Source organism: Ochotona curzoniae, unplaced genomic scaffold (genome assembly GCF_017591425.1).
Source record: "Ochotona curzoniae isolate NIBS_2020 unplaced genomic scaffold, NIBS_Ocur_1.0 scaffold_3208, whole genome shotgun sequence".
Taxonomy (NCBI): domain Eukaryota; kingdom Metazoa; phylum Chordata; class Mammalia; order Lagomorpha; family Ochotonidae; genus Ochotona; species Ochotona curzoniae.
Genome location: NW_024467106.1, coordinates 34,393,475 through 34,537,653, shown reverse-complemented (window position 1 = coordinate 34,537,653; position 144,179 = coordinate 34,393,475). Strand labels below are relative to the sequence as shown.

General features: G+C 36.5%; 1 pseudogene; it reads left to right on the top strand.

Annotated features, from left to right (window-relative positions):
• The first annotated feature begins 133,670 nt into the window (after positions 1–133,670).
• Positions 133,671–134,075, top strand: LOC121144956 (annotated as a pseudogene).
• Positions 134,076–144,179: the final 10,104 nt, after the last annotated feature.

Genomic DNA, 144,179 nt, shown 5'->3' with positions numbered 1-144,179 from the left:
GGTGTCCATTTAAGATCCTGGCATGTGCAAGGTGAGAACTTTAGCTACTAGGCTACCACTCCAGGCCCTAAAATATTTTATTTCTTTTTATTTGAAAGTCAGATTTTACAGAGAATAAGGAGAGTCAGAGAGGTATGCCATCTGTTAATTCACTCCCCAAATGGCCACAAATGCCAGAGGTGAGCTGATCCAAAGCTGTGAGTCAGGAGCTTCTTCTCAGGCTCCCACATGGGTGCAGGGCTCCAACGATTGCAGTCAACCTGTACTGCTTTCCCAGGCTGTAAGTCAAGCTGGATTGAAAGTGGAGCCGCTGGACTGAAAGTGACACCCATATGGGTTGCCAGCTCAACGTCCTGCTATGCCACCCCAACATCGTGCTATGCCACCTCACCGGCACCAGAAGTTCCCCTATATTCTAACGCACATTTATATTAAATATCGGGGTTAGAAATTATTGCTGGAGTTTTGATACAATAGAGCAAGGTATTACTGGACGTTGGCTATTCAGCTGAGTTGAAGAACAAGAGATCTGTTACATCAGTGAAAGAAAAACAAAGGAGTTAACTAAGGCAAATCACTCAGTAAGGTTTGATATTATGGTAAAAATACAAATAATAACCTCTGAAAGTTGTAAACTAAAACAAAGAGATATGTTAAACTTTCAAAAATAGGAAATCAATAATTTTCCCAAATGTTAGTTTCTTCTTCAGTGAAACTGATGGATTAACAAATAGTTCCTTCCAATGCAGCCTCAGGATTACATCACTGGCCTCCATAAGCAACTAAAAATGGGAATACCTATTGGGCCAATCCATAGACTTATAGAAGCAAGCTCTGCTGTATATTCTATCCTTCTGTTTCAACAACTCGTTCTGAATTTCTTCTAGGAAGAAAATGAAATGCAGAAATTGTGGATGATTGATGATTCCATTATACACAGCCACAAAGGAGACTTATTCTTTCCCAAGTAAAAGATTATTTTTGTATCAACACATATTTTACTTGAATAAAATGTTGGACATTCAATTAAGTGGGTATAAAGAAAAGCAGCTCCCTGAATCCTCTTTGAAAAGTCTGATTCTCATTTCTGTGCCAAGAAACATAAAATAATTTCTCCTAACTCCCGGACTTTCTGAAACACAATGTATGTGTTATACTCATACATTTTTTATAGATTTTAAAACATAAAAAAATAAAAAATAACCTCTGAGAAGACTAAAACCAATACTATTGCAAGACCAGATGTGGCTACACTTTGGAGATGCTGACTTTCCCAAAGTATTAGGATAGGATACGTCTGCCTGTATTCAATGCAGCCTGTCCTACCTAGGTCCCGAAATCAGATTATGTGTTTGCCAGTTATCACTATCCCTGCTTCTAAATAACTATTTTCTTTTGCTTGCCTGCAATTTTTGTAAAATTTCAAAAAATATAGGTTTCTGATAGCCACTCTAATTCCCAGCCTGAGGGTGCATATTTCCCACTAGGTAGACAGTAATGTTACTAACTTCTTAGTTTTCTCACATGTTACATGATCGCGATGATATGGGTAACCAGGTATTTGGATAACTTCACCAAAATCGATGGCCAAGCAATGCATACATTTGCACCATACCCTTAAAAACATTAAATTTTAAAGCTGTTATTGTGTCAGGTATATTGATCTGTGAAATTAATAAGATATAGTTAAAATAACTTTTATAAACTATTACCTTGATTTTCTATAATAAAGGTTATATTAATATCCCCAAAGATGTAAAAATGAATTCCTTTTAAACTGTCATCAATAATTATTTAACTGACAATTTCCTCTAATGTTTCAGTAAAATTTCATTAACAAGTCCTGTTTTTCATATTGTCTACTTCTTGAATGCATATAGAAATAGGATGTCTGTTCTATTCCCTCTGATCATATACATATGTATAACCTCAAGGCATTGGATCACTTTCAGTCTCATCCATTCTCAATATCAAAATATATGTTACTTACATAAATTTCCCATATAACCTGCATCCATATAATTTGAATGAACATTTTATATATTAATTTTACTCCATTTAGCATCAGCTTCCACAAGATATTGGGTTACTTATAATATTGGGAAGAATTTACAGTTATTAAGATATAATATTTAGCTCTATGTCTCATTCAGTTTTGAATCATTCTTCCGTCATCTAATTTAAACAATCACTTTCAATGGTCTAGGTTATGCACTTGGTAGAGTTATTGAGACCTTAATTCTTGAGTAATTTATACCCTTTTTTTTTGCCAATATATAATTAGGTTATTGTTATACTATGTACAAGTTTGCAGTTCAAATTAATTATAAAAGATGGCCTTTTTAATCAACTAAATGTTAAACATGTCCGTCCTTCCTCATTATGTAATAGAAACCTTACCTATCATTATGGTCAGAATAAAGTAATTTTACAAGTACAGAAACCGAGTTCTGTGTTAGCCAGTCTATTTGTATGAGGAGCTAAATGAAACCCCCCTGAGATTATAGTTTCAGGTTTAGTGTGTTTCCTGCTGTGTCCTCTGATGAAAGAATCTCTTCCCCTGATGGATATCTAAACACCCAGAGAATACAAATACTGGCAGAACCTAAATTCTCCAAGTGAGACTTGGAAAGACAGTGAACGTAAACACTTTTCTCTTCATCATCAAACCTTTGCTTCTAAAGCATAGATCAACTTGGAACACTGTGTTAAATAATGTTCAATTACTTTAAGTATCCAAAAAGATAGTGCTCTACGTTAGAAACATAGCTTTCCCAACACAATAGCCCAGATGCCGTCTGAAGGCCACTCCTTGGAGGTTAGCATGATACCCCAACTAGCTAATCCTTCAATTGTGGTACCAGAAATCAGTATGGGTGCTAGTTTGTGTCCCAGCTACTCTACTCCCCTGTTTATTGCCTGGAAAAGCAGTGGAGGTTGGCACAAAGCCCTGGGACCCCCTACCCACTGGGAAACCTGGAAGAAGGCTCCTAGCTCCTGTTTCCTGGCTTTGGATCAACTCACCTGTGGCTTTTGCAGCCATTTGGAGTGAACTGGTGGATGGAAGATCTCTGTCTCCTTCCGTCTATATCTGCCATTCTAATAAAAATAAATAAATTTTTCAGAAACAATATGTCACTCCTTCATATTATCAGGCAAGTTGCTTGATGAGATAAACCGTAGTAAAAACTAGAGAATTCAGTGTTCATATGTCTACTATATGACACATTTGCTATACAATGGGTTATTTTATCCAAAATGATAAAATTATATGAAATATCAGTATTGCGTGTGAGCAAGAAAATAAGTCTATGCTTGTGACATGTATTACTCTTGGTTCACATATATCTTTGCCCTTCCCAATGAAGTGGGGACAATCCACAAAGCTTGTCACCAAATAGGTATGATAATTGTTATCTTTAGGTGTGAGGTGTCAACTATTTCTTCCTTTCCTACTTACTCCTTTAGTTGAGAACTTCCCTGGAAAAAATTGTCAATTTGATGCACATACCTCATGCTCTACTCAATGCACTTTAACTTCATAATAATCATGTTATCTAAACAGTTGTCTCTCACAGGCAAGATCACTCAGTATTCTAGTGGGTTGGGATTGGAGTTGCACCCTTCCATGGTACAGTGACTTCTTGTTTCAATTCTTTAGCGTCATGACACATTCTTACTCATTGTCATGGCTTCATACTTGTCAACATAAATCCCCAAATCCAGTTCTTGACTGTGCTGAAATTTCTTACATGCAATGACAAAAGTGCAGCAAGGTAAGGCTCTAAATGTCCCTCTTTTTAGAAGCCTCCTTGCATGTCTCAATCTGTCTTTATGCTCATTTCCATTCCAGTTAGCACACTAGTTTAGAACAAAGAAAAGCGTATGCAGAGTCACCCAGCCACATAATCAAAAGTCATCTAATTAAATCAACATCTTAACAATGACAATACAGCTTATCCTGGGGGTTTGTGTATTGGATACAAACTTGGTCTTGTTAGTAACAACACTGAGCAAGCCCAGATACTTCCACAAGGATGTCCAAGGGATACATGACAAAGTAGCATGGACATTTAACAAACAATGGAAAGCGCAAGAAATCTCCATTTGTGTAAATAACATCCTAGCCCTTCCTTATTTTTTCCTGTCTTTAGTGCAATAGTAGGAGAAATAGACATCATTCCAGTGAAAGAAAAGTATATTTTTATTACAATACATTTTATAATATTGGCTTTTTACAATGAATTGAAAAATTAAGTAATCTTATTTTGACAGGAACAAAATTGATTTTTATTATCTGAGATGGATTTGAATCATGGATTTAGAATCACAGCTGAGCATTTCATGCAAGGAAGAGAAAAACATTCAAAGGAGTTGAGCAAGAGGTATGAAATTGAAGAGTAACCCTTTGCAAACCCATCACGTGTGTTTCACACTGTCATTTCACTAAAATTGTCACGTATGGGTATGTGCAATGTTTAGTACTTTGTACTAACAAGTTTTAGCAGGCTTAACTTTACTAGCTGATTAGACTTTTTTCTTATAGTACCAATTAAATTAAAAATACTTTGAATCACCAAACATGTCAAAAGTGAGAGTTTTCTCTCTTAAATGAGTGCATGGTGCACATGGTTGTGTACTTTCCTTCCCCAGATTTTACATCACCCATATCTGTAGAAATGACAAAAATAATCCTGGATATTATGATTAGTTTATGTGTCAGTTTGGCCAAGGCCCATTAACTGTCAGTCTAGAGACATGGAAAGAGTTTTATGTAAGTCAGATTAAAACTTGAGTCACTGTACTTTGAGAAAAGTATATTATCTTTTACAATACTAACCTCCTAGCCTATCAAACTACTGTCCTGCAGGATTCCACTCACCAGACACTTCTCATAGTAGAGGCAGAAAGGCAGAGTGAGAGAATACACACACACAGCCTGAATTTTGCAGCCCCCCTCCCCACATGGAGAATTTTGATTAAAATAAGTGAACATATAAGATTATAGATTTTGAGGCAATTGGAAAAATATAAAATGCATGAGTTTGAACTGAGAGGAAATCAGAATGGGAAATCCTCAAAATACACATCACTGTAGAACAGAATGATGAACAAATTTTCAACACAAAACCCAAGAAAATCAGAATAGTTTATCAACCAAAACACCAATGAAGAACAAAGAACCTGGTACAGCTGACTGCTACAGAGGAAGAATGCTCACTCTAACTAATGAGTAAATGTAAAAATGAAATACTGATTGGAAAAGTTCACAAAGTGATACTCTGTAAAGTATATTCAAGATATATTTTAGATATGTTGCTGTATCTATATTAAATAAAACCAGAAAAACACACATATAAATTATTACTTACATATACATACATATGTTCCTGAAATTAGCTCATAAACTCACCAATTCAAGGTGAACTTTTTGCACTGTTCTCAAATGGACAAAGATAAAATTAAATGGTACAAATATAGTAGAACTCAAGTACAATGGATTTTATGATTGATTAAGTTCATTTTTATTAGAATTTTGAAGGAACATTACAATCATAATAGAGTATAGGTTTTCAGAACAAACTTTAGACAAAACTTCTTCAACATAGCTTAGCTGAAAATCCCATCAGTTCTTAGGATAGAGTTCTATCAAGTTCCCCTGAGTTTCTTTCTTACTTTAGAGACTGGATCAATATTTTCTCCCGTGGCTGAAAAACATTTTTGACAAATGGAAAGAAAAAGTAACATATACGTTTTCATAGAGTCCTATAAAACAAATATTTGGACTTCTGAAATAAGATTGAAGTTTTGCTAACACTCTTCAATTCTTATTAAACTTTATTCTGGAATCAAAGTTTAACTAGTAGAAAATTTTTGCTTAATCGGTTATTATTATTTTGGGTTTGCAGGAGTAAAATAAGGTATACTGCTATGAAAATATAGCTCATATTATGTATTATCTTTCTAAAGCTTGTTTCTTCTGCTAATAGTCAGCCAGAGGAACTTGGTTTTTTTTGGCCTGCTGCCATGTTAACCTTTTAAAATCTTTGATTCGTGTTTATAAACTTTGCCTTTACCCCTGAAGAACAATGGTTTTTTTTTTTCTTTTTTTCCACATTACTTTTGAATCTTTTATTTAGTAAAGGACTAAGTGTATTATTATAAAGTAAATTGAAAGTATGCTATTCTAAAAATTTAAAGAAAAATAAGAAAGCAAGGAGGCAGGAAAGTATGGTGGGTAATAATATGTTCTAAAAGTTATGTATATGAAGTTTGTTTACCTTACATAAAATTGTGAACTTAAATTTGAAAAAATGCATAAAATATCCTTAATTATCTTTCTCATTACTTCTTATTTTAAATTAACTTATCATGTAAGGTGAATAAATTTTGTAATAGGGAATTGGCACAGTGGTACTTCACACATTACCCTCGTTTCTGTTCTCATTCCCTACCACTCTCCTCCCTCAATTCTTAAACATAAAAAAAAAAAAATACATATTTTCAGTTCACGTCAAAACCAGGCTTAAACTCCACCAGGTAAACAATTCAAAAAAGAGGATTGGCACAATGTTTTGGTGATTAAATCCTCACCTTGCATATGCTGGAATCCATGAACAGATGCCCAGTTCCAGTTCCAGCTGTTCCACGTCCCATCCAGCTCCCTGCTTGTGGCTTGGGAAAGCAGTGGAGGACGTCCCAAAGCCTTCAGAACCTGCACCCATGTGGGAGACACAAAAGAAGCTCCTGTGACTCCTGGCTTCAGACAGCTCAACTCCAGCCATTGTAGTCACTCAGAGATGAAACATATTTGTTTATTCTCTTCTCTCTGTAAAATCTGCCTTTCCAATAAAAATAAAGCAAACCTTTAAAAAAATTTCAGCAAGTAACATGTACAAAAAGTCTGTTATTCCTCAAGAATATACACAGAGATTGTAAATGAGAATCAAATCTCAACACATTAATTATGCTCATTTAGAATACATTTTTGTGGTCTGTATCAGTTACCACAAATCAAGCAAAATGTGTGATGTTTGTCTTTTGGGACTGGCTTCTTTCACTAAGCCTAATTGTTTAAATTTACATTCATTTTATTGCAAAGGACAAAGTTTCAGTCTTTTTTTTTTAATGACTGAGTAGCATTCCATAACGTGTAAATAATACATTTTCTTTATCAAGTCTTTTTTGATCATAAAACTATCTTTCCCTCTCTGTTAATACGCATTTTAAGTAAGCAAATAAGAAAATAAATAGCCAGCTTAAAAAGGACAATTTATTAAGATATAAGTGGAAATAAAGAGTACAGATCATGCAGAGGCAAAGACAGAGAATGAATAGTGAAATATTTCACACTTGTAAACTCACACTCATGAAGCGAACACTAATTTAAAGAAAAACTGACAACAATAATTCAAGCAGTCAATTAAACTATTTCATTACACGCTCAGTGGCATGTGTCACAATGAAAGCACACGTATGGTAAATTATAATAACAATAAATATAAGAAGCACGGTGTCCAAATGTGACATTATGTGATAATGACTTGGGGTGCTTGAACCCTTGGTGTATCAAAGACTGAGCTATATGTAACAGTCATAAATTTAACTTCAACATTTAGGAGTGCTGTTTTCCTCACTGTTTATTTTTCTGTTCTTCATTTATGTTTATTTGAAAAGCAGAGAGCGACAACCAGGGCTGGTACAAGCAAAAATCAGAAGCCAAGGGATCTCCACATGGGTCTGAGAGACTCAAATACTTAGAAGTACTGTCTCCAGCATCCCAGGCACACTAGCAGAAATCAGACAGGGGCAGGACCTCAAGGACTTGGGCCATCCTCTGCTGCTGTCTCAAGCCGTAAACAGAGAGCTGGATAGGGAGTGGAGCCGCCAGGATACCAGCCAGCATCCGCATGGGTTGCCAGCACCACAGGATGAAGGATTAGCATGCTGCACCAATGTGCTGGCCCCAGGCTTTCAAACCCTTCGGCATTCTCAAGTTCCACTTGAAATCTAAAGACTCTGACATTTGCTTTTTTTCTGCAATAGTAAATTTCTTGTATTTTTGTAGTTGTTGTTCTTTTTTTTTTCTTTTTTGCCTCCCAACTGTATATTTTTAAGTAGATCCTCCTTGAACTTACTAAATTCTCCTTTATTTGAATCTATTCTATTACTGCTGCATTCTATCAGTTCTCTCCAGAATATTAAATCATTTCTTCTGAAATCCTTGTTTCTTTAAAATAGCTATTTTAAAATATTTATCTGAGCAATTGAATGTTTTAATTTCTAAATTGTTGGTTTCTGCCGCTTCATTTGCTTTGTAGTGTGAGATCATGGCTCCCCGAAAATGTTTGACACCATCTGATGTATATCCCTTTCATATTAAAAAAATAAGAGTATACTGTTGACATTTAAAGCTCTCCTTCAGGAAATTCTAAGAAGTCTGTAGATCTTCTCTGAGCCTTCTGAGAGTATCTAAATTCAGTTCTGCCTCAGATCAATTCTTCATGCTTTTCATTCTTTTAATCCTACAAAATTCTCAAGGCCAGGTTTTCGCTCAATTCACAGTTAATATGCTCTTCAGCAATACCTGGGGAAGTGCCTAAAATGTGATTATCAATCTGGAACCTCTACCTGATGCAGGTGCCTAGTGCTGCCATCATGAATGCCATGATTCTAGATCCCACCCACACAGACTCACGGTGAGTCTATACCTTACTAAGAACAAAATAGCCTGGGAGTAGGAGCAAAGACCACCGGTATTTTGTCAGCTGCTAACATGGACTCATTGCTCAGTGTCACGCCTATGAATCCCTGGTTATTCTGGGAGAGGTTACAACAGATCACCTGAGACTAGTCCATAGAGTCCTACAAAGCGCTGCAGTTGATCCAGAGGCTCAGTTTCTAGTTCCTTGTCTGCAGACAAGTGTTATTAAGACATTTCCAATGTTGGATTTCAATAGCTTGATGCTGAATTCTGAAATTGTATTGTGGGACTTTATGGTCTGCTCAATAAAGCTCCGGTGGGTAAAAGAGGCAGAAGCTCAGCTGCCCAGACAGGCACTTATTGGAGGGGGGCACATCTGGGACTTAAAACCATTATATCCAATGAGGCCTTTGAGGTATACAACAAACCATGCTGTTTTACAAATTACTGTAAACCAAACCATTTCCACCAGGCCTAAGGTCCTCACCTGTAATTTCAGCAACTCCAATGATAATCCATAAGACATGAATCAGGCTGATCTGCGCAGTCATCCCTGTCTAAGGTTAGAAGAGGGTGAAATAAGTTTCCCTTTCGTCTGCCAGACAGTAGACTTGGACATGCCTAGATCTCAGTCAAGCACATGAGGGCTACACATCATGTCCATTTCAGGCAGGAATGCTGTGCACTGGGTGTATCAGCATGGATAAGCACAGAGGCTGATTGCAAGTACCAGCACAGGTGCTGTGTCTTACAGAGCTGGGCCAGATTCTGAGCTCCAAGGCAAGATCCCACATGGCTGCTTCTGATGTAACTGCATTTGACAGCTTTCTTATTTGAGCTGCAAGAGAAGTTTGAGGGAGTAGGCAGAAGCCACCTGGCTCTGGAGAGCCCATGTACACAATCCTAGGTTTAAGGACCCAAAAAACCCTGTCTGTTTCACCACAATGGTCCCGGTACTGGAATTCAAGTCTAAAGATTTGGATTTATTTTCTTCCTTCTCCCCTAAACAGAAGTCTGCTTTTCGTACTGCTGCACTGCTTGGGGTTTTGGGAGAAAAGAATACATTCATCATTATTATCCTAAAAGCCCCTGGAACACGGAGTGATGGCTCAATGCCTAAGTCCTCGCCTAATAAGCGCCAGGATCCCACATGGGAGCTAATCCACATCCCACTGCTCCACTTCCCATCCAGCTCCCTGCTTATGGCCTGGGAAAGCAGTGGAGAATGACCCAAAATCTTGAGACGCTGTAGCCACTTGGGAAATCTGAAAGGAGCTTCTGGCTCCTGACTTTGATGGGTCCAACTCCAGCCATTGCGGCCATTTGGAGAGAGAGAGCCAGAGGATGGCAGATCTTTCTCTCTGTAAATTTGATCTTCCTTTTCAATAAAAAATAAATAACTCAAAAAAAACCCCAAGCATCTGGATTCAATAGTTTTTGTGAATGTACTTGTGCATGAATAATTGTAAAACTCTAATCTCTATGGAGAGGTAGTGACTGGAAAACTTCACTCAGATCACATCTTGGGTTTTGAGTATTCTAATCAAAAGTACTGAAAATGTGAATTAGACATCCAATGACGATTAAAACACATTTTATTCTGCCTTATCTGTATATAGAAATTGTATATCTGTACAGTATAGAAATTAAAAGTGAAATGCAAGTTATAGAGCTAAATAAAATTAGCCAATTTAAAGAAAAAGGCAACTCAAGGCTATGGCAATTTTGATAAGTACTGATTGTTTATATAGCCTGTATTTTAAACATATTTTAGGTTAGTTTTACTGCATCTGGAACATGTATTTTTAAGCTGATCACATTTCCATTTAGAAAAACTGATATAGTTAAAAATCTGAAATGAATGCTAAAATGCACTATATGTAGTTGGCTCCTGTATACTAATTTGTAAACTGTGACACAAAGAAACTTTAAGCTAGAGATGGTATTTCGTACATAAGTATAATTCAGTTACCTTAAAAAAGCTCCAACATATTTGTGGGAAAATAATTTTACCCCTTGTAGTCTGATTAAGATTTTATAATGTAAGCTTCACTTCCAATTTATACCACTATGGCAAACTAAGTTTCCAATTAAGATATTTGTTTATATCTTAAAAGAGCCAATTATTGCTACAAATTTGGCTATTTTGATCATTTTTCTGATTCCTATGAGGCAGATAATTTGCTAGTTAGTACAGATGGGTGGAGTGAGTGAGCGAGTTCTTTGAGGCATGGCTTTCTCAGGAATTGTCCCTTCTCTGCACACCATCAGCTTAGAGCCGTTTCTGACTTATAAAGTGCTGCAGTGCAAATATTGAAAATGTCAGTGAACGCATCCCATAACAGTATTTCTGTATATGTGAAAGTTTTAGGAAGCTTAAAATTAAGAAAAAAAAAGTATTAGTCAGATAAATTGTTCCTTAGTGAATGGTTCATAAATCAATATCAATTTGTGTGCATATTATTTACATCTATTTCATTGAAAGCTATTTTCCATTCATATGAAAATACAGATATCTATGTGGACAAAAATATTCTACAACCAAAGCAGTAAAGAAGATATATCATGTCACCAATAAAACAGGGTAAATGCTAGCAAAAGCAGAATTAGGCAAGTCTTATCAAAGAAATATTGGGGCATTTAATTTTTTCTTAACTTTAAGCTTGAGAAACTAAATAAAACCAATTGGAAGATTTTTGTGAAAAAAAAAAAAAGCAGTCTTAGCATGTTTATGTGATGTTCCATTACTAAATGTGAAGCCGAAGTGTGGTAGTATTGAAATTCCCTCCCCTCCATTTTCATATTCGATTATTTGGATTGATGTAACAAAATCTAACCAGCCTTAGAAGTTAGGACAACCAGCTCCAACTGTGGCTTTGCACAATCCTAGGTATTAAAAAATTGGTAAATATTACATCTTAAACTCATTCTTCTCAATTGTAAATTACAAGTAGCAGGAACAACAGAATGACAGTAATGCTATTTGCCTAATTAAATATGGAGATTTATGAGGCTGTCATTTGTCCATAGTCAAGCATGTTATTAGGTAATTCATACCGTCCCTCATTTTAAAATGAACACCATGAAAGACAGCAGTCAGAATCTATTGTGCAAGTGAGTTTGTTTTATGTAATACACTCAAGTTATTATATTATGATTTATATGCTATGAAATTACAGTAAGAACTATAACATTTCTAGATTCACTTTGTATCTAATTTAAATAAATTGAATAGAGATTTTTGTCATAATGCCTTTGAAGTCAATAATTGTAACTTTTGTCTCCCACTGTAACATTTTTTAATTGAGCAGAACTAGTTTTTCTTCACCATTTTCCTAAAACATGATGATTTTCATAAGGTATATACCATACCTTAGCACAAATAAAGTCTCAAAATATATCTAGTAACAAATACAATGTATAAAAAATATTTTGTACAAAGTCATATTTTTGTTTTATTTCAACTTTTACTTTCCGGAATGGGTAAAGTAACAGAATATTTTGTTAATACAAAAATTATTATCAATGACTCTACTCACCAATGAATCAATGTAGATATTGAACAAGTGGCAAAATGAATCTTATTATTCTTGTTTAAGAAATACAAAATTCTGTACTTTTAATACAGAAAAATAATATTAAGATTACCATGGGCCCAGAGCAGTGGTCTAGTGGCTAAAGTCCTCACCTTGAATGCACCAGGAGCCTGTATGGGTGCCACTTCTAATTCCAGCAGTCCTGCTTCCCATCCTGCTTCCTCCCTGTTTGTGGCCTGGGAAAGCAGCAGAGGACGGTCCAAAGCCTTGGGACCCTGCATCCACGTGGGAGACCCGGAAGAGCTCCTGGCTCCTGGCTACGGATTGACGCAACTCCGGCCACTGCAGTCACTTGGGACATGAATCATCAGACAAAGATCTTCCTCTCTGTTTCTCCTCTTCTCTCTCTATATATATACGTCTTGTTTCTAAAGAATACCATCCTAATGGTCATATCTTTAACCATTGTGCCATCTAAGTTACAGAAAACTAAACCTAATATTTTGTAATATACCAGAAACATGTTTATACCAGTTTTTACTTTATAATACAGTTCCATTGTGTTGGACAATGGCAAAGTGCAGCACCATATTGTCAAGATATATGTAATAGTTTTATTGGGACTCCATCTTTGATTTGAAAGTAGAGATGCACACTGGATTGTATCTTCATATCTCAATTTGATTGTTTCTACTACACAGCTCCTCTAGATAACTATAGTATATGCATGTTTACCTATTTAGCCATTGATCTTATATTTCGCATGAATTTTGCCTTATATTAGAAAGAACATATATATTTCTTTCAAAGCAATATCTTAACTTCATTTTCCATGAACTGTTTAAAAATATATTTTTATTTTTAAATCTGAATTATGTGGTACAATTTCATACAGGCTGGGATTCCCCACACAATTCCCACCCCAGACAGATTTTCCCCATTTTATTTCAGTACTGTCGCTCTTCATAAGAAATCATGATTTGGGCCCGGCGCGGTGGCGCAAGTGGTTAAGGTCCTCGCCTTGCACGCCCGGGATCCCATATGGGCGCCGGTTCTAATCCCGGCAGCCCCGCTTCCCATCCAGCTCCCTGCCTGTGGCCCGGGAAAGCAGTCGAGGACAGCCCAAAGCTTTGGGAACCTGCACCCGCGTGGGAGACCCGGAAGAGGCTCCTGGCTTCGGATCGGCATAGTATCGGCCCGTTGCGCTCACTTGGGGAGTGAATCATTAGATGGAAGCTCTTCCTCTCTGTCTCTCCTCTGTGTATATCCGCCTTTCCAATAAAAAAATAATAAAAATAAATCTTTAAAAAAAAAAAAAGAAATCATGATTCTATTAGTCTCTTATTTAAGTGTACCGTGACATTGTTGGTAGAGACAATGTCAGGCAGTCAAGCATCTGGTTGTCTACACATTTCCAACAGTTTCATTGGGAATCTATCTTTCAGCTGAAAGCATGGATGCATGTTCCATTATTCCCCCACATCTGTATATGATAGACCCCAGTACTCCAGCACTATACATTTTCATAATTGAGATGCCATGAAATAATGTCAACAAGTGGTATGAGTTAGAACAGCCACAAAACAACATCCACAGCAAATTACATCACCATGAAAAAAGCGCCACTGAGTAACCAACACATGAGTGACAAAAAGGAAGCACAAAAGTCTCCTGGGAAAAATGATACCACTGTGTAATCCGTGAGGCAGTGGTGAATTCAAAAACAGAAAAGAAAATATTTGTAATAAGCAAAACAGTAATTAAAAAAAAAAGAAATAAAAAACATCAAAACACATGGGCTACATCCAAAAAAGCAAACAACCAAAAAATAGTATGGATCAGATTGTTGAAGTTAAACTTTCCACTTTGATTTCCTTATATCAGAGAGAACATATGGTATTTGTTATTTTGTGATTGACTCATTTCACTGAACATGATGGTCTCTAGTTGGGACCACCTGGTTGCAAATGGTATAATTTCATTATTCTTAATAGCTAAATAATATTCCATGGTATAGATATACCACCGTTTCTTTAACTCTAAAATGCCTTTGCATATTGTTTTCTGTTTCTTGGAAATATATTTTTAAACGTCTATTATCATTCATTTGAAAGGGATAGTGACAGAAATAGAGGTTTTTAGACAGGATTTCATTCAGTAAATGCCAACAAGACCTGAAGATGGAACTTGACAAATCAGGAACTAGAACTCCACCTGGCTCCCCCTCTGTGGGTAGCAGGGACCCAAGTGCCTGAGCCATCACTTCATACTTTCCACGATTCACATTAGCAAGAAGCTGAATGGAGAGTTCAGAATAGCTAATACTCAAACTGTTGCTATGAATCAGGTCTCCCGAACAGCATTTTAATGCGATGCGCAAAATGTGCCACACTATGATTACAACTTACGGATGTTTTCTGTCTCGTTATGCTTCTCGAAATTTGATCTCTTCCTACCAATTCTATCCATTCACTCTGATAAAACATGAAATACCAGAATGATCACGTAATAAAGATTTGGGGGGGACAACCTTGTTGCCAAGCAGGCTAAATCTTCTCCGGTGAAGCCAGCATCTCATATCAACGGCAGTTCAAATTACAGTGGTTCCGTTCCCAAACCAGCAGCCTATTAATGAAGCAACTGAAGATGGAGCACAGACAGCAGTATATAGGCCTTCTTCAGGCGATGCCCAGATGGAATTTCAATTTCTAGCTTTTACTTGTCCCAGCCCCAGCCAGACTATTTGGCAAACTTCAAATTATATTGCAATACAGTATACTCTACAACACTGCTTCTTGGATGCACTAAATTAGTAGCAACAGCAAAAGCAGTCCTAGTGCACCAAGGAATTAAAATTCATGTAGGCTGTTTCAATCTCACAGGAAATTTTCTGCAAAAGAGAATCTAAATTTTCTGGTTTTACATGACTCAGTAAGTATTCATTAATACATCCTTCTCTCTTGTTTTCCCCCATTATACAGTTGGGAAGTAAATTATTCAATTACAAATTTCCTGTCCAGCTGTGGCTAATTAAGTATAATGAATGCACAGTTTTACGTATTGATTTCCAAGATTGAATTTTATGCTGAAGGTTTATTTTCTCAAATAAAGCTTTGGGATACACAACTCCTTTAGTATTTGTACTGCCTACATTGCCAGTGCTGTGCCTACAAAAAAGCAACTGCACTACGATCGTGCATTCAGAGAAAGTGGAGGGCCCCAGTCAGAGCAATCCCTGCTACGGCATGCTCATTGTACTGGGGCATGGAGCTGCCTTTCAAACGCTCTGTGATGCCATGTCCTTGGATGAAAGTCAAATATTGATTGGAAAGAGTACAAAGTTGATAAAAAGCAGGGTTTCAATTACATCTAAAATCTCCACTGGTCCAGATTTTAGTGATCTATTTATACATTTCTTGAAAGGAAAATACAAGTATGTCAATCATTAAAACTAAGAGTGGTTGAATATTCTGTTATTTTCAGACAAACATAAAGCTAAATTTTCCAACTTTATTGGTATCACTTATTTAACCAACATAAATATATGAGTTGATATATATCCAGAATTTAAAGTGGCAATCTATAAATAAGAATGACACAATTACATATTGAACTCAATCAATATTTTTAAAGATTTATTTTATTTTGAATTGGAAAATCAGATATATAGAGAGGAGAGACAGAGAGGAAGGTGTTCTCTTTTCTTCTTGCTTGTCCCTTACAAAAAGGAAAGGCTTACAAGATTTTTTGTAAATTTTATAATCTGAACTAATTTCTAATGATGAAAAGAATTAGTATTCTAATATTTTCTGTAAGATAGCATTTATCACATTTAAATCATTTAAAAATTTTACTTTTTAAGATGGCATGATGGTCAAACTTTTTCAAGTTATCATGCACTTGTTCTTGATGTTATTTTTTACAAAAATACCTATGAGTGTTTGTTTCTCCACATTTTCCAAAGTAAGATAAAATATTTTCCTATACACATATTTTTCTTCTTTATATATGTATTTTTTCTGATGGTTTCTATGTTAAATGCCCCCAGAAATATCTTTCAATATTACTTTCCTAATTTATGTTTCAATTTTATAAATGCTGTAGGTTAAGTTATTTCATATTTGTAATCCACCATGTTCCCATTGTTTATTTTATTATAATTGTAACTGGCAGTATTGATAGCATATTTTCTGTTACATATGCTTTTGTGTTTAGAAATCTACAAAAATGCTTTCAATTTTCCTATCAAATTTCACAGGTCCTCATTAGATAAGTAATAAATTTTAAATGCTTATGTTGAATTAAACAGTTTTGTGAAATATCCCTGAGCGTGTTAATGTTAATGTAAAGCAACATTGTGATAAAAGTAACTATTCAATATGTTGCTTTTTTTCCTCACTCTCTGCTTTCTTGGAATATTTATAGCTATTCTAATTATACCACATAATATCAGAAACATCTCTACCCTTTCAAAATGTGGTTAGATTTTGCTAATCTATGCATTATGTATCTCTATTATATCCATTTTGATTTAATTTACACTTAATAATGCACATTTGTATGTAGGAATCATTTTTCCGTTTATTTGATTTCTTTTAAGACATATGTTTAACTTCATGATAATCATAATATGTGTGAAAATGTTCTAAATGTTGCATGTTTTCATTCTAAATTTCCAAAATGTTGCATGTTTTCATTTGATACCCAAGGCTTTGAGTCGTCATCTACTGCTTTCCCAGGCCACAAGCAGGGAGCTGGATGGGAAGCACAGCAGCTGGGAAACAAGGCAGTGCCCACATGGGATCCCGGTGCATGCAAGGTGAGGACTTTAGCCAATACGCTGCTCTACTGTGCTCATAATGATTGTTATTTTTAACATTTGGAGAAACCTTATAATATTAACATAAAGGCTGTGCTAACATTTATGTTATCAATACATAAAACTTCTCCTTTCTCGGCATCAAAACTACCATTTTTTATTGTTTGTCATTTGCTACACATCCCAGCAGACTGGAGACGATACCAATGGTGGTTTAGATCTATATTTTCCTGAATTTTCAGTTATGTTGAAATTTTCAGAAAAGCTGTTAGCCATTTGTATGTCTTCATTTTATTTTAGAAATGTCTGTTCATGTTTTAAGGACATTTTTAAGTTGTAACTTTCCAAATTTATAAGAGTTATCCCAATTATTAAATAATTCTGTTATTAAACTCATGGTAAATGAATAGTGTACAAATTTATTTTCCTATTTTTGTAGGCTTTCATTTTGTTCTGTTAGTTATTTTCTGTTTTATAACCTTGCAATATTTATATAATCACATTTGTAAATTTATGCCTCTTCTGCCTGTGCTTTTGGGAAGACATCTGAAATGTTTTGCCTTGTCCAGTGTCGGGAATTTTATCTCCTGTGTTTTCTTTGAATAGTTGCATAGAATTAGATGCTAATCCTGCATGTATAACATATTTAATGTGATTTTTGTACTTTGTAAGAGTTAGAAGTCAAGTTCAATGCTTTTGCGTGTGTGTAAATAGTTTCTCAATTTATTCTAAAAACATGTTTTTTCCCCTTACTGCTTGATTTTGGTGCTCAGCCTTAGCGTATTAGGCTAAGCTTTAGGGGATGCCATCCTATAGATGCAGATTCGAGTCATTGCTGCTCCCTTTCCAATGCAGGTCCTTGCTTATGGCCTAGGAAAACAAGCTTCTTCCTGGTCTCCCATGTGGCTCTGGAATCACAAAGATTTGGGCCATTCTCAACTGTTTTCCCAGGCCACAAGCTGAGACTTGAATGGGCAGTGGAGCAGCCAGGACATCAAGCAGTACCCAAATGGGATCCTGGTGCATGCAAGGCAAGGATTTAGCCACTAGGCTGTCGCTCTGTGTCCTAAGGTTTCAGCTTTCAAATTCAATAGACCAGAGCATACGTGACAAAGTTGATCCTTACATAGTATTATTATTGTAAATTATTGTAACTCTGTTCACCTGAAGTGTAGTATTATTTGGGTGTTTTCATTATACGAAAGGAACATGTGAACTGATGGAAGCAAATGAACCAGTAGAATCAATATTTTCATGTTTAGAAATAAGTTTTATTCCATAAATAATATATGATTAAAAACACTCAGGATTGACTTTTAACCCAACTTGGGTGGGCGGTACACATTTGTCTAAATTTCTAGGACTAAAAAATTATGAAAAATCGTGTTAGTGAAAATTAGTTAGCAAAATTTCAAATCAGATTGAGAAAGTACCTATTTTTAATGGAAAAGTTCACTATACTTAGTGACATATAGAGAAACAGCAATTGTATTTATAAATCTGCTAAATTTATAGATTGCTACAGGAAAATCTGGCAATCTAATCTTTGATAAGTATATTTTTGGAAATTTCCCAGCTATGAAAAGTTCAGGAAAGTATATGTCAGATGCAATTTCAGTATTAAACAAGAGTGACTCTCTAGATCCATCACCATGAGTTCATATCATCTTCCCACAGATGATGAACCTATAAATGTAGGAATGGATAAAATATTTCAACTACTAATGATAAATCAGTGTCATAAATTATTCACATTATTCCTTAAAAAAATATAAATACTTATAAAAGAGCCATAAATCAACCAAGGGGCCCAGCGTCAGATGAATGGATAAAGAAAATGTGGTATACATACACAATAGAATATTTTCTCTATCTAGTCATCTGATGCTGGAACCTTTGGTTGATTTATGGCTCTTCTATCAGTATTTATACTTATTTATATGACATTAAGTAAGTTAGACCATGTTGTAACTTTGGTTAGTCTTTAACAGATTCAGTATAGTTTGTAGATATTATTGCAAAATGTATAGATTATTCATAAAGCACCATCTTCCACTGCTGTACATTAGCAAAGGAGCTGGACAGAAAGTAGAATCATGAGAGCTGGAGCTAGCATCTTAGGAGGTAGATTTAGCAATTTCTGAGCAACCCTCTCCCTGAAAGCCCACATATTTGGTGTTAAAATAGTTAAAACTGTGATTAATATATTTGAAAAGAAGATTTAAAACAAATTTCTAGTAAATCTTATTTATTAATAAAGAAAAATGAGAGAGGCAAGGTGCATAGCAATCTTTTCAACATTTATATATATACAGCATAGATAAGTAGGTAGACAAATAGAAACTGGATACAGAAATGCACTGATGGTATCCTTGCAAGTTAACAAGTTAAAACAAATCAGTAAAGAGAAAGAGTTAACCAGAACAGTATGAGAAGTCTTCAAGAAGTTTATGGAGGGGGCTTGGTGTGATGGCTCAATGGCTAAATTTTAGCCTTGCATGCTATTTGAGGAGTGGACTAGTGGGTGGAGTCTCTCTCTCTCTCTCTCTCTCTCTCTTTCTTTCTCTCTGACTTTCAAGTAATATAACTACATATTTACAAACAGTGTCGGATTAAAAAAAGTTTCCAGAGGGTAAGTATGTCAAGGATATTACATTCTGGGAAATTTGGAAAGATCAAGACTAGAAAGTCAATTTAATTTCATGATTAGGAAATTATGATAAATTCAGCAGTCAGCATTTGATCACATTAAAATAGACACTTTCAGTAGAAAGTAATTTATCATAAGAAATTAGAAATTTACAGATTTGACAAGAATTGAGTATGAAAAACAAAACAAAACAAGCAGAACAATAGACTGCTTCCAGGAAATACAAAAACTAGCACAGCCAAGTCTTTGCAGCCAAGAGACCCAGCTGCGGTTAGGATCAAAGCAAATGCTTCTCCCGCAAATCCCCAGCCTCTGAGGGATGTTTGAACCGTTTGATCACAGTACTGTTTCTCATTCCCTCTTTTTAGCAGGTGTTTCTCAGTAAGGCTCCATAGGTGCAGAAAGTTACTATCTGAATGCTAACCTATGTGTATTTGCCATTAAAAAATACTGACTTGATTTTTTCCACTACAACCCCAAATTTGATTAAGTGCTTCACCCCTTGCCTAGATTCAGCATAATGAAAAAGATAGATTTTTGGATCATATTCTTCAAAAGGAAGACTTTTTTTAACTTATGAGATGTGAAAAAATATCATATATTTCAATATACATTTACGGGAAAACTGATATTGCCTAAACTACTTGTCTGCATGACCATTTTTTTCCACCCACCACTATTCATCATCAACATCATCATCATTAATTTTGCAAAGGCACACCTTCAGTTTGCTTTACAATCACAGATTTAACATGTCAATAAGTAACAAAAAATGGCAGCAAGAAAGCAAACCTGTTCCTCAAGAGTATAAAGGCTACAAAGCAGATATCAAGGTGTCAATTGCATTCATATAAAATACATTTTTTGTGCTTTGAATATTAGTTACCATAGAACCATGAAAACATGACTTGTGTCTTTTGGACCTAACTTATTTCACTAAGCACGATGCTCTCCACTTGCATCCATTTTGTTGCAGAGGACAGGATTGCACTTTTTATCTTTGAGTATTACTCCACAGTGCGTATGTGTCTGTGTGTGTGTGTGTGCACGCATGTGCATGCACAAACACGCAGGCCTGAGTGTATATATGTGTATGCATGTATGTATTTGTGGATATATCACATCTTTTTTAAGTCCAGTCAATCATTAATAAACATTTGTCTTGATTCCATATTCTAACTATTATGCATTGGACTATAATAAACATGAGTGAACAAAAAACGAAAAAGTAGATAATTTCTATGGTGACTAACACAGCATGAACAGGATTGGAGAGGAGGCAGCATGCAATTAATAAAAAAATGAGATAGACACAAGATAAAGATTACAAAAGTGGGTGGCCAGAGGAAAGCCCCTTTTCTGAGGAAGAAGGTCAACCCAGAAGTCTCACTGCTTCAAAATATATTGGGAGTTAATTACAAGAATTGATATGGCAGAAACGTTGATGGCTATACCTCTGATTGAAGTTAACCATCAACCTGCTTAATAATCAGGAAGCAACAGCATGACCCAAGTACAGAAGTCACTACCTCATTATCCCAAGGAGATCCTAAAGCCTTGGACTGCTGCTCAACGGGGGACCCTTTCTAGGAGGCCTCAACCTTGGTTTTGGACTTTTGCCCACTCTCAGACCATTGCCTGCAGAGTTTGACCTTGGTCTCAGGAACAAGCAGTCTGTGAACTGAAAATGCCAGACACAGTTTTTCCTGCTCTTCCTTATCATGCCACTGTTATTTTAATTTTTTTTATATTGGCCTGCAGCAGTTTTCTTTTATTTGGGCAAATTCTTGAGAGTCGGAAGGCTGGATTGTTTCCCAGATTTATTTTCAAATCTTTGAAATATCCTAACTATTCTCCATAATGGTTGTGCTAATTTCTAAAACTAGATGGTCCATCAACACATGATGACAATTAGGTATCCTTCTGCCATTATAAGATACTGTTTATTCACACATTAGGAAGACTGCCAATAGACACATTGGCATCACAGTACTTGGTGAGCATGTGATTTAGGCCTGGGTAGTGGTCAGGCTGGACAAGGTAGTTCTACCTGTCAACAAGTGTGTGAGTTGGTTCTTGGTGTTGGTGGTGGGTGGGGGTTGCCCAGGCAGAGCCAGGGCAACTTTAGCCCACTGTTGTATTCAGGAGCCAGGATGGAGGGCAGGTCATGCTGGGCTAGGCTACCACAAAAACCAGTTTGCATGAGTCAGTGAAGGGAAGCAGACTGGGCAGAGATAGGCTCTAGCACCAGCCAACGGGAGTTGGAATGGGGGGCAGGTCAGAATAGTTCATGCTGCAGCATCTAATGGCAAAAAGCCAAGATAGGGGCTGGGCAATGCCGAACTGGATCAGAGCAACCACTGGCATGCACAAGGGCTGTGGCTAGAAACAGGCCTGTTTTTGGAGGTAAGGAAACATCATAGCTGTATCTACCGGTGCATGCATAAGCCAAAGTAAGTGTGGGCTGGTTGGGCTTTTCCACAACATTAGCTGCAAGAACTGGAACAGGGTGCAAATTCTGTTAAACTAGAGTGCAGAACCACCTGAGTGCAAGATCCTGGACTGAGAATCAGCACAAGAAGGAAACTGTATCTCTCTGATTGGCTGTGACTCCCACTGATGAGCATAAAAACCAGAACTGGGGGCATACCTGGCGAGACAGAATGACACCTGCCAGCATGAGTGTGAGCTGGGTAGTGGGGTTGATTGAGTTGAGCTAGGCTTCAATGCCCATTGATGTGCTTGAGATCTGAATGGGATGTGGGCTAGACCTGACCAGTCTGCTGTACATAGGTAGCAAGCACAGGAACCAGGGCTGGGGCAAGTCTGGTGGAGGTTATTGGAGATCACTCTGACTAGGTTTAAAGTCCCCTGGTATATGTGATGGCCAAATGTGTGGTGGGCAGGTTTGGGTTAGGCTCCAGCATCCATTGCTTTATGTCAGAGATGGGGTGGGAGACAGAACTGACACAGCAATTGCAACTATCTGTGCGCATAGTTTTATGTACGTGGTGGACTGAGTCTAACCCTGTACTGCCAAGAACACACAAGAATCAGGTCTGGAATCATCTCAGATGAAGTTTCTTTGGGGATTCCCCAACTGAACTGCAGGACTCAGAACTCCAGCTATAAAGAGAATTACAGTCTTACTGTGGAGCGCATGTGTCAGAACTAGGCCTCCTCAGTTTCTCAGACTGAGCAGTGGATGACATGCCCACATGTGTATGGCAGTTCATTGGAGCCTGCAGAGGACATCTGGTACCATAGTAGAGGAAGTGGGGCAGAACAAATTGGTCAAATTGACAGCATTTCAGGGCTATCAAAACCACATGTGCAGAACTCTAAACTCCACACCAGGGACACTGGGATGATACCAGGTGGCCATTCCCCAGCCCAGATTACAGAGGCGGTTGGATTATTGGGTGTTGCTCCTTTCCTTATCTCCCTTGTCCCTCAAGATGACGGAAGAAGAAAAAGCAAATTTGGAAACAATGATCTCACCCTCATAATCCTCAACATTTCCTTCCCTTATCAACTATGTAAACAGCATCAAAAATAAAATTTAAAGAGTGAACAACTTCTACAGAATGTCTAAGGAACAATTTTGTGTAATAATGAGTATTTTATTTTGGTGGCACTGATAAAAAAAATAAACCACTGCATTTCCATGTTGAGGTGAAAACAATGTTTAAACTTTTTTTTTATTTTTTATTAAACTCAAATACTTTCCAAACAAGTTTGTTCTGTGACAGTTCCAAAGCAAAGGCAAATATTAATAAAATAATGCATGAGGGCCCGGCGCGGTGGCGCAAGTGGTTAAAGGTCCTCGCCTTGCACGCCCGGGATCCCATATGGGCGCCGGTTCTAATCCTGGCAGCCCCGCTTCCCTTCCAGCTCCCTGCCTGTGGCCTGGGAAAGCAGTCGAGGACGGCCCAAAGCTTTGGGAACCTGCACCCGCGTGGGAGACCCGGAAGAGGCTCCTGGCTTCGGATCGGCATAGTATCGGCCCGTTGCGGCTCACTTGGGGAGTGAATCATCGGATGGAAGATCTTCCTCTCTGTCTCTCCTCTCTGTATATCCACCTTTCCAATGAAAAAAATAAATAAATAAATCTTTAAAAAAAAAAAAAAATAATGCATGAATCCATTAAAAAAAACCCTCAAGCAACAATGGCCTTTACTCACAGTCATATTTGATGAGGCCAAAGCTATATGTTATCCCAAAATACCATGCAAGTACCATGGGCTTACATAAGAGAATGAAGCACTGTGAGGAGTGACTTGAATGTCACCCCAGAGATTCATGAGATCCTGCCATTTTGGACCCAATAGCATGACACCTGGGATACCTGCTGCCCATGGGTCTCATGACTGCTATTGGCTAGTATTGTTTACCAATCAGCTGTGACCTTGCAACACCATCTACACCAATCCACAGTAACCTTATGACACCATACTAAGAGCCCCATCCACCAGTCCCCTGTGGCCTTCACAATCCTATACACATATCCCTTGGTGTTTGCCTAAGACGTGGCCTTTATCTCTGTTGGAATAAAACTTCCTGCATGACTCGCTGTGTCTGGTGGTTCAACTTACCCGAAAAGAGCTAAGCTGAAACGGTGAGTCCTGAACTTTGAAGGATTTGAGTGGAGAAGGAGACTGTTTTGTACAGTAACTTGTAGCAGAGACCAAGGATGTTACTAGAAGCCGTATGATTGTGTAAGCTCAGGCTGTGGTGTCCCCAGTACCAGATAGTTTGATATGTGTTCTTTAGTGTTGAGTGGTGGCGTGGATATGGACTCATACCTTAACACAAGGATCAGCTATAACGGGAAGCAGAAAACAAGACCTTTAGGTACTATTTTTTAACCTACATCTAGGGCCTCTTTAACAGTAGGTACTGTTTAGTTGAAAATGACAAAGAAACCCTGTAACGCATGAATACTTCCCAGAGAAATATCTAATAGATGTTACTATCAAAGGAGAAATCAGAGGGACTTCAGGTTTTTTGGGCAGTGGGGTAACTCATATGAATCTTCTTTAATAACTTTTGTCTCTCCTCTAAAATATTTTAATTTATAAGGATGTGCAGAATGAATATGGAGATAAGTGTGGCTAGCAATTTTCCATGCTGTGAGAAGAGCTAAGTTTAGATTTGCCTGGAGAATTGGGAGAAAGAAGACATAAAATACCCACTTCTGTAGTATAGGAGACTCTGTAATATATTATTTACTTGAGGATCCAAAACATTCTAGTAAGCAGATTCACTCCTACCAAGAACTGCTACAGACTTACGGGCCTTAGACTTGTTGACCTGCCTGACAACCTGCTGCATTGCAAAACCTACCTTGGGCAAGCAGGGCCACAGCAAGCAGGATATTGTGGCTAGAACATCCTGTGCAAAACAAGGGGAACAGAACCTCTGCCCTTGTTCCTGTTCAAATAATTAGTTCCTTCCCTGTTTCAATATAGATGATTAGTTCCTCCTCCATTTCAGTCTAGATGATTAGTTCCAGGAAACCCATCCCTTTCCCTCCTCCCCTAGAGAAGAAGGTATATATATGAGGAGTAAAATGAAGAGCATTGGGCATTCTCACTCACCAAGTACATCTGTCTGTGTGTTTCTTGGGCTAGCAGCCTGGCAATCCCAGTCCGCCCTCAGGGTTTGAGCGTCATGCCCTGCAGGTCGAGACAAAAAAAAAAAAACACACAATATTTGACATGTTAGTTAAAATATGTTTCCAGTTATTCACATTACCTAATGACAATTGCTTAAATAAAACATGAATATTGGTATGTATTAAATACTAATGCTCTTACCATTTGTATAACAATTTCCCTTCATCATTACTGACTAGTAATTCATTTAGGATGCATGAATTAGTAAGACTTTCTTATATTGAACAAGAATGATTAGGCATTCACATTTTCTCTCTTGAGACATTTTATTAGCTATTTATGATTAGGAACTATATTTTATTTGAACAAATCTTTCTCATGATAGAATCCAGGCTGTTTATCTAGATAACATCCAGCTGAGTATGGTTAAAATTTGTTCTATTTCTCAACATTTTTGCATTAGTAAGTGCTAGTATATAACATGTATATAATATTTATTTGCAACTAATTTTGCATTCATTTTTCAGACACTAATGAATATTAATTTAAAATAAATAAATGTAAGAAAGCTATAGACTTATTTTATTATGTAACATGCTGAGACTTTTGCCATTGATCAGAAAAATATAGTTCAATCTATACATAGATCACAATAATGGGCCAGTAAGTCACAGAGAAATAAAACTCTGCAAGTTTATTTTATCTTTATATTACTCTATCTTGTATTACTCTTGTCCTTTTTGTAACAAAAGCTGGCCAATAGACTGAATTCAGATGACTGATTGACCTTATAAGATTTCCTACACTTGATCTTAGCCAAAAGGGAGAGAAGTAATCTTATAAGCTTTTCTTAGACAGCACTTTCTTAAATATCAACAAATACAAATGGACCAAGATGGTCATTTAAACACAAAAAATGCTCTTCTTTTTTAAGATTTATTTATTTGAAAAGTCATAGTTCTTGACAGGGAGTAAAACATGGAGAGACAGAGAGATTTTCCATATCTGCTTGTTTACTTCCCAAACTGCTGCAATGCCCAGAGCTAAACTGATGCAAAGCTAGGAGCCAGGAACTTATTCTAATTCTTTCAGGCGGGTCCGGGTTTCTGAGGTCTTGGGACATCCTCTGCTGATTTCCCAGGCTATTGGCAGGGAACCGAATTGGGAAGCGGAGTAGCCAAGACATGAACTGATGCCCAACTGAGATGTTGGTGCTTGTGGGTGTAGGATTACCTGTTTTAGCTCCACTATGGTCAGCAAAAATGCTTTTAAAAATGGTAAGAATTGTTAACACATGTATTTCATTTCAAATCACAAAAATAATGTTTAAGCAAGGCACTTTGATAACTCCTTGGCCCTTGGCATTAAGTTTCAAATTGATTATGTATCTTGACAGGTATAATTATCAATGTAGTATTGAGTTTAAAACCAAGCTTTTTTTTCTTAAAACTGAGTTAGCCATTGTATTGAGTTTCACTATACATACACGTGTGTGTGTGTCTATTCAGAGACACACATATAGGGACATGCAGGTAATTTATAATAACATATTATTGCTGTTTCCTTCAAACAGCAATAATATAGGATTATCAGAAACATGTTTGTACAAAGGAAAGAAGATTAAAAATCACTCAGTAAGCTTATAATAAACCTAATAACAAAACCACAGACACTCTTCAGTGGAACCAACATAATTTTCTTGCTTCAACTCCCTTGAATATTGTCAATTATGAGTAGCAATTAAATATAAGCATTTATTGAACTATGTTGTTGGTTATAAATATGCTTTTATTTTATTATTCTTACTACTATTATTGTTTATCTAATAATAAAATATGTTTTTCAGGATACAAATTTGCTTATAAATAATTTTATCCTATATTTTATAATTAGCGCTAATATATAATGTATCAGTTAACGTGAACTTTTGATTAATCAAAAATTTATACTTTTATTTGCATTATGAAATCAAGAAGAAAATACGGTGCACACATTTATATTTATGCAGTAAACAACATTCTCAATTTACAAATAATGCTATTCTGCAAAACTGTCAACAACTAGCATCAAAAGAGGTTTTCTCTTGGTGCTGCAATGTATTTAGCACATTTTATTAGTTGTCTTCCCAAACATTTTGGTCTTCATCTTCAACTTTTATTCATCTCCAGAGAATAAGCAAACAGATGCTGGCACAGCTGGGTTGGATGATGATTTTTCTCTCTCAACAATAATGTGCTTTAGTACACAGAGAGAAGAGATCCTTGGACCCGTGAGAGGAGTGTATTCAATTTGCTTTACAATCCTTAATTCCCAAACTAAAGCTAACTGTTTTTTTTTCTTCTTCTTCTTCTTTTTTAAGATTTATCTTATTTTTGTTGGGAAGGCACATTTACAAAAAGACAGAGAGAAAGATCTTTCATCTCCTGATACATTCCCCAAGTAACCACAATGGCTGGAGCTGAGTCAATCCAAAGCCAGCAGCCAGGAGCTTCTTTTGGGTCTCCCATGCAGAAACAGGGTCCCAAGGCTTTGGGCCGTCCTCTACTGCTTTCCCAGGTCACAAGCAGGGGACTGGATGGAAATTGGAGCAGGTGGGAGAGGAGCTGGTGCACGTATAGGATCCCAGACCTTGAAAGGCAAGATTTAGCCACTGAGCCATCACATCAGGCCCAAATCTGATTTTAAAATCATCTGATAATGTTTGTCTTACATTTCAAGTTACTCATGACTCACACTTGATTATATGCTAGACTAGTTTGCCTTTGTTCTTCCTAAAATCCATTCCCCAAAAGGTATTTCAGATTAGGAAGAATTTTTTTGTTTTGTTTTTAAAGTTTATTTTACTGATAGCAGTGTGACAGAAGGAGAGGAAAATGTTGAGTGGGGAGAAGAAAGAGATCCTCAATCTGCTGTTTCAAATGACTATGTTTACTTCCCAAATAAACACAATAGTAGTCTAGTCCAGACTCAAGCCTGGAATCAAGAGCTCCCATGGAACTGGGGCCCATTGCTTTCCTTGATGTGGAAGCTGCAAGCTGGATTGGAAGCAGAGCAGCTGGGATTAAAAAGCCCTCTGTTGTGAAAGGCTCCAGATGGCAGCTTAACTAGCTGCACTACAATGCTGATTCCATTAAAGTTGTTCTTAAAGATGGACATTGATTGCCATGAACAGATGATGCCTCACTCAAATTGTGCTGTGGAATGGATAAATATCATTGACTAAATTTTCACATCTGGAAGTCTCACTGATTCAATGTATGATTAAATATAAAATAAATATCAGTATCATAAAATATTCAAATTTTTATTGACAAGTTTGGCACTCAAAATTACTCTGATTTCCATGGATCAAATATTATCAAAGTTTATTTTAAAAATCTGTCTCTTAAACTGGTTGTATAATTTACACTTCCACTAACAGTTTAAGAGAATTTACTTGAGAAATTGACAAGGTCTTTTTTTAAAGAAAAGATTTTGTCAGTGGGTATTCTCATTTAATGAGTTGTAAAATTAGGCTGGTATATGGTTCTAACTTATTAAAGTCTTCATTTATTTTTTATTGTTATTGTGAGGCTGGAAACACTATCCAGATTTATCTCCCAGTAGGTGATGAATGTGAACTTGAAGAAGCTCATGTTGCTTTGCTCACAGTATCAGGAAATTATTGCCATAATTGATACAGTGACTGATCCACTGAAATGACTCCCCTCACATTGAGAAGCATGCTTATTAAGCATCGATGCATGCATTGCATCTTTTGACTATTTTAATTTCTTCAATGAAACTATTGTCTTCATCTAAAACATGGATAAACTCTTATACTATTTTTAACTCTTGGATTACCCTTGACTACTATAATTTTTCAGATAAAAATAATGAATTCAATATAATTTAATGATTATGTTTAAACATAAAAGTTGCAATATATGCAATATAATTTATACATAAGTGTTTGCAGAATGCAATTTTTCACATCTTTAGGTTATAGCAGAATGAATTGTATTATGAAGTTTTATTTGGCTTTCTATTATACTTTACTCAACTGAAAATTCTAGAATTAATTCAGTGTGAGGTTTCACAGAGTTAGACTGTATAAAATAATCTTTTTTTTTTAAAGATTTATTTTTATTATTTTTTTTATTGGAAAGGCGGATATACACAGAGGAGAGACAGAGAGGAAGAGCTTCCATCCGATGATTCACTCCCCAAGTGAGCGCAACGGCTGATGCTATGCCAATCCGAAGCCAGCAGCCTCTTCCGGGTCTCCCACGCGGGTGCAGGTTCCCAAAGCTTTGGGCCGTCCTCGACTGCTTTCCCAGGCCACAGGCAGGGAGCTGGAAGGGAAGCGGGGCTACCGGGATTAGAACCGGCGCCCATATGGGACCCTGGGCGTGCAAGGCGAGGACCTTTAACCACTTGCGCCACCGCGCCGGGCCCATAAAATAATCTTAAACAGCTTTTATGAGAACAAGTGGGATTTAATTTTCATTGCTGAATCCATATCAGGTTTTTGATGATGTAGCTTTTAAATCACAATGCATGCCTTTTAAATAAAAGTTCACATTCATTCTGTGGATTAATCATAAAGGAATTCTCTCAAGTCATTGAAATAAAATAGTAGCAAGAGAGTCAAAGAAAGACAAAATAATAATTTCAGTGAATATGGTATCTAATATTATGGATTACTTTGTCAATTCTTTCATTTTTTCATTCACTGAACTTCTGCAACAGCCTATAATCCTCAATATTAAAAAAGGTAGATAGAGAGATTATGGCAGGCATGTGGTGCAGCCAGTAAAGCTATTCCTACATCCAGTTCAAGCTCTGGATGCTCCTTTTCTGATTCAGCTGCAAATCATGGGCTGAAAGCACAGGTTCCCAACACCCATGTGAGAGCCCATGCTTGCTTCTGGCTTCAATTCCCAGTCTCATGGGCATTTGAGAGAACCACAGGATCAAAACTTCAAACACTCTCTCTCTTCACATGTGCTTGTGTCTGCGCATTTCAAAGAAGCAATTTTTTTAAAAGAACCATTGATATATGCATTTAAAAAAAGCAGGAGCCACAACAAGGTACACAGAATGCTTCAAAGGCTTGCAACTAATATACAATAAAACAAAAACAGAACACATACTTGAAGATGTGTGTGCCAGTGGAGAAGGCAGAGGGCTAGGGCCTAACATCATCAGGCCACAGTGGATAAAGCTGCCTCCTAGGAGGCCAGCAACATATATGGTGCCAGTTTATATCCTGGTGTGTCCACTTCCAGCTCTCTGCTAAATGACCTGGGAAAAGCAGGAGACAGTGGCCGGTGTGTTTGTCGGCCTCTTCTGCCCATGTAGGAGATTCAGATCAGCTGCTGGCTTCAGCCTGGCCCAGTGCTGGCCTTTTGGCCATCTGAGAGTAAAGCCATAGGTAGAAAAATCTATGTCTCACTCTTTCATTCCAAGTCTGATTTTCAAATAAACAAATGAATCTTAAAGAGAAAGGTGAGTCTCAAATTACGATGCTCCAGCAAGTTGTGGAGAATACTTCCTCCCAAAAGAAAAACGGCAGCATAATTTCTACAGAAATAAATTACAGACAGGAGGGTCCAACCATGACCTCTCTAGCCATATTGTCTGTTTTTGCCAGATGGCTAAAGTCACAACCTGCAGGCTCCCACTTCTACCATGTGTAAAGTTCCAGTCTCTTACTGGTCAAACTCAATGTCTGTACCAATCTCTGCTTGTCAGTAGCCTTCTTTCGTAACTGCTCTCTCTGTATCCCGAGCTACTTTCCACGTAGCTGACAGAAATACATAATTATAGCCAATAGTTTTAAAATAAATTGTGTTGGACCCAACACAGCAGCATAGTGGCTAAATCCTCACCTTGCACGCGCTGGGATCCACTTATGGGCCTGAATTCATGTCATACCTCTCCACTTCTCAGCCAGCTCCCTGCTTGTAGCCTTGGAAAAATACAATAATATTTTAAGGAGCTATTGCAAGAATAATTTATGATGTAAATTCCTATTAGTAAAATCAGGAATCAAAAGGAATAGGTGTTTTATGTTTTTGAGAGTAAGTTAAAAATAACTGAATAAATAAGAAACCATGGACAAGCATACAGCCTGGCAATCAAAAGGCCAGTTAACGTGCCCATGTACTGTATTTGAGCACATGGGCCCTGAGCCTGGATGTAGCTAAGACTCCAGCTTCTTTGATGCAAAGCGTGGAGGCAGCAGTGACAGCTCCAATATCCAGGCCTCTGTGAGTAGTGCCAGCTGGGTGGTGGTCCTCAGTCTTGCCTTGGGCTCCGTTGGTAGTGTCCGACACTTGGGGATAGCGAAACAGTAAAAAAAAAAGGTGCTCTCTCTTTCTCTTCAATAAAGAAATACATGTATTTCCAATAAGACTTCTGAGTAAAATGTGTTATTTGCCATTTTGTAAGTGAGTCACCACTATGATGACACATTATTTGCCTGCTGGTAGCGTCAGGGCCAAAGCCAGCAGTCAGTGAGCTCTGGTCTTACGTTATTGAGTAAGATATTTCTTTGGCATTTATTTTTAATTAAGAATATAATAGGGGCTTTAAAGCATCTAATTTCAACAACAGTGACAAGTCAAGCATGCTTCTATTTAAGTGTATCAAGATAGTGTAGGAATAAGCAATGGTAGCAAGTCCAGCAGTGTACTGTCACGATATATTTAACAGTTTCACTGGTCTTCATCTCATGATATACTTTCCTCCATTTTACAGTTCCTCTGGATAAATATATATATGTAAATATGTTTATTCAAATGTCCATCTATATGTTACATGTTTATTGATCTTGTATTTTGCATGAAGGTTGCCTTAGATCAGAGAGAACATGTGATATTTGTCCTTTGAGGACTGGCTTATTTCACTGTGCATAATGGTCTGGTTACACCTGCTTGTTGAAGGCCTTTAATATTGTTATAATATAGGAGAAAATGGTGGGACACGGGGGGGGGGGCAAGGAGGATGAGAGAATTCATGTATCATGAGAAATAAATTTTAAAAAATCAAATTTCTAATCCTATTTTATGATATTAATCATATATGTACGTGAGGTGCTCCAATATCTGAACCAAATTTTGTTGCCTCCCAGGGAGAAAATCAGCAGGAGGTTAGATCAGCGATGGAGGAGCCAGGACTCAGACTCCAGTTACAGATATGGGCATCCACTGAACCCTATGCCCATCCTGGAATTTTAGATTTCACACTATAACTGATCGCTGCATTTTGAATGTGTTCCATCTACAAATGGGGCTCATTTTGCATTGCTTAGGTGGCACAGTAACAGAATAAAGAAAATTTATGAAACTCGGAACAATGTCCTATCAATTGATTCCTAGAACCCTCTGTAAATAAGGATGTTGTTTCAATCAATCAGATCCTTTGGTCATAATTAAATATTATCATTTTGCGAGATCTCATTTGCACGTAAGTAAACATGCATATTAAATATGGTTTAATGTAACAAGGTTTAGTATGTGTGTTGTGGTACTTGTTGGATTTGTCCTTGCCTTGCCTTATTTTGAAATGAACCCACAGAGACTGACGTGAAGAGAATTCTGGGACTTGAAATGGCCATAGCTGTCTTAAAATTTGCTATGATTCTACTATTGAATTATAGCTACTTCCTAGTTTTAATAAAGAAAATTACCTGAAAAGAATGATGCAAGCTTATAAACATGAATCTCAAGTGACCAAAGAAATGAAATAATCAAAAATTGTGAATATAGAATTAGTAGCTTTGTACTTACTAATAATCATTGCATTCTTTTAAGAAAACCTACTTTTTAAGATCATGAATAAGATAAAATGTTTTCCTGCAAAATTAAACATTATGATTTATGATATTATTAAGTTTACAAAAGTGGGGGAGAAGGTGTAATTAGTTTTCTAGTGCCAGAGGCAGGACTGAATTATTTGAAGAGGGTAGAGCTAGATAAGTGATAAGCCTAGAACACGAGGTTAAAGAAAGTAATCGATATTTCTTTTTTTAAAAAAATATCTTAACCCTTAAATTCCTTTGTTGTTGATTTCACTTAGAGTAAGTGAAATTTTGTTCTTTTTAAGATGAGTATAGAATGGAAGCATTAAAATGGATTATACAATATAGGATGTGTGGGGAAAAAAGTGAAAATGAATTGGCCATCGTTCATTTGAACCTAATGATAATTTATTTTATCAAGCAAACTTGGAGGAGACGATTTAGCCATTGGGCCACCGTGCCAGGCCCGACTTTGTCTTTTAGTGTAAACTTTGCTACATTATTAGTACTCTGTGGCCTTTGTTTTGCTAGTAGATGCTCACAAGCCAGTGGGAGGAGGCATTGGCCTTTTGGAGTAATAAGTAGGAAAAAACCTTCAAAATACTGAGTTATAAATGAATGTCTTTCATCCTTCTCCTGCCATGAAACAGCTCTCTTTCCACCTGAAATATTTGAATATTCTTAATAACTAACAAATAAATAAATTGCATTTAAATTTCTCTATAGAATCAGATATGTTGGATGTTGCTTAGAAACAGACACCATTATGTCTTTTGTCATTATCTTATTCATAAACATTTGAGAATTTTCATATTGTGTCAAATCAAGCAACGGGCTTATTAGAGAGTGCTATAAGCATGCAGAGTTTATCACTAAATTCCCAGTATCTATGACTAACCAGAAGTCTAGGAGCATATTTATTTTCTGTTTTTCATAATTCATGAAGCCTTTTGTGAACATGGCTTGTGACTTAAGGGCAGGGCCTTTTATTTACATGTTGTAATAGAGCACAAACTCCTCTTAATACAAATAGCATAATACGGCAAGGTTAATTATGGCAGATTTCCCTTCCTAATATTGCTTGATGCTAATGTAACAGTTGAAGGCAGCTTTAATTTTTCAACATATCAACGTCATAGTAGCAAAATTCATGTAAGTATCAAAGGTCACTATAAGCTACAGGGGACATTTAGAAAATGCATCAATCAGAGGTTTATCCTTTTCAAAATTAATAGTAGAGAATGATGACCTTAATGTAAAACGTAAAACATAAAGTAGGATACACTTTATGTAATTGTATCACCACTACTTAATCATCGCCAAAACCAAATGAAGCTCAGTATTTTCCGTTGAAGTGCTAAATTGAAAGTATATGTGCAGAGGAAATCTGAATATTTCTAACAAAGATAAGCAGTCAAATGAGTTGACAGTTCTACTGAAAGGGGATAAAAACACTGTACTTGTGAGACATCTATCTTTACAAGCAAAGAACAGTAGTAATTTAATTCCCCATTCTGAGATTATCATTTCACAGCTATGGTCGCTGTTATTGCAAGACCAAATTGAGAAATAATATTCCCCCAAGGAAAAGGTGGAATATTTTAATGTTTTATGCTAGATAGACATTTTTGCAGACATTGCAAAAAGTTAATGTTTCCTTTAGATTGGACTGTAACTCAGAGAACTATGAAATACAGATGGGAAAATACAGCCAAATAAGTAAGCTTATACTTTCTAGTTCATTTCTATTCTAATTTTTTATTTAGCTTATTTTCACTCGTTGTGTAGCTACGAGATGCAATATAATGTGTATATGCCACAAACAGCCTCGACTAGAAAAATTAAATATCCTCAAATAATGAGTGAGATATTAAATAAGGAGATTTGATGATATTAAATTAGTTTTTCTCCTTAGTTGTACTCTTTTTGATGCCTTTAACCCATTCATTGATTTCAAAATGTTTGTGGAGCAAATATTGTTTGCTAGCTGAACAGTTGCACAAGACTCAGCTGCACACAGAGAGGATAATTTTTTGCCCTAAATTGGGATGTTCCCTATCACAGAACCTCAAATTAACTTAACAGGATCAACAAAAACAAAAAGTAAACAACATTGGATGAAAATCTTTGCTGAAATTGGAAAGAAATGGAAAGCCATTTTAAATTTTATTCTTTTTCAGTATCTGCTTTATTAAATGTATATAAAATCCTGCTACTGTCAGTTACATATCACACAGGTTTTTATTATGACATGTTGACAATCTTAAATGGTATATACATATATAATAAGTGTTTAAAGGTATGATATTAACACTCATCTACTCAGTTTATAAAATAGCAGATAACCATTTTAGTAGTCATGTTCCCCTGCCCGTCACCAGACCACTATTTCCTCTAGCTCCACAAAGATATCAATTGTCAAAATATTGTGGTATTTTTGCACATATTTATGTTTCTGCTAACAATTAGAATAATATCCCTAATTATAAATATAGAAACAGGAAACATTAATTATGTTTTATGTGTGTTTGATATTGTATATGTATGAGTTATTTTCCAAGTATTTCGGGTGGTCAATTTTGAAACACAATAAAAATATTTCTCTGTGTGTCCCCAAGGATATAAGTACAATGACTATCTCAGAAAGAACTCTTGCTACTGAACTACATGTTCAGCTTTATTTGGTAATGAAAACAGGTTGAAAACAAAAACACAGAGAAACTTAATGCATAGTGGAAAGATGAATGACCCTATGATCTTACTACATAAAGAAAGACATTTGAAAAACTTCAAATCTATTCATTACATACAAAATTAGCATAGTGAACACTAAAGAAACTTTATTATCTAATAAAAGATTTCTTAAATAAAACTAAAGCAAACATTATACTTAACAGCAGAATAATGAAAGGCTTTCCTCTGAAATGAGCAATTTCTATTCAACATTTTTCTGGAAGTCCTGGGGAGAAAAGACAATAAAATATATGGAAATTGGAAAAGAAAATAATAATGCTAATGTGTCGTAGACTGCTTTGGACTCTGCATAGCTATTCCTATCAGTTCACAACAGTGGTATTTGTATGTGTCCCCAACTTTACATCCTTTGTTTCTCTTCTCATCACTTGCTTCACAGGTGTATGGGATCACTGACATCTTTGGAATTATTTTGAGTAAAACAAAGCTTAGTTATTCAAATGTTAGTGCATTCTCTGTGTAAATTTATTACAAATACTTTCTTAAGCTAAAGACCCTATTTCTATTTTTTTTTGTTTTGATTTTTATTTATTGTGCACTTTACTTAAAAATCTGAGATGGAGAGAGAGACATCATCCACACACTGCTACCTTGTCCAAATGCCCTGAACTGATAGTGCTGGGAGTCTGAACCCAGGATAAAACACAGTCTGGGTCTCTATACTGGAGACACTATTTACTGGATGCTGTGATGTACATCAGCAGAAACTGGCAAGTGGAGCAAAGGACTGCAGCTAGATACCTTGGTTTACAATGTAGGTATCTTACACAATGTCTCAAATGCTAAGCCAAAGGCTCACTCCTTTTTCTATGTTATTTCTACTTTCCTAGAAGTTGAACTTTAATACTGGCTTGAACCTAATACTTCTGTTTGTGAAGATTTTAATTTCCATTTTTTCAGGGATTGCAAAGTAGCTTATATTTTTAGTATTTTCTTGAGTCTCTTTTAGAGGTTGAAGTAACATTATTCTCTGAAAATTAGCAGTTTATCAACTAACATTTATACTATTATTGCTTTTTGAAATTTTTGGCTATGTTTTTCATTTATATTATCTCTTATCTTTACCTCATTTATTTCAAAGAACCTTAAGACACATATGCTTGGTCATTTGTCATTTCAGATAATAAAATTTTGGGTTTTCTGAATTTTTGCCTTTCATTGATGAAATACTCTATCTTTGGTGTTTTCTTTTTTTTTTTTTTTTGTCTCTGGCTATATACATTTTCTTTTTGTTAAATCCATTCCAAGCTCAAAATTTTATTATGCTTTTTTAAATGAGATCCTATATTTCTTTTATCTATTTATTTATTTTTATTGTAGACGATGTTTGTGCAACTGATCAGGGTGGGAAGGATCAAGAGTCATGAAAAAATAGGTATGATCATTGTTTACAAGTTTTCCTTTTCCTTTTCCTGTATCTTGGGGGAGAGCGTAGACCAGGGGAGAAACCTCTCCCAGCTTCCCAACTGTCCCAGCACCCGGGGATGGGGAACAGTCACCCAGACCAACCCAGGGTCCTGATATGCTGTACTTCTGCCCAGGTGATTTCGATAGTTAGAACACCTTCAATGTCCATTGGCTGATATAGTCCACCTTACAGTCTCCATTAGCCCAGATATTTGCTGTCCTATTTGGACTGGGGCAGTGGTCCAACCTGTTCTGTTCTGCTATAATAATAGCTGGCTTCTACATGGGCAGCCATATCCTCTATGTGGATCTGGGCCAACCACACATAATTCCATCTTTTTCACTGGAATAGTTCTTGCAGGCAATCCTGAGGACTCGAGCCTGGCAACCCAGACCCTGGTGGACCAATGTCCCTGACACCTACCACACAGGCAATTTCAAGGACCTAGACAAAATGACCTCCATGCCTTTCCAACAAATAAATAAATCTTACAAAAGAACTCCCCTCCCAATTATCTTAATCATAAAGGTTTCCATCTTTCATTTCAGATTTCACTTATGTGCTTTGCATACTTATTTTAATGATTTGATTGTAATAAGAAATCTGAATATATATGTGCAGTATATGAGCATAGAAAAGGGAGAAGTTTAGAATATGAATGAGGCAAGACTGGAAAGCAGGCAGTATTATACTGTATTTAAATAAAAATGTTTGTAAAGGTTAGCACCTTGATATATCAGATAAAGCCATAACCAATGAAATCAACATCCTATAAGGGCTCTGCTTTGAGTCACAGTTGCTCCATTTCTGACCCAGCTCCCTGCCAATGCCTCAGTGAAAGCAACAGAAGATGGTACAAGTGCTTACATCTTGTATCCATTAAGAAGGCCCTGCGTTCTGTTTTGAATCAGCATAGCTCCAGATAGTTTAGGCATTTGGGGAATAAACCAGTATTTGTAAAATCTCTCTGTGCATGTAATTCCACCTTTCAAATAACTATTTTAAAATCTTTAAGAGATTCAGAACTATGTAATAGCAAATGATATACTTTCTAAGAACGTATGTGCATATATACATCATCAAATAAAATAATTGTTTAAAATTTTGCATGATTAAGGGCATTGCATCAGAAGGTCAGGTTAACTAAATAATTGAACATGAATAGAAAGATACATTATATTCATTGAGTAGAATAACTAGTTTAATTATCCATAAACCCAAAGTGATTTGATGAACTCTTTGTTCAAAATTCTAATGAAATTTTTCACAGAAATAGAGGAAATAATCCCACAGTTCACATGGAATCAGAAAATATCCTGAAGAATTAAAGTCATCTTCAGTACATACAAAATCAGAAACATAGTGTTATTTAAAAAAATAGTGTTATTTAACTTTATGATATACCCTATGTTATTGTGACTAGAATAGCATAGTATCAGCATTGAAGCATTAATATCCTAATGAGACAAATACAGAGGTGAGAAGTTAACAGATGCATTACAGTCAGTGGTTATTTGGCAAAGATTTGAACAAGTGGGAAAAGATAATATCTTTGATAAAAGATAATGGAAAAATAAGATATTCACAAGCAAAAAAAATGAGACTGGACGCCCACACACAGAATTCATAAAACGCAAATCAAAATTAACCAGACATAGTATAATATTTAAAGTTGTAAAAGTACTGGAATTTTGTGGGGTGTGAGAGAAATCATTCCAGACAAGTCTAGGATATATTAGGAGTCTTCATTAACCAAGCTTGATGATGGCAGTGCCCACTAGAAATTAGCAAATGACAAGTTCGTGTAGCAATCCAGTCTGAATGGAAACTCTGAGAGGAGCAAATGGTCATTACCTTGAAACCCGTTCATTAAAATGAAGACCTATGTCCCAGCTTCCCCTGTAATATAAATTATCTTGAGAAACATGCAGAGAACAACCTCAACTCAGCTACTAAACTGCAGAATTCACCTTTTCCTGGCTTCTCTGCCCACATTTCATTACTGCTAGACTCACCTCTCCTGGAACTCTTGAAAGTACACAAATTAGTACCATGGCAGAGGATGGAGGACAAAACAAATTGATCAACTACCTGAGCCAAGTATTGGCAGTGAAGATCTGGGCAGACAGAAACTGTAAGGTGGATTATATCAGCCAGTGGATTCTGAAGTGATTTCATGATTGGACTGGTGAGGTCACCAGCAATTCAGGACTGCTAAACTACCAAACCCTCTTGATAAATTCATGGCATTGTAAATTTCTATTTTTCTTCCTGTTGCTGATTTTGTATTCTGGCTTTTCATTTAAGGGGTATGTGTGGTGACTGTGTGATGGAGACTATCATGTCCAGAAGTGAGGATGCAGGGCATTGTGCATCTCTACTTTCAGATCAAAGATAGGTTACTAATGAAACTACTAGCTGTATCTTAACAACAGGCTGCTGGACTCTGCCATTGTCCATGCCTGCAATGATGAACATGTGACTATTTATGAAGAGCTACGCTATAGTAATAATATAGGGGAATTCAGTGAGTGGGGGAGGAGACTTGGGAAGCATGCAGGGGAAATCCCAGGAACTCTATTATAGAATGATGATAATCATTTTTTTTAAAAAGTAAAAAAAAATGTTTTTAAAAGTACAAAAATTAGAAAGCATCTTAGCATTTGCATCTTCACTGACTAGCTTAAGCAGTGAGCTGAGGGTAAGGAATACATACAGGGCCTATGTTCAAGGGCTACCTGCCTTTGGAGTCTTTCCACTGGAATCCAGACAGATACTGGGGAGCCCAAGGGTCAAATTACAAGAATGATGGAAACATGTGACCATGGGAGAGATCATGATCATGAGACTTTATGGAGGTTTGTGAGGGCAATGGTTATGGAACAATGCAATAGCGCCCCCTCTCAGGTTCCAGGTGGGCAGAAAGAATTATATAGAGAAGACATTATATAGAGAAGTTCATGACCCTGAACAAGCTGCCTAAGACCACAGCAGTGAAAATTTGTTGAGATGGATCAGAGCAATGATTCTTTAGATATGACTCCCAGATAAAAAGTAACAAATATACACAAATAAGGTTGTATCAAGCTGGTGAATCTTCATACATTCAAATAAATAAAATAGCCAAAAAAAAAAAAAAATGAAGAGGCAACCCATAAAACAGAAAAAAATTGCAATAATGTATGTATTATTTACAAGGTATTAGTAATCATAATGTATTACAGAATCAAGTCATTCAGTAACAAAAAATGAAATCTAGTGGAAAACAGGATTATTTCTAAATGGACATTTTTCAGAAAAAGACATGGAAATGACTAACTGGTACACAGAAATAAATCTTAACATCATATAATTATAGTGCTATCTTGAAAGTTCTCAGAAGTTCCTTAAATATTGCCAAATACTAAATAATGACCCAGGAGATATCCATATCTTTAAGTCACTTAAAATAGGATACTAATTTATGTCAACAAATTATAATAATTGGGTATTATTTAAAATTCATGAAATGCATATTTTGACTTACCTGAAGATGAACTGAAATGCAAATAATAGTACAAAATCACTGTGAATAAGAGCAAAAGTTACTTATTTTCCTTCTAAGTACAAACTAAAATGCCTATTAGCCTGAATAATTTATGTAATATTGTAAACAGTTATGTGGACTTACAGTTCAATAAGTCATATAGCCAATAAGAAAGATGCCAACTGGTAAAGTACAGCTAGCTCCTAATTACTTTTAAGGCTGAAATAACAATAATTTTTCTAGTCACAAATAACGTAATTCGCAGATTTTGATTTTTACAGAACCCAAAGGAACTAACCCATAACTCAGGGTAGTTTCAGATTACTTATGTGCAGATTACAAAGAGATAAATGGAAATGTCTTTTAAGGACATGACAAATAAGAAGTTAGGCATACCACAAAAATATCATCTCTATTTCTTCAGAATTGTACATCTGCTAAGAGTGTTAAATTTTGTAAAGGATTTATTTTTATTTTTATTGCCAAGTCAGATATACAGAGAGAAGAGACAGAGAGGAAGATCTTCTATCAGATGTTCACTCCCCAAATGACCACAAGGGCCATTGCTGCACCAATCCAAAGCCAGGAGCCAGGGACTTTGTCCAGGTCTCCCACATGGTTGCAGGATTTCCAGGCTTTGGGCTGTCCTCAGCTGCTTTCCCAGGCCACAAGCAGGGAGCTGGATGGGAAGCGGGGCTGCCGGGATTAGAACCAGTACCCATATGAGATCCTGGTGCATTCAAGGCTAGGACTTTTGCTTCTAGGCCACCGCACCAGGTCCTAAGAGTGTTAAATTTTAATAAACATTATTTTTGTAGCATGATTTTTATCAAATCTGAGACATTGAGTGAGACTACAACACGCTGAGTCAGTGCATACAGCATAACGCTTCTCTAGCTCTACACAATCAGAAAGAAAACAGACAAACGTTATAGATCAGGAAGCTCGCTATTCTCCCTGTGTTCTGTGGATCATTTGTCTTAAATAAAATATGTGCTTTATGCCAACATTTGTGATTTTATATAATAAGCAGTATGGAACGCTCAATTTTTATGGGAGTCCATGTGTAGTTTTAATTTGACACAGGATACTTTGCTCAGAGAGAACGTTTCTAGCTTGAAAATATGTATAACTCTTCTTTCGTGGGAATGAAATTTAACTTGTAAAGTCTCCTGTGTTAAATAGGGTCTCTGAGAGAAGTACTGTGAGTATTGGCATCTGAAATGCCATTCATAATATTTTACCTGTTAATATTATCGTTAATTTACATAGAGTGTAAAGCATCGATTTGTGTTGATGTATGGAAAATAGTTACATTGCATGAATATACACTAACTCATGATAAAGTTTGGCATAGGAGTAAATAGGAGAGTAATTGCATAGGTAACACATTAGTGAATGTCTTGGTTGACAGAAAGCTCAGTATAAATGATGGAAGCATAATTTTTTTATTCATTTGATTAAGAAAGACACTTCTTAATAATGGATTTGCAGCTAGATTTTTATTTATTCATTTTTACTTTTAACTGAATCTGTTGAAAGAAAACACAAAATGCTCCAGCACCTTGAGACCAAGATTCTCAGATGCCATTTAGTAAATTCAAATTGTGATCTTGAACTTATGAATGTCGTTTTTGGAACAAAATTTACTTTCTTAACATAATCTGTGAAGAGGTTGAAAAATAATATAAAAGGAAAAGCATATATTTCATTCTAATTTAAAGACCCAAGCCTTTCTACTAATTTGTCATATGTTGGTTGCTGAAATATTGAATATATCATATTATGAAATAAAAAGACATTAAAGACAAATATTCCTAAAATCAAAATAAAAGATCATTTATATTAAATTTTCAAAGAAGACTGGATCAGTTGCAGAGAGTAAGTGTTTTATCTGTCAAAGCTGTAGTTATATATGCTTGTAATGAATGAGTTAAATGTAATACAATTTTGCCTGTCAGAAAAAGGAGATTCTCAAATACCCATCCTTATATGTGTTGATCATGTTCCCTGGAAATGAGTCTAGGGATTTTTTACTCCCAGTTCCATGCAGGTTATTGACTTCTAGATAGTAATGAAGACTAATTAGATAAGATTACTCCTTGTGGTAAAACAATAGCTTGTTGAGAGGAAAAAAAAAATATTTCAATACTTCATTGAGGACCAGGAAAGGATATTATGTTTGTATTAGTTTGGATTCATGATTCTCAAATCCCTAAATGAGGAGCTAATAAAAGTGCATATGCATTTTCTTGTTGGTTGTGCTATGAACAAAACGCATCTGTGTACAGGACTTACAGTTTTTAATGATATTTTCTTATGAAGTTCATCTCCTTAATATCTTCATGTAGTTAACTATGGTATCAGATACTGTGCTGGGTACCTAAATGTAGCATTGATTATTTAACCAACAATTTCTCATTCTGGGTGTATTGTTAGTGTTAATGAAAATAATGAAGCAGCCTTAAATACCTCACAGAATGATTGTAAATGTAACACTGCATTAGTTTTTCCTTAATTTCCCATGAATTTTGCCATTCTATACATTACATGGAGCATGTACTTCCTTATTTATTTTAAGTCATTTAAATTTGAATTAATATTATTTAATTGATAAGTTCTAATTGTTCATATGTAGGTTACACTACAGTGTTTCAAAACAAAATTCTTAAATGACATCTGGATTTACTATAGAATATTTTTAAAAATTAAACTTCAGAAAAGTTATCATTTTGGCAAATTTGAAATAAATGCATCATACATTCCAGCAACACCACTTATGGTACATACAGACTTTAAATAAATACCCCAAGCCCAGCATGATGGCTCAATGGCTTTGTCCTCACCATATAAGCACTGTGATGCCATATGCATGCCAGTTTGTGCCCGGCTGCTCCACCTCCCACCCATCTCCTTATTTTTGGGCCTGAGAAAGCAGCAGAGGCTGGAACAAAGCCTTGGACTTGTACCTTCACGGGAGACTCAGAAAAGGCTCCTGGCTTGTGGCTTCAGACTAACTCAACTGCTGCTGTTGAGATCGTTTGGGGAGTGAACCAGATGATGAAAAATATTTCTGTCACTCTTTTTCTCTGTAAATCTGATCTGCCTTTTCAATGAAGATAAATAACCCTTTTGAAAAGATATTAAAATAAATGTTTAAAGTAATAAATGTTCATGTTCTCAACAAAATTATTCACAAGTCAAAATAGGAAATAAGGTGTCCATTAAAGGACAAATGAATAGAGAAAATATAATTTATACACATGTTCAAATGCTTCTCAGCTTTAATGAAGGAAAACTAGAAGATTCTGCCATTTAAGACAATGAAATAAGCTGTGCACTGGAACTCAAATCTCTACTGAAGTTTCAATAAAACAAATACAAAAACTTAGAAACAGTAAGGTAGTCATTTTGTCCTATGATCAATGTAATGAGCTTACACTGAGTTACAAGTAGTAAATTGCAATTGAAGTAAATGAAGCCTAAAAATAAGGTAGATAATTTAGATTTCCAAATTTTATCATTATGACATATTTTGTTATTTCTCAAAAAGGACAGAAACAAGAAACTTTAATTAAGAAAATTGATCAATTTCATATTCATACTTTCCTTTTAGGCAAAAAATGTAAACATTTGATTTAAAATGTAAAACATGTAATATATAATTGTGTTGAGTATTTCCACTTTTTCTTTCCTGCTATGTAAAAGAATATATAGCAAATTCTTATGATATATCTGCTCAATTTTAGTATTAATACTCAGTAAGTTTACAGTACATTCCCACTTAAGAATTGCACTTTTTCATATTGTTATGCTATAGTTCAGTTCTGAGATATTCATGTAATTTCACTTGTATTAAAAATGAATTCAACTGTCATTTGGCAAGAAGCATAACAGTTAAATTAAAACCCAAATGTACCATTATTATCTTTACCTGTCTTCAATTTCTCACCATCCATTTTGTTTTATGCTGTATGATTTTTCCAAAAGGCATTAAGTGAAGTTGAGCAAAGAGAGAACTCCAGGTTGTACAATTTTAACACAGGCCTTTGCAAAGACAGATTTTCCTGTTTGTATAGTACATAATGTCTGGGAGAAAAAGCTCTGACTTACTCCACTGAATTTTATGCCCATTCCTAGGCCAAAGTCTTTAACTATGATTGTACAATTGTGCAGGAGTAAACCCAAAGAGTTTTAGTTTCATCTTGTAACTTCTGGCATGGATTGACTACTCCACAGGAGTGCTGTGACACATAGACAAAAAAGAAATGCAAAAACTAGCTCTAACAGATAAGCTTTGTCTTTAATTTTGTTTTTTTTTCTATTGGATGTTCTGAGTGTTTTGGGTGGACATAAACATTACACAATTAGTAGCATAAACATAAGACTAGGCTAGTATACTATGAATGGTAATGTAGCTGTAGATCATTGTATATATGGAAAATGACATAATTGGCTTAACATACATGGGAATCCAGAAGAGTACTAAATAAATGGTGTATTCAACGTTCTTGTCTTATATAAAAGAAAATCAAAGGTAAGTCCTTAACATTTATGTAAACTTGGCCAAACTACTTTGACCCCTCAGACATTCATGTCTAAATTCAGGATTGTAAATGATTCCAAACTTATAAATTTCCCATTAAGATTGCCATAGAAAAACACATGTCAAATGCTTAAAATGTGTCTGGCACATTCTAAGCACTGAATAAAGTGGCTGTTATGATCACGGTGGTGGTTTTGTCATGGTTTAGTTGTATGCCCTAGTTTACAGGTATATTGTCTGAATGCTCCCACTGCCGTATTAGTAAATAGAAGCACTTACTTGAGTAAGGTGCGTAGCCAAGTGAATATTCCCAGATATATGGTGATCTTCTAGTCAACCTTACTGGCTGAAGCAATTCTGAGCATAAAATTCAGAAAGAAAATGCAATCCATTTAAAAGAACTTAACACACAGGAAGAGTAGCAGAACCAGAGAGTGCAACTCAATGGAGTGACAAAGGAAAACGTACTTATTTGCTATTGCAAAACAATTAAAAAATGAGGAAAGTAAGCAAGTTGCTGGGAGTTAGCAAGATCCGTTATTTAATCCTGAATAGAAATGACTTATGGCCCATCTTCCTCTCTAGACCGCAGAGCTGCTGATTTCTAATAATTAACTTTTATGCCCTGAAGGAAACAGGTTTCTGATTCCTAAAACACTAAAGATGCAAATGAACACGTATGTTCCGTCCATCTTCATGTGACCAGGACATAGAGTATTGATGTGGAAAAAAAAGTCTGTGGTGTTCACAGCAGACTCGAAACTCCTTAAAAAGCCAGATCTGTATTTTTAATTTGTTTTTTATTTCATCTCAGAAGAGCCTGTTCTAGGCGGGGCAGTGTGGCACAGTCCGTTAAGCTACTTCTTGGAATGCGTGTGTCCCGTGTTGCAGTGCTGGTTGGTGTCCCGGCTATCTTCTGATCAGCCTCCAGCTAATGTACCTGGGGAGCAGAACAAGGTTGTTCAGGTGCTGAAGTTCCTCCAACCCACATGTGACTCCAGATGAAGTCTGGCTCTTCTCTGGGGCCTAGCTAACTGTAGCTGCTGTGGACATTTGGAGAGTAAGCCAGCAAATGGAAGATTTCTCTCTATCATTCAAATAAATATATTTTTCCATAAATGTGATCATTATATTAGCAGTTACTACACCAAGGCTTATGCAAACACATGTGGACACTCATATATTTTCTAGAGAAAGTACAAAATGTGAATGTGCTTCCTTTAGATAAACAGGCACAAATGTGATTGAAGTGTTTTGAGTGGGCTCAGAAGCCAATTGCTAGTACCATAATCCTCTTATAAGAATGTTAACAAGGCATTTTGGTACATTTCTTCCCCTGTTCAGATATGGGATATGATAGATTCAGCTGAAGATGAAAAAAGTCAATATTAGGGAGAGAAGACCAGTTGTCCTTTGTGTGCATTCACACTTCAGGTGTGATGAGACAGAATTATACTGAAGGATTGAAGCCTACCAATTTTACTAATTATCTCTGTATTTCAGAGAAAGTAATTTAATCTCCCTCATTCTCAATTTCCTAGCCTATAATGAGATATGGTTGTAAAATATTGTCAATTACAAACTCTCCAGCTCTTCAAATCTATAAATTAGCTTGTCAACCCCCTGACACATCTGAATAATGCTGAAGATGTTATTATGTTGAATGTAATTTTGTATCGGAGATTTGTTCAACTCAAGCAAGAAATCATGCTTTCACTTCAGTGATCTTAAAAACCAATATATATGTTAGTTAAGTTGTTGCTTTAAGCTTTTGGGTGGGACTGCATTGCACCACAGGGAGTTAAGATGCCATTTGCAATGCAGGCATTTCATGTTCAGGTTGCTCCAGTTTAAATCCAATTCACTGTTAATATACCTGGGGGAAAGTCAATGGTAGCTGGATTACATGGATCGCTGCAATCCACAGAGGACCCAGAGGGAGTTAACTGGATCCTGGCTTTAATGACAATTTGGGGGAAAAATCAGCATATACAAGATATCTCTTTCTCTTTCTCTCTCTCTCTCTCTCTCAAGGAGGCAGCAGATGATGGCTCAAATACTTGCCACCAATGCAGGAGACTATGCTTTCTTGCACTCCTAAATTTAGCCTGGCCTAGCCCTGCTTGTAACAGCAATTTAGGGAGGGAATTAGCATGCAGGAGATGCTTTCTACCACTGCTTTTCTCTCTATCCTTAAAGTAAAATGCAAATAAAAGCAATAAATAAGGAATGCATTCGAAAATGTCAGGAAGTTAGAATAACCCAATGAGCTACCAAGTGAACTGATGAGCGGACATCATTCTTGTCAGAATTACTGATTTGTGTTTCCTTTTAGGTTGGCAATATAGAAGAAAAAGAATGATCATGTTGCATTTTGGCATTCAAAAGTGTAGAAATTGCATTTTATTTAGAAGACTTCATAGATCATATCCAGAAAGATCATTATACTCATCTGAAAAGTGAAATTCCTGGAGATATTAAATTTGTTACCCTGCTGCAGGATCCAGGTGATAGGTTGCAATCAATTTAGGACATGCACAATTCCAAATGTTAGGATAATAATTAATTGTATTACAATACAAGCTTATTCATAGCCTTAGATAACGATTTAAAATATTATGTGTGTATAGTGGCACTGTATGTATTAAGCCACATCTTGCTAAGCCCGCATCCCATATATGGCTCAGTCACCAATCCACTCTTCACACGCCAGCAACAGTCGTGTTAGGGCTAGGCTAAAGCCAAGAATTGGTAGATTAACACCCATCTCATAATGGGTTTTGGGGGCATATCATTAGAATTTTAACTTTCTGCCTCCCACGGTAGGCATTTATTATAGCTCCTTTGTTTATTAACATCAGCCAACAAGAACTTTGAGTACCATATCTATTATTTAAGGAAAGTTGGAATATGTATGATATAATTTAAGCTAATGAAATCAAGTTGTCTATTATCTATATTTAGTGATGAGTGGTTATATTATAGATTCACTTCTACAGAGAATTTATACCAAGACATCTTCAAATTTCTATTAAACATATTTTAGTATTTAGGTTGCAATATTTTATTGTGCTTTGCAATTATTTTAACTTTAGATTTGATTTGAAAAATTGTACAACATGGACAGTGAAAAGAGAAAAGAAGATAAGAAATTATTAACATATCTTAAAAAGAGATAATAAGTTTTTAAAAAAGTACATTTCTAAATATCTAGAGCTCAGGATACTAATTTTAGTTCCTAGTCATTTAGAACAACTCATCTACAGGTATCAATAAATCAACTTAAGAAGAAAAAGGGCACTTACTTTCATAGCATTCAAAGTAGGAAAAGGACATGAACCAAAATAATTTGAGCTACTTACATCATTTTTATCATATTATCTCCCTAAAGGAGGATAATTTAATTTAGTAAGATCAAGTATTGACTGAGACATAGATTCCCAAAGTAGTTACTAGGTAAATGAAAAAGATTGGAATAAAAACGATTAAAGATGATTAACATCAAATGAAGACATTTATATGTCAGATTCTTTACTCTGAGAGGTTAGATTATAAGTGTTAAGGAAGTAAAGTTTACCTGATTACCAAGAAAGAATATATGAATTATTTAAAATTTTATATAAACTCCTTATCTATTTTCAGTGTACATCTTTTCTAAGATTTCCTTAGAATTTTAAAATTTTATTATTATGGATGTGATTGTTAGTAAGTTGTGTTCTGGATTCAAGTGCTATTGATGTATCTTCACTAACTAAATGATTTTACGCAAGTTATATATTACTCTTCGTGAATTTCTTTATTATTAATGAGAATGGCTATCAGGATGATAAAAATAGTTAAACACTTAAAAGATATATCAGGAATTGATATAAGACATCGAATTAACATGCAGTAACTATCCAATTACTTATATATGCTATATTTCAAAACCAAATGTAAAATAGTTTAAATGTGTATTTGTCAAATACAAGAGGAACATATGGAAAGATAAATATTTCATCAAGAATTCCTGTTGCAATGCAAAATCTTATAAACCTGGGTGAGCAGTATTAAACCTGGAAAAATAAAATTCATATAAAGAATGATGGAAGACTGTATGAACATTATACAGTAAAGGTGGTGAAAGAGTTTATAATTTTCACTAAACTGCCTGAGAGATATTACAATGCGATGTTCTATTTTACTAACACTTCATAAGAAAAACTTGCTATTCCATCAAAAAAATCACAGCCTGCATGTAACAGTGTTTCTGTTCAGAAATACAAATTTATGTTTGCTTCAGAAGTGAAATATTTTGGCAGAGAGCAGAAGGAAAAGAGAAAAGAAAATCTCCAGAGACCAGAAAATAAGTGGAGCCAGATCTGACAACGTCCTGAAAGCTTTCGCTTTAACGTTAGTTTGTACCACGATGAGGTTATTGACAAGGACACAAACTTTGCTTTTTTCATTTATAAAAGTTATGTTATGTTGTATATTTATTTGAAAAAAAGTCAAACTGACATTCTCATGCTTTCTCTGAAATTCCCAGACTAAGAGGACACCATTTGGCAGAGATGAAGATTTCACTTCTATCTCCTGTATTAGTGACCTGTATTGTCCCTTGGTGCTGCTGCCAAGTGTCAAAAACTTTACCCAGGACAGCACCATGCTTAAATTTGAAAGAAAACAGTCCAGTATCTAGAATCAAGTCCACCCCCTCTGAAATAATACCTAATCTAATTTTAATAATTTAAAAGTCACTGCAAGATTGTCATCAAACACTTCCATTTTCAGACCTCGTTAAGCAGGCAGCAAATGGAAGACCAACATTTCCCCAAGGACACTCTCCTACAGGGCCAGCATTTACGACTGCCTACATGATTGGTGCCTCGTATGGAGTTAGTTCATGTCTCTTATAGAAGTGTCTCAATATTAATACTTTTTCTTCAGGTATAGGATTTACCAACGATTGCATTACAGACTAGTTTAGAGGTTGATGTTTGATTAAATCTTAGATGTTACTAATTAAATGGTTGCCACTATTACTAGCCTAACTGGTATGTTGAATGCTTTAAGTTTCACTACTTCATTATTCTAAACATTAATTATAAGTATCTGGTGCAAGTGGCAAATGACAACTGACTATAATAATTATATTACATGATTATTTGAGTTTAGAGAGGTTTATTATAATATTATTTATTAGCACCTTAATATGGGTTTAAATACAATCTGGAATGATGTTTCTAGAAGTACAATGTGCTGTACATGTATATTTGTCATTATTAATGAAAACCTGTTGTTTCATATTGAATACCATTTGCCCTTTAATATAATATAAATTTACTGTTGGATATTAGTACTTTTCCACATACTGAATCCTTCAAATAGTATTATAAATACGTTAAATTATCCTTAATTTTCAACGTATTTTCTTTAGCCACAAAAAGCTGTTCCTATATATTTTTGTTAGTTCACTTTTGCAATTTAAGTTTTTTCTTCAAAATAACAGCACTATATCAAGAATTGTAACATACACACTGCGTGCTGTAGACTAATTTAAAATACAATAACCTATATCTGGCCTCCAAACTATATTGTTTAATACTAGTCATACTCTGGCTTTTCACATTAAGAGAATGTCGCCTGATTTTATGGGATATGGTGATGATCATAACACATATATGTAAGTTCCAAAGTGTTGAAATCCATATGGTGCAAACCTCAATACAATTTTCAGATTTAATGAGTTTGAGTGTTTTCTGCTACACTGATACCTCACGGATTTAGCATGCTTTGCAAAGAATCATTATTTAAATTCATTATACTGTATCTCCTGGTAACACTGATCGAGAACTACAAACCATTCAAATTCTTGCCTAAAAACAATCAACAATGCCAAAAGAGTGTATTTCATTTCCAGATTCTGCTCTCCTAAATCAAACCATTATTTTTATATAGAGAACAGTTGGTTTATTTTATAATGCTAAAATACAATCATACTTCTTTCCCTCTGAGTTGGTCTTCCTCGTTCTGTGGTTCCTTTGTTCTTTCTTAAATGTTTTAGAAGATACAGTTTTAATCCAAGCTATAGCCACAGGGTTAATGTGCTACTAACCATGTTATCATTCAACATGCAGAAATATCACAGGTAAATGAAAGCCGTTGCCCCATCAACTTGTGGAATGTGGCTTTTGTAGTGCAGACGCCTCTTAGCCTGATGCAATCCCACCTGTCTTTTTATTTATTTATTTATTTATTTATTTATTTATTTATTTGCTTTTATGGCCTCTGCTTCTGGATTTTCTTTCCCAAATTGTTTTTGTCTATGTCACTGTCTTGCAGTGTCCTGGCATTTTTGTGTACTAATTTAATATCAGGCCACAGATTCATATTCTTTATTTTTTATTAGATGATGCTTTAAAAAAAACTATTTCAGAGAGCAATCATTCAGGCTTCTGTATGTATACGTTAATTTTTCTCAAAATTATTTGCTGGGGAATCATTTGAATGTCCTTTGTGTAAAATATTTATTTGTTAATTTGAAAAGCAGATTTGAGAGAGAGAAGTGATTCCAGAATTTTGCAAAATTTACTTCATATGTTAATGACATGCATGTATACATATATATGATTTTACTTGAAAAGAGGGAAATTGATAATATAACATAAGGTGTTGATGATATTGTACATCATAACCTAAAATCTCTGATGCTGTGTGCACTAAGCTTTTAGAGCAAGTCCAAAGTATTCTTAAAGTTTAGGAGAATACATTTTTATGAAGGAAGATACTTCTTTAAACTACATCAGAATAGAATAAGAAGCATTAATCCAATGAAAAGGGAATTTAAGGAAGTTTCTAAAGAGATTATGATAATTTTTAAAACGTCTTTGAGGGAAGCATATCAGTACATATAAAATGAGATAAACAGAAATGCAAATTAGCATATTTTCAATTAAAGGACCACATCATTTTAGAAATTCAATAACATATTATCCATTGACGTTCTTATTTATTATTTTTTTAAGTTCCTTTTTTTTTTTTTTCTGGAAAATCAGACCCACAGAGATGAGAGGCAGAGAGAAAGATCCTCTGTTTGCTGACTTACCCCAAGTGGGCACAGTGTCAGAGCTGAGCCTATCTGAAGCCAGGAGCCCAGAGACTACCCAGAGTCTCTCACAGGGGTGCAGGGTTCCAAAGCCAAGGGTCATCTCCAACTTCTCTCCCCAACCACAAGCAGAGAGCTAGATGGGAAGTGGGGCACCTAGAACATGAGCTGAAGCCCGCACGGGATCCTGGAGCATGCAAAGTGAGGACCCTAGCCACTAAACACCATGCCAAACCCTGATATTCTTGTTTTATTAAATATTATTTTTAATGCCATCAAATCACATGTAGAATTCTGTGAGTTTGACTGCATGTTTTTGGTTACAAACATAAATAAATAAAATTTACAATATAAAGAAAAGTAAGAGTATGAATCACACAAATCAAGAAAAAGAAAAATAAAAAAGGAGTGATTGGTATTGTGGATTAAACCAGTGCTTGTGATGTTTGCATGCCTTGTGGGCCCTGGTTTGTGCCACCACTGCTCCACTTTTGGTCCAGTTTCCTTATTGTTCCTGGGAATGCAGTGGAAGTTAAATCAAGCCTATAGACGACTGTCACCCACAAAGGAGACCCAGACCTTTTGGGCTGTGAATCAGCAGGTGAAAAATATCCCTGGCTTTCCCTCCCTATTCTTTCAAATAAGTCGATGCATAATTTCGCAGAAGAAAAATTATTTGAATGGTAAAGTTATGGCGAGTTGAACAGAGAGAAAAAGAGTGCTATCTTTCAACCACTGAGTCACCGTGAAATACACTCAATAGATGGAAGTAGGTTGGTCCATATCAAAGATTCAGAATCTTCTTTCAGATCTTCCATGTGTTGGGGGGAGCCTAAGTCCTAAACCAGCCTCCATTGCTTTCCCAGGCGTACTAACAGGATGCAATATCAGAAGAAGCATAGCCAGGTCTCCAACAGGAGCACATATAGAATGATGACATCATGGGGGGTGAGGCTCGACCTGATATGCACAGCACTGGTCCATGTAAAGAATTGTTTTCATTGTTGTAGCTTGTTTATTTTTAGTTTTATTTTATTCTGATTTATTAAAATGCATTTATTAATTATCCATAAATAAATCTTAATAAAATAGAAAGTCTGTTATCTTGTCTGGTCACCCATTTTGTTTTTAACTAATTTAAACCAAATATACCTCCTATCTCATTTTAAAAATATATCTCAACATTCCTCTGGAAAATTGAAAACATACTTGTAAATTTAATGAAGACAAGCTTAATATTGTTTCCTTGTTAAGTTGGTAGAGCAACATAAGGTTTTCAATTTATAAATATGTGTATTCTAGATATCTAAGTGGAAAATGTGTACTTTATTAAATATTAAATTCCATCTTCTGATTATTTTCTTGATGATAGCAGTGGAATTCAGCCCATCCTTTATGCTCCATTTCTAAGCAAAAATATATTGTGTTACTATAACACAGTATAGACAGGAAAGAACAGCTTATTTAAACATCCACTGACATATATGCATTTGCAAACATATACAATCTCCTAAATTTTCTTCAACTTTGACATTCAATGTATGCATCAGTTTTTATTTTAATGACATGTAACCTCCTGTTCTATGTATGTGTACACACAATATGACTGGAAGAAGAATTTGAAGTTTATTTTAATGCAAAATATTCCATCCATGTGTAGTTTTTCCATAATACTCATTTCATAAATAAATATGTGGATTTCACATTTTTGCTTCAAAAATAAATTATTTAAGTCGCATCCATGAGTTTTAAAACTTTGATTGAATATGTGAGAGTACATGGTGTGAAACAGAGTCTGTTTGAGACAGAGAGCAAAAAGTGCAAAAATAAGCCCACCTAATAAAGGTTTTATAAATGTGCTACATATTTGAAGTTTGAATAACCATATCTCACTCAGGCATCATTTAAAAAGTACATTTGTAACTATATCTAGCTATCAAAAATGATGGAATTTCAGGAAACAAGCAAGCACTTTAGGAAACTGAAATGGTATGAGAGTTAAATAAATAAATTTAAATGAAAAAAAAATCATATATTTATTTGTTTCCCTCAGTTTGGGCACTAAACTGCGGATCTGATAAATCTACTACAGACTGTGTACTCCTTAAGAGAAATGGTTGATATTGGAAGCATACTGATAATGTACTGACTATTTTTCTAAGAAGTCTTTTTTTAATTTGAAAGTCAGAAATATACAGAAAGGAGGAGATTCAAAGGGATAGATCTCTCATCCACTGGTTCAATTCCCAGTTGGCCACAATGGCCGGAGTTGAGCCAATCCGAAGCCAGGAGCCTGGATCCTCTTCCAGGTCTCCCATGCAGGTACAGGGTCCCAAGGCTTTGGGCTGTGGACTGCTTTCCCATGGTCAAAAGCAGAGAGCTGTATGTAAAGTGGGGCTGGCTGCTAGCATTAGAACTGGCACCCATATGGGATTCTGGCACATACAAGGTGAGGACTTCAGCTGCTCAGCTGCAACAGTTGACCCCAAAATACTTACTTCTATCTTTAGTCTGGATATTATATTTCAACTTGTGCCTGATGGTTTATTAAATAACATTTCTTATATGTGGTCATGAAGCACATCTTTCTTCTCATGTGTTAATTTCTTTACGTATTAGCTGAATGATAGTTCATCTTCTTCATTGAGCAAGTTAAAAAACATCTATCATGGGACCCGGCACGGTGGCGCAAGTGGTTAAGGTCCTCACCTTGTACCCCCAGGATCCCATATGGGCGCCGGTTCTATCCTGGCAGCCCCGCTTCCCATCCAGCTCCCTGCCTGTGGCCCGGGAAAGCAGTCAAGGACGGCCCAAAGCCTTGGGAACCTGCACCCGTGTGGGAGACCCGGAAGAGGCTCCTGGCTTGGGATCGGCATAGCATCGGCCGTTGCGCTCACTTGGGGAGTGAATCATCGGACGGAAGATCTTCCTCTCTGTCTCTCCTCTCTGTATGTCCTCCTTTCCAATAAAATAATAATAATAATAATCTATCATGGACCTCCTGTGCTAATCCCTATCTTCACTCATTTAACTATTAAGTTTTTAACTTGTTTTAATGTAATTTCAAAGACTCATTTTATTTGAGAGGTAGAGTGACACAAAAAAAGAATGAGATAGAAACATAGAATCATCTTCTTTTTGAGGGCTCACACCCCAAAAGGCCAGTGCTGGTATTGGGAGAGATAGAAGCTAGGCGCCAGGAACTCCACTCTCATCCTCCACGCTGGTGCAGGACTCAACGCTTTCGAGTCTTATTGCACTGTTTGCCCACGCAGATTAGTAGGAACCTGTTTAGGAAGTCAAATAACTGAAAATCAAATTAAAGATAACAGTGTCTCAAGTGGGACCTCAATCCACTCGTTACATTATCTGCACCTTCATTTGTAGTTTTCTATTTATAAAAAGTGAAACATAAAAGAAATAAAATCAATCTGATTTATATGATGTTATGTGATATTGCATAGAATCTCTTCATTACAATCCTATTATTTTATTTCTATTATTATTAACTTAGATGAAACTATTCTTTACTCACAGTTATTTCAATATCTCTCTTACTAAAATCCATTGTGGTACTCCATGCCTAAAACTTTGCCTCAGCCTCTTTTGTCTGAACATGAGCTGGCTCACTTTGTTTAGCTTCGATTGTAACTCCTTATTAAAAAGCAGATCCTAGCCTTTCCATTCTTGCTTACCTGTGTAAATGTGTTTCTTCAGGATTCTTCACAGGAGTCTACTGAAACATTTATCACAGAGGGAGTTAAATGTTTTATCTCTTCATCTTTGAGATCAAATGCATATGCATTTCTAATTAATAATACAGTAGCTACCACTGTGTAGGCACGAATCCTATTTTAGAAAATATTAAAAAGAAAAACAAAGAAAAATAAACCATAGCAAGGCTGGAGTTATTCCAGGAAAGATGACAATACACTACAATTCCCATAATTCCTTAAGAAATCATTTAAGATTTCTTTTGAAGTTAGCAGACAACTCTTGCAAGAAGCTGGTGCGCAGGATGTAGCTTCCCAGTCTATTTGGACTGGTTTGCAAGCATGAAGTTGAAAGTACAATGAGAAAATTTAAAATGATCTTGAGGTCATGTTAGTAAAGAATAAAGTATGTATTGAGTTTTATTCCCAGCAAGCTTTATTTATTCTAAATGGGTGCTATAGTTCAAAAAGTTGCATTATAATAAAAACTTAAAAGCTAAAGCTTCACATTGAGCTAAGATTACATTTGATTTTACTTCTTTTGAATGTTCTCTTTATTGTGGAATATCTGTATCCTCTGAAAGACAATCTAAGTGAACTAAGGCTAGGATCAATTCTACTTTCAGCATGCAATAAAACTGTCATAGAGATTTACCAAACAAAACAAAGTAATGATTGGCCAAGAGCAGCAGGATCAGCAGTCCAGTCCCAGCTGAAGCTTCGTGTCATACTGAAGAAAGAGGCAGTTTAATGATAATAATAAAAAGTTGCTCTAGTTATTATGTGTTGATTTTTGTGTTTGTTTTTTGAGCTATAAATGTAGAATTTGGACTTTCAGATATTTGTAGATGAATAAAGAGACATGAGCTTAAATACTGTTCTTCGGAAACAAATCAGTAATTGTAGTCCTCTCCTTAACTCAGTAGTTTTTCTTATACAAGGAGAGCCCTGTCAATATGTGAATGTCCCTACTACACTCAGCCTCACATAGACACGTAAAATGCCTGTGATGTTTCTCAAATAAAGCTTCTCGGGAAAAAGCAATGGCCCTTTCACAGTAATTTCATGAGGACATTACTGATGCTTAAACTCAGAATTTTATGGTCACTTAATTATACAAGCACCAACTATTTGAAATAAGGCATCCAACTATATGTACAACAAAAAATGTATCTTTCCAAGGAGTGTTTGATCAATTTACAAAATTAGCTAAGAATGTGGCTTCAAATATCCACAGTCTTAATGTAATATAATCATTAAAAATAATAAAAGCATGATATCTCATAAATTTGATTTTAGTTACCACACAGATATTGCAAACACATACTCAAGGCTATTCAGGGATTTTGTTTCTCTGAACAAAAAGTCTGCGTACATGTAATTTACATGATTTCTTAGATTGCATAAGCAAGCAATTTATTGGCTGTCAAAAATTTTTCATAATTTACTAACCTAGATTACTGAGGAAGTTTTTTTAAGAGTTATTAATTTTTATTCTAAAGGCAGATTTACAGAGATAAAGATCTTTCACTCACTGGCTCACTCCTCAAGTGGCTGCAACGGCCGGAGCTGTGCCAATCCAAAGCCAAAAACCAGAAGTTTTTCCCAGGTCTCCCACACCAACGCAGGGTCCCAAGGCTTAGGGCTATCCTTTCCCAAGCAACAAGCAGGGAGCTGGAAGGGAAGGGGAGCAACCAGGATATGAACCAATGCTCATTTGGGATCCCAGCACATGCAAGGTGAGAACTTTAGCCACTAGGTTTACTTAGGAAGTTTTAGAATTATATAATTTATGATGGTATAGCTGACAGTTCTAATAACCTGTATAGTAAAGGCAAGGCATCATCCTGCTAGGACTCCCATCATGTTTCTGGTGAGACTCCCTGATCCATAAGCTCAACTCTTGTTTCCATTGGCATAAATCAGTTTCAGAATTTGCAGCTGTTCAAGTAGCTCAACACTCTAGCTATACCTCAGAATCAAGCCATTTTACCTTTTATTCTTGCTTTTAAACAGGATTTCATTTCTGAGAATTCAATTTGCTCAGTACTTTACAGTACAAAGTACTAAAAAAAAAAAATTGTGTTGCTTCTTCCTCTTTGAATTACAGCATTATTTCTTATCCCCAAACTCCTAGTCTGGTTATCTATCCCAGATCTTACATCCTTCCTGAAAACGGTACAACTCTGCTTGTGGACTGTGAATGCCAGAAAGTGAGAATGTCCTTATGCCCCAATGATCCAGAACACCATCTGTAAGGACACACTGGATGGGTAACTTGACAAAATGTCCAATTGTTCTGCATTCCTACCACCTGTGGGAACCCACACATTTTGGATTTATAGTTGTGTCCTCAAGTCCAGGTTTAACTTACATAAACCTAATCCACTAAATCTTGTCCTCCTCCAAACATAATCTTATCACAAATGCTGCCTACTGCCTAAACACTGCCTCAATCACACATATCAAGGAATCTTTGTGAAGGGAGCAGGTAAAGCACTGTTCTACTACACAGTGTGGAGGTAATCACGACTCAGGTTTTAGTCCCCTAATCAGTGAAGAGAGGATGGCACTCCACAGACATGAATTCTGAAGCGTCTGTTGCCAAACGTTTTCAAACCACAAGGTTAAATTCCAGATAGTATCCTTACCAAGCAGAGAGGTGATTCTTTCACATTCATATGATTCAGCTACACTGAGGGTAAAATTCTACAAGGTCACGTAATTGCAGACTCGTGAAGCTTAGTCCTTAGTTGTATCAGACAGAACATGCTCTCTTGAACATGTCAAGCTATAAATGCTTTAACCGTACAAATGAGGCTCACAAAGCCAGAGTCCAGCCTGCCTTAATGCTCGATTGCTTGACCAGTGATCAGTTTACACACTGAAGCCAAGTACCCATCACTGCTCCTCTCTCTCAAATACCTCCTCTACAAATATTACTCTAGGTCAGCCCTGCGTCTTCCCGTCATGTTCCTGATGATGTCTTTCCTGCAAGGATTCTACATTCAGTGTGATTGCATATTAATTTATTTCAAGTAAACTTAAAGTTGCTATTTTTGAACATGCTTTATTTTGTATTCTCTATTTTCCTTAATTTTGTTTATGTGCTGTCTGCAAATCTGCCCGGGTTTTCAAAATACCTAAAATCTAATATGCAATGTTGGCAGGCTGGTTTTCTTTCTCCCCACACCAATCTCCCCCTCATACCCCGCCTCTCTTCCTTAGCTCCATGTAGATGCTGGGTCTCAAGACTTTGGGCCACCTCTGCTGCTTTTCCAGGACACAGACTGGGAGCTAAATGGGAAGTGAAGCAACCAGTACAAGAAACTGATGCCCATATGGGATCTCATGTGGGGTCCTCCAACCAAGCATTCTAAAATACAGTTGTAAGATTTCCTATGCATGTTCTTTGCCATTTGTCAATACTGGTTTATTTATTCAGAAATATAAGTCAAATTTTATGAAAAAACTCACCTCTTCTAAAATGATTGTGTCATTTTCTGCTTCATTTTCTTTTAAGAAGCTAAATTAGAAGTTGACATCCCTATGCTAAATCTCTCTTGCAAGCCTTAAATAAGCTCAAACTGTCTTTGATATATGATTCTTTTTATACGAAACAGTATTCAATGTGAAAATAAGTTGGACCTTTCAGTATATCAAAACTAATGTGAAAGGATTAGGGATTTGTTCATTGTAATATCTTTTGATTTGAAAAAAATCATGATTTTTATGTCTAGTAAGATGTGTTTGGAAGTATTCAGTTTTTCCATCTCTTTGAATAATCAATTTGTGGTTGATGAGACTAGTGGAAATGGCAATGCACGCAGTTGATATGTTTAAAACATAAATTATTAACAGAAACATTTGCCTGTTTATTTTTTCTTATTTTTGCAATTTGTTTGCATCATTTAATAGGTGATGTTATTAGGAAAAAATTGTCCAAGACAGGGTGAGCCTCAGCAAGCAGTTAGATGAGAATTGGACCCTGGACTAGAACCAGGCACTGACATGCAATTTGAGTGTTCCAAAGAGCAAATTCACTGTTTGGGACAAACATGCTTGGGACAAAAATGTTTGCAACTGAATTTAGTAACTAGTAATTTTGTAAAGAAAATTTATATTCATTGGAAAGTCAGATTCATAGAGAGAAGGAGAGACAAAGATTTTCATCCAGCTGGTTCACTCCTCAAGTGGCCACAACCACCAGAGTTGAACCAGGCACATTCAAGGTAAGGACTTTAGACACTAGGCTACCGTACCAGGACTGTAATTAGTAATAATTTTATAACATAAAGCAACACATACGTTCCAGCTCAATAACTCAATGGCTAAATCCTCACCTTGCAAGTGCCAAGATTCGATATTGATGCCTGTTGGTGTTCTGGCTGCTCCAGTTCCTCTCCACCTCCCTGCATGTGGCCTGGGAAAGCAGTGGAGTATTGCCCAAAATCTTGGGACACTGCATCCATGTGGGAAACCCAGAAGAAGCACTTGGCTCCAGACTTCTAATTGACTCAGCTCTGGCCATTGAAGCCAATTGGGGAGTGAAGCAGTGGACAGAAAATTTGTATGTCTCTCTTTCTCTCTACCTTTCTAATAAAAAATATGCTCTTGGAAAATGTACAATTGGAGGGGCCCAGCTCGATAGCCTAGCAGCTAAAGTCCTTGCCTTGCATGTCCCAGGATCCCATTTGGGTGCCAGTTCTAATCCTGGTTCCCTGCTCATGACCTAGGAAAGCAGTTGAGGATGGCCCCAAACCTTGGGATCTTACATCCGCATGGGAGACCCTGAAGAGGCTCCAGGCTCCTGTGTTAGAATGGGCACAGCTCTGGCCATTGTGGTGCTTGGGGAGTGAATCAGCAGAAGATCTTTCTCTTTCTCTCTCCTCCTGTCTGTATATCTGACTTTCCAAAAAAATTTTAAAAATAAATCTTTAAAAAAGAAAATGTATGATTGAAAAGGATAAAAACAAATATTATTATCACTTATTATACCATCCTATTGGACATATCAGAGAAATAAATTAAAATATCAATTATATATACATATGTATATATATCCATATAAAAATATATTTATACAGAAAAATAAGTTTAAATAACTGCATCTACACATCTACATACACATACATTTATAAATGTATAGATACAGATGGAATTTCTTTCTTTCAGTCTCTCCTTTTCTCCATGAATCTGATCTGCCTTTGCAATAAAAGTACATAATACTTCTTTAAAAGCAATACATTGACTAAAATATTTTATCATTTGAATATATGAATCAATACTTACAAATTTCATAACATGTACTTCTATGAGAACAATTTATGCATTTGTTGTATCTATACATTAATGAAAATGGAATATTCATTTAATTTCCAATGGTGTTTCTGAGTGTGTTTGCAAATTTCCTGCGGTCTTATCAGTCAGGTTTATCATCAACTTTTGTCTCCCTCTCTCTCTCTCAGTTTTTTACCTGCTTGCAAGATTCCTTATTTAAATGCAGGTATAAAGGATGGAACGCTAAAACTTAACTTTGCCAGGTCCTGGATATAAAGCATTTATATCTAACTTACTGATTGCCACTCTCTTCATTTCACAAGGGTTTGCTCACTAATGCTTATTAAAATACTTGACAGTTATTTCTGTAATACACAGAACAAAGCCAGAAATACTTTTCAAATTGCAGTAAATCAAAGGTTGTTAGTAGTATCTATGCACTCAAATATTTACCTTTCTTACAGGTTATCAAATGTAAGCAAGTATAACATTAATTTTATCTATATGATTCACCATAAAGATTACCAACAATTGTTTAGCACAATGCGATAGTTACTTTTTAATCATTCTTTGAGTGAAGCAGACATCATTTACAGATTTAGGTAAGAATATTCTTTTGGATGTTTCATCAAAAAATCAGAATAGGTATCATTGTTGGCTATGAAAGGGGAGGACACAGATCTTCCTCTTTGTATCTTCCTCTCTGTGTATCTGCCTTTTAATAAAAAAAAAAAAATCTTAAGAAAAGGACAAAATCAATGCTGATAGGTGGTTCTTTTTAATAACATAGTTCCCCGTTCCCATTGGTTCATCTTGTTTTGTTCTCCTGAACTTCCGGTTTATGTCTCAAAACTTCCTGCTGTTATCCTTTAATGCCCGTAAATATTAACATTTGTTTTGAAGAGTCCCTTGAAATACTTGTATTGACAAACATGTGTGTTAATGGAATATGACACATAGAAAAGAATATTGCATCATATATACATATTATATTCATAATATATATAATTATTGCTACAACTAGATATTGTATAATACAATTAATGGATAAAAACATGGCCTGCAATGATTTTGAACAATACTAACCTTTTTGAAAAATTGTACTTCTGTAAAACTTTTCTTTAGATTTAAAAATATACCAAAACTACCAAACCAGTTTCAGTAATTTGATCTCATTTTAGATAATGTCATATAATTGTATCCATTCTTCTCTTTCAGAACATCTAGCTAAAATTTCCAATAGATAGCATTAGGAATGGGTTTGGTGGGTTACATATTACAGATCACAGAGCTAACTAATAAATTTTTTGTTGGTATGCTTCAGTCAGTTGCTAGATTTATTAATTTAGATATCTGAGCATGACAAAGAGGAAATTAATTCTAAATTAATTTAGAATGTGTGGTATTTTATGAATGCCACAATCATAAAGTAAATCGTTTCTCCTGCCATCAGGTGAGAATTACCTAAGATACATACGACAAATTTTACTCTGTATTCTTTAGTCCGGAATAATCTACAAGTGAAAATAGTTTAACAAATAAGTGTTCCCAGGTAATTTTGGTCCTGAAGTTTTAGTCTTTTTCCTTCCAGATACAATAAGCAAGCCAAGTCATCTGCCAATGATCCCAATACATACGAATTTTTATCTTTCTACAAAAATTAAAGGACCAAGGTTAATCACCAGACGCCATCTAAGGATTTCTTTCACTTCTTCTTTTAGATCAAACCAAGAAGTGAGCTTTAGCATAATTTGGCTTTTACGAACATAAATTTTTTCCATTCATAAACTAAATTTGGCCTTGCTTCTGAATGACCTATTTATAATAGAATCTCCCTGTTCAATGTGGACAAAGGATCCAGTTAATATTGGCAACAATGGAATGTCTGGTCTATTTTATGCAGCTTATTTTTGTTTTCTAATATTAGTTTTATAAATGTTATTTTGCCTTTTGTTTTCGTAGATGTGCTATTATTAGTGATCTTCTCAAGCGATAATACAATATATTTTACAGATATTTTGTTAATTTTATAATTTTAAATATGCATAAATTGCAGAAAACACAACTTTGTTATCACTTATTTCCATCTTTAAGATTATAAGGCAGCGGTTTAATTGAACATCACATTTTCCATATGATGAAAACAGTGATAAATTTCCCCTTCCAAAGTTTTCCAAAACTCAATATGTTCTTGTGCTTTGGCCTTCACCTTCTGTTTTGTGTTGAATTACATTAACCTCACCCCACACCACTCTACCCCATTCCCCAGCAAAAGAAATGATAATGATGTAACACCCAGTAAAGGGGTCTTTACTTGGTAAATAGGTCTTCAGCATATAATTTGTTAAAATGAGATTGTTATGTAACAGCATCAGTTCTGATCTACTGTGACTGTGATATTTTTAAAGTGTATTCATTATTATTTGAAAGGCAGATTTACATAAAGAAGAAAAGATAGTGGGTGAAAAGGGGAATTGTCTAACCATCGGTTCATTTCCCAAACTGCTGCAATGGCAAGAACTGAGCCCATCCAAAACCAGAGGCCAGGAAATACTTAAAGGTCTCTCATGTGGATCCAGGGCTGCAAGGACTTGAGCCATTCTCCTCTGTTTACCCAGGCCACAAGCAAGCACCTGGATCAGAAGTGGAGCAACCAAGACGTGAACCAATGCTCATACCGGATTCCAGTGACACAAGCAGGGGATCAGAACAACACAGCACCATGCTGGCCCCATGACCATTATATTTTTTACAAAAAAAAGGCCAGTAGAAGACAGATACAGGAAGAATGACCCATGGCAATCAAGGCAGGGATTGTAGTAAAGACACCCAGGCCTTGGATGCCCAGCAGCTAAGGAGTACTTCCAACACTGTGTGATAAATTCTCTGTTGTATGAAGTCACTCAGGTCTTGCTGCTTTGCTAAAGTTCACATCAAATAGCTACTACATCGATGCCTGAGACCCAGAGAATGTTTATGCTGCTGTGTCAATTTTCTTGGCATCTCTTCTGTCAGTTGTGCAGATTTAAATCCACTTTCTCAACAGAAAACACAAGGATGTCATCGAAAAGGAAAAATATTCTTTCCAAACAAAACCAAATATTTCTTCAACCTGAAACAATAGCATTAAAAATATATAAATACGCTCTGAAAAAAATATTTCTATGTAAATGCTTTTTAATATTTAATTTAAAAACCTATTTCTAATAATATGTAAATTACAATAGTGTCATTTCTGTTCCACATTATCATGCAAGTCACAGCTTTTTTCTTTCTTTTTTCTCCAAAAAGCTACTGAGTTTTCAGCTGGTATCACAGCATATGGTGAAGCCACTGTTCTGAAATAGGAAGTCCATACTGCAAAGCTTGGGCTGGGTCACTTCCACTCCAGCTCTCTATCAACATGCCCAGAGTCACTGAATGATGTCTCAAGTGTGTTTGTCTGCCACACAAGGGTGATAGCCAGATGGAGTTCCTGGCTCCTGACTTTAGCCAGGTTAATCCACAACTGTAGGTGTTGTCATCATTTGAACACTGAACCAGTAGGTGGAAAATACTTCCTTCCTTCTCCTCCTTCTCCCATCCTCTTTGTCATTCTTACCAAGAAAAAAATAAAAAGCCATTAAAAAGCCCAAATGTCCCCAATGTGACACATTATAAAGGATCCCCACCCCATGTGTACGAAGAAAATAATTTGAAAAAGAAATTTTAGCATATAATAATTTACCCATTACATAATAACTGCACCAATCCAAAATAATACTAATTATCAATTTTAAAATTGATGATAAAATAGGAAAAATGAAACACTTTTTATTAGGGGTCTTTAGATTTGCATATGTGGAACTACCCACCAAATACACAAGAACATATTTTGGTGATTGGTATCTCCTAAACTGCTAAACTTCAGCCCACTTCCATCATTAAAAATAAATAACAATAACCCATTTAAGATTAATGTCCATGGTATTAATAGAAATTAATTTTCTAAAACAAATACTCAGGGTATTGATATAATTCTTATAATCCAAATTCTACATACTCAAGTGTCTTGACATTTATTTTCTGATATAAGAAAATGTAGTAGCTACTTTAATTTGTTTCCAGTGATAGATTCAATTTTCTCTAATCCAGAACATGTTTTTTTCTTTGAAACAGTTGTGCGTGTGTATTGTCCCCTGCCATGTTTTCAGTGTGGGTCTCACCTTATTTTCTATATTTGCACATATGTGAATCTTAAATATTAGAAAAGACAGGTGAAACTTTACATTATACTTTGTAAGGATATTATAATTAGTATATACATGTGCATAAAAACAAAACATCAGTAACAGCATATAGTAATTCACTACAGATATTTAATTTACCCTTAAACTTCCCAACTTTCTAAATCTTATGAAGATAAAGGGAGAAAAACTATTATTGCAACAACAAATCCCAAAACTTCTTTTGGGATGTTAAAAGAAGTTTTAAAAAATAAGAAAAAGTACTTTTTTTTAAAGACCAAGTACAAGATTTTGGATATATGGTAAGGATATGATCCAATCACAATAAACCTATGTGTAATTATAAAAAACTAAAACTTCAGGTATGATAAATGTAATTTAAAATAACTAATTACCTTATTAAGGTAACTAATGGAGTACTCACTGGAAACAGAAAGGCATCTGACCTTCCTTCAAAATGGTAACATTGCGTGCTCAAACATTGCAGTTATAGGAATGAGTGTTGCTAAGCAACAACTCTCCCATAATTCTGCATGTCTTTTGTATCTGAGGAAAATTGAGGCAAAGAAAAAGTTTGCAAAGCTAATGAGGAAGAAATGGCTTCAGTGCAAATCGATCAATAGTGCACCTGGCCGGAAAATCAACTATTAATGGAACTAGAGGAAAGCAAGCTACTTATAGCTACTTGAGAGCAAATTTATTACCACCAGGTGTGTTTAATTGTCTGCACTTTAATTCCCTGTTATTTCTTTGTCATTTTTGTGTATGTGGCAGTACGAGCTGATGTTGAACTTCAATAATATGTGGCAACGTTTCTACTTGGTGGGTTTAACAATAAACCTACACTATATTTTGATCACTTCATTTTCTGTATCATTTGAGAAATCCCATACGTTGTGATTGGCCCGCTTTCATGTTATGAATATATGAATAGAAAGAAACTATTATTTGAACTGACCTGTGAATCTGACAAATATGTAGTTATGCTATCAGCTTTATAGTAAATCATACTTGGAGTCTTTGCTCAAACAGGAAGTGCATTATAGAGTCAGCATTAGGCTAAGGATAAAGAGAATTATAGGCAATATTTTAAGTATTCTTAATCTGTGATGATCTGTGATGTAAAAATGAGAAATAGGCAAATTGTGGCAAACAAATACTTATGAGCTGCAGAAGGACACTCGAGATAATGACAACTATCACCACATGACTGGCTTTTCCTGCGTTCTCAGTTGGTAAGCTGGGATTGACCACGTGACATTTACTAGCACACTACTTTCAGGAACGGTAAGCATGGTGGATTAGGTATTTTTGCTACTGCAGAAAATTGTTGTACATAAAGGGTAAGAAACATATATTTGTACTACATAAAATTACCTAGAATATGGATGGTCACATCACCGAGGGATCAAATATATTTTACAAGTGAACAACTCAGAATCAACATGAGGTGTGAAATGCTGAAGAACAAAGTCAGGTTGTTTTTGTTTTTTCTTCTCTATCATTTCATTAATGTCCAAGACTCTGAATAGAAACTCGATCTTAAGATGTGGTCCTAGGCAGGCCTTCTGTGGAAGTTAGGCCATTTCTGATTCCCCAAAGAAGTATAAAACAGTAGGACAAGTGTTACATCTGACCCTATGATCTTCTGGGTTTTTTTTTTTTTAATTTTTCATTTAAATACTAGTTTAATTCAGTTTAATCCTAGTTGTGAACAAGGTACACTTTCTTCCACAATAGAACTTTTTCATTAAGTAGCATTTTGCTGATGGATTTCATTTATCAGTTTTTTATTTTTTTATTTTCACCTTACGCATGGCTTAAAATGTTGGATAGTAATAATCCAGGCAGCACCTAGTACGGTGGCCTAGTGGCTAAATCCTTGCCTTGCAAGCACCAAGATCCTATAGAACCACTGGTTCCTGTCCCAACCACCTTACTTCCCATCCAGCTCCCTGCTTGTGGCCTAGAAGGGCAGTGGAGGGTGACCCAAAGCCGTGGAACTCTGTACCCCTGTAGAAAAACCCTAAAGGGGCTCCCGGGACCAGACTTTGGGTTGGATCAGCTCCAGCCATTGCAGCCACTTGTGGAGTAAACCAGCAGATGGAAAATCTTTCTTTCTCTCTGTAAATCTACCTTTCCAATAAAAAAATAAACAAATATGCTACCTTTATTGTGAAATGTTCTTATGCATAACATAGTTATTAAATTTGAATTTTCTTTAATTGTCTTTAATTTTTCAAAATCTTCAGGACCATAACTAAGCTGAAACATGCATTGTCAACTCATTTTCTCCATCTCCTTTAATATTGCAATATTTGCCTTTAAAAAAACATAGATATAAAAGTATGCTTGTATGTGCATATTCACACGATGTTTCTATGGATATATACATTCAGCTTGAAAGTGTCTTAAAGTATCCTCTTGCAGATTATCCAATATTGCTTGATGATTGTTTTCCTTCCAGCTGTAGGCACACTTCAAAATGCAATGAACACAAGGATTTTTTTTCTAAACGACTAATAGTGAGAAAATGTTGAGTCCAGTGATTGAAAGATCACTATGCATTCTTATTTAGAGTAATTAATGATCATGCAGACTGTTTCCCAGTCCAGAACCCATTTTGTGATTATCTTGTGTACCTAAGCATGCATCTCACAGCTGTAGCTCCGCTACAACTCACTTGCAGGTGCTAGCATTGCTGAGTCTTACCAATAAAACCTTCTAGTCAGCTCTGCTTTGACCTCCCCACCCCCAACTTTCTTTTCTTTACTGTCATACCCTTAAATAAGTGGCATAGTCTTTCTTGTTCTTTTAATTCCTTAATTATCTACAGCAAAGTGTCCTGATTGCTTCCAAAATGAGGAAGTCTTAAGTAAACTTTCCTTATTATACTGGAGTGCCTTTTAACTTGGGGAAGACCATTAACAGTAACAATTTGGCATTATTTCATCTGTCAGTCCTTGAATTGCATAATAAATCATTTCCACCTTAACATCTTGTTTTCTGGGCAAAAATGTGCCATTGTGAACACAATGCATATAAAATATTACTGTGCAGATATGAAGTAAAACTCATTTTAAGGTGAACTTTAAAGATATAAACATTAAGTGCTAAATCATGATAATTTTTGTTGCTAGTTGCCTTTTTATTGTAACTATGCTATATTTTCTCTTAACAGTATTTTTTCTGTATAAAAAATGGATCAAAGATCCAGATTTACTCCTTTAACAAATTCTGAACTCGACTTAGATTAGTGAGAAAGAAAATAAACACAACTGTTTTGATGATATATTGCTGTAATGCATCATCAGAGTACTGCCCATGTGATAAACTATAATATTAGTATAATACATCATCAAGAGTGCTGTCACTCTAAAAAAATATTAGTGTAATACATCACCAGCCATCACCACGCATCGCCACTTCCAACAATGTTTAAAGAGTTCTACTGCGCTATCATCCACTAGGGAGAAAATCTGAGCACACTGTAAAAATTTTATTTTTTTTTTACTTTTCATGAGCAATGTCTAAATGTGAGCACAATGTAAAAATGTTATTTTTCACTTCTCATCAGAAATCCATTTCTCTCATCAAGTACCATTGATTTCTGGTCTTATCCTGATTGTTCCATTTCTGCAAATTAATCCATGCTACCGAGTGCTGGGAAGCTATGCGAGTCTCTCACCTTCTTTGGGTAGCTCTCTGTCAAGTAGTAGACACATAAAGAGTGATCGGTAAACATCGGGTTGGCTTAACATCAGTAGAGTTTGATTTTATCTGACTTTTTGCTACAAAGTTTTGTTTTTGTTTTAATGTAACAGTTTCCAAAATTCTACAGATAATTCTTATTAACTACATGGCTGTGCATTAGGTTGAACTGCTAAATGCAAACCTGGCATCCTGAATGCATCCCTATTAAAGTCCAAGGTTTTCCACTTCCAAGTTAGATCCCTGTGAATGTAGCCGGGAACGCAGCAGACTATGATATTTGAGCCTCTGCCACTTACCCAAGTGATGTAGATGGTGTCCCTTGCACCTTGATTTTTCATGGTCCATAATCATGATCATTCGGGGACTGAAACAGCAGATGGAATGACTTTTTTATCCCACTGGACCCACTTTCTCTGTAACTCTGACTTTCAGATAAATAAATAAATATTTAAAGAAGAAAAATAAAACAAATTCCCTAATTTCTGGAACAGATTTAATGTAAGGTCTTCCTCTTCTAAATATTTCACTGAACTTGTCCCCATGACATAGCAACACCTTTCAATCAACAGCTTCCTCTCTCAATATTTCTATTTACTCTCCTCTAAAGTACTCAGTGTCTGTCTTGAGTGTTTTTAGTGACTTCCCTCCAATGAAGAAATTTTGTTTTTCCTGTTATACTACAATGAAAGAAATGCAAATAATTATGCAATTACTTTGAAGCAGTTTCTTTATTTCTACTGGAAAGTTGGATATACAGAAAGGAGGAGAGCCAGAGAGGAAGGTCTTCCATCGCCTGACTCATCCTCCAAGTGGCCACAATGGCCAGAGCTGAGCCAATCCAAAACCAGGAGCCCAAGGTTTCTTCTGGGTCTCCTACGTGGGTTGATTCCCAAGGGTTTGGACTGTCCTCGACTGCTTTCCCAGGTCACAAGCAGGGAGCTGGATGGGAAGTGGGGCCACAGGGATCAATACGGGTGGCCATTTGGCATCCCAGCACGTGTGAGATGAGGACTCTAGCCACTGGGCTACTGCACTGGGCCCTGGCAGAAAAAAAATCTTTATCCTTTTGGCTGAACAGTGAAGACAATTTTTGGAGGTCTTTGACCTGTGTCTGAGTGCAGCTCTGCTTCTGCACTTCCCGCTAAGGCATGTTCTGGCAGTCAGCAGGGGGCAGTGCAAGAGCTTGGTTCCCTGTGGCACCTGAGACACTAGATCTGAGTGTGCTTTTCTGCGTGAGCCACGCTCACCCACACCTGTTTAAAAATTTTAAAAAACCATTGTCTCAAAGAGAAGTCCCTTAAATCCATCCTATCTTATGTGAAACATCATTTAATTTGCAATATGCTGTGAAATCATTTCGGTTGAATTGAGAAACAATATTCCAAATAAATATTTTGATAGAATACAATAATTATTTTAAATCTAGAAATGATCATTTTGAATATTGTAGCATACAAAGGAAAACACAAAATTTAAAAGCAGTTGTTCAAACTTTAGCATGTGTTGCCTATATATTTATGCTAAATAGTTATTGGGAGAATTAATAATTATATGTAATCCAGATTAAAACTAAAAAAAATGTATTTATGGATTTAAACACATTTTGTATATGCCTAAAGATTTTAAAAAAGTCATTTTAAAATTTCATTTATATGAAATCCTATGGATGAATTGCTGTTGCCTTATTTTAGCTAATATTCCACAAATCTATTTGAAACAGAAAAAATAATCAAATTACACACAAAAGCATAGACACTTGGTTATTCATTGAATCCACAATATAAAGGAGACTGAAGTATTATTCTTAGAATAAACTCATAAGTGTGGGGGACATATTAATGCTCAATGAGTTAAATTGTTGTTTTCAACAATGGCATTCCATATAAGAGCAAAGGTTGAGTCAGATGCTCTGCTACCAAACCAGTTCCCTGCTAACATATGTTGGAAATCAGTGGAGGATGACTCAAGCTCTTGAGTCCCTACCATGTATATGAAAGACCCGTACAGAGCTTTTGACTCCTATCTTCAGCCTCGTGCAGCTCAAAGTGTTGGGCCTTTAGTGAACCAGTGAATAACATAACTGCCCCACTTCCCATCCATTTCCCTGCTTGTGGCCTAAACGGGCAGTCGAACAGCCCAAAGCCTTGGGACCCTGCACCTGAGTGGGAAACCCAGAAGAAGTTACTGGTTCCTGGCTTCAGATCAGCATAGCACCGGCCATTGTGGTCACTTGGGGAGTGAATTATCAGATGAAAGATCTTCCTTTCTGTCTCTCCTCCTCTCTGTATATCTGACTTCGCAATAAAAATAAATACTTTTTTTAAAGATAATTTTATCTTTCATTCTCCTCTTAGATGTCACTCTGCATTTCAAATAAGTAAATAGATCTTTAAAAAATATTGCAAGACATAATTCTGTCTTCTTTTATACAAATATAGGGAATAATGCAAGATTATGATCAGATTCAGTAACACATGATAAAACCTGAGATACTGGGACATCAAGAAAGTATATAAAGAGAAGGCAGTGTGAGTTTGTGTAATCCACTAAAGCTGCTGGACTAGAAGCTAACTATGGAGACATACAAAAAGAAAACAGAAATTATTTCTATCAAAATTAGAAACAGAATTGGATTATACTATTTAAGAAACAAATGTTTCCAGTCCCAAGTAGTACAGGAAACATCTTAAGAATTTCAAATTATTTCCTAGGACTAGTTATTTAAGGGTTAATTTAACATTGTTGCTGGAGTAAAAGGGAGAAATTGGGTGTAACAAGCAAAAGCAGGCAATGGTAAAATTGAGCAAACAAGGAATCATTAAAATATTTCAAGCTACATTGGAGGATTACATAAATGAATAGCTGTTAGCTTGTTTCCTTTGTGCATTCAATTTCCTTATGTAGCTTAACTTGTGACTGCTGATGAAGGACTACACATTTGCAATACTACAGGGGAAAACAATGGGAGAGAGAGGACATGAGGAGGGTGGGAGGAAAAGCCTCTGAGCCTATGAAAACTGCATCATGAAAAATAAAAATTTTAAGAATTAACTAGGAGTGAAGCACAGTTCAAAGTTTAGTAAGGGTTGCAACATATACTTCTTAATTGGAAAAATATTGCTATTTGTAGAATTACTACTCCAGATAATTCAACTCATAAAATCTTTAAAATAAATTAAAAGGAAATATATATTAAGACAGCATGTAAGAATGCCTTTTTTCACTTAAAATAGAACCAGAATCTTAGTATTCATCAACAACTTGAAATGACAATATTTTAATACTCCACCAGTATTTTGACAGCATATTATTTTCTTACTCTAAATTTCAGTTACTAGGTGTTTTTTCAAGTTACATCTATGGCTGAAGCTCATAGCTTAGATGTTATTTTAAAGGTTTTCAGTATTTTAACTGCTGTCACTTCTGAATTTCAGACGGCAATAATATAGTAAAGCATGAATGGCATGTGAATCACTCTTTCCAAGGAATAGCATTTCACGAAAAAAAAATGACTTGTGATGAAAGTAATTTTCATAGGTTCTCGAAAGTTTACCTTCAATGGGGTAGTTTAAATTCAATTTATTTTTGAATTAACCATTAAAATATATGTAATTATAAAAGTTATGGAAATCTATAATTCTGTAAAATGATCATGGCAACTGAAGGAACAGTAATTTAAAAGACTATAAGGAATATTTGCAATTTACAAGGAAGCACTTACATGATTTGTTTGTTTAGATGTAAAGTTTTGAAAGGCATTGACACAATCATTTTGTTCATTGGTTCAATTTCCAAACGTGTAATGTACAGGGTAGAGCCAATTTGAAGCCAGGAATGAGAAATTCAATCCAAGTCTTTCACGTGATAACAAGTACCCTGATAACTAAACTGCTATCTGCTTTCATCTACTTGTGCTAAGGTAGGAAGAAGTAGAAGCAAAGTTGAACTCAGGAACTCTGATAAAATATGGAAAAGTTCCAAGTAGCATCTTAAGCACTGTTTTAAATGTCCACCTTTGTAAGGCAAAAACAGAATCTACAAGAAAAAAATTAAGGAAAGATGAGCAAAATTTTAAAGTATCTGTTTGTTTATTGCAAAGGCAGATATACAGAGGGAAGGAGATACAGAGAGAAAGACCGTTCATCCGCTTGTTCAGCCCCCAAGTGTCTCCAAGTGGCAGATGCAAAGCCAGGAGCTTCTCCTGGGCCTTCCACATAGGTGCAGGGTCCCAAGGCTTTGGGACATCTTCTGCTGCTTTCCCAGGCCACAGGCAGGGAGTTGAAGGGGAAGGAGCACCTGAGACACAACCTGGTTTTCATATGGGATGCTGGCAGATGCAAGACAAGTATTTAGCCACCAGGCCCTCGTACCCAGCCCAGAAAGGTAAAATTTGGCATACACTAACTCACATGAAGAATTATTCCTCAGGAAGAGTGATATTAAAGTGAATGCCATTTTGATGATAGCATGTCAAAGAGCAAATAATCCTAAGATTTTTCTCTGTATTTACACTGTGATTTTTCAGTTTAAAATACATACATATATACTTATATATAAAATGATTTTGCCTTACATAGTCAACTGTGATTTTCTAGTAAAATAAAAATAGTCCTGCTTCAATCACAACACACTGCATTTTGCTGTATTTACCTTTTTTCACAACCTCACCATTGGAAATATCACATGCCTATTTGGAGTAGTGCATCTCTTTATTCATGTCTGTTCAAAAATGTATACAAATTATGATCCTAGCAGATTTACTTAAAAGTGGAAATTTGATGAAAATAATGTGATTGCTCAATTTTAAAGGTGGTGAGATATTGTCCAGGCTGTGGTTACCAAGTGTAGCTAGGATATTTGCAATAAGACATAAACAATTGGTTCAAAGAACAAAAGTCCTGTGGATAGACATCCTACATGTTTTTGGATCCACTGGGGAACTTTTCCTGAACTCATTCCCCTAGATACCAGTTCTCAATTTACTAATGCGTACAAATATCACAAGGTCTTTAAGAGTACATTTCAGCTAGGATCAAATGTGGACTGCTTGAAATGATAACAGAACTGAGAAATCAGCCTTAGATTACTTCCAGCACTAGAAATACGCTGGGTTGTTTTCTGCTATCTATTCCTGACAATTTCAAATACTGTCTACCAGAAACAGTCCAGGATCCATTTTCAGGGTCTATTATAAGTCAAGTCATCCTCACTCTCAATCCTGGCTGAAAATCATTTCTGAAAGCATTGTTATAACCACAACATATAATCCAACAAAAACAAAGTCTTCACAACAGACGACAAAGGACTGTAGGGTCTAATAATGCTGCAAAATAACAAGAGCTTTTGCAAGTGAGTCTTCTAGCTGGCGGAGGGTCTGCTTGATGGGTTTCTTTTGTGTGCTTTCTCGGGTTGGCGTCTCGTAGCATAACCCTGATAGTGATTGGTGTATAGTAGCTATATTCTTCACTGCATCTGTACATTTACATGTAACTCATCATAATTTGCCTGGGTATGTTATCCGCATTGCCCTAACTGCATTACTTTTTATAGAATCATGAAACAATGCAACCATTTTTTGTTAAACTAGGAAATCGAAACAGAAGTTAAAATCCAGTCAAGCATAAACTTTTGCAAGCATTAATGTCTCATTAGTTTAAATTTGTAATTCACTTTTTTATTTCTCAGTCAATAGAATTCATTAATTGAACACTTAAAAACTACAAATAAAAACAAACTATTAAAATGTATCCAAAACTTAGATAATTTAATGCAATAGACCAACAGGCAGTTTTAAAATAATACTACATTGAAAAGGGTTTTTCCTTATCTTCTAATTGGATATTACCTCATCAAAGAATCCTTACATTGAAAGTGCCACTTTGCATGTTTGTACATTGAAGGGCACTAGACCAATAACTTGACATCATCAAATTTATAGTATGCTCCTGAAGTTCCCACTATTAAACAAGTAGGAAATACTTTGAGATCCATATTGAACACTGAAAAAGCATAGATGAACCTGATTTTATGTCTTAGGAAACATGTAAATTAACTTACTAATAAACAGGTGAAATATTAGAAATTCAAATTTATGTGTTCCTTTTTATATAGTTTGAATACATTTTCTAATTTTAATGTGTTAGCAACTCTTTATACTTTTGTAAAATACATATATTTGGTTGGAGAGTGAGATGGTGGAATTCGGTGAGGACAAGACAAAGCAGACAGACGAGGATTAGCAGAAGCAGTAAGAGTGTGATGCTGTATAATAGGAGTGGGAAGGGCAGTGGTGGAGAGTCAAAGGGGATCCATGGACTGTCAGCCAGGAAAAACATACCCAGAAAACCTTTTATTTGTATTTGAAATTTAAATTATAAACTGATAAAACAAAGGAAAATTGGAAGATATTACCTTTACCAGACCAGCCTTACAAGTGTTGCTTAAAAAAAAAAAAAAGAAGAAGAATAACACTATATAAATGAAGAGAACAGAGAACCTAAATGAAGCAGCAAGAAACCCATGCTAAAACTATAGGACCGAATCGCCACCTATAGCTATTAACCTTAAATATAAATGGCATAAATTCATTAATTAAAATACAAAGATTTGTGGACTGGGTTAAAAAAAAAAAAACCAGGGACCATCTCTCTGTTGTCTACAAGAAACATATTTCCTCAACAGAAATGCAGGGAAACTAGAAGTGAAATAATGGAAAAGGCCATCCCATACTAACAGAAAAGAAAAACTATTGTTATAAGAATTTTAATATCAGTTAATACAGATGTCAAAGTGAAATGCATTGAAAGAGATGGAGAAGGATAAAATATAATCATTAAGGGATCCATTCAGCAAAAAGAAATAGTGATAAATGAATGTATACACACCAAATGCCGGGACAAGTAGTGACATGAAGTAAATATTAACAGAATTAAAGGGAGATATAGAATCAAAATTAAAAGAGACGGGCCCGGCGTGGTGGCGCAGTGGTTAAGGTCCTCGCCTTGCATGCCCGGGATCCCATATGGGCGCCGGTTCTATCCCGGCAGCCCCGCTTCCCTTCCAGCTCTCCGCCTGTGGCCCGGAAAGCAGTCGAGGATGGCCCAAAGCTTTGGGACCCTGCACCCGTGTGGGAGACCCAGAAGAGGCTCCTGGCTTCGGCCCGGCATAGCATCGGCTGTTGCACTCACTTGGGGAGTGAATCATCGGACGGAAGATCTTCCTCTCTGTCTCTCCTCTCTGTATATCCGCCTTTCCAATAAAAAATAACAAAAATAAATCTTAAAAAAAACTTAAAGGAGAGATATGTAATCAAAGTAAGGGAGAAAGTACACCAAATAGGGACAAAAGAAAAATACACAAGAAAATACACAAAAAATACACAAGATAGAAAATCAACTCTCTCTCTCTCTATCTCTCTCTCTCTCTCTCTCTCTATATATATATATATATATATAACTATATTGGAATATATATATTCCAATACCAGTGTCATAATGAATGGGAAAAGACTGGAAGCTCTCCCACTGATATCAAGAACAAAAAAAAGAAGTTCTTTTTTTTAAAGATTTATTTATTTTTATTGGAAAGGCAGATATACAGAGAGGAGAGACAGAGAGGAAGATCTTCTACCTGATGGTTCACTCCCCAAGTGGCGCAACGGCTGGAGCTGAGCCAATCCGAAGCCAGGAGCCCAAAGTTTCTTCTGGGTCTCCCATGTGGGTGCAGGAACCCAAGGCTTTGGGCCGTCCTCGACTGCTTTCCAGGCCACAGGCAGGGAGCTGGATGGGAAGAGGGGCCGCCGGGATTAGAACTGGCGCCCATATGGTTTCATGGCACGTGCACCACTGTTATTCAGCATAGTACTGGAAGTCCTCATTAAAGCTACTAAGCAAAGCAAATAAATTGAAGAAATTCAAACTGAAAAGAAGAAGTTAAATTATCTCTGTTTGCAGATACCATGGTTATGTATGTAGGAGAAGCGAAAGACTCAATCGAGGGACTATTGGAACTCACAGGAGGGTTTCACAGGGTGGCAGGAGGCTGAGGAAGAACTTGTGAGTACAGTCTCCTTTGAAATAGCAGTGAAGAACCTTGTGATAAATCTAATTATAGATGTGGAAGACCTCTATGATGAAAATTCCAAAGCATTTAAAATGAAATAGATGAAGATATTAAAAAATGGAGAAACTTGCCATGTGCCTGGATCAGTAGAATCAACATCCTCCAAATATCCTTATTACCAAAAGTAATATACAAATTCAGTGTGATTCCAATCAAAATCCCCACAAGATTCTTTTCAGAAATAGAAAAGATGATGCATACGTCCATCTGAAGCTGCAAGAGACCACACATAGCCAAAGCTATCCTGAAGAATAAAAATCAAGCTGGAGAAGTCGCAATTCCAGACCTCAGGACGCGCTACAGGGCAGTGGCCATCAGAGCAGTCTGGTACTGATACAGAATCAATGAACAAGATGAATCAAGCACGGTAGAAATCCCAGACGTGTACAGCCAACTAATCCTTTAAAAAAGAACTGAAGATGACCCAGGAGGAAAAGAAAATGACTGCTCCAATAACTGATGAAGAGAGAAATGGGAATCAAGATTCTGAAAAATCTCTAAATGCAAGGATTTAGATCTGTGCCAGAATCCATCAATCTATTCAAGGAAACATAGGAAGCACCTTGCAAGATATAGGCATTGGTAAAGATTTCTTAGAAAACTCAACAAAAACACAAAAACTCAAAGCCAAAATAATGAAATGGAGCTACACCAGGCTAAGAGTCTATATCGACCTGTATAATTTTTCTTTTTTTTTTTTGTTTGTCTGTTTGTTTTTGAACCTGTCAGTGATACTGTCTCAACCCATGTGTTTTGAAAAATTGAACTTGCATTATTTCTAACATATTGTCTACTCAATACTATGTCAATTAATTCCATAATAGTGTATATTGTTGCTGATGTTTTGTTGGGGCTTTTAACTGACTGGGACTTTACTCTGTTAGCTCTACCCTCAGACCAGAGAAGGTCGCCCCAAGAAGCCACTGAACTTATCTGGACAATAAGATGCTGGACTCTATGCTAGGTATGTGCTTGCAATGAAGGAATCTGAACTGAACTTGAACTGTGGTTATGTAGCAAGGTGGAGGAATCCACCATGGAGGAAGGGTTGTAGGAGGGGTGCCTATAAAACTGTTTCACATAATACAATGTTATTACGCAAAGCAAGCAGTCACTAAACCAGAAGCAATAAGCAAATTGGGAGAAAATGTTTGCATACCACATAGCAGATATGGAACTAATTCCCAGGCTTTTCAAAGTGCTTCAGAAGCTGAAGGACAGTAAAACAAACAACTCTATTAAGAAATGGTTAATGAAAATATGCAGTCATTTTTCAAAAGAATATTTGTAAGGGCTAAAGTCCTTGCTTTGCATGCTCCAGTGATTCCGCTTTCCACTCAGCTCCCTGTTTGTGGCATAGAAAAGCAGTCGAAGATGGCCCAAAAAGCCTTGGGACCCTGCACCCATATGGGAGACCCAGAAGTAGCTCCAGGCTTTTGGCTCTGGCCATTGCGGCCACTTGGCTGAGTGAATCAACAGATGAAAGATTTTCCTTTCTGTCTCTCCTCCTCTCTGTATATATGAATTTCCATTAAAAATAAATTAATCTAAACAAAAGAATAAATTTAAATGGCTAATAGATATTTACAAACGTTCTGTCTCCCTAGCTATTAGGGTTCTGCCTAACTCTAACAAGAATGGCCTACATTCAGAATCTACTGACAACATCCGCTGTCATGGATACTGGGGAAAAGGCGCCCCGCTCCACTGTTGATGGGAGTGTAGGCTAGTACAACCACTATGGAAGTCAGCATGGAGAGTGCTCAGACAACTGAAAATGAATCCTCCATATGACCCAGCTATCCCACTTCTGGAACTATATCCAAAGAAAATGAAATCTACCTGTTAGAAAACAACATAAAACTGTATATTTTTGGCAGCACATTTCACAATAGAGAAGACATGGAAGCCATCCAGATGTCCTTGGAAAAAAGAATGAGTAAAGAAACTAGTACATCTTCTCCATGTAATACTGCACATTGATTAAAACAACAAAATTCTGCCATTTACAGCAAAGTATTCCCACACAGAAATTATTACACTAAGTAATTAAGCCAATCCCCAGATACATATATACATATATACATATAAATGGAGGGTTGTGTATGTAATTAAAAAAATAACTTTATTTATAGAAGGTAAGGCAGAAAGAAAGAGGTAGCATGATTGGGGGGTTGGGAGTGGATATTTTCCATTTGTTCACTCCCCAAATGGCTACCATGACCATGATTGGAACAGGCCAAAGCCAGGAGACAGGAATTTCATCAAGCTCTCCCATGTGTGCTCAGGGACCCAAGTACTTGACCATCTTCAATGCATTCCCAAGAGCACAAACAGGCAGCCACATTGGAAAAGGAATGTATGAGACTCAAACATGAGGTGCGAGCACTGTGGGCACTGCGAGCAGTAGTTCAAAATGCTCGCCACAAAACTGAACTTACACATTTTTTTTTTTACAAACTAATACAATGGGGTTGCAAAAATAATAGCAGACCTTTTGTAGGAAAAAAAAGTAGTTTCCTTTTAACGAAAGTGAAGTTTCCCTTTCCTTTTAATTAAAGTGATGTGTCCCTTTTTCTTTTATTATACATTCAATAGTCATATAGTATCTACTATATATGAATAATATAAATAGGGGTGTTACAGATTCATCCATTATGATAAAACTGAATTAGCAATACATTTTATTGATAAATTGTAATTTCATGAATCTTCTACTTGCAGACTGGAACTTTAATCAGATCATAAAATGGGATGATGCCTTGCTTCCTCAATGAAATTTTAGCTTTCAGTGATTGCAAATGTCTTGACGATTTTATGCTGTGTGCTTACCATGATATTTGCCAATTGATGAATATTTAAGAATTTTTGGTTATAATGAACAATACCTTAAGATTCTCTGTCACTGGAAGTCTTGGAACTTTTTGTTGTCCTTCATTTTAAGCATTTGGAGAAGAATTTGGGGAATTTTATGCATTTTAAGAAGTTATTTGTGGGGCCCGGCGCGGTGGCGCAAGTGGTTAAGGTCCTCGCCTTGCATGCCCGGGATCCCATATGGGCGCCGGTTCTAATCCCGGCAGCCCCGCTTCCCTTCCAGCTCCCTGCCTGTGGTCTGGGAAAGCAGTCTAGGACGGCCCAAAGCTTTGGGACCCTGCACCCGCGTGGGAGACCCGGAAGAGGCTCCTGGCTTCGGCCCGGCATAGTATCGGCCCGTTGCGCTCACTTGGGGAGTGAATCATCGGATGGAAGATCTTCCTCTCTGTCTCTCCTCTGTATATCCGCCTTTCCAATGAAAAAATAATAAAAATAAATCTTTAAAAAGAAAAAGAAGTTATTTGTGTTCTGCAACTTAGCATTATTGGTGCTATTCCATTATGCATGTTCTTCAGCTCTTGATTTTTTTTTTTTTGTTTTATTTTATGTAATTCATCTAGAAGTGGTACCATGCCGGTAGGAGGCATTGTTGTGAAACCCCCAGACTGGGTCCAATCACCCAATACATAGAAAACCATTGGAGTGGAGACAGAAAATGAGACTGTACTGCAAAGCATGCAGCTAGGAGCTAGTCAGCTATTGCTTAATGTCCAGGCTCCCAATGAAATTAGAAATATAGATCCTTATAGGTTGAAACTGGGTCTGAGTGGCACGTGATCAGCTCATGTCCACGTTACCATTTGTTCAGTGGAGTCCATGAGCTTTGTTTAGTGATACAGGACTCTTCAGGGAATTTATGGTGACCAGGCAGGTTCCAGTTGATCTGGGGGTTCTGTGAATATGAATTCTGCTCAGACTTCAAATACTTCTACTCAAATTACTCCAGGACAACGCTGTTCATTGATGCTCTTACCTATTGGAGAAGAAATGACTCCCTGACTCTGTTGATTAGAACCCTGTAAGTCCAGCTGGATAACTCAAGTCAGTGAATTCCTTTTGATAGAGGGCAGGCAAGGACACCTCGTGCTAATGGGATTAGACAGGAGGCTGGGTCTTGCTATTACATTATAGTTTGGATTCAAGCTTTCTTTTTCATCTCCATTTCCTGACTTATGAGAATGTCTACTTTCACATTAACAGCAATCACTATCAGGTTTTCAATTTTAATTTTCATCCTAACCTATACAGAGACATAAAAAGGAAGCACACTTACAGTTCATTGCAAAAGTAATAGACTCCATTTTTATTAACCTGGATGAGAATTGTGTTTCAATGCTCTCTCCAAATCACTCAGTATTTAGTATTTGTGGTTTTTGTTTCAACTTAATTAAATAGGCAAACATTAATGAATAGTTCCAGGATCCTTAAGAATAATTTCTTCCTAATTATGAGAAAGGAATTTTGAGCTGTGGAAGGAAAGAAAGAAACTTCATTTTTATTTAATGATGTCCCATACTATATGTATTTTATGTGTTAATGATTCTTTTATAACCTAACCTAAAAGTAAGACTTATAATTCCCACGTTCTTTTGTGAAGAAACATGTTCCAACATGGAATGATTCTGAAGACTTTACCACCTCACTTACCCAGCACCATCGTGCCAGCACTATCCAGTAGCAGCATGTCAATCAAATTTGCAGCTAAGAAAATGATTTTGACACAAGTGGCAACTCCTTTCAATTGCTTTATTTCATTTTAGTGGACTCTTTCTTCATTTTCAATTGCTCCACAAAAAGATTTCTTCCCATCTGCTTAATTGAAAGGTTGGGTGCAAATGATTGCTTCTCTCTGTGTCCTGTGGGAAGAAAGTACACACTGGTGATTGCAGGACTGCAGTTTCATTAAATTTACATCCTATGAATTTACCAACATTTGGCTGTTTTTGTAATCTCAGGGACCGATCAGCTTGCTGCCTAATTAGAGGAGCCTGAATCAAAACCTGGCCATTGGAATTTCTGCTCACATCAAGTCTGCCTCTTTTCCATATGACGTTATCCTTCAGTGACAAAGTTTAAAAAAAAAAAAGTCAGGCAGTGCTGTGGCTGAGCAACTCTGACTAGACTCAGAAATCAGAAGTCAAGTCTGGATGTAGTGATTTCACTGCCGCATACTTATGTTCAATTTTTTTCTCTCTTGATTCAAACAAGATGCTGTAAGACAAATAAGTACCTGTTTTGTGATTTTAGCGTGGAAAGAGGAAAAAAAATAAAATATTCAAAAACTTAGAAAGATACATGAGAGATGCTACCATAAACAAAAAGTTCAAGAACTAATATATTGCAACACAAGTTTACACAGCATTTAAAATAAACTGTGAGGGAGACAATAAGCCATACATTACTTTTATAGTTATTTTAATAACCAAAAGATATTGGATCATGCACATGTGTAATGTAGAAATCACACATTAGTTTTAAACACAGATTAATGAAAAAAAATAGATTTTATCTAGACTGAAATTCAGAATCATCACTATTGCATCAATGATTAGGCAATGAAACCAATAAAACCATTTAGAAAATAAATATTATTGAACAACGATAAAAGCAAGCCTCTCTGTACCTATCATTATTTTTCTTAGTACACTTCTGTTAGTATATCATCTGCCACAGATAAAGACAAAATTATTTCCAGTTCTTATGACAGTATTTGCTTGCATGATACTGTCTATGTTGTATTTTCATTAGTTCTCAAAGGAAAATAATTAATAATCCCATTATTGTGTGATGAGCACAGGTTGTTCATGTCTCTCCAGGCCTGCACTCAGACAAGACAAGGACCAAGAACTATTCAATGTAGCAAGAGAATACCACTACCTACCATTGCACGCACCAACAAATCCTACTTTCAGACTATGAGATGAAGAAACAGATAGATATCAATTCACATTAGACGTATAACACATTATCTGTGATAATCAAATACAAAATCTCACAGGGGCAAAACAGAGATAGTTTTATGTCTCATAACTAACAATGAAAGTGAAAGACAATGCTCATTTCCCATGATTGGGGGGGAAACTTGGTTTGAGGAACCCTATTTGTATGACCTACCATACCAAAATCTCTAGTAGACTACATCCAGATCTCACACTTATAATTATTTAGTCCCTTTCCTGTTGTTTTTTTTATTCCCATTCCTACTTGGCACATATCAGTGAGTTGGTAGATAAGAACGAAAACACTTTATTGCTTAATTCTTGATCATAGGTCTAGGAATAGGCTAAGACAATAGAGAGTGGTGAGAGACTACTTGACCCAATCAAATACACACTTTCCTCCATGAAGTAGAGCTTGACATGTATCAAAACATTTGAAAATCTCTTAAGATCTTCGTAGAGGCCAAACTGAAATAAGTTTTGCACAAACAAAAGCATCTGTTTAAAAGTCTTGGGTAAGAGTTCCCAGCTGCCGACAGCTGTGATTTCTTATGTATGTATTACACTAGGGAATGCTTGACTTTTCTTTCATATAAAATTCTGTGCAATTTTAGCATGCAAGCCACATTTTTCTTCCAGCCCTCATAAAGGTATTGCACTGATTCTGTAATAAATGACATCAGATTCATTTTCGAGCACCCAACTCTCTTGAAAATTTAATGCCAGTTAGGTCAACTATTTCAGCAATATTTTCTTTCTTTTTTGCCCTTTTTTCCCTCTGAAATGTTTTTTAAAAGAATAAAAAATGAATGCAACTTGAGTGCACTCAAGGATTTTCTAAAAAATATTAATTGATGGATCCAACTACACATTGTATGTAACATCTTTGTCATCATAAGTAATCCAGTTTTAATTCAGAAGTTGATTATTTCTCTAAATTATTTCAAGTTTCTTTCTTGAATTCTTTCTAGACATTGGTCTCAATGAATTGACTACAAGTCTTTTACCTTATTAAATGAAAGGCAGGCACAAAATTCCAGTGAAGGGTAGAATGATCTTTCTTTTAAAGAAATTACCGTAGTTGCTGGTGAGAACTGGAATTAGGGGAAAGAGTAACTGTGGAATAAAGAAGGAGACAATCAAGTAAATACGGTGTGATGGGCACTGGGGGAAATGGGCAGGAAGGAAATAAAGTAGATGGTTATTAGGTACATGTTGTAATTAGAAGCCAGACAGTTTCTGTGAACAGTAACTCTCTGGAGATATAATGCAGCTTCATCTATTTTCCCCCAAGGTTTACACATTTAGAAAGTCTTATTTCCTTTGTTCTTGTTGTGCAAATGGTCTTCTGAAGGATTCCTTAGCACTCTGACCACATTCATGAGACCACTCTGCATGCAGGCTCTTGTCATTTCAATCAAAACCGGAAGATTTTGGAGTCAAGACCAACACCTTTTCTTTCTGTATCAGTAGTACCAAACACGATTTTGAGATACAGTATGCTTATTATCCCAGAGTATGTTTGACTTCATAAAATAAAACAATCAATGAGAGAAAGAGGGAAAGATTCTGGCCCTGGTGTGTGATTACAAATACCATAAAGAGTGGCTAAAATATCACAAATACACTTTCTATTCTTAACAATTTTAACTGATCCATGCAAACTGTCTATAATTATGGGATTCCATACGATGATCCAATGCCCATCTGGGAATCTAGAAGCCCAAGATCAAGATGGTAGTATGTTAGAATTCTGGTGAGAGCTGTCATTGAGAATTTCAAAAGCCTGACTACTTAACGACTGTGTCCTCAACAGGGCAGAGAGACAAAGAAATACAAAGTAAGAAAAAGAGAGATGCTTCTCTTTTTGGAAGGTCACAGTCCTAAGATGAAAATAGTGTTGCAACCTTGTGGTCTCACTTAACCTTGTATTTTTTTCACCAAAAAACAAATCTCAGCTACAGTGAGAGCACAAGTTAGGACTTCCAAATAGGAATTCCTGGGAACTGGTCGGAGCACTTCAATGCATCATGTGTATATAGTCAACTAGCAATTAGACACACTGCATGATGCAGGGTTTGAAGCCAGTACCTGCACAGGCATGCACTTTGATGCTGGTTTTTAGATTAGTCAATTTTATATTCAATTGCATTTCATTTAGAAAATCTGTGCCAAAACATTACATATGTTATAATTGCGAGTGGATATAATCATGAGATTTAATATATCAATATACATATGTACCATCAGAATAAGTAGAAATAGTTTATGCACCATCTTATGCTCCTTTCTCAAGACTGGAAAATTGCATCCATTCTTTCTCATTTACTGACTCTAGGCAACTTCTGATCCACTTTCTGGTAGTATACTGTTATTTTATAAAATTCTTCCAAAATACAGTGATAGAGGATGAAGTTTGCTTCCTTTACGGTTTCACATCCAAACATGACCATGTTTCAGGGCAAGTGCAGCTGTCAGCATCTCTATTCCAGCCTCCATCCAAGTTGCAAGTGCCCTAGCAGTTGGGACACCATCCACTGCTTTCTCAGGCACGTTAGCAGAAAGCTTAATCCAAAGCAGAGATGTCAGAATACAATCCAACAATGTAAAAAGGATGTCAAAATCACAAGTGGCAGTTTAACTTTCTGCATCACTTGGAATTGTTTATGCACATGCTAGATGTATAATGACTTTCGTTTATCTTGAATAATTTTTGTGAGTACACTGGTTGAATAGTATAGAAGACATGTGTATATAAGTTCTTTTCAAAACACTTGTACTATGCACATTTCCACTAGTAGTATTTGAGTCCATGCATCCACATCCTGTTGAACAGTTGGTATAAGTAAATTAAAACACCACCCCTCTGTTATGTTCATTGTGGAACTTCACTGAAGAACTAGCACTACTCCATTTATTAGGATTTGCTTTTTTTTAATCTAGACATCTACTCTGATTAAAATGCAGATTGAAATCACTTCTTCTTTTCTGTTTTACTTTTTAATTAAAATTTGGAATATAGTATGCCATGTCTACAATTTTTATCAGACAAGGGATTTGCAAGTTTTTTTCTTCCCAATCTGTTTCCTCCATTTTTACTTTTTAATAATTTTTATTGAAGGGGCATTTTAATCCTGTAAAATATGATTTATCATTATGTTTATGGACTCAGTTTATGGTATTGTATCAAAGTTCTCAAGAATGTTCTTTTTATTATCTTTTAGAAGTTCTATTGATTTATATTTTGCACTTAGGGCTACGATTGCTAGAGACTGAATTTTTGCATGTGGTGTAAGGTATGGACCAAATAGCATTGGTCTAGTTCCATTTTCAAAAAGAGATGCCTTTTCTTGATATTAGAATAAAGCTAAGTTCAGAGAAAGAGCTGAGAATTATTTCTTCCATTTATCTTTTACACAGATGTTCTATAACATTAACATCAATTCTTCCTTAAAATGTCATAGGTATCATAGCTTAAGCACTGGACCTGCCTTTTCAACTATAAATATTTTGGGTAATATGTAAAGGACTTTTTTTTAGTTTTCTTGTGAACTTGGGTTTTGTTGTTTTCAAGATTTTTCCATTTTAGTAATTTGTCAAATTTATCAACTTAAAGCTGATGATAATTCAATTTCTCGACTCTGAATTCAATCCTCAAGAGTTCTATTGGGTTTGAAAAGATGGATCTAGTTTTTGGCAGAAATTGATCACGACAGATTTCTCTATCCTTTGCACCAACAGTGTTGAAAGGATCCAATCACAAAGCATTCATTCATTCAGATGGTTTGAGAAGTTGTGTTGGAAGGTTTTGGAGTACTCTGATGGGTCAGTGGATTACATCATCAAATGGAAAGTCAGAACTGGACTTGATTCTGGCATGGCAGGGAGGGCAGTGGTGGTTGTGGCGGTGGTAGAGAAGGAGGAAGGAAGTAAGGAGAAGAGTAGGAGAACACAGAATACAGATAGAAGTGGCATCTTGAAGTTATCAGACAGTACATGCTGCCATGGACCAGGAGGACAAGGCCTGGGTACTATGGGCTCCCAGTCAGTGGTCAATAGCCCTGCTTACTACCACTGAAAGTAAAGGGGCTGTGATGGACAGGATTGGCAGGGTCCCAAGGCATTCCGTGTCAGAGCTGGCAGAAATGGGCACCTAATAACTTGGATGTGAGTGGGCATCTGCATTGAATGGTGGTCATACCATTGCTAATCTGACTGAGGGTCCTGAAGGAGGAGACTGCTTAACTGGAGAGAAAACATGGTAGAAGTGGAGGTCTCCATGGCCCCAGGGAAAGAGCTGGGCTTGAAGAAGAAGAAATGTGCTGGTCTATCACTTTAGAAAGTGCGGGTCTGAAGTCGCATACTCTTGGATGGAACCCAAAACAATCCATTTTAAGAGCATGAGCTAAGGCCTAGGCAGATGATGGGATGAACAGAGGCCCACACACAGCTATGTCTGTTGACAGTTCCACTCGATATGGTAGCCACTACATCACCGGAAGCTTATCAAAAGCAGATGCTATCACTTTCACATATTATCTTTGGATTTATCATTATGAACACTTTCTGGGCAGCATTCAATATCAAATTTGTTCCACAGATCATCGAAACTTTGTATTTTTACTTGTACATGGTTTTGTGTGTATTTGATTTTGTACAGTTTCTAGTTCTATATCTTCAAGTCCACCAGTTTCTTCCAATTTGAGTTTGAAATGTAGCTAAGTCCATTTAGTAATGTCATACATCACAACTCTCAAAATTAGAAATTGTTTTATTTGTCTGTGTTTTTAGATATTTGCAAGTGTCTATATGGCATATTCAAGCTTTTCTGTGTTTTGCCAGTGTGGAAAGGGTAGTGATAACTCTTGTGTCTACCTGCAAATGTCTTCAGCTGTCAGTTTCCTGGGTTTTCTTTCATGGATTGGCTTTATTTCTCGTAATGGAGCCTACATTTCCACTCTGGAGGTCAGTTATGATTTAACATTATAAATTTTGCTATTTGTTCTTTTTGGCGAAGGCTAACATGAATTTCTGTATTTTGTTCTTATGACTTACCATCCATGCGGAGGTTGGATTGAGTCCCAGGCTCTGCCTGGTTTCTGCCTGACCCTGACTATTGTGGATGTTTGGTAAATGAATCCATACATGGAAGCTTATCTGTCTGCCAGCCTGTTCCCGTTGCTCTGCCTTTAAAATAAAAAGAGAACCAAAAATAGCAACAGAAGTCTGGTGTGTCTGGAATTAATAGTAATATTACATGTATAGAATGTCAGTAAGATGCCAATAAAGACAAGATTTGTTCCTGGGGGCCAGCATGATGAATCCAAAGGTTAATCTTCTGAAAGAGTATCCTGTCTTTCTAATTTGGACTGGTCCACCTCTGGCCAATGCAGCCATTTGGGAAGTCAGCCAGTGGATTTCTCCTTCTCTCGCACTCTCTGTATTCCTTTCATTCTCTACAACTCTTTCAAGATGAACACATTTTTAAAATATTTTTTCTTCTTATAAAATGACAAGCAAATAAACAATCAGTTATAGTTTCTTGATCCTCTTTCTATATGCAATGCTCCAAAAATTTACAGTGACAGACTATTAGACAGTCAAGGCAAAACTCATAATTGCCCTGAAAGAGTTCACTTCATACTTCTTGGGAATTATAAGACAAGCAAGACAACTTGATAAACAGCTGCAAACGCCACTCATTCTGCTGCCACTTTCCTCAACACATCCATTCTTCAATTCTCATGACACCCTTCATTGCAGAAACTTTTATCTCAGTACTTTACAGAAAAAGAAACAGATGTATCAGAAAGGTCATGTAACATCCAATGCTGAATTACTATGGAGATTTAAATTCAAGTTCAGCAATCTTGAAAACTGATGACTTCAACAACTCAGTCCAAGAAGGTAGAATTTCCGTGAATTATATCTTTTATTTTAAAAAAGTTAATTTCAAGCATCAACGATGAAAAGATGAATTGTTCATTTGTCATCAATTGTATAACAGTGATGTCAGTGAAATAATACATCAAACAGCACCCAGTGGATTTACAATTGCTAGAAGCCAGCTACAAGAGATAGAAATGTGACATCTATACTGCTTAACACGTTTTTTTATCTTGTCATGAAAATTTAGATGACGTTTTTAAATCTGGTAAAAAATGCAACTGATATGAAGCTGCTTTATAATTATAAGAACAGTGTATATGGTATTTTCTTTATCATTTCTATTTTCTTTCAATGGTTCCAAACTTATCCTTTGGCTGAATACCAAGTTCTCAATTTTTTTTTCTTCCTAAATATTCACATTTACATGTATTTAGATAATTTCCATTCATTTTTCAAATACCCAACAATGGATGAATTTATACCTCAAAAAGTATGTACTTACTAATATATATTAAGGAACAATCATCATCACTTCTGTTGAAATGCCAGGTCTTAAAAGTGTCCCACCATCTAAGTACTATTTTAATTCACACATACTCACATAGAGGCACACACACACACACACACACACACACACACACACACACAGCAATGTCAAGCCCGTAATGTGCTTAAGCAGCATAATGTGTTTTTAGCTGCATACTCCCATGACACATAGGTCCAAATGCTGAAGCCAATTATTCTGGACTTCAAAATACTGGAATACAATATCTTGGGTTGTGTTAGGAAAACCTATGATTTTTCCTTTTAACGTGACAGCAATCAATGTCACCCACATTACCCATCTCTTCGTCTATAACAAATTTTTTTTTAATTTTTTACAATGTACTACCCTTATCCCATTAATAGTTTAATACCTTTTATTCAGTAGGGAAGTTCCAAATTTCTCTGTTGCAGTTAATCAGTTTGAATATATAATGAGTGGAAACGTTCTGCACAGTTGCACAAATTGGCTCTAATGCAATGCTTGAGCTAAACTGATGAGTTCCAAGAAGAGTTATATCAAACACAAGATACCAAAAAATGAAAGATTCATCTCTGCTCTGTTCAGATTTCTTATTGGGGATGTGTGTGTGTGTGTGTGTGTGTGTGTGTGTGTGTGTGTGTGTGTGTTCCTATATACTTAGGTTTCCGCTGCCTTTCACAAATGCCATACCATAATTTCATATTATAATAGTGTTTTATTTGAGTAGAATTAATGCTTTCTGTAATAAAAGCAAGTGTCAAAATAAAACTGCCTGAAAGCTGCATTTTGTGTAGAATAGTGATATTGAGACAATAGTCAGTTAAGAGACAGATTTTCAGAAAATACAGAATCACAAATTTGAATATCACCTAGAAAGAAATAGCTGTTAATATGTGCCTGCATATCAGAATTTTATCAACACCCAGTGAGATTTTACTGGGATGCAACACATCTGAGAAGGTTAATGCAGTACTTAACAGACTAAAGAAGGTGCTGAATCCCTGGAAGAGGATTGCATCCAAAACAATATAATTTCAGATTTATGGGCCTTTAAAGGTTCACCAAGTGGGAATTCCTATCAGAAGACTTCGGCAGTTTTATTCTTTCCGTGGGTTTTATGTTTTGCCTGAGAATGAAAGCCATGCATTGCCGCTCTGCAGTTTGAGAGAAAGAAAGCAGAGCAACCTTTAAAAATCTACAGCCAGCTCAAAATTAGTGAAAAAAAAAATATCTTCTGACAAAACGATAATTTCATATCAAAGCTGGAAGTTTCTAGTTTCCTCTAATCATTGACCTTCCCCATGAATACTTCATCATGCGTGTCTCTGTCTAGTGTTCCCTATGTCCGCACAAACAGAAGTGTTAGAAATGGCACTTGACTGTTCAGGAGCAGCACTACTGCTCTCCCAGATAAGAGCATTGCAAAACGGGAAAGAAAATCACAATGTGAAAAACAAAAACCACGTAAAAACAACAAATGTCTCAGTGCTCCGCAGAACCACACTGGACTGCATGGAAGGACATCTGAATGTGTTTCCCTAAAACTCTGATGACCGCATATTTCCAAGATCCATGTCAATCAAAATATGTTTATTTCATGATTAGGTAATAAAGATTAATGGAACTCTGTTGCAGTCTCAAATTGTTTTACTTAAAATTCTGTTCTGGCATCAAACCTTATCCAGGATAGGGCTGAGCTATGAAATATTTGTAAGTGTAATTCATCCAAAATATCTAGATTGTAGATATCTAAAAAAAAAATTTTTTCTTTTTCGCTATTTTTTTTTTAATGAACAAAATCTGGACAAGTATTTGAAGATGTTGCTAGTATGCCACTTGGAATGTTCATATCCCATATCAGATTTTGGGGGGCTCAAGCCCTGCTTCTGCTTTTGACACAACTGCCTTCCTTGTCATGTACATGCTGGAGGCAGAAGACGCAGGCAATCTGAACGGACTTGTTGGCTTTTTCTGGCTTTTACCAGTACCTGCAACTTCAGCCTGCAAAACCAGCATCTGGTATGCACACAGGTTCATTGCCTGTCCGCTGCACTTCCTGTTTAGTTCCCTGTTACTAACCTGGAAAAAGCATCTGAAGATTAACCAAGTTGTTGGACTACTGCAATTCAAGTGGGAAACCCAGATGAAGTTGCTGGCGCCTGGTTCGTGCCCTTGCCATTTGTGAGTAAAGCAGTGAATGAAAGATTCTTTCTCTCACTCTCTCTCAACTAAAAATAAATAAATAATAAAAGAAAAAAAAATCAATGGTGACATTGGCAGAGGGTACGCAATGTAACCACTGAAATATGGCCAGAATTTCCTCTAACTATGACCTAGTATACAGACAAAAATCTTTACGCAAGCCTTATTGCACCTGAGGAAAAGGCATTGGTGTATTGTCAGCTTAGCTGCCTATTGGCTTCCTACTTCACCTAAGACAAAATGGGGTCAGAAACAGTTATAAAAGGCGTAGCAATGTCTGTCCTTCACCCTGGGTAACTGAGACTAAATCAGTGTCGGAGAGTGCGTCCCAAGCTGCACAGATGCGACTCAGCTTAGTAATAGTGGTTTACAGTTTAAAGAGATGCAAAGACTCACTGGGCGCTAGATTGACAAGTCCTCAACCCAAAGAAGAGACAGAAACAAGGAGACTGGATGTGTTTGAAGCATCCTGTAGCTTCTAGTCATAGCAAACAAAATTGATTCCAACTCAAGAGAGGTTATTCTAAAACTTCACAACAAAGACATATATCCTGTTTCAGTTACCCAATTTTCAACATCAAAAAATCACACATCACATCAAAAGTCAAGGCTAGAGAAGGGGGAGGGCGAGGCTAACACAGTATTAAGGGACAAAAAAAGCATCAGATAAGAACGATTTTGAAATTATAAGTCGAAGGATGTAACAAAGCAATGCTTAATATAACAAGAAATAATGGAGGACGCAGATATCTAGAAAAACACATTGTTCTTTCCATAAGAAAAATAGAAACCAAAAACAGAATTGGAAATAAGTTATGGAAAATAAAACTACAGTAGAAATGAAGAACACCTTCACTAATGAAGTATTCGTTGTGATTTTGGCAACGGATTTCATATGTTTGAGAAGATTAGTGAATGTGGAAATGTGTCAATATCACATTTGCAATTTAAAATGTCAACAGAAGGGCCTGACACTATAGCGTAGCAGCTAAAGTTCTCACCTTGAACGTGCTAGGATCCCACATTGGCGTGGGTTCGAATCCAGGCAGCCTGCTTCCCATCCAGCTCCCTGCTTGTGGCCTGGGAGAGCAGCTGAGGACGGCCCAAAGCCTTGAGACCCTGCACCTGCATGGGAGACCCGGAAGAGCTCCTGGCTCCTGGCTTCGGATTGGCTCAGCTTCAGCCGTTGCAACCACTTGGAGAGTAAACCATCAGATGGAAGATCTTCCTCTCTGTCTCTCCTCCTCTCTGTATATCTGTCTTTCCAACAAAAATAAATATATCTTTTAAAAAATGTTAACAGAAGAATAATAAACAAGGGAATAAGATAAATTGTAATTTTCAAACATTATGCATAAAAATACAGCCTAACTCTGCCGCCATGATGATCTTTCACTTCTAGATTTCAAAATGTGAGAAAATATATTCCTTTGATTTAAGCATTCAGCATGAGGTATTCCTTACGATAACCCGAGTTAACTAATACAATCTCCAAAAATTAGCCATTTCTGTGGAGATGAAATGAAAATGTGAAGTGTCAAATAAACATCAGTATACAAGGATATAAAATAAATTAAAACGATGTTGGAGAATGTCTTGAATTGCATATGAAAGAGTTATCTAAAAGAACCAGAGCTCCATTTTTCTCAAGAGTGTTGATAATGGGACAATCAAAAAGTTGAGTATCTGGAATATTTCTATAAAATTACATTTTATATCATATAAAATGATCACAGTACTAAATTACATAACTTTTAAATTACATAACTAAATTACACAACTAAAACTAAAAAACCTGGCCCAAACTGGAAAACACTTAATTTCATCAGTATAGATGTATATTTTAATGAGATGTTAAACTTGGTATTCAAGTATAATAAATAGAATGTGAATACCATAAAGCAGTTCTCTCTAAGCCTTCAAAGATGCTGAATCTATATATATGTAATAGATATATATATTAGATAGATTACATCTATATATTATATAGATTACATTTATAATATGTAAATATATATATATTCAGCATCTTTGAAGGGTTTACATATATATGTATGTATGTATATATATATATATATGCTGACAATTGCCTAGCAGAATCTTACTGAAATTTTGTCTTGAATCATATTTCTAACTAGCATAAGACTTTTGATTTAAAAAAAAATAAAATGTAAATTGCTATTGTTTCTTATGCTAAAAATATTCTGGTAGCTTTTTGGGGAATAACATTTAAAATACATACAGCTGAAATAAACTTTAATTTGCACATTCTAGAAGCAAAGCAATTAAAGTAGAAACAAATTTGCTGTGAACTCAGTATCCCCTGAGGCTCAGGACTCTATGATTTCATAGCGTCTTTCAGAGTTAATACCCTAGCACCTGCTTCCTTCAGCCCACTGTTGTGTTTAATTTGTAGAAAGGCGTTTTAACTGACACGAGTTAAGATTGATATTTCTTTAAAGAACGTGTTCTCATCTGTCATAGTTGTCCTTGTGTCAGAGAGCACTGGAGTGACCACAAGTAATTTAAGCATGCGTTTAACAGAAATCAGGTTAAGTTGTCAGAAAATTTGTATGCAGTGGTTGTAAAGTCATACATGTAATTAGGGCTGAGTGTGCTGTGTAGAAATAGTTAATTGTCCTAAAATTCATTGTGCTGAAAGACCCAATGCAGTGACAAAGGGCTTAGAGTCATAAATCTTTGTGTCAGAAGAATCTAACTGAAGCCCACAAATGTAACTGCAGAAACATGTGAAGAGTAGAAGTTAGAAAAGTCGAAACCTAAAAAGTATTTGTTGCTGAAATATTCCTGTAAGCATTAAAAAAGAGGAAATTGCAAGCAGAGTTTTCAACTCTCATCAGTTCCTAATCCCAACGGAGTTCCTCTCCATCAGGCATAGACTCAATTACGCATTTGACTGCAAAGACACCCTCCATATATAAAACCGGGAATCATGTGAACCGCAATTTATTAAAACTTCAATATTTATAGAGTACAGACCTACAGCATTACCGTGGAGAGTATATCTGAAATTTCTTGCATACAGAATAATGCAATACAATTTTCCCAAGTCTGAAAGGAATCTTTAAGATCAATATGATTTAACCCATACACACTCGTGAAACAAATGATATTTTCTAACCTACTCTTTTTAATTGGAAAGGTGTCAGTCATGCTAGTGGAAAGATTGAGCTGCATTCTCAATTTATGAAGAAAATTAAGAAAACTGTTTTTAAATTGTCATTATTAATTTAAAAGCCATCAAGCAAGTTTGTGGATAGACAACCATATTCCCATTTTAGTAAAAAATATGAAGTGTTATACAAAGAATATCCAGTAAAAGCAATACAAATTACCATGAAGATAAATCAGCCAGGTTATTAATAAGAATATTTGGGAATCTGCGGACTCCAGTTACTTCCCTAAATTGGTATTTTACTGTGATTCATTTATTATATACGTATATATATAAACCTTTACATCATTCTAATTTTCCTGCAGTACCAGCTTCCTATATGGGAGGTGGTTCATGTTCAGCACCTCCAGTTCCTACCCAGCCCAAAAGTGGTCCCCGGTCTTGGATCGCTGCTCCCACAAGGAGACCTTTGCCAGAACTCTTGGCTCACGGTTTCAAACTGGCCCAGCTCTGACTGCTGCGGCTGCTTAGGGAAATGAATTGGAAGATGGAAGATTTCTCGCTCTCTCTCTATCTCTCCCTATAAGTTTCTCAAACAAAGTAAATAAATCTTTAAAAAAGTATGTTTTTGATGTTCATAAAAATTAGATTTCCCTTGTCTCTAAGGCAGGTACAACTTTACAGTTAATGATACTAACATGCAGCCAATGTAACAAGACTTCACATATAATTACAACAAAGTAAATAAGGAAGCTTGAACTTGAACCCATCATTAAGTTATTTAAGTGGTAATCTTCTTTCACTTTCTTGGAAGATTCTCAGAGAAGTTGCAGTGGCTTTTTCACTGATATTAGAAAGATGGAGATAGACGCAAGGTGTGTCTCAATTACCTACTGCTGCTAAGAGGCGCATTAGTAAAACATTAAACATTAGAGCACACTCCAGGTAAAAATAGGTTCAATCCCTTACTTACCAACTCTAGAGATTCAGATAAACCACAAATTTTGTTCTGCAAGAAAGTCAACATTTACACCAAGTGACACATTGAAAGACTAAAGTATTCTTTGGAATTTTTATGCAGAAAATATTTACAACTCAATGACCATTTGAGCATCATTGCCCGTGATGTGATCAGCCAACTCACACCAATAATAATAAATTGTGTGATGATCCGTAATTATCCTAATTGCTATAATTAAAATAGTCAACACTGCACTAGCACTGAGTCTTAATTATGCATACAGATGTAGACTTATTTTACATATATAAGATAATTACTTTTCAAAGCAAACAGATTATTTTCTTCAAGTGCTCTAGTGTTCTCCCTAAAATATCTAGGAATATTATTTCAAAATAATTAATATTAAACCTGGAGCTTTAAACATCCTGGGTGCAGATAAAATTGTGTCTCTTACACGTAGCCAAAATGACAATTATATTTTTGTAATATCTAACACAACACAACTCATACAGCCTTTATCCAGCCAGTTTAAATGCATCTGAGGCAGAAGACAGAGAACTTCATCAACATCCAACATTTTAGAGTTGGCATTGTGGAACGGTTGGTCAAGTGCCACTAGATGCCAGCATCCCATAGCATGCACTGGTCCTGGGCCTGGCTACTCCACCAGTTACTGCTAGTGTGCTAAGAATGTAGTGCATGTTGGTCTAAGTGCGTGATCCTTGCCACCCTTCCACCCCATGGTAATCACTGAGTTTGCAACTTGTGGCTTTCCATCTGACCCTGTCTTTACTCTTGCAGCCATTTGTTGAGTAAACCCACAGATAGAATCCCTTCATTTTTCTTTATCACACTCTGGTAGCACTGCCTTTCAAACAAAGAAAAATCTTTTTATAAGAGGTTAGGAAAGTTATGAGTTTATGTAAATGCTTCATAGCTTGATTTTATGAAAATGGGTATAATTTCAAACATCACATCAAATCTTGAGATGAGGATAAAGAATCCGTACCAAGGATGATGTCCCAGCCTTTCTAACAATCCTGCAGCATGATAAAATGAAAGTATATTGTAAACCACTTTCTAGGCAATTTTTGAACAGTTTTATAGAGAAACTTAAATCATTTGTGTTTCTAAGGCTAACGTTAAAGCAAAAATCAGAAATAAAATTATATCCTTAATACACTTTTTTTCAGAATCATACAAGAAGTAAGCATTTAAGCAAGACAATGACAGACATTTCTTAAGAAAATACGAAGCCTACCTCTATTTTGTTGCAAAAGAATCTTGATGTAACATTTTTATGCAAACATCTAAGTTCATTTTAACTGGAAATTGAATTTGCTTCTAGTCTTATATTATCCTGAAAAGTTAGCAAGGAAGTAAAAGCAATAAGTGTTAATGCAAGGGCAAACTTTCACTTACATGTTATGATTCATAAAAGCAAATTATTAAAACATGAATAAAATTGTAAAGTGTAACTAATATTATTACAAAATTATATAATTGCATAAATTATACATGAAATAAATATATATGAACATATGTTTCAAATAGTAACTTTGGAAATAAGAAGATTGTATGCGATATTAATGAGCTAGAATTAATTAACATGAGTATAATTGTGTGTGAGTTTGCACTAGTTTATAAGCTGTAGGACAGATTTTGTTCTCTCTCTCTCTCTCTTTCTCACACATACACATACAAACACACGGTTCCAGAAATTAATAATTTAAATATATGTTTATATTTCATGGGCATCTTTAATAAGTTAGAAGATTTAATTCACAATTAAAACTAAGACTGTTTCTTGCACTGTAAAACTATGGTCTATTTAGCCATTTCCTAATTGGTGAATATATGGACATGTTCCTTATTTTTCATTATAAATAATGCTGAGAGGAAAGGCACAATGCAGGCCTTTCTCACATGTGCTGTTGTGCTTTAGCTATGAATACAACTCTTATGTTCATTTTGGTCCGTTCCAGGTTTCAGTGCAAGCCTGCTTTCAGAAAGCCACCTTGAATTCCACCTGCCCAACACAGACAGTAATACTAATCTGTTGTTTTGAAAGGATGACTTTCAACAGTTTGTAGGTTGGTTTAAAGTGAGGAAAATCTTGCAAATTGTCAGTTATGCAATAATCCTTAAAAAGATGATATATACAAAAGGAGCATCCATAAACATTGCACAAAAAGTAAGGAAAATATTTCTAACATGAAAAGAAATGCTCTAGACAAATCTCTGAAGTGTTGACCGGGATTCACTCCTGTATTCCGAGTGTGTACTGTGTGGGCAGCACACAGCATCAGAGCGAGATGAATGAAAGAGAACATAACGGCATGCCCGTGTACACCGCAGGATCATGAGTGAAAGTAACCCAGCTGAAACGGCTTTTCCCCCTTGTCTTTGATTTGTGTGTAAATATTCATTTTGATATTTCAGTTTTAATTGAGAATTTTAAAAGTAGGCAACAACTACATGTGGGAACTGTCCTTTATCTTATGATAGTTACCCTGAAAACATGAATTTGTCATCTTCCAACTGATTGTAAGGCTTTATTGTTGATTTTTATGCTGTTATCATAGCATATTTTATTTCCTGTTATTTATGCTGAATCATTTGTTATGTAACTTATTTTTCAAACATAAATCTCTAACACTAAAATAATGCAACATTTTTTATAATTTAAATTTTAAAATGTATAAAGTAAAATAATGTATACACATTGTATGCTTAGGAATATTGGTTCTTGTGGAATAAACTCCTAAAGGTTTTTATTTTCCTATTTGTATTCATCATTGTATTTGATGCATCAGAGGATGGCACATCCCAAACATTCAACTGCTGCTTCATTGATGGCAAGCTGAAATACTGTGACTTCCCACCAGCTGCACTAAGGGAGCCTGTAATCAACTAACCATTCAATCTGAGTTTGAAGACAGAGGCTTAATAAACAGGTGGTAATCTAAGATGCATGAAAGGACAGATATTCTGCAGCCCCCCAGAATGTTTCTCATTGCTAGTCGTTCATTTTCCCTTTTATTCCCAGTTATCTGAATGAAGATTCTGCATATCTCACTATGGAGTAAAGCAAAACAATTATTTTCCAGTAAATAAGTCTGAAGGTTAGTTACAACTTGGTAGTCTGACAGAGAATACTTTACACAAATAATTGATGATCACTTGGATCTGAGTGAAATAGTAGAAACAATTTCCATCTTAACAATTACATGTTGTCATATAAAAAATGTGCCATGATTCCAGTTATTAGATAGAGGTATGAATTTTATTGTCACAACATATTTTTCCAACACCTGACTCAGTTACTTTCTTAAGTAAAGAGCCATGAAAAAGTTGCCTAGCCTTCTTTGTCAGTTTTCATAGCTGTTCATCAATAAAGTAATAGCAAGTTAGAATATAATCATATAGAACAAAGAAGAAAGTAAGTCATGTTGTCACACTTCCTGGTACCTAACTTCCATTACATAAAAATTCTTCCATGGTGTCTAAGCTTAGCCATCTTATCTGTATTCTCCTACTACTTGATCTATTAAAATTTTTGTCAATTTTGGAATTTACTCACCTCTAACATGCCATTATTTTTTTTCCATAATTCTTTATTTTTTCTAATATATTTTCTTGGCTCAGGGAGTTCCCCTTTCCCTCCCACCAATCTCTTCCACTGTACTGGCCCTAATTGTAACAATTGTTTAGTCTCTCAGCAGCACTCGCATGTCCATCATTCTTCTATTTAAGTGTATCCCGACATTTTAAGTACAGAGGATGGCATGAAGTCCAGTATTCTAGTGTTAAGATATACTTGGCAGTTTCACTGGGAGTCGTCTTTTATTCAGAATTACAGATTCATACTGCAATGAGGCAAGTTACCGTAATTTTGTATGAGACTATCTTAGCAGCAATGCTAGAAATAAATATGATTTGTGTAGTTTCTTCTTAGGAAAGATCTGTATTTGTTTATAAAAATGTCCAATTGATGTTAATGAACACAGAAATGGTTTCCTACTTCGACTAGGTCTGGAGGTGCTGGAAAAAGAAGAAAATCTATAGAAGATGAGTAGCGGCAAAAAGAGGAACGAGCCTGCAGAATATCTATGACAACTGGTGAAGGATGGATAATAGATAGTTTAGACTTTGATTACTTTGGTTTAACTTTTCTGTCAAACCTGAAATTGTACTAGAAAACTCCTCTCAGAATTTTAGCATACTTGGAAAGGCAGGTTTTTGGTTTTGTTTTTCATGTTTTACAAATATCTGTGGGATGGTCAGGATGGAGGATGCAGTGGATACTATTGGAAGTGAAATTATTATCAGTAGAAGACACAGAAAGAAACAGGACATTAGAAGTGAAAATGCAAGCCACTATTTGACATCTTGTCTCATGTATTCTTTACAGACATTTAAGCCAATTTTTTGTAAGTTGAGAATGCAGTGTAGCACCAGATCATATATCTCATCAGCAATACACAAATTCATAGCGTATTATACTCTTTGAAAACCTCCTTTATATTTGCTCATCTTGTTAATGAGTTAATATTACTGATCATCTAACTGAAAAGTAATTTTTGTAATGAGTACTATGCATACCCTTATGAGTAAAAGAAAAAGGAATACTATTCATTTATGTTTTCCCTCCTGCTTTATGTATTCTACAGTTTCTTGGAATATTTGTATCTAAATCATCTGACTGATTACCCTATAGAGGCAACACATCTTGTAAACTATTTTAAACAGGTGACATTCTATGCACTTAGTTTTAGGAGTGCTATATATTTTCATCTCGGAAATGAGTGTGCCAGGAGCAGCTGTAGCTGACAAAGAGCTTGTCCCCTAACTTCACTGAAGAGCTGAGCTGAGCTGAGCTGAGCTGGGGAGAGCTGAGCTGGGGAGAGCTGAGCTGGGGAGAGCTGAGTTGCCAGGAGTGAGTTTTGAATTAAAACAGCCAGCCAAAGTGAAGGCAACAGCCAAGCCATAATCATTTGCTGTAGTACTATAACAGGCTAAATACAGAGAAAGCACCAGCTTCCTAGTTCTGCCGGTGCAATGTCACTGCGGTCGAGGCAGTCATCCAATGGATCCACACAGATCTTGGCCACCTCTTACTAGGGAAGGGGCTGCAAGTGAAGTCTATACCTTAATGGAACCAGAGTTGAAAAGTCACATAATCAAAACCAATGTAAGAAGATGGCTAACAATAAATAACCGTAAACAGCATGGTAATCAACTCAAAGTAGCTGAGATCTCCAGCCAAGGTATGTAAATGTGTTTTGCAAAAGAGACTATTCAAATGATCACTATATTGCAAAAGGTAGATTATAATATGATGAGAATAAGTTTTTAGCTATCATATTGAATATGTTTAAAATGTTTCAACAAATTCTATTTACCCTCTTTGAAAGACTTTAAAAACTGCTACTATCACAGTTGCAGTTTATTTTGATTCTCAAGGTCAAACATACAAAGATCGTGGACCTGCTATGATTCACAATATTTTCATATTCAACAAAAAAAACACTGAATTATAGCGTTTGTTGCTTGAGCTAGTTTATTGGGAAGTAGTATGCTGACCTTTCAATTGAAAGGTGGTACTTGTAACGTATAAATCCTCACTGTCCATCATATAATCTTCTAGATCAAGAGCAACACCTGCATGGAGAAAATCCTAGTAACAACAGTGTCAAGGATTTCACTGCATACGCCATGTACAAAAAATAAGGCCATCAGTGAGAACAAGAGAATTAATTTAAACCTCTGTGCTGTGTATGTGTTTTATTTTTTTCAAAAACTCAGGTAAGTGTTGGTATCGATTATCTCTTAGCAGACATGCATTCCTCTATTTCTACTATCTGCACTACTTAGAAGATGGAATGCCAACATGTTTCGTGACATAATGGGCCCTGTAAAGAAAGCCCCTCAATAAACCAGACAAGAGACCAAAAAATGTGTTCCCTTTCTGATGGGTTGTTTAACCTGTATCTCCACAAAGTAGAAATATTTAATTTTTCAAGAGGAATGATTTATGAGAACATAGGACCTCAATAATACCATTTTTTACAGCACAATTACACATTATATTACCTGGACAATTCTGAGAAAGTTCCAGGTTATCTGGTCCTGAATAGTAATGCTATTTATACTGGTATTGAAACTCCCAACGTAATTACATTGATATGATCAAACAATATCAGCAAGCCCACAAAAAAAAAAAGTAGAAATTTTGCACTGACGCTGACAACAATTCGATTCTCCTTCACATTTTGTTACTTTGTTCTGTGGCAAATGGAAAGCAAAAGGTTGTGTTTTTTTTTTTGAGATATGTACAATTATTCAGTATGCATACAAATTAAACTGGGACATGAATAAAATTAAATACTATTCAGTCCTGAAAAAATGAAATATTATCAGGTGAAAAAACAAGGATGAAAATAATGTTCATTATGTTAAGTAATAAGTCAAGCTAAAATGAAACGTGCTAAATTATGTCATTGAAATGCAAAATCTAAAAAAAGTTGACTTCATAAAAACTGAGAATAGAATGGTGCTTATCAGAACTTGAAAATAAAGGGCAGAGGGAGAAACTGGGCAAAGCTGATCAACAAGTAATAAGTTACAGTTAACTAAGAATAGAAAGTTGTAGCATTTCACTACATGGTAAGTAACATAAATAATGATAATGTACTGAACTTTTCTTTAAGATTTCTTTTTTTATTGGAAAATCAGATATAAACAGAGAGGATGAGAAACAGATAGATTTTCCATTCATTGGCTCACTCCCCAGGTGGCTGCAAGAGCCAGAACTGAGCCAATCCAAAGTCAGTAGCCAGGAGCTTCTCCTGGGTCTCCAGTGAGGCTGTAGGGTGCCAAGGCTTTGGGCTGTCCTCTGCTAATTTCCCAGGCCACAAGCAGGAGTTGGATGGGAAGTAAACCAGCTGGGACATGAACTGGTTTCCATATGGGATCCTGGCACCTGGAAGGTGAGGACTTTAGCCACTAGGCTATCACTCCAAACAAACAAAATTTGCTATCATTTTAATGTGACATTTCACTAGGTACATTTCATTCTTTCCCAAAACCAGTTTGTTTAAATATATAATTTAAATATTAGATGTCATTAAAAACAGAGAATTTATGCAAACACATTCATCTCATTTTGATACATTAGAGAAACCAAACCAAGAAAACATGTAAATGGAATAGTTGGCACTAGCTACACGCAATCTATCAGAGAAGGGATTATTAAATTAAATTTATTTATTTTGGGATGTAAAATTGCCTGGATTTGCTGCCCTTGTCAGCAGGATCAATAAATAATGGTCTAATGGCATGAACAATTTCACAGAAAGAGAAGAATTATATGAGCTCTCTGCAGTTGCACTAGAGTCAGACTATTTCTCATTCATTTGGATACTCCTATTCATTTTCTTGGCTATAACTACACAACCGCAAGATTTAAGTGCATGATTCTATTCTTACATACCTGAAACACAAGCTAAGACACTTGGATTGAAACCATAGCAATAAAGGAGAATGTGTTTTGAAACATCAGTTTAGCACAAGGCATCAACAGTAAAAAACTTCTGAGTCTCTAAAGATTTTCCCTTACATTTCAAGCTAGATATTTTCCATGCAAAATGCAAGTGTTGTCTAAGCTGATAGACATAGCTTAGGGAAAGCACAGGGAGAGGAAGACCAGCCTTTTTCTGTTCTGGAGACAGCGCACACCCACCATGTTCCAATGGTTGATGAGACTGACTTCTGCTCTCAGCTGCTGAGTTCTATGCAGCTGTCAGAGAGCAGAAGCAGCCCTGGTTTTGCAGCTATGTGAGCTGTGCCACTGAACATCCGTGTCATTTTGAATGAGGCAGCTACACTTTGAACACTGTAGCCTGCATCGTAAAACTGAATATTACATTAGCTAATGCAATTCCTAGGAGGATAAGTGAACTAATGGAATAAATAGCAAATACTGATATGTCTATCACTATTGGTAATGATATAACAGCCACAATTTGATGAGCAATATACATCTGCCAGATATATTTGAGTAAATCCATAATATTTTATTTAATGTTCAAAACTACTGATTTGGAAAAATAATATTGAACTTCCAAAAAGATTTGGAGACTCCAAGCATTACTCAAGCGTTTAAACAACTTGTCCATTTGATTTACTTATCATCGCCTCAAAATAATATGATTTTGCCATTAATATTCAAACAATTGTGCAGATCCTTCTCATTTGTGTAGTAAAAAAAATCAAACATAATTGTAGGGTAGCCACCAAAATTCTGCACCCCAAATTTGATTCAATTGTCATTTTAAAACATCATAATAGAAATTTGTGAAGTCAAAAAAAATCATGAAGTACAGTTCGAGCCGTGATGATTCCCAGGCTGTCTGACACGGGAACTTTGATGCTGCTACTTCTTGACAAAGTGTTAGAAACACAGAATAACTTCCAAGTAGTTCATTGAAGAGAAGCATCACGACCATAACTTATCACAATTGAATTCTGTCATTTTTGGTGCTGGAGTCTATCATTATAGAAATTACCACAGTCGTTTACGAGGACTTTACAATCACAATTACAGCTTCCAGTGTGTCAGAATGTGAAATTACAGCAAAACAATTCTGAAACATTTTCTTTCTCATTCACTAAACATAGTAGATTCCAGACCGAGAAAGCTCAAAGAATGTTGATGTAAGTTAAACACTCAGTCTAGATATTTACAAATACTAAGATTAATACAAATAATAAAAACCTAAATTTTGGCAAGAAAAGAATTAGTTAATTTGAAAGACACACAAAGCTCTTGGTTGACTTTCCAACTGCCTTCAACAGCCAATATTGGGCTCAGACAAATCTGAAATCTGTGACCATATTCAGGCCCCCACAACGGTAGCAGCAATCCAATGACATGAGCCGCCACCCTGCCTTCAGATATCTGCACTAGAAAGAAATCAATGTCCTGAACGAGACGAAGGGATCAAACATTTAGTCCAAAATGCAGCATGGCACCTTAACTGGCATTTTAGCTACTAGGAGAAATTTCCACCCCTAACTATTTACTTTAGAGCAAGAATAGGTGAAGATTTTATATCCATTATTGCTTATGCTTAGCTAATTAACTGATCAGTTTCCTGATTTCACATATAAATTTTAACTTCATTTCAGTCACTACCACCTCGGCTGTCACTTGCAGAACTTAACTGCTGATGTAAAAAAAGTCATTACATATTCTTTTATAAAAGATTTATTATTTATTTTTATTACAAAGTCAGATATGCAGGGAGGAGGAGAGACAGAGAGAAAGATCTTCCATCTGCTGATTTCACTGCCCAAGTGACTGCAACGGCCAGTGCTGCACCCATCCGAAGCCAGGAGCCAGGAACTTCCTCCAGGTCTCCCACATGGGTGCGGGCTCCCAAGACTTCAGGCCATCCTTGACTGCTTTTCCAGGCCACAAACAAGAAACTGGACAGCTGGGACATGAACAGGTTTCAGTATTGGATCCCAGCACATGCAAGCCAAGGACTTGAGCTGCTAGGCTATCACTCTGGGCCCTGGAACTGATTTTCTAAGCAATGATGTCTTCTCATGTTTCAAATGTTACCTTGAAGCAAGTTTTGCTTGGTTTTCCGTCAGTATTTGTTTAGGTGAGGATTCTGGACATTGACAACTATGCTTCAGCACCGCTGTAATGAGAATCTTCATAATCTTCTCCACTAACATGCTCAATGTGGAAACCTCAGTCCATGTGCCCCAAGGAAAGGACACCAGGCCCGAGGTGACCATCATTGTGAATGCGTTCAAGATTAACAATCAGATGTTCCAACTCTTACATCCCGCAGGGCCAGCAAAGAAAGGAACCATTCACTTCCCACTTAAGAAATTGTCTATTCCCTTAAGTCAGGAGAATGTGATGCAGAGACACGAAACTATGAGCTTGAGATCTGTTAAACAATATGATTTCAGATAAATCGCCTATCAAATTTTCATGTCAGAACTCTGAGGTTGGTTTTATCTAAGCTTCTCATGTCTCACGTGTGAGGGGTGAGAATGAACGGGAGAAGGTAAAAGATTGATTTTAAATTCCTTGAAATAAGCATACTCTGTCTATTCTAGGAACTATTTCAAAAGATGGATTTCAGAACCCAGAAGCCTGAACTGCTGTATCCTCCTCTAATCCCAATCTTCTGGTAGCACATACACTGTGGCTGGGTCCTTCCCACTCAAAGGGAGAACTCAAGCGTATTCTCACCTCCTTGCCTTGGTCTGACCAACCCGAGGTGCTGTGAGCATTTGAAGAGATGACAGTGGATGGTACTGTTCAAAAAGCCTGTACTGTGACATAAACGCTAGAAAGAGTATTTGGTGAATGACGTCAAGCCACGTAAAAGTTACGGTTCGGCCTTTTGTGTTTTCGTTAGGTTAATAAATCCTTACAGAGGATGAGCAGAGGTAAGTAACTGGGGCTCCTTTTGGGGGCACTTGTCTGTGATACGGTAGCAAGCAGAGAACTAGTGAAGGAATTATTTAGTTGTAGTATGTTCCCATAAAAGGAGCTAGAACTATCTTGAAATTATTGACGAAACAAAATAACAGTTTTAGAGAAATAAGAATGAGGTTCTGTAAATATGTTAGAAAAATCAAACACGCACCTTATCCCCAGAATCTTGTTACCTTTGTAGTTGTAGAACTGTAACTGTGACAAGTGCTATGATATAAAGCTACACTGTGCTGTGAAATCATTAAAGGATTGTATTAGTATAATATTAAGGAAGGCTCTCTTTAGTGAGTAGACTCAACATAAGAAATTTAATTTGAATAATATACAAGAACTACACATGAAAATCAGGGGGAAGTATGTTTGAGACAGAGGGATTTGTTTTCTTCCTTTTTTTTTTTGGCTTAGTAAAACTAGACATAATTTATTAGTAAACAGGAAGTCAGAGAAAAGTTAAGGCATTCTGTTAAAATTACAGAGACCTGCTTTTAAAAGAGTAAAAATCATGTCTTCATTGCTAGACTACTGTAAGGATTTTGACCCTAATTTAAGAATATTTGGGTATAAATGGTGGCTTTTGACTGGAAGAGGGAATGGATTGAGACGAGATGATTCGTTGTTTGTAAAGATAAATGGTCTTTGTGGATGCGTTAAAATGAATTGATTGAACAGAAGTACAATTTGTTGTGAAAGAACTTGCTCAGAGGCTACATAAATATTATAGACAAGAAGTGACGGGTGCCCTGGAATAGAAAACACAGAATAGAAATTCAGAGGAAAAAAAAAAAACAAGACATAATCTCAGACAAATTAAAAAATATGAGCTGAAACAGCCATGGGGAATAAAGGAAAACAATATCTAAATAGATTTACATTGGTCTAACACATAACTTAGAACAGAGGGTCTAGCGCAGTAGCCTATGTGCTACCAATAAAAATAAAAATAAATCTTAAAAAAAAAACTTGGAACAGGGATAGGAAAGTAAATCCAGGTGAAAAAGTAATGACCTTGAGTGCAGTTTTAATTTTTTTTTTTTATTTGAAACTCAGACATATAGAGAAAAGGAAAAACAGAGAGGAAGATCCTCTGGCCACTGATTCACTCCCAAGCTGGAGCTCAGCACATCCAAAGCCAGGAAGGTGGAACGTCTTCCAGGTCTCACACCTGGTGTAGGAGCCCCAGTCTTTGGGGCATCCTTGTTTGCCTTGCCAGTGCCAGCAACGGCTGTGGGGCCGTGCACCCTGAGCCGAGCGGAGGGACTAGGGTTAAAAAATAAGAAATGACGCACACACTGGGTCATTCGTGTAAGAATGCCGTTTAGTGGAACTTCAGGCCGCTCTGCTACACCCTGTCTAGTTCCTCCTGGGCGATATTCTCACGCTCTTTGATCATTGCATGTCTCGCATGTATCAGGAAGCTTGCAGTTAGTTCAACATGAACCCATCAGTCATGCGGGGGGAAGTCGTGCCCTGCTTGATCAGCCTGCAGTTTCTCAAGCTTTCTTAAGCACAACTGGTATGAGAAAAAGCAAGCATAGTGCAGCAGGCATACCTGGTGAGGTTAACCCTTGGGGGGCCTGGCCCTGCATGCCAGGACACACGCGGGGAGCTGGATGGAGAGCTGGGCGGCTGGAATTAGAACCAGAGTCGATATGGGATCCCCGTGCTTGCAAGGTGAGGACCCCAGCCGCTAGGTTACTGCACAGAACCTCTAGTGCAATTTTGCATATGTTAAATTTAAAGCAACACTGAATTTTCCGAAAGTGGATTGGATGTGAACGCAAACCTGTAGTCAGATTGGAAGTAAGTTAGATATGTAAAATGACAAATCATTTGAAATTTAAATATGATTTAAAGTGTCATTTTTGAAAGGAAGACTGGGTTGAAAAGGAATCTGGGATCAAACTGTAAGGAATTGAATATCATAACACTGAAATAAAAAAGAGAGAGTCTTAACAGTAGTTTTAGGAGTATAAGATTTCACATTAGTCATATGTTCTCATAAAAGGAAAAAGAAATATCTTGAAGCACTGAAATTATTCATTAAACAAAATAGCAGAAATAAATAAAAATAAATTTGCATTAAAGATCTTACTGAGCGTGTCATTTGTCAGAAAACAAATTGAAAATGACAGTAGTAGTACATAAAATGTTATAAAATCTGAAAACAAATCATCTTTCTGGAAATGTTCTGGAATCAGCAGAAACACGTAGAGATGCTTGGCAGGAAATAAGGTGAGTGTTATGGTCTCCTTACTGCAGAGTGCATGCGAGAACACCTAGCAATGATGGGCGGGATTCAGAGAGAGCTGTCAGCAAACACACAAACAGTAAAATGTATTGTAGAGATTATAGGAAATGATAAAAATGTGTCAGCAATCATATCAGAAGCTAAGAAGGATAGTTTCCTACAGTAATTAACAATGCTATTTAATTGGAAGAATAATCCGAGGTATAATGAGGGGTGTGCTTAATTACAATCATTAATAGAATTTGTGTCTCTCGAGCCAGTGCCCTCGAAGTGTCTTTGTGTGAAGAGGGTGGAAACACCTGGGTAAGATGTGAAGAGACGTTTTAGTGTCGGATATTTTGAAGGTATGAACATCACGTTGTTGTGGTTGAGAGGATGGGTGCAGGTCCCAGAGAGGTGTTAGAATGCGCGGAGAATGCGTGATTCAACAGTAGGGACCACGACTTTGCAGTACTAACACGTAGGTGACTGCAACAGGTATCCGCTGCTTATGACAAGCATCCTGAGACCGTATCTGTGCTCCAACCCATGTTTTGAAATTTAACTGAGAAGTGGGCTAACATCGCAGTGAGAAACAGAACTTGGGCTTTTCTCATTATTTTATAATTTGATATAATGAAAATAACCCTATGAAATAAGTATTACATAGGGGATCTTCAAAGAATTAATTGAAACTGTTAATCATGAAAATAATTACACAGATTTCCAAACATTCCGGAAGCAAAATAAACTTACCTTCTTATTCTATTTTTCTATGAAATATTTTAAAAACTATTAAGTTGATGAAACTGAAATCTAAAATTCATTTATCAAGCAATGTTTGAGGATAGAATTTGAACTTGGACATGGCTTTGGAGTCCATATTCGTAATGAACTTCTAAATTTCTTAGAGAAAAATATGATAAAGACCCAGGTGAATAAATGAGTCATGTAATAGATTAGAACTGTATATTTGGGGGACCTACCAAGATATTAAACTGGAAGCTTCAATGACTATAAAAAATAGAATGAAAGTAATGAAGTAAATTGCAAAACATGACTAAAGTTTTATTGTTCTTTGTGGTATTGTGTTAGATTTTATTGATTGTGTTGTTTCTCCCACACACACCAAAATAAAAAAGCAAAAAAAAAAAAAATCTGCTGAAATGTGAGAGATATTATGTATGTACAAGCTATTTATATCAGACTTGGTTCTTTGATAAATATTTGAAACCTATACAAACACAATATTGAATACATTAGAAGAATCCTTTATTGTAATAAAGCACAAGATATATTCAGTTAAAATGGCAAAAGCTTTTAAGTGTAGACATTATTCCCAATTGCCTAATTAAAAGAGAGCATGGAAATGAGGATTTTTTTTTTAAAGCATTTTACCCATAGAAGCAAAAGTAAGTATTTCTGGAAAAAAGCAATGATACATTTCTGGATTCAACTGGACCCTGAGCCAAGTTCCTCTCCTTACTTTTCTATGCAAATTAAGACATAATAACTTTTGCACAATTCAGTTTAAATCAAATTTTTATCATTACAACATTCATAATTTTAAAAAAAAACAACTTGTTATCAAATGGTTTGGAACTAGTACCCAGTCCTAACCTGACATTTAGGCATGGATCTAATGGCCAAGAAGTCAGTCTCTCTCTCTCTCTGTTCATCTCTCCTTCCCTTTAAATTAATTTTAAAAATTAAAACATGTTTACCTGGTAAGTAAAGTTCAATCCCCCAACATAAAATTTGATGCAAGAAATACAGTTGAGATAATGTATGAGTCTGATGGCATTCTACTGTAAACTTTTTATAAGCAGGTATTTACTTTAAAACATATATGAAGAGTAGAGTAACATGCATTATATAATATACACTGTAACAGTGGCTTTTATTATTTTCAGCAAGTACTATATATTGAAGTCAATTGTATATACTATACTTCTCTTTGGCTAACAACTCAGTAGGTTTGTTTGTACCATCATCAAAAAAAAAACACATTCCTAATGTTTTGTGTTATGAACCAGACAATATAAGGAGATAGGCACATGTCAGCTCTGTTAAAATCTTTTGTTAAAATCACCATCACTAAAAAAAAAAAAAATCATCATGTGGTGCATAGTTATATTTCAAAGCATTTTTTTTTGCATTTAAATTTTTTTTTTATATTTTGACAATCTTTACATAGTCAATTAGGGTAAAAAGGTTCAAGGGCTACAGGAAAGTGGGTAAGACTGTTATTTTTTCCACATTGTTTCCTTTATGTTTAATAGGGAGGTATTAAGGGAGAAGGCCCACCCAATTTCCCACCCTCCCCAGGTCCCAGATGTAGGGTATGCTCTGAGGTTCAAAGCATTTTTTTGTAACAGTAAATATGGATAATTGTATTTATCAATATAAAAATAAAAAGGAGTGATCCTGATCCCCAGATCAATCACCAATTCAATAAGCCTTGTTATTGCCTTTCTACTGTAGATGTCTGACTTTCATTTTTCTGAGAAGCTTGGAAGCTGTATAATATTTCCTTTTTTGCCAAACTTCAAGAATTTGTCTGCTTTCTTAGGTTTAACATTTTTTTAAGTGTTAGAAGATGCAGCAAAGTACAACACAGTTACAAATAATGTTCCTTCTCTGAAGATTTATATTTTTTCCTGGAAAGGTAGACTTACAGAGAGAAGGAGAGACAGAGAGAAAGATCTTTCATCCACTGGTTCAACTCTTCAAATGGCCGCAACAGGCAGAGCTGAGCCTACACCAAAGCCAGGAGCCAGAACCGTCTTCCGGCCTCCAATGTGGCTGCAAGGTCCACCATACTCCACTGCTTTCCCAGGCCACAAGCAGGGAGCTGGAGGGGAAATGCACCAGCCAGGACACCAGCAAGTACCAATATGGGGTCCTGGGACTTGGAGATGGAGAATCAGCCAATTGAACCATCACAGTGAACCCTAATGAAGTTCTTATAGTACTTTGTTTTGTTTGCTCTGTAGGTTGGTTGTTCATTTCGCAGTACTTTCCTCTTCAAACTGAATTTTGAAACAGGGTGACATTGTATGGGAATCTATCTTGGCAGTGTTAAAATGCAGTGATAACATTACATCAGTAAACATAGGATACCACCATGCTCACACATGCTGCTGTAGCTATTGCCCTTGTGAGCATCATTTTCAGTAAATGTTTTCACTCCTCTTTGCTACACTGTGACACTACACCAAGCACCATTTCTGCTTCTGAGATACAATGAAAACTCAGTCTGTCCTGTGTGCCAGATTATAGCTAAGTGGGATTCATTTTTTTTCCCTCATTGGACTCCTGGATTCTCTGTAAAGCCAGGAATTTCAGGAAGACAACTGCCTAATAATTCTCTTTAAATATTCTGTCATCATTAAAGAGTTTTTTTTTTTCCTGCTTTGAATGATAGTTAACCTAGAATATATTTTAATTTTTTCAAAAACTTGTACCAACCCTATAAAACATAATATAATTATACTACTAATGTCCAGTTGCAGAATGTTCTTGTAAGGTATTTTGGTCACATTTTCCATAAATGTTATTTTCAGTAAACTGTCCTTCCAGTGGCCATGAGAGTTTGAGTAATCTATGTCTTGTGCAGTTCTGTTTTATAACAAAAGCCTAATCCCATCTTGTTTTTACCTTGCCTCAAACAGCTCAAGTCACATTTTTTTTCCTTTCATGTTTGTGCTACAACTTTGATACACCATCAGCGCAAACAAGTGGTCAAGCTGAAGTGTACAGTGTGCTAATATCATGAACACAGAGATGAAGAAACACACACACACATACACACACTCACACACACACACACTGATCCCAAGTATTTATCTTCAGCTTCATCTGAACAGAGCAGAGTGGAACCTTAACTTCAACCTCTTCACCTGACTGAGCCTAAGCTAAAGCTTTCAGTTGTGGTACTGACTTTGAACTCTGGTTACTCTTGTATGTTCAGGCTGTAAGAAGATTCATTCTCATGCAAGATCTGCAACCAGTTACTAATAAAACCCTAGCCTGACAAATAAATGGACTGTAATAGAACCTGCTCCAGGGCAGTGAAATCTGAACCATGCACGTAAGATCTGTGGCAAAGCAATCTGCAGCTTACTGCTGCTCCTCCAGAAATTCCTACAGAATGCTATTCTCTCTCTGTCCCCAGCGTTTCTACTAATAAAAATAAAACCATAGATCATCTGCCATAGAACTGCAATGTTCCTTTCTGCTGATTTATAAGATGGCTTCAAACAAGACGGCTGTTACATTTAATGCAAAGCTACTGTTAGAGCTGTGTAAACAGAATGTTAAGATTTTTAAATTAAATGGCATGATGGAGACTGAAGCACAGAGATTATGGGTGTCTCCTTAACAAGCTAACAAATTCAATGCTTCCATTCTCTTTCATTTTGCTTTTGAAATCAAATAATCATAAAGCATTTAACTATACAATAATGTCTGCATGCCTCAAACTTGTGGATATCAAATGTGAAAATATGAAATATATTGTATGGGAGTATACAACACTTGTAAGAAATACAGTTCTGCAGAATGGGAGGGGAAGACAAAGAACACATGTTCTAATACATCCTTCCTCGTTTTTCTCTTAGAAATATCATGAAGATCCAATCAGGCAGTGCTTGTGATTCGGTGTTACAGATTACAAAGCAACAGACATGTAAAATATTGCTTTTACAAATAGAATGTAGTCTCTCCCTAATAGGTGTGGCTGTTTACTACATGATATATCAAGCACGAATCTGACACCATAAAATTACACTGATAATTACACTGATAATAAGCACTGTTAATAGGAAAACATCCAGAAACATCAATTATTTTTAGGAAATTCATAGTTTCCCACATTTTGTAAACAAAACATTTCTCATTCTATGTGGTAAATTGTCCTAAGTTGCTCGATTCATGCCCGCCCATGAATAAATTTCTCCTGCTCATATGACACAAAAGTATTCTCAGGGACTAGTGTGTACTTAAAATGTGCTTTAAGCCTCATGAAGAACAAACACATGCAGCGGGAGAAAACAAAAACATAAAAGAAGCTACGAAAAGCAGCAAGATCAAACACATACTCCTTTTGGGGGAGTCTAGCTTTGCAGGAAGAGGAGCACTCCAGCAGGGGTGAATGGGATTAGTGTTTGCCAGTCACCGTGACCGGATGTGAAACCAACAGCCAGGACTCCTGGGCGCAAATCACTACTCATGATCTAATCATGGTTAATGAACCTTTCTATGTGTGAATCCCTGAATTGCATGCTAGCTTTTACTTTGAGGTTTTGTAGTTACAAGCAGATACTAGTTGGAACAGCAGTAGGCTCTCTGCTTGTTGTGATTCAACCTTCAAAGCAATTATAAAGTGGATCATGCATATATTTGTTCAGCAGCATCATACAAACACAGACAGACACACACACGCCCAAGGGACAACTACTAAAACTATCTTCAAGTAGCAATTCCTGATCGATCAACAGGAACATGTTGAGTTCCTTTCCAATGAGATTCTCATCTTGAAAGATTACACCATGAATTTTCATTTAAGCTGTAAAATAAATATTTCACGTATGTATTTGAATATTAAACATATATTTGCCTAGCAAATGTGTGTCATTGCTTAAGGGCAATGCTATCACTATAAGCAGGAAGGTGTCCTGTTTACACTTTATTTTTTAGTTTCTATAGCACGTTTCAACTGCTAAGAGAACTCTGTTCTCAGGTTATATTCAAGTGTAGATATCACTTGTAGAAGTGTACACCCAATTGTGCTTCATTAGTAAATTCTGGTTAGCATAAGATTTCACAAGCCCATATTTAGAAGCACTGACAAATAGTTTGTTAAAAGGACACAGGCTAATTTGGAAGTATGAGTAATTGAGGGATAAACTCTCAAGTGGTTTTACAATGTCAATACTACCAAATTCCAGGCTGACAGAAGCATAAGACTACAGGGAAATGGAATAGTATACAATATAACTTCAAAAGTAATTTCACCATAAATGAATAGTTACATTGTCCGATCAGTTTCATTTAAAAAAAAAATTATTTAAAATTAATTTATTTAAATGTTAAAACCACGGCCCAGAATTGTGGTGCAGCAAGTTAAGCCACCTGTTACAGCGTCCCGTGTCAGAGTGCTGGTTTGAGTGCTGGATTCTGCACTTTCAATCTAACTGCTTTCTTACGTGTCAGGGAAGGAAGCAGAACATGGCACACATACTGAAGCCCTGCTACCCACATGGCACACAAGGATGGGATCGTGTGCTCCTGGCTCTTGCCCGGCCACACACTGGCCGTCAGACATTTGAGGAGTCAGCTAGTGACTCTCTTTTTATCTTCCTTCATCCATGTTGCACTGCCTTTCAAATATTTTTTTTTATTTAAAAATGTTAAAGTGTTTCATCAATTTAAAAATCATAGTTAACAATCAGAGACAGGGAAAGACAGACATTGTGACAGCCCAGACCAAAAAAAAAAAAAAATCACAAAATAAGGTTAGGTTTTCTGAAACATTTCTGGGACGTGACCTTTGCCATAACCTTGGGTTCTTGGAAATCCCCAAAGGGGAGTGAGAATGCTTCATTTAAGACGGTATCTCATTCCAGAATGAGACTTGTTTTTCTTTTATAGGTCAGGTAGTAAGCTGATTGCCCCAAATTGGTTTCTGCACATGAAATTGGAGGGACTTGTCTGGTTCTGTCGTTCCCCATTAGGTAGGATGCAGCTCTTACTGACTGGGTAGTTTAAACTGGGTATCTGTGTTCCGTGCCACTACAGTTGATTGGACTGTATTGTGGTCTGATGTAAGTTCAGTCGATTGAATGATTTGTTTCATGTGCCAGTGTCCCCTTAGTTGATGGGATGATCATTGCTTAAGAACCCCTTAGCATGCTGATGGGGAGTGCTAGTCTCTTCCTCAAAGTCTTTATTCTCCAGCTGGTGAATAAAGACTGCTCAGCTTCCAACAGTTGTCCTGTGACTCTTTTCTGGGATTGATTTGGTCAACTCACAACAGATACCTTCAGAGGGTTGGCTCATTCTCCAGATGCCTGCGACATTCACAGCAGGGCCACGCAGGCCACACTCAGTTTCTGCTGAGTCTCCCACCTGGGTGCAGCGGGCCCAAATGCTTGGGCCATTTTCTGATGTTTTCTTTGACAAAGCACTAGACTGGAAGTGGAGCAACCAGTGCAGGAACGCGTCCCTGTAACATACTGGGTTTGCAGGCAGCAGCTTTACACACTGTAGCACAGCACTGCTATCTCAAATAATTAATTAATTGATTGATTGATTGATTAAAATTTGGCAAGTGGAGTGTGATTGTCTTTGTGAAGTGTACATATGAAATGAATAAAATATGTTGTCTTGATATTATCAAAATAAACATTGTGAAAAATCAGAAGAAAAAAGCATAATGTTTTCTATTATTTTAACACAGCATGTTTGAGGTTATAAACTCCTCATCTCAGGCTTCTACAGGAATGTGGGAAAATCCCACTTATTGGGTGAAAAGTACAATTATTACGTCTTTGATGAAATACTGATAATACAAAATGAGTTAGTAATTTTACTGTAATCCAATTATGAAGCAAACATAGTAACAAACCTTTACCTAATACTTTTTCCAATTCAAGTGATTACATTAAAGCCAGAATGCTTTCTTTAATTTAAAAAGGTGTATTTCAATTCTACATATATAAAATTAAAAATAAAGGACTATTCTTCAGCTGTGTGTTCATCCAGTTGATACAACATATTCATATAAAATTAGGTACCCACTGTAGCCATGAGATCAACAAACCAAGAAATATATTTTTAGATATGTGATAATATTTACATTCATTTGAAGTAAATGGAATATTATCTAGGTCCACTTTCTGTTTTTATAACAAAATATCTAGGTAACTTAAACTAACTAGGTAACTTAAGTTATACATAATTTGGCCTAAAATTTTGAAAGTTTGGAAGTCCACCAACATAGCACTCATATCTGCTTGGCCCTTGGTGAGAGCCTTGTCAACCTTCCATAGCATCACAAAGCAAGACAGAATCTTCCAGCACATGCAGGACAGAATCACACTAGCTCTGTTTTTCCTCATTTTATAAAATCAAACATGTCTGATGATCTCATCTAAAGCTACTTGCCTTTCAAAGGCCCTACCTACCTCACAGTATCATTAACATAAAAAATTGAAGATTAAATTTCTAAATCATGAACTTTTGTGTGACATATACAAATAAGACTGAATATATTTTACAGAATTATAAGGCTTAAGCTCAGAATGTAAGCTTTCATGTCAGACTGACCGTCTCCTACCAATATCCCTACAGTGTAAGCTCAATAACATGTTTCTGAGAGCATTGAATCAAGAGTGAAAATGCAATTTTTTATAGGAAGATATTGTTAATGGATTTTCCAGTATGGATGTAATGATAATGAAGCTTGTCTAGGAATAAAAAGCCTAGAATTCTATAAATGCAAGATTTTTTACATTATAAATAATCCCAACTTTTTAGTAACCTTGAGCAAAACACTAAAATATTCTGTGATTGTATTTATTCAGCTTTAATATCATTCTATTACTAATGTTGTACTCCAGCTTACCTTATATCACAATGCATTCATATTCACAGTTACTCTTCCTTCTCTTTTTGACTCAGGCAGTAGCATTTTTTTTAATTGAGATATAAAATTTCAGTTATCTTATATAGCATGGTATTTGAACGTAAATAAACATTGTAGAATGGTAAAGTGAATTAGCATGCACATTATAAAGCTATCTAAATGATGTTTTGTTATCTAAATTAGAGAAACAGGTCATTTGCCATTAAGGAAGAAGATAAATTTTCCACTAGAATAGCCTTGCCTAGAATGAATCAGATGATATCTGTTTTTTTGAAAAAAAAGAAAGTTTCCACTAACTAAACACCTACTTGTTTGAATAAATACTTATTGCAAGTCCCAATGACTCATGGCCAACAGTTTTCTCTAACTCAAACTGCACCATATCCAATGATGAGCAAGACTTCATACAATCTCCAATTACCGCAAAAACTAGTCCTGGTTTATTCAGCATCTCACTGGTCATGGGAAGCAAAAGCAAAGCAAATGAAAATAAGCTTCTGCTTTGGATGTTGAATTAGGCTATTAGCTGATGGTTGCTGCCTGCAGCTACCCCAGCCACCTGCACCTCTCCAGGGTTGACATACTGGGTAAGGCAATTGCAGTGTTGGCAACACAGCCTCTCTGTGCGAATCTCAGCTACACAAATGCAGAGAAGCTGTGAAACAAAAGCCAGAAGTAAAGCTCAAATGTAGCGCTCTTTGAGCTCTGACAGCAGATGCTTACAGATCCCATATTGGGAGTTACTCCAGCTTTCATTTTAGGGTCCCTTTGCCATTAGGGTTTGTGCAGATAACTCAAATTGGAAGGTGCTATTGAAAACACCATGGGAAGAGACCATTCAAGCCTGTTTCAGAAGTTGCCAAGATATCCACATCATCTTTCTCATTGTGATTGTTGTAATTTTTTCAGTTTTACCCTCAAGTTCTAGAAAAAAAACATGTAAAAAATTAGAAAGCATACATTGTATTGTGGTCTGACAAGGACCTGGCAGACAAGAGAAGAGCAAAGAGCTGAGGACAGGCTCCACAGCAAAGGTTTCCTGGATTTGTCAGCACAGGAGTCTGAGTCACAGAGAACGGACTAAGCGACTTCCAGCCTTTTTTCATTGATTTCTTTCTGTGATGTAGGATCAAATGATTTAATCAAATGATGACTTTTGACTGTGTGGGAAAATTGCAGTTTTCTCAAATACATAGACTTAAGATTCACATTTGAAAAAATAAGATATAAACCAAACAAAAATGGTGTGCTGCTGTATTTTCATAAAACTGCACTTTATACCTGTAAGGCAAATATATCTTTAATAAGAAGGACAATGGCGACTGTTTGATGAACTTCAGAACACCTGGAACATGTGGGGAGTGTGATGATCTTTAGGAATGTCATGGATGTGTGTAACATTCTCCTGTTTAACTGTATCAGGGCATTGAAGCTATAGGCAATGGTGGAAAATCTAGTATCCTATTATCAAAACATATTGAACAGTTTCACTGGGAGTCTTCCTTTTACCAGGGAGTAGCAATGCATGCTGTAACATGTCTCCACTTCCTAGTATTCCAATCTCCATTATGTGGTTCACCTATGAGAATATGTATATGCATATTTACTTATATATTTATATTTTGTATGAAGATTGCCTTATATCACAAAGAACATTTGATACTTATGCTTTTGGGATTGACTGATTTCAATGATCACAATAGTCTCTACTTGGTTTCAAATGGTAGAACTTTATTGTTTCTGATGGCTGAGTAATATTCCATGGAGTAGATGTACCACAGTTTTTTACTCATTTCTTTCGTGGACATCTGTGCTGTTTCAATGTTTTTGCTATTGTGGACTGTCCTGTTACAGATAAAGCTTACAACTAGACTTTTGATATGCAGATTACACTTCTTTTTACTCTATTCCCAGAAGTGACAAAATTGGGTCATATGTCACATCAATTTTCAGTTGTTTGAGCATTTCTACACTGACTTTCATAGTGGCTGGTCTACCTACACTCCCACCAACAGTGGAGAAAGGCAAGTTTTTCTCTAAATCCATGCCAACAGGTGTTAGTAGATTTTCAAATGTAGGCCAATCTCACTGGAATTAGGTGAGACTCAATGTCACTTTTAATTTTCATTTTCCAAAAGGTAGGGACTCATAACATTTTCCATATATTTATTAACATTTAAATTTGTTCTTTTGGAAAAATGCCTGCTCATTTTCTTACCCATTTTTTTTCCACAGGATTATTTGCTTTGTGGTCCAAGTTCTTTATAAATCCTGGGCCTTAGACCCCTATATTGTGAAGTGTTCAAATATATTCTCCCGTTCTGTTGGTTTGTTCTTTGCTTTGTTGATCATTTGCTTGGCTGCATAGTCTTCTTATTCTGATACACTTCCATTTGCTTATTTCGGCTTTGAAAACCTCTACTTTTAGCAAGTTTTCTAAGAATTCTTTCTGTATGCCTACATATTATACAGTGTTCTTTATGTTTTTCTCTAATAATGTCATGGTTTCTGGGAGCAGATTAAGGTCCTTGATTCATTTAGAGTTGATCTTTTTTGTATAGGGTGCAAAGTGGGGATCTTCTGGCTTACTGTAAGCAGATATCCAGCCATCTGAACACCAGCTGTTGGGGAGACCAAACGTTGTCCCTGTGTTATTTTCAGTTGTCTTGTTGGAGATGAGTTGGCTATCCAAGTGTGAGCTCGCTTGTGTGCTTTCTAATGTGCCCCATTGCTCTGTTTCTTCGTTTCTGTACCAGCAGCAGATTGTGTTGGTTATCTGTGCCATGCAGTATGTCGTACAGTTTGAAACTATGATTCTTGCAGGCTTATTTTTATTCTTCAATACAGCTTTGATTATTCATGGTCTCTTGTGCTTCTAGATGATTTTTTAAATCATCTTTTTCTGAGAATGTTGCAGGGATTTTGAACGAGATCGCACTGAATCAGTATATTTCTTTCAGTAATATGTAAGATATTGAGGATATTGATTCTCCCAAACAGAAACATGGAAAATTTCTCCATCTTTTAATGTCTTCTTTGTTTCTTTTAAACATTTTTAAAATATTTGACTTTATTATTTTATAATACAGTTCCGTAGCCTCTTCTCCTTCTCCCTCCCCAGTTCCCTCCACCCCTATATTGTTACAATTTGTATATCGTTTCCTTCAGAAACAGTCATACATCCATCATCCTGCCATTTAAGTGTATACTGACATTGCAGGTATGGACACTGGCAGAGAGTCAAGCATCCTATCGTCAAAACATATTTAACAGTTTCATTGGGAGTCCGTCTTTGATCTGGAAGTAGAGATGCACAGGGCACTGAATCTTCACATATGGATGTGATCATTTCTATTACGCAGTAATAATATGTCTTCACCCTAGTCCGCCATCTTCCAAACTCCATTTCCTTCATTTTTCTTAGGTAGAACAATAAAAATGCTTAGGAATAGCTGATACTACTGCCCTGGTGTGGTAGCTTAGTGGCTAAATTCCTCACCTTGCATGCCCCAGGATCCCATAAGGGGTGCCAGTTCGTGTCCTGGCTGCTCCACTTCCCATCCAACTCCCTGCTTGTGAACTGGGAAAGCAGGACGGGACGGCCCAGAGCCTTGGGACCCTGCAGCCATGTGGGAGACCCAGAAGAACTTGCTGGCTCCTGGCTTTGGATCAGCTCAGCTCCAGTCATTGCAACCACTTGGGAAGAGAGCCAGCAACTGAAGATCTTTGTCTCTGTGTCTCCTTCTCTTTGTATGTCTGTCTTTACAATAAAAAAAAAATGCTAAATGATATTTATGCTGACATTTTAAAAAATTCCTTTTTAAAAATAAAAAATTATATGAAAGAGATCACTCAGATTTCATAAACACTCACATCTATTATGAATTTGTTATTGAATTCTCTTTTAGCACTTTTTTTAATAATTTCATAATTACTGATACAGAATCCTATAACCTTTTCTTCCTTGAATTTTTTATCTATTGCAATCATTAAAAATTTAACAGTTTCTATGTGATAATAAAAACAATATATTCTATAATTTCTAGCAGCTAAATCATATTATTATTTGAAACTCATTTCGAACCACAGGCTTTCTATTTTCTTTCCTTCTTTTTTTTTTTTTTTTTTTGCAAACCATTAAAATATTTCTTTGTGGGCCTGGCTTGGTGGCACAGCAGGTTAAGGGCTTTCTGCAGCACAGGTGTCCCATGTGAGCACTGGTTCAAGTACTGGCTGTCCACTATCAAGTCAGCTTACCGATAATGCACCTGGGAGTGAATGCTTTTCCAGGTTTCTGAGCTCTTGTACCTGGTATCCACATAGGAGACATGAAAGATGCCCCTGGCTCCTGGCTTTTTCCTGGCTTTTGCCACAATTCCTAACTAGCAAATGGATCAGTCTCTCTCTTTCCCTATCTCCCTCATTGTAACTCTATATTCCAAATAAATAAGAATATAATATGTATTTTGTCAATATTCATTCCCAAGTAGAAAGCACTAAAGTTTATCTCACCAGAAAGAACATGTCCAGGTTTAAAAAAGATATTTGCAATGCAAATACTCAAATTTTATTTTGTTTATTTTATTTTATTTAAAATTGTATTTATGTTATTCAATAAATACATACATCTCAAAGGTATCAATTATTTGCATTTTATTTTTAGTGCTTTTAACTTCCTTTTGCTTATCAATGTTAAGGTGCCAATTAGCTCCTGTTTTATGGGACATTCTGCGCATTAGGATTATCCAGACTTATGATTTACATACTCCCAATATACAATTTAATTTTTAGTTTCGTTCAATATTATGTCCTGTTACAACTTCTACATCACTAATCCTACCAAATCCAAACAAAAATTACCCCAACTCTTCTAATTATTGGGTTAATGAAACAGCCACCTTTTTTTATTCAGATATTGGTAGGGTGTTTCCTATGCTGCTTAGGCAGGTGTAAAGAAATGCTGAGGCCACTTTAGCAACAGGCAGGTTGTGAGTCTGATTTTGCAGAAGGGGACGCGTCACCACGTCCAGGGCAATAACAGGTTGGATCTGTACCTGCTGTAACTCTCTTTCTCTGCTTCAGGGTAGTTTTCAACACAGAGCCAAAACTCCGGTTAGCATTGCTTTAGGTCATTTATAATGAGGTATATGTAGCCAAGAGCGCCTGTTAACATTATGGAAAAAGCTCATTCTCTTTTAATTCCTTTTTCCATGAACTTTCTGAAGTAGTCTCACATGCCTTTGTCAGGGAATTGAAACATTCAGTCTAATTGTTTATTTAAAGATATTTCTTCCCCCAAACTATCAACTTTCAGGAATATGCATTTTTTAAACTTTAATGTGATGCTTAGTACAAAATAAGAGTCCAATTAATGTTAAATGAATAGCATAATGGCCTAATTAGTTAAATGACAAGAAGTAATTAGAGAATGAAATATAGAGGGACAAATTAGAGGGGAAATATATAATTAGACTGCTCTTTCATGAAAAGAGTAGCTAATCATGACACCTGCAGGACCCAAACAAACAGAAGTTTCAGTGTGACACTCAGTCACCTCCTCACACGCAAGGCTTCCAGCAGCCAACACCTCTGGGCAAGCCTGCGGTTGCCTCCTGGAGGTTTTCACACCACAACAGCTCTGTGCTGGCTTTGTCTTCTCTGGGGTCAACACCCCTTTCAAATCCAGTCTCTCGGAGGTCTGCAGTGATTATTATGAACAAAAGACAACCATGCTGTTGACTGAATTGCAATTCCTTTTCATTTGTAGAAACTCAAGATGTCTAATTCACTGGATCAGCTTCTTTCCATGGGAATAAAAGCAACTATATCATTTTGAAATTGTATTTATTTGAAAGGGTGAGTGACAAAGAGAGAAGCAGAGCGGCTTGTATTGATTGCTTGACTCCCCAAATGTCGGCAATGATGGGGCCGGTGCTCTGATGTAGGATGTTTCAAGGGGTAGCTTAACGCACTGTGCCACAATGCAACCCCTCAGAAGGGATATTAATGAAACAAATCGTGGGGAAATGAGGTGGCATCACAAACCAATCCTCTGCTGGCAATGCAACCATCTCATGTGGACACCAGTTGGATCCCAACTGCTCCACTTACAATCTGGCTCCCTGATTATGACCCAAGAAGAGGAGGATGACACACATCCTTGGAACCCTGCCACCACACATATACCTAGAGAGAAGCTCCTGGTTCCTGGTTTTAGATCACCACATCTCTGCTCCAGCCTTCACATCCATTTGGAGAGTTAACCAGTGGATGAAGGACCTTGCACTCTGCTGCCTTTGCTCTCTTTAAAATCTGACTTTCAAATACAAGAAAATATCAAAAAATACTAAAAACAAAGAAAATGTGAATTAAAATGAGAAATACCAGTGATAAAACAATGTAAAATATTGTGAGAAACACAGCATTGAAACATTACTTATCATGAAAAATAAGATCAGCCATAAGATGACCAGTAGCCAGAATTTCTGCAAAGAATTGCATCTGGAAGAAATAAGAACATCTATAATGATATTAAAATACAACAAATATATTTATAATTATTAAAATCTATCTGCAGAAACCAAGCACCAGACATGATGTTTCCATGTTTAATAATGAACTGCTTCTTAAAGGACTAGTTGGAGACTTCTTCAGGTGGTCAACTGTGATGACCTGGGATATCGTCATGTCAGTTGCATGTCCAGATGTTCTGCTTCTGATCCAGCTTTTAGTTCACGCAGTTTGGATGACTTATCTGTTGAAACCATCTAAGTCCTATCTCTCTCTCTCTCCCTCTTTTTCTCTTTTAAAATAAATAAATATTTTTAAACAAAGAAGGTACTATCAATTTTCAGCCTAATTAGCATTTACAAACAAAGATTTTTTTTTTAATGTGTATTTGAAAGTCAGAGCTGAGAAAAAGATTTTCCATGTCGTGGCTCACTCACCAATTTTCCACAGTGGCTGAAGCTAGGCTAGGATGAAGTCAGAAGCCAGAAAGAAATCCTCTTCAGGTCTCCTACCTGGTTCAAGTGCCCAAAGATGTGGCCCATCTCCTACTGCTTTCCTAATCACACTAGCAGGGAGCTAAATCAGCAGTGGTATAGCTGGACTCAAACCTACACTCCGATTTGATACCGACTTATCAAGTGGTTTCTTAGCCTGCCCTCCCACAATGTTATCCCCTATATAAATGTTATATATAAATACTATAAAATATATAACATAAATACTATAAAGTATATAATATAAATATTGTAAAATAGTAGAAACTTGATCTACAAAACTACAACTACTGAGTAAAACTAAAGCAAATATTATTGTAAATGGAAACTATCCCTTGATCACCTCCATTTGCTTTTTCAAAAGGAAAACATAAACTTGTTCTCCTAGTTGCACTTTTAAAATGAAAATCAAGAATTTCATCTCATTTCTCCAGGGATGTACACAAAAATAAATCAATGAAAGCAATCAGACACAGAAACAAAAAATTGTCTTCAACAAATTCTCTCGTATACACATAGGACAAAATCTAATATATGGTAGGGTTTCCACATTTAGTAAAGACCTGTTAGGGAGCTCCTGATCAAAGCTATTGTGAGGTCAGGATTGAACAGCTTTTTGGTATGAGCAGTATGTTTTCTGGGAAAAAAAATAGCAATTAATTGTTTTTAAAGACAAAGTCCACTGTAACAGCCATAGCTGAGCCATAGCTGAGCCTTCTGGAGTCTGCACTCCATCCCAGCAGTCTAGAGAGGTAAACTATAGGTTCCCAGAAAAAAAAAAAGATATTTGTTTTATATTTTGTTTCATTTTGTTTTGTTTTCTGAAAAGACAGTTTGTAGCAGCATGAAGAGGAACTACTTTTTACCAAAAAAAAAAAAAAAAAAAAAAGTTTGCTGAGGACACAGAAGAGCTAAAAGAAATGCAGTTAGTAAGTAGATCACAGGTGAAGTGGGGCTCCTGGGGGTTATGAATCAGGTCATTGGTCAGCCGACTTTCACAAAGACTTTGTCTGGAAATCTCCTATCCTTTGCAAAGATAAGCAACATTTAAAAATGGAACCAGACTTCCATCTATTCAAAGATGTCACTTTGTGTAACACAAGAGGAGCGAAAAAAAAATAGAAATAAAAATGCAGAAAAATGTTTTAAGGAAAAATTGAAAATTGCAATTGTATTGTGCCATAATACATATGACATGCATACTGACATATACTTATTCAATACATATTTAGTAAAATACAACTGTAAAGTAAGGCAACAGCATCATTCAGAATATGTTGTGGTTGCCCTATGTAAGTTTTCTACAAATCCCAAATCAGGTTATTTCCGACAGGGTCACAGGTGTAGTACACACTGCCAGGGACAGACAGGTTATTTATCGCAGTCTTGCCTTCCTCTTGATGTGCATTAATGAGTCAACGTGTTCACACGTTGTATAGTCCCGATATTCTACATATTGAATCAACCACTCAAAAAGTAGCAGATGTTGTAAATATTATCTCATCTTATACTCCAACTGTTTCTCTCCTGGTTTTCCTAATCCCATAAGATGATATATTTTTATTGATGTCCAACAAAAGGGTGTCATTTTTATGAAATGCTGAGGACTTCTGTGTTCCAGTTTTACCAAGCATTACGCGTACTGAAATAAGCCCTTCACAAAAATACAAACACAATATCTTGTTTCTCATTTAAGGAATCTAATATACAGAGTACCATGAAAAAATGTACAATATGTGATTAAATTGACATTCTTGTTTATTAACAGGTCTTGAATGAGTGAAACAATGAATCATAATTAAAGTTGCCAGATGGAAGAGAGGAAGAATAAAAATATATACTGCAGAATGAGGAAAGAAAATCAGAAAATTCAGGCAAACAAATCCTAGTGAGAAGCAAACTATGAAAAAAACTAGAAAGGGAATACAGATTGGGAAAGAACATAATATGCAAAATTAAGATCTGAATTAATTTGGTATAAACCTAGCTTCATTGCTTTTTAAAACAGAAATATAAATGACATAACACAATCTCCTATTATTATTTGAAGACAAACATTCTACATAAACATCTAGAAACATTGAATTTAAAATTTTCATGTACTGAGCCCACTGCAGTAGCCTAATGGCTAAAGTTCTTGCCTTACATATGCGAGGATACCAAATGGACTCTGACTCGTGTCTAGGCTGCCCCACTTCCCGTTCAGCTCCTGTTTGTGACCTGGCAAACATAGGGGACAGCTCAAAGCCTTGGGACTCTGTTCCCATGTGGGAGACCCAAAAGAAGCACCTGACTCCTGGCCTCATATCAACTCAGCTCAGGCCATTGCAACGACTTAGGGAGTGAACCAGTGGACAGAAGATCTTCCTCTGTCTCTCCTCGCTATAAATCTGCCTTTCTAATAAAAAATAAATAAATCTCAAAAATTTTTTTCATATCCTGTATTTCAAAGGTAATTAAAGTTACTCTGCAAAAAATCTAGCCCATAAAATTCTATTTGAAATATGATGGATAACATTCTTCAAGTTCAAGGTTTATACTAAGCTCTCTGTTTGGGCTTGAGAACATCTTGATACATAGCTACAACCATCAACAACAACATATAATTGATCTTTTTTTTTGTTTTTAGAGATTTACTCTAACGATTTTTACTCTTATGTTTGCTTTGGTTCTGTTTTCATATCCATCCATTTTAGAGTCAAGGATAGGTCATGTTTTTCTATTCATCATAGAGTGTTGATCTGAAAGACCCTGAGTGGATCAACCTAAAAAATTGGTCCTTTGTTGCTAACTCTGTGGCTTAGCAAAGTGCAAAAGAAAGAGTGAGAAAGAATTGGTTCTGTAGAGAATGAAGAGAATAATTATCTTAGTAGTCACATAAAGGAAGATTTTTAAACTCAAAAGCACCTAAAACAGAGAATGTTGTGGTTGAATAAAAGTTGATTAACTATAAATATTTGATTCCACTTCAAAATTCAGTAACTGAATCTCCAAGACAATAATTTTAAGAGATAATGCTTTTAGAGAGTGGTCAAGTAGTGAAAGTTATACCCATATGTGTAAAATGTACGTCATATTAAAGGACTGGAAAGCACAAAGAGGGGGGTCCCTTTGGCACTTCCATCTTTTATTTCATGTGAGAGCACAGAGCTCTCTGCTTCCTGAGAATGTAATGTGCAAGGAAAATCTTAGAGACAGTAATTTATCAGATATTGCCCTTCTCAATACCTTGATTTTGGGATTCTTACCTCCAGAACTTTGGGAAAACAAATATATTAGACTGAACAGAAATGACTGCATGACAACCTGCCTACAAAGTTGATGCCTTTTCCAAGGCAGAGATCCCACCCAGAATATATGGAATGCCCAGACCTTGTCAGTGTGCAGAAGTTGACACCTGCTGTGATGAATACCCTGATAGTGCATCACCCACTAACGAACCAAGTTACAACCTTCTCTCACTGTCTCCCATCCCCCATGTGTAAGATGTGTAACACACAAATGCTGTATACCCCAGAAGACCATTTTCCTCATATGGTCACACCCCACATCACCATGAGGAACTGGTCCTGGGCTTATGTCCCATGAGGTCCATCACACTTCCCCCTCTTAACCAAAGCACCCTTAGCCTGGACTAAGAGCTTGTCATGACTCAGGCATGTCAGAGGGTCTCCACATCTAGCGAAAGTCTCTTGTTCATAAATTATCCTGTCCCAGATATGCTGCTTTAGCAGCACAAATAGACTGAAACACTCATTAATTCATCAGGATTTACTGAATGGTTGATTTTTATTTTTTAAACTGATCTAAATGAGTCAGAGTTACAGAAAGAGAGAAAGAGAAAGAGAGAGACTTCCCCGATGGCCACAGGGACCAGGGTTCGGCCACGCTGAGGCCAGGAGTCAGAACCTGTTTCCATCTCCCAAGTGGGTGACAGGAGCCCAGACACTCAGAACACCCACTGTTTCTTTTTACTCAGTGTCAACAGGGAGTTGGATGTGAAATGGAGCAGCTGCTATATGAATTGGTGTGTACAAATGATGCTGATGATGCAGCTGATGGCTTTATCTGCTATATACCACAATGCTGAACCCAGAATGCTTGCTTTATTACAGAATGCTCTTTATTACATCTTTGACATTTAAAAATTACATATGTACCTTACCATGAATGTAGGTATGACATAACGAACTAAGGAATATGACACTAATGTCCGTACAGAAAAAACACGAAAGCATTTGGCGATTAGATTTGGAGGGATAAAAGGATTCAGAAAATGTCAAATGAAGATGTCATCTTGATCCAGGTGCTTTCAAAAGCACCAGATGTTTACCGGATAGAAAACAAAACCAGAAGAAAATACTTAAGTATGAAGTAACTACCAGAGCAAAGGCCTGCGGGGGCATGGAAAATGAGAAATGTCAGAGGGAAATAGTATGTCACAAGGAAATGTAAGAAAACTGTCAAGACATGAAGAGCCCTGGTATGTTAAAGCAGGCTTTTCTTCACCTCTACTCCACACGATGAGCCACCTTTGAGTTACTAAAATAGCAGTGGCAGATTTAAAGTGTGTGTTGTGTCTAAATGACTGTGGTAAGAAGGTTGAATTCAAAGTGAAAGTCTGTGAGACACAAGGAGAGATCAGTTAAAATGAAGATGATAGAAGCAACCACCAGGGATGTCTTTTGGAGATAAAATGTTTTGGGAGTGAGAGATGAGCAGATATCAGGGGCTTTTCCAAAAAATGCTAAACATCAAGAGCAATTTCTTACATAAAGTTCTGTATAACATGTTTGATCAATTATCATCTGAATTTGTTCCCCTGGAAGTTGTAAATCATTGATTTTCAAAACTAATTCTTTGTTTCTGAAAATACTGCAAGCCTCATAGAGCTATCTGATTTCTAAGAAAATATGGTTCAAAATCTATTCCGCCATTAAATATGTAATTTTAATCATCAACATGAATTTTTCAAGGAAGAAAGTCATGTTGAAGGTTAAAGAGAAGAACTGCCATTTCTGTTATTTGAAATAAAACGTTAGAAGACAATCACTAGCTGTTTTCTCACAAATCTTGAAAAGCTGAGTTGAGTATAAACCAGTGATTACAGTGCGCCGGGCTGGGTGGTGAACACAGAGGAGATGGGAAACATCGTGTATCAGACCGAGTCAGATGGGAGAAAGCCGTGCTAGAATTCCACATCACGATAACCTATTAGATGTTTGTTGACAAACAAAAAGAGTTCAAGCAAATGAAAGTGCTATATACATTAAACACTAAATACTATATACATGTATTTATATGTTATGCAATACCCCATAAAAAGCTACAAGGATTATATGTTAGTTAAAAAATAAATGAAATAAAGTCCAGAGAGAAGCAATATATGGATTTAGAAGAGGTAGAAATGGGAATGACAGTTCCCTAGGTTCAGCATTTTTCTTCTGTGGAAAATAATTAGAAACTAGATACAGCTAATACATGGAAACATTGTTAGAATACTAAACATGCGTATTTTTGTCATAAAGTACATTTTACAATGAGTTTTTGAAAACCGCTTAACTGCAAGAATTTCAAAAACAACTGCACAGAAATAAACGTATTTTTACTGCACTTTCCAGAAATGTTTTAAAAGATTTATTTATATTTAATGATAAAGCATGATCAGATTTATAGAAAAAAGGAGAGACAGAGAGAAAGATCTTCCATCAGTCGATTCACTCCACAAATTGCAGCGATGGCCAAAGCTGAGCCAATCAGAAGCCAGGAGCTTCTTCCGGGTTTCCTGCCTGGATGCAGTAGGCTTTGGGCCATCCTCCCCTGCCTACCCAGGCACATGCAGGCAGCTGGGTAGGAAGTGGAGCCGTAGGAATCCTATCTGAGGCTGCCTGGAATCCCAGTGCCTACATGGTAAGGATTTAGCCACTTAGCCATCACACCAGGCCAGTCCAGAAACATCTTAAAATTAAATTTTCTACCAAAATAGAACCCACCAAAAGTGATCCATATCAATGATTTTGACATTCGAATTAATTTTAAAAAGTGAAAACATAATGTAATGACAATTCCAGAAGAATTAAGTGATTTCTTGATTCCCAGATTGGCACTACTCTGAGAGTTCATAGCTGCCTACGGCCCGGAAGAGAAGGAAGGGAAAGAATTTACTTTTCCAAATGATTGCTTCCATACTTGATGAGCTGAGGGACAGGAATTTGCTTTAGCCTCAGGAGATCACTGCCGTACTGCACCCTCCTGGTAGAATTTTCGAAAGCAGTGTGGCTGCTTAGGTTCTCATTGGGGCTATTGTATGACTTCTGGGCAGGAAGAAAAGTCTCTACTTGCACTTTCCCCCTTATGATATGCTTGTGAATGGAGAGAGCTGTTTCAAAGACTCTGAGATGTGAGTGCAGTTTGACCCTTCCAAGCCTGGGACGGATGGAAAAGCAGACAGGTGGGTGAGTGGGAAGCTAGAAGTTAGTGTCTTACTTGGCACTCTCATCATTAACACAATGGAGTAGTGGATATTGTTGCCTCTTGCAATAATTTAATTGCCCGTTTCTGAATGAAGAGCAATTTACCTTTAAATAATTCAGTTTGTCAACTTTCAGATGTGCCCCACCCCCAATAAAAGCAAAACTTGTATTCTATGAAACTGATTAAAAAACAAAAAACAAAATTGTTGCACATAAACATTAAAATCATGCAACAATTCAGGCCCACTGGCCAAATCTTTACCTTGCATACTCTGGGATCCCATATTGGCACCCAGTTCCTTGCTTGTAACCCGGGAAAGCAGTAGAGAATGGTTCAAAGCCTTGGGACCCTGAAGTCCCATGAGAGATCCAAAAGAAACTCCTGGCTCCTGGGTTTGGATCAGCTCAGCTCCCCCCATCGGGACACGTATTAGGAAGTGGGCCAGTGGACACAAGATTTTTGTATCTCCTTTCTGTAAATTTGCCTCACTAATGAAAAGTAGAAAAAAATATCTTTTTAAAAATGCAAAAATTTGAAATGTATTCCACAATTTAGTAAGATGATATAAATAAATCAATACGCCTAGCTATATATTGTTTTGAGGTATTCATATCATTTTGTGGTGTTTTAAGCAAACATTGGAGACAATTGAACTAAATCAGATTCCCATTGTTGCTGCTGAAAACAGTCTGTTCATTTACCGCGAAGTCCAGGTTAGAGGACCCCGAGGGGTTTGTGTGTGTCCCCGTTCTGTGTCGGCCAGTGCCCCTGGATTCTAATGTAATGGGCAATGTGCTCTTTCTTATGGTAGTTTAATTTTCTTTCATTGTTTTTTAAACACAATATTCAGTGCTCCTAAGAGTTGCTATCTTGTACCCCGAATAATTTTCTCGTGATTTCCTCAAATTTTCTAAAAGCTTGTTTTGCAGGTTGCTCAGAAAATTATTAAATGACTTGTAGGAGTCTTGATAATCATCCTTAGATAGAATTAATCTCTGATCTAGAATTCAGAGAGAATGATATGAATATGATCCGGGGCTCAGGAAACAGGAGACATAGTCTGCCTCCCAGTGGAATTTGGGTTAAGAAAGGAGATTGTGTAAAATCCTTCAGAAATTTCTGAGAACTTATGGCATTGAATAGATGAATTTAAGAGTGGGAAATTACACCTCAGCACTTGCGCTGATCATACAAAGTCCTTATTCAACACATCAACATTCAAGGCATTTTGCTACTCTAATTCTTCAACTATTGGTGTTGAAAATGTCTCCTTAAATTTTGAGGTACTTTCATGTGGCTGGTCATTGGTGGAAAACAGGAATGTATATACAACGGTGAACATTCTTGGTTAAATTGCAACGTGTCTTTGCTGGAGTATTTCTCTGTACTTGTGTTGCCAGCATCAAAGGAAAGCAATGATTTTACACACAAGATTTTATATGTAAGATTTTACGGTATGCTTTCATTTCTTGTGAAAATATTTTGCAATTATAATATATAATTTAATCTCTTATTTTAATTTTAATATCTTATTTTGAAAACTATATTGCAGAAGAAAGCGGAAAAATAAATTTTCTGCTGCAGTGTTCCTATGCAAAATCTTCTGATAATTCAGTTTCATGATACAGTCATGTGATCTAGTGATAGGTAAATAAGGTGCGCATAAAAAATGATCTTGAGGAACCAACTTAGCTCAAAAGGATTATGTAAAGAGAATTATTTCATCTTTTAGAATACTTTAAAAGACACATTGGAAACCAAGTTTTTTACTTGAATCATATCCACACACAACTCTACAGATCTAAATCTTCCTCAGTAAATGTTACTATTGTTTGATTGATTAATTTTAAAGATCAGCAAGAGCTATTTTTAGATCTATGTTTGCAAAGTGTTACTGCTTTATTTTCAAAGGCTAAATTTGAATTCTTTCAGAAAAATTAATTGGATCTCTTAAATCCCTGAAATATTTTCAATGACATTTGGAAGGTTATTTAAGATACATTTATTTACATTAGAAATAACAATTTTTAAGGAACAAAATCGCTAGATTAAAACTAAGTAATGCACCTTAATTATTATGGGATTTCTTCAGTTCCCTAGGCAAAATGTTTTTGAATTTTCATGTGTTAGATGCATCTGCAGTATTTAAACATCAGCTGACTTATTTGGGATCACTGTGAAAAAGAGAATACACCCTACAAAACTACTACAGAAGTGCCCTAAATGTTACTAAATGCAAAATAAATGTGCATATCAATGAGCACTATCATTCAATACAATAGCAAATCTTACACTCAGGCTAACACTGAAGATCAATTTATTATTTACATTTATTTCAAAAATTCATATATATTTATTGTTTTTATTTGGAGATGCACGTAAATATGCCCTACACAATTAAATCTGTATTTCTAAATTAATTGACACATTTTATTTTATTTAAATGGAAATTATATTCATAATAACAATTAATAGCTGTTCCTATCCTGGGGAGACAAGGAAGTCAAATGCAAATTTCAGACTTAGTGTGAACATGCAACTCACTTAGTCAAAGGAAAAAAGCACATTATATCGCAAAATCAAACTTCACCAAATGTATTTCGGAGAGACAAGTTTTTTTCTTTTTTTCTTTTTTTTCGTTTTAATATTGTTTATAAAATTGAGAAGCATGCATGCACAGGTGAGTCTCTGATTAGAATGAACAGAGTTGAGACATGGAAGAAGGTGACGTGGACAAGTGTTTCAGTTTTATTTTTCTCCTGTTTCCACAGCATGGCGGCCTCCATGGTGGGCTCGCTGCTGCGCAAGTTGAAGCAGGTGGCTCCCTTATCTGCTTCTCTTCAAGTTCGAGGTTACTGTGTAGACTGAAGAATGCTGAGTGATGTGAAGAGCCGGACATTGGCCTACGAGTTCGCAAATGAGAGGCTAAGAATCAACTTACTCGGGAAGAACACCATTTTACCGAAGGATTTTCAGAAAGTGGCTGATGAAGAAATTGCTGCCCTTCCGCGGGACAGCTGTCTTGTGAGGATCAGAAACCGCTGCGGCATGACGTCCCAGCCACATGGGATGAAGAGGCGCTGGAGGCTGAGTCGCATCGTCTTCCGTCACTCAGCTGACCACGGACAGCTTTCTGGGGTGCAGCTCCCTATGGTAAACCCGAAACTGCTGAGGTGACGGGGCAGCCAGCTCTGGCTGAAAGACTGTCCTGCTGGTCCAGCCTTGGCTTTTGCAGAGCTCCAGGAGTGCTGGGCCACTGCTTACTGTCAAACCATATCAGCTTCCATGGATGAGGAGCAGTAATCTGACAATACCTTAGAGACCACGGTAAGGGAAAGAATGTTCCAAGGAGGTCACTTGAGTGGTTTTGAAAGTTCTGAATTGTTGGTTTCATTGCTCCAGGGTTGAGAAAATCCCTGCAAGGTCTATTGTCTGGTCAAGTCCATCTTAGCGGATCCAGAGACTTCGGATCGTGCTGCAAAGCTTGACCAAGAGAATTGTCTACTTCGTTGTGCTTTCCAGTATCTAATGAGGCAGTTGATGTGCTTTGGTGACTTAGATGAGCTGCCTGTCATGTCCCCCACATGCATCTGGACATGGCATCAGCAACCGAACAGGTCAAATCTTAATATATGCACTCCAAGTTCAGACCACATATATTGTAATTTTCCCTGTGGCTCAGGACTGAGTCCAGTGGTTTAACTGGGAGTTCTCCCAATGTGATCTCAGACTTGGATCTTTTTTTTTAAGATTTATTATTATTATTATTTTATTGGAAAGGCGCATATATAGAGAGGAGAGACAGAGAGGAAGACCTTCCGTCCGATGATTCACTCCCCAAGTGACCAACGCTATGCTGATCCAAAGCCAGGAGCCTCTTCCGGGTCTCCCACATGGGTGCAGGGTCCCAAAGCCTTGGGCCGTCCTCGACTGCTCTCCCGGGCCACAGGCAGGGAGCTGGAAGGGAAGCGGGGCTGCTGGGGATAGAACTGGCACCCATGTGGGATCCCAGGTGTGCAAGGCGAGGACCTTAACCACTTGCGCCACTGCGCCGGGCCCCAGACTTGGATCTTGTGTGTGTTGGCTAGTGTAGTGCCAGAGTATGTCCATTACTTATACCTCTCAATGCACGTACCAGTGGCTGAAGCTGCCTGGTCAGTTCCCATCCCATTCCTATCTCTCACGCAAGCTGACGGGTGCTGCAACCTAGCCCAGCCCAACCTACCATAGGCCTAGCCTTCACACAAACCAGCAGTGTTGGGACATAATTGAGGCAATTTCCAATAACCCCCACCAGGCCCACCTTCAGCCCTGGTTTATATGTGTGCTATCATGTACTACAGTCCAGCCCAGTCCATACTGCATACTATTTGTAGCACATCCATGGGTGCTACAGGTTGAGTTGACCACAGGCCCAGCCCACATGTATACTGATGGGGGTTGCTGCCTTGATTTGCTTGGCCCACCCCCAGTCTTGGATCCCATGCTTACCAGTGACAGCTGCAGCCCATTGGGGAAGCCTCCATATTTCCTTACCAGCTTCACTACCAATTCCAGATCTGTGCCTGCCGGATGGCCCTGCAGTCAAGATTGTCATGACTTATAATCAATCCCAGCACTTGTCAGTAGGTGCTGCGGCATAGCCTGGCTGGTCCATATCCACTCTGACTCTCATGCATGCCAGAAGGTGTGAAAACCTAGCCCAGCTGACCTGCCCCCAGACTGGTCAATTCCCAGTCCCAGTTCTCAGGCTCACTAGTGGAAGAAGTGGTCCAGCAAGGGAGTCCCCATGTTCCACTACCAGACCTACTCCCAGCTCAAGGTCTTTCATAAGCCAGCAGGTCTTGCAACCTACTTTGAGATGACGAGCCTTCAGCTTTGGCATTTGCCAGCATGTGCAATTGTCTAATTCAAGCCAACTCACCCCCAATCCCAGCTCTTACCTGAGAGTATAGTAGCCTAGCCCAGCCTGGCCAACCACAGCCCTTATGTGAACTGGTGAGTGTGAACTGGATTGTAGTCCAATCCAGCCTGACCTGCACCCTGTATTGGCTCTCAGTCGTGCTAATGTATGTTCTATATAGTGTCATCCCCAGCTGCCCCCAGATTTGATGCAGACATATGTTGATATATGCTGTAGCTTAACCTGTATGGCCAACACCCACTCCTGGCACTCCTAGCTCAGCCTTGCCTGCCCCCAGATCTTCTCTCATTTGACCCAGTGGGTGTCACATTGGCAAGGCCTGTCCCACATCCATTCTGTGTATCACAACTGCCAGTGGTAGCTGGGGCCTAGCCCAGCCTGGCCTTCTCCAAACTCAGGCTGTATACATAATAATGGGTGCTGTAGCCTTGCCCAGTTAGGTCTTCCCACAGCTGTTTCTCCCATACTCCCCAGTGAGAGCTACAGCACAATACTGGAGTACACAGAGTTCTGATAGCCAGCCCATCCCCAGCATCAGATTCTGCATACGTTGGCAGGTGTTTCAAACCAGCCTGCCATGGCCCACCCATAATCTCAGCCCTCACTGGTGTTGGAGCTTAGCTTGGCTTAACATGACCCATATGCTGTCCTGGTTCTAGTGTATGTTACAGCCCCACAGAGGTGACCCCACAAGTTCCCTACAAGATTTTCCCTGACATTTGGTTCTTTCACATTTGGGATTGGGGCAAAGGAGAGAGGGTGCTGCAGCCCAGCCTAAGATTGCTCATCCTGGCTGTGACACCCACAGGCGGAACTAGTCCAGCCAGGCATTCCACCCCCTACTCCACCCAGGTCCAGTTTTTGTGTGCCAGTGGGTGATCTTATTTAACCCAGCCCAAATCTGTTATGTAGCTGGTGGTTGCCTTGGCCTGACCCAGACATGCCTTCTGGTTTCCCTCTTTTGAACTACTTGGTCTCAGCTCCCTCTCCTACCTGCAACACAGTGGCCTATTACAGCATTAGTTGATAGTACAATCATAAATGTCACACTTTTCAACTAGAATATTTCAAAGTCAAAATGTGTTAAATTGCTTTAGCTTCAGTGATAATCATGTGGATTCAATTTGTTTTAGTATAGACACATTTAAGCATCAGCTACACTCAAATTACTAACACAAAATCAAAACACATTCTTTAACATGAAAAGTTCATGAAAAAAATCCTGTCAAAAGATTTCATTACACATATACACACAAATTATACAGATATTTGTAGTTAGCCAAATCCTTGAGTAAGGTAACTGGAGTTTTAGTGAATCAGGAGAAAGAACAGAAGGAATATAATCATTTGCTAACTTTTTTAGTAGAAAGTCAAAGCAACTTACTAACTTTTGCCTTTTTCTTTCAATTTGCTCTCTGCAGGGCCAGGACTTTATATATCTTGAGGCAAATATGTCTTTTATCATCTTTCTTCGCCGGTTTGAGTTTGGTGAGGTGGAGATACTTTCATCATGAAAGACTGTTTGATCTGAGTGGAGTGCACTTATCAGGCTAGTGACTCTTCAAGGAGACTGCCTTCCAGTAAATTGCTGATGATGTAGGTCTCAGAAATGCTCTGTCAACATTCTCCCACTATGTCCAACATATAGACACTCGGATTTAATTGCCTAATCATTACTCAATCATGTTTTTAAAACACAATTTTTAAATTGTGTGTGTTTCAAAGTAACGTAAAAGTGAGTGAAACCTTCTTATCCTCTTTATGTAACTCCTGTCACATGCAAATACGGATAATTTGAATTCCCCCTTTATTATTTTTAGGAATTTTTCTTTCCTTTGTTAAATGTCTCTGAATAAAAACTTCTAGTATTTTATTGTAGTGAAAGTAGACATCTGACTTATCACATATCTTGGTGGACAGGATTACAGCCTTTCTCCAGTCAATAAGATGCTGAATATGGGTTTGTCATACATAATCTTTTTTATTCAAAAATGTTTCTTCTGCATCTGATTACAGAGAGTATCATGTATTGATTCTGAATTGGATTGAATGTTTTTTCTGCATGTCTTGAAATGACGTGATTTTATCCTCGATTTTTTTGGTGAGATGTATTATATAATCGGTTTGCTTTTGTTGACTCTAATCTGTATCCCTAGGACAAAGCAGACATGATGGTGAATCAGTGTTCTCATATGCTGTTAGGCTCAATTTGTTAGGAAACACTAACAGCGATGTTAAGGATTTCCCATTCATGCTCATGAGGGCTAATAGTCAATAGTCAATAATATATTTCCGTTATGCCCTTATCTTGTTTTAGAATCAAGTTATCAGTTATCCACAGAATCAGTTTGAAAGTGTGACTTCCTTTTCAATTTTTTTGAATAGTTTTAGAATAATTTATCTTCCAGATCTTAAAAAAAAAAAAGGATTTCCGGACATATTATAGGACAACTAAGACAACCTGATACTGGTACAAAAACAGACATGTCTGCCAATGGAACAGACTACAGATTCCCCAAATTAACATGAACATTAAGTAATCTCTGGCATATGAGCTAAATCTAAGGACAAACAAGTTTCTTTGAGAAATGATTTTGGGCAAAATAAATCTCTGTATTCAGAAACAACTCACAGTGGATCTAAGAGCTAGAAATAACGCCTGAAAACATCAAATTACCAAAGGAAAATAGAGGAAATATTGCAAGATATTGGCACAGGCAAGCACTTCTTGGATAAGACTCAAGGAAATAAAAACAAAAACCAACAAATGGGATTACATCAAGAAGGAAGTGATAAAGGAGTAAATGAAAGAACAGGGGGAAATGTTTGTAAACCATTATTTTCATAAAGGATTGATACACCGGATGTAAAAGAAGCCTAAGAAAGTCAACAAGCAAAAGAAGCAATCCTGTTAAATAGCAGGATAAGGGTGAAAACAGGAGTTTTTCAACGAATGAAATACAAATGGCCAACAGAAGGCTGGTAACTTGCTCACATTCACTAACAATCAGGCAAGTGCAAAGAAAACAACAGTGTAGATTTACAGTTCAAATGGTCATCATCCAGAATTCCAAAAAATAGTAAATATTGGTGAGGATACATGGCAAATACACTTACACAATGCTGGCAGGAATGTAAGCCAGTACAATTATGCAAGACAGCATGGACAGTCCTCAGTAATCTGAAAACAGGTGTACCATATGACATAGCCATCCATTCCAGGGAATTTACCAAAGAAAATAAAATTAGCATATGAAGGAGTGTCTGTATCTCCATGATTATAGCGGCTCAACCTACAGTAGCCATGATATGGAATTTAATCCAAATGTCCATCAGCTGATGACCGAATAAAGTATGTATGCATAAACACATGGATATTTATAGATAAGATGGAGTACTACTTGGCCATAAAATGGATTAAATCCTTCCACAAAAAAAAAAAAAACAGGATGCAATTGGATACCATTATGCTTGATGAAATAACTTAAATCCATAAAAGACAAATACTATTTTTCCCTAGTTTGTGATAACCAATGTACATACTAAAGTTTATGAGCAAAATCAACATTATGAGATTTGATTACTTTTTCTATCCCTTGTCTATACTTTCAAGGAATAGTGTTTTTTCTATGTTTTACTTGTGAATTCTTTATTTAGTGAAAGTTTAAGCTTGTAATTATAATTTAATTAAAGGGATATCATAAAAATTCAAAAATAAGGAAGGATTAAAGGACAAACATAGGCGTGAGGAAGAGAGGGAAGAGAGAGTGTCAAATGTCATTATGCTATTAAAATCATATATATCAAACACATAAAACATGTTCTCTTTAAATAAATAAAAAATAAAAAGTGGCAGAGAAAAAAATCTGATGTCTGACCTTATATTTGTTGAGCGAATTCCTTTACTGCCTCAGTCTTATTTTAAATGTGTGGAATAAAAGCAACTTTTAATACAAGAATGGAATTCACTAAAAAAAAAATTTATAAAATGAACAGATTTCTAAAAGTCTGATAATGTCATCTCACTAAAAAAAAACAAAATTCAGGGAAACGTACAGGCTGATCAACCATATTATCCACGAGGGTGACAGAGAATGAGACCCATGAAGCTGTGGCTGCTGACCAGCCTATCACCGTGCACAGCATCACCACCCCATCTCCCACTCCTGACACCTGCAGCCCTCCTGTTCCTAGGAACTGAGTATTTCCGTTGCCGCTCCCTCAAACAGCATGCGCTCCGTCTAGAGAACTAGTTTCAGATTTGAAACCCAAGCTGCCCTGGTGCGCACAAAATTTGAGGATGGGAAAACATTTCCAGTTCCTATAGAAAAAGTGTATGCTTTCTGCAATCAAAATGCATATTGAGAAGAATTCCCTCAGAAAAGGAAAGGAATGACACAAAATACAAATGGTCAGACAACTACAAAATACCCAAAATATTATGTTTTCACTTGCAATCCTGAAACACACAAAGTGATTTACAAAATACAAATAAAATAACTATGAACGTGGCATACCCACTTGACACTGCTTGAAATCGCCATTAAAATACTTTGGACAAGATGCTGGACTCTATGCTTGGTATATGCTTACAATGAAAGAATCTCAACTGAACTTGAAATGTGGTTATGCAACAAGGTGGAGGAATCCACCATGGGGGGAGGGTTGGGAAGGTGGGGGGAAATCCCAGTACCTATAAAACTGTGTCACATAATGCAATGTAATTAATATAAAAAAAAATACTTTGGTCTCCAGTAGGACTGCTGTTTTTATTTTGCCCTCAGAGCTTGCAGGCTAGTTACTGTGTTGTGTTGGAACAAGAGGATTTTGGCACCATGCTTCTAGTGTTACAGTCTTATCGATCAATTTCAGAGACAAGATACTAATTTAAGCAATTTTTGGCTAAAATCGTAAACCTGAAAATAATACCCAAATAGCACTGCTGAGAAATTAAGAAATTAAGAGACTTGCTGATCTGCACAAAAGGTATAAAAGTAATGAACAAGAGGAAAGCGGTGTCAGGATTTCAGAACGTATGCAACATAGAACAATCAAGTTGTTCATCTGGGCTTAATTTTATTTCATGAACACTCCTTTAGTGAAAGTGATTATAAGAATATCAAACCGGGTCCCGGCGCAGTGGCGCAGTGGTTAAGGTCCTCGCCTTGCACACCCGGGATCCCATATGGGCACCGGTTCTATCCCCAGCAGCCCCGCTTCCCTTCCAGCTCCCTGCCTGTGGCCTGGGAAAGCAGTCGAGGACAGCCCAAAGCTTTGGGACCCTGCACCCGCGTGGGAGACCCGGAAGAGGCTCCTGGCTTCGGATCGGCATAGCATCAGCCGTTGCGCTCACTTGGGGAGTGAATCATCGGACGGAAGATCTTCCTCTCTGTCTCTGCTCTCTGTATATTCGCCTTTCCAATAAAAATAATAATAATAATAAAAATAAATCTTAAAAAAAAAGAATATTAAATCGGTAAAAAGAAACAGAAAAACCAGAGGCTTGGCCAAAAATTTCATTGTAGGATGTGGAAGAGCATTAATGAAGCTATTTTGAAACAAGACTCAGGCAGGAACAAGATGAAATGTTAAAAATCATCCAAAAACTGTCTGCTATTTAACGCAGAAAAAAATGACCTCCACGCCAGTCAGATTTCACACAGCATTGGACTGTTCAAAAAATGCTTCTGAGGCTCAAGTGATTTTAAGTGCACAGACGGGGGAAGCTTAGACCTCAGGTGGGTGATAAAGAGCTTGTCACCAGTTTTCAGGAATTTGAAGGGAATCCATGTTCTCTGGGATGGCTTCTCCATGGTGCTCCTATTTCATTGTGGTAAAAAAAAAAAAAACACTCATCTGCTTTTTGAACTGAAATTGTATTGAGAACTTTTCTCCTGATGATTGTTTCATGTTAATGTAATGTGAACACAAAAAGAATAAACTTTATGTACTTCATGAATACAATTTTTAGAATGTATTTCCTCCCTCCATCCAATGCTTTCTTTATTCTCTTTCGCTCTTTTTGTTTTATTTGATTGTTGGTTATAGCTAATACCCATGCTGAAATAGGGTTATTATATATTTTACTCTTTAATCTTTTTTATTTGGTAGAACATTAAGCCATTGCCTGTAATGTTAAATAAAACTGTTATTGCAAAACTGAACAAAGGGAAGGGAAGGCATAGGAAGGGAAAAGAAGGAGAGGATAGGGAAGGGAAGAGGAGGGGAGGGGAGGGCAGGGGAAGGAAGGGGAGGGGAGGGGAGGGGAGGGCAGGGAAAGGAAGAAGAAAACAAGTTGTTTTGAGGATGATATTTTTAAGGTTCCAGCAAGGACAAAGCAGTAATGGCAGTACGCCCTCCCACAATCCTTCTTCTAAAAAACTTATCCTAAATGATCATAATTTCCCAAAATTTAGTCATGATTGCTAAGTCAGTGACTCGAAAAACATTTCTATTCCAAACGCTGAATCCTCCTGTGTTCTATATTTCCATTGTTACATTCACATCCTTTTCTAAAGTCCTGAACTTCTTAATTTATTCACCTTGGTTTTAAAATTCTATTGTTGATTGTGTAGAAGCGCTCGCCTGCTTTCCTTTGTATTTATAATCACAGTGTTTTGTGCAAAGCTTTCCTTGGAACCAAAGGCATTCAGTTATCCATACTCATCAGTGTTTCAATGCGTCAAAGTCCCCTGCTTTACATAGCTCTGCAGAGACTATGGATTTCCTTCCAATGCTATTGTACACACAAACATCGGTAAATCATTATGCTGTGCTAACATAGTGTCAGGTCCTCATTAAAGAGCCTGTTATATCAGTTTTATTTATTTATATTAAAAAATAGTGACAGTGAGTGGGAGAGTGCCAGAGTCCAGCTCCAGCCAAGTTCAGAGCTCGGAAAGAGTGTGGATTTGGCTGTCTGGTGGAACTGTATCTTTAATGAATAAAATCTGTCCTCTTTTTATTAATAAATTAAAAAAACAAGGCAGTTGCTCACCCAACATGTGCTAAACTGTATATATGTGTGTATATAGATATATACTGTATAGTGTATGTTCTACCTCTTATTCCTGAGCTGTCTTTCAATTACCCGTGAAATAATTAGGACATCTCCTAAAATCAAGGGATGACTTTCCGTGATTTCATTAACACAAAACATTGTAAAGAAATGTTAAAGAAAATTTTAATTACATATATACATACATATTTAAATATTTATTTATATTTATTTGAAAGGAAAATTTTTGCAAAGAGTAGAGACTGGGAGATGTCCTCCATCTGTTGGCTTATTCCACCAATGGCCATAATTGCCACAGCTGAGCTAACCTGAAGCTGGGATCCAAGAATTTCTTCTTGGCCTCCCACATGCATGCAGAGGCTCAAGGCCTTGGGTTGCTATTTGTTGTTGTTCCATACCAAAAGCAAGGGATTGCGTCAAAATTGTGGCAGCTGGGACATGAACCAGAGTTATATGGAATACCAGTTCTTGTGGATAGAGGATTAACATGCTGTACCACACAGCCGCCCTATGTAGCAAGCAATAACCATAGCAAATGCTAACTGTGGTTGCCACAGTCATGAAGGAGAACAGTTGCTGTCAGACCTGATGTGGCACTTGAACTTCAGCCAGATCCAGAAGGGGCAGTAGAGCTCTAGCACATCACCAGTGCAGCCGAGCCCTGGGGGGTCAATGATGAACTCAGGCCAGCATTCCCTTTCCTAATAAGGACAAGAGCAGGACCTGCTAGAGCTTCCAAGTCAGGAGGGTTGTAAAAACCTGCTGCATGCTCCTTTGCATGCCTTTCCGTTCCCGCAGCTCCCCTCTTCCTCTCTGCCTCTCCCTTGCATGGAGGAAGTCCTAAAATGGACTTCCCCCCAATAAGGATCCTTTTGCAACAGTCGGCCGATATTTTTCTTTTCCTGGTGGTCGACAAATCTGGCATTAACCATGAAATAGGATTTAAATTAACCCTGGAATATTAATTAAAATTCTGTGTATCAATTGTTTCTTCAATACTAAAATAAATAAGACTTAAAAATCAACTCTGAATTTTGTGTTTGCCTATCCTGTAGCTTGAGAGTGAATTTTCCAGCTCTCGTGTTAGTGTAGAAGATAAGCCTTTGTGTTGTTTTACCTTTTCCGAGCTTCCTTTATGTCGTTCGGGGTTAAAGGCTGTTTAATACTGAGAGAAATGCTTTGGGACATTGGGCAACTTTTTTGCATATGTTACCAAAAGTAAAGGCAACAAAAGCAGAGGTTTATAAATGGTATCATAACAAACCAAAATGATTTTTGTATAGCAAAGGAAAACGAAATGACAGAGTGAAGGAACAGCCTGTAGAATTAGACATTACAT